This window comes from Lissotriton vulgaris, chromosome 11, assembly GCF_964263255.1.
Source record: "Lissotriton vulgaris chromosome 11, aLisVul1.2, whole genome shotgun sequence".
NCBI lineage: Eukaryota > Metazoa > Chordata > Amphibia > Caudata > Salamandridae > Lissotriton > Lissotriton vulgaris.
This window is the reverse complement of record NC_141699.1, coordinates 967995897-968140075: the sequence shown is the minus strand read 5'-3', so window position 1 is coordinate 968140075 and position 144179 is coordinate 967995897. Positions and strand designations below refer to the sequence as shown.

General features: G+C 42.0%; 2 protein-coding genes across 5 annotated transcripts; both read right to left on the bottom strand.

Moving 5' to 3' along the window:
- Positions 1-30448: 30448 nt before the first annotated feature.
- Positions 30449-101995, bottom strand: GPR171 (G protein-coupled receptor 171). 3 transcript variants are annotated; one of them, XM_086944139.1, is made up of 3 exons: positions 101767-101995; positions 74701-74880; positions 30449-34510 (listed from the first exon to the last, which is right to left on the bottom strand). In XM_086944139.1, exon 3 carries the CDS (start codon positions 34464-34466, stop codon positions 33420-33422), a length of 1047 nt encoding a protein of 348 aa, XP_086800265.1. In that variant the 5' UTR covers positions 34467-34510; positions 74701-74880; positions 101767-101995; the 3' UTR covers positions 30449-33419. The 3 variants fall into 3 exon arrangements, 2 of the variants coding, with proteins under 2 accessions (XP_086800265.1, XP_086800266.1); XM_086944140.1 differs by lacking the exon at positions 74701-74880; XR_015300968.1 differs by lacking the exons at positions 30449-34510; positions 74701-74880 and adding an exon at positions 76468-76548.
- Positions 101996-105469: 3474 nt separating this feature from the next.
- Positions 105470-122960, bottom strand: P2RY14 (purinergic receptor P2Y14). Of its 2 annotated transcripts, none has more exons than XM_086944138.1 (2): positions 122863-122960; positions 105470-110711 (listed from the first exon to the last, which is right to left on the bottom strand). In XM_086944138.1, exon 2 carries the CDS (start codon positions 110702-110704, stop codon positions 109661-109663), a length of 1044 nt encoding a protein of 347 aa, XP_086800264.1. In that variant the 5' UTR covers positions 110705-110711; positions 122863-122960; the 3' UTR covers positions 105470-109660. The 2 variants fall into 2 exon arrangements, with proteins under 2 accessions (XP_086800264.1, XP_086800263.1); XM_086944137.1 differs by lacking the exon at positions 122863-122960 and adding an exon at positions 114157-114287.
- Positions 122961-144179: the final 21219 nt, after the last annotated feature.

Genomic DNA, 144179 nt, shown 5'->3' with positions numbered 1-144179 from the left:
AAGGGTGAAGTTCCCCTAGTGGTGACCATAGAGGACCTGGGGCACAAAGAAAAACAGGAGCAATCAGCACAGAAGGGGGCACGCTAAAGGTCACGACATGCAGTCACCAACCAATAATATACACAAAGTGTACGTCCTTAAAGAATACGAGATCGGTGTTTAATTCCAGTAATGATGGGATCACAGGGCTCCCATCACCACTGTAGCCTGAAGTGATAGACTTAACGCTGGTGGGATACTCAGGCTGTGCTCCTCCACACAACACCAACCTACCGCACTCATAGAGACCAGTGACACAGAAGAAAACAAGGCAGCTAGTGGCGCAAAGGAGCACTCCATAGCCCAAAACAAGCGAAATGCAGAAGGAGCTGCTGAGGCAGCTGCAGCACCAGCTTTGGGCACAGAAGTATCACCAACACAGGTTACCCCATAGCTAGCAAAAAAGGAAAGGCAGAAACAGAATGAAATCACTTAATATTTTAGAGCTAATACTTCAACTAGGACCATCATTAGGGAGCCACAGGAGGGCAACATAACAGGCCCATCTACAGAGTCAGAAGAGGCAGAGGAGGGGCCAATTGGCAGAGCATCAATAATAGGTGATGAAGTGGTCCGCCCTTCCAGGGGGGATATTAATACCAGAACAAGAGTCCCCACAAGCTACAACCATGACCCCGGTTGGGGACGTAGAAGCCTTATGACCGGGCAATGACCACCCACCTGCCACCCCAGTGGAGGGGAAGTTCCTGTGGGAAGTCCAGACAGCAGCAACAGGATCAGATATGTCACATTTACTCCTCTCAAACTACCCTAACAGGGAATACAACACCAGAGCCTGTGAAAACTTTCATACTAAGCAACAGAGCATTGTGCAAGACTGTTTTAAACCTACTCCCAATGCACAGCCTGATACAAGTATCACACTCTTCTACATGAATACAAATCACATGGGAGACATGACATATTAAACAGGTGGAACATTGTAAGTGTACTAGCAGCAACTGGCAGCATGGATCACTTAAATTCATCAGATTTGGTGGCTATTGAATTTATACAAGCTGGCAGCTCAATGGGAAATGAGGCAACCAAGGCCACATGGGCAACAGCAGAGATAGTCAGGAAGAGTTTGAAAGAATAGGCTATGTTTGAAGACTGGGGAATGCTCACTACACCCCATGGCTACCTGCAACCTCTGCTAGTTACAAAGCAGCCCAAGCAGGGCCCTCAAATCCTTAATACCACCTTCTCAGCTCTTAAGGGGGCAAGGTGCACGCCACATCCCCCATGGGCAGAACAAGGCAAAACTCCCAACATAGTCCAAAGATACAAACAACTGTCACCTCCTCTCAAAACTGGAACTGGTTATCAAGCACAATAATTGGTGAAAACAAAACCTCATGACCAAGCTCAAAAGCTACAAAAAGACTGCTGATCAAATCAAGCTCACAAGCCTTTTTACAAGCGTTTGAGATTAGCCTATTGCACTAAATGTGGCTGGAACAGCTATTTCACATGGAGAGCTTTGTGGAACACCATGTCCCAGCCCACGAAGGAGCGAGGTTCAGCCATATGAAGGGAGGCATGTCAATCTACACCTCAACATGATTCAGAACAGTCAAGGAATTGAAGGCGCAGTCAGCAGAATATATTGAGCTGAAGACAATGAGTGTGACAGTGTGCTGAGAAGAAAGTAATTGAAAGAAATTGATCCTAAACACATATTTACATCCCAATGTCAAGGCAAAGGGCTCGGTGCTAATGACTAGTGAAATCAAAAGACTTATGGGGGAAGACCAATACCCTAACTCTGTTCTTTTGGGGGACTTAAATCTAAGCCAACTGGGCACATCGGAGGAGGTAGAAATCATAGTAGCCCAATCATTGCATTGGGATATTCCACAGCAGAGGGAGAACACGACAGGCTAGGAAAACAAAACAGGCAAGCTGTTGTTGAGAGAGCTATAGTTTCTTGGCTTTCAGGCCCTAAATGGCCACTTCCCTGTAGATAACCCTCCCTGCAGCAACGTTTCACTGCACGAGGGCCACTTCAATCCCAGGCTATACCCTTACTACTTTCTCATAATTCATAAAGTTTCAGCATACTAACTGGTAAAGGAAGAATACAGTGATCATCTCCCACAGGTGATCACACTTAAAATAAGGCTTGCAGTCACCCGTAACATGACCAAAGTATCATGCTCTGCCTATACCATCAACAACAAAATAATTAAATGTAAAATCACTTCCACAGATAGACAATTGGTATCCACTAAGATCATCCTACAATGACAGCAAAACAGGACCTCAAATCCATTAGTCACATTGGAGGCCTTCATTAAAGAACTGGGAGACACATTTGCTACTACAGTGACTTGGAGGAACACGCAACCGCAAGGGAGGGGCTACCTCACTCTTCCACAACTAGAGCAAGTAAAGTCACAGAAGAGAGTCATAAATTTAACCCTCAGGAAACTTCTTTGACACCCGTGTGACAATACCTGCAACAAGAACTTAGACAAAATAAGGCAGCACCAAAATAGCTAACCTGGATATTTAAAAGAGTAGGAAAAGACTCGCTCTAAGCAAAGATCCCCTCTGACATAGGAAACCTAGGTAACATTTCTCCATGAGTACTTCAATCTTCTCAAGGAGGGGAAAAGCCATACGAGCGAGGCAGAGGAAACCTCACCACTTTCAAAAGAACATCAAAGAAGGAAGAGGAAAGGCCAGCCTATGGTCATTGGTCTCCACAGGATCTGACTGTGGATGCTGTTACAGCAAATAGACAGTTAATAAAGAGAGACAGATTATGAAGAGGAGATGGGAGGGGGCTCCAGGCCCCAATGGGATACCACCAGCACTCTTCAAGCAGGATGTCGGCTACTGGTCAGAGGAACTGGAGCTAGTATTCCAGAAGATTTCAGAAGATGCTGTAATTCCGGCCTCTTAGACAGGGCCATCATAACACCGATTCACAAACAGTGACAACAGCAGCGCGTAAAACTTGTGGGTGCTGATCGACAACAAGACTATTGGGCTGATTCCGATGTCGGACGGAATCAGAGACAGTTTCCGACTGCCTTTTCGTGCCGGAAATAATGGCACAAAAAGGCAGTGGAAAACTGCCATCGTTCTCCCTCGGTCGTAAAGAGCCGACCAGGGGAGTACTGAAGGATTTCCGGATGGCAGACGGGCTCTCCAAGCCTGTTGTAAGCCATCCAGAAATCTGAGTCGGATTCCATGCCGACCGAGCCCATCAGAATGGCTCGGTCGGAAAGGTATCCAGCCAGCACATTCCGATGCGGTCGGAAGGGTTCTGAACATGGTTCGGAGCCCTTCCGACCGGAATCGGAATCGGCCCCTAAATGTTTTTCTGGCCCTCTTTAAGAGGAGTTAACATCCTAGACCTCTGCCAACCACAGCATCCCTTCAAATAAGTCTGGTTTCAGAAAGCATATGGGGACTACAACTAACAAAAGGCCCTGTCTTTGCTAGTAGGTGGGGCCAAAGGAGCTAAGTCAGCCCTATACTACTGTTGCTTTATCGATTCCCGGGCCACATTTGGCCACATCGATCGCAGCAAATTATGGACAAAATTGGCCAAACAAAATATTCTACCAACCCTCTTGAAGATAGCGATCACAATACACACAGACACCTAGGTGCAGGTTAAGTTAGGGAAAGGATGCATCTCTTGGGATGCATACCAACAGCTAAAGGCCTGAAGCCCCCATGCTATTCAACCTCTTTCTCACTGACTTAATGATAAAATTGGACTGCTGCAACTCTCTTGCCCCGAAGCAAGGAGGACTCGCCCTCTCCAATCTCCTCCATGCAGATTATCTGGTCCTAATAGGCTGGACACTAGTCATTCTGAGAAATGTATAGCTCTGCATATAAGTACTTTTAACCGATTCTGTAATGACAATGTAATTTAGTGTGTGTTTTGAACCCTATTCTGTGCACCTGTCACTACTGTGCACATAAGAATCCTTTTTTAATCTATTTGTAGTGATACTCCTAAGTTTTATCCACTGTACTTCGTTCTATGTAACTATTTTACATGTTGGTGTAATATTGTGTTTCATTTGATGCAAAGGTTTTAATTAACCATGCTCATTAATAAATAAATAATTAAAACATTTAATAAAGCATATTTTTGTAAGCATAAGAGGTAAAGTTGTGTCATATTTTCATAATCATAAGAGGGTAGAGTTGTGTTGTTGTGCGGAGGTATCTGGTAGATATTCTAGCATCTCACCCCAAGCAGGTAACTTGTAAATGATCGCGACACACAAGGAGCTTGGTTTTACACACCTTTATTCATCAGCATGTAACCATGAACTGAACATTCTGTATCTTGATTTCTCTTACTCACATCCACGCACTTACGCCACTTTTCAATGGAAACTGTCAGGAACCAAAAGGGTCCTGTCATTTCTAACTCACAAGACACTACATCTCCCTCTTTGTTAAATAAAAAGAACCAATAATACATATATACATTACAACTCTTCAATGAACCTTTTGGTGCTCGAACTAATCACCCAGATCAGGTCTAGTGAGGCTGCGAGATACCAGAAAAGGGTCCATGACTTGCATCTGTGACAGAGACAGTGTTACAGTATTGGGCTCTCTGGACTCTGAGGAGGATAAGGCTCATACCTGACATCTGGAGTTGGCAAATATCAAGGCAGGTGCTTGAAATATGAAGAATCTCACGTAATAGACATTTCAGGAGAGTGAGCAGTCCCCATGTGTCCTTTACTGGTCACAATCCTCAGTGGACACATTTCCAATGGTATGGTCCTACCCCATCCCTGGTACTTGTAAATAATCCCACCACACAAGGAGCTTAGTATTTATAACACGTCTTTATTCAACAGCGTGTAACGGTGAACTGAACATTCTATATCATGAATTCTATTACCCACACACATGCACTTATGTCACTATTCTCCGGAGGAATCAAACGGGTCCCGTCATCTCTAACTCACAAGACACTACAGATATCACTGAATTAAAGTACTAGAAGAGGGTTTTATAGAGGCTCCCAAATTCTTGTTTTAACAAATGGTATACTGCTATTCATGTTCCAACAGAGTGCAGGCATAGAATAAATAGGACAAATAAATACTTAATAACAAAGTAGATAGCGTGGCATTAACTGGTCTCTGAGAGTTGCAGCCTACAATAGGCAGGTTGCACCGAAATGGAGGACTTTAAAAAAACAACGAAAGGGAAAGAGGAAAGACAAGCTAACAAACAAGAGACAACTTAAAATCAGGGCAGAGATAGATAATAAAATGATAAATAAATATCACAATCTCATGCCTGTAGTTCCTAAAACCACCCTCGAATCTTTATACTTCTGAATTAATTTGTTTAGACCGCTTTTTCAAGTGAACCAAACACACCCAGGGGATGGAGCCTTCTGCATTTGGGCATGGGCCATGGTGCCCAATATGATGGCGAGTAGAGAAAGGAGGTTAGTGGGCTGTTCTGCACCATCGCCACACTAACGAGATAACTAAGGAGGGATAAAGGAGAGATTAATGTTCTCACTCACTATGCATACATACATGTGGGGACCTTAAATATAACCTGAGGTTGGTGTTTAAGTTTTCAAACTCTGAGAATAGAAATACTTGTTTTTTTCAGTGTCTAGAATTTCTCAGCCAGATTTTGATGATGAGTTTGAACAGGAAAGAATGAAACCACTCTTTGCTCTCATATGGCAACTTGTTATTTCCTGCAGTCATGATAGGTTTTCTCAGCAGGTTTAAAAGATGAGAAATTTGTCATACTAAATGAAGTGCATAAAACAGTTTCTTCATAATGTTTGAATCATAGCATGAACATTTCCGCTGTTACATATATAACCTATATTGACTGAAGACATCAGTCTTTACGTTTATAGTATGCTAGTATGCTTACCGCATAAATATGCCGGTTTTCATATTTTTAAATTCTAAAACACATGCTCTTATTTGCAGCAACATTATATATTTTTTTATTGGATCACAATTTCCCCTACAGAATTGTTATCAAATGTTAACACCTACAAAAAGTTAAAACAATTTCCTAAAACGTATTTAAAGAATGTTTGCATAGATTCAATGTCAAAGGGCGTCCCCCTCACACAATAGTTCAGTATGAATCTGGTAAAGCGACAATTCCAAAGCATATGATGTGACCTTTGCGTACAGTAAAAAAGATGTTCTCATTTCTAGGAATCTGAAATTATTTTTCCAGTACCACAAAAAGTGGCAAGTTGTGACAGAAATTCTTATGTTGTCAGTAACCTGAAAGAAATCATGGGCCTGAAGTACTAGGGGGAGTGTGCAAACCAGCTTGTAAACTGGTCTTTGTTTTGTGCTGTGACCTATGTACAAATCTGTTACTTCACAAAAGCGGCATTTGCAGGAGGGTGTAAAACCAACCTCCTGCTCATTAACCCCTTGGGCGCGGCCGCGAGTCTGCACCTGTGCGATGTTTCCGTAGTGGGCGGGTTCATGACGGCCCCAGCCGTCATCAGCACACGCCCACCGTAATGCATGACGGCTGGGGGCCGTCATCAGCATCGAAGGGGTTAATATGCCTGTGGCAGAGCAACAGAATGCATCTTGCAATATCCCTCCCACCAATGAATGGGAGCAAATGCAGAGATAGAAGCCTTTAAGAGACAGCGAACCTCTGTCCCTGCTTTCACATTCCAAGGATGTCAATTATTTACTCTAGAAAAAGAGGCAAAACATTCAAAACAATAAAACTGCCACTAACACGTAGAGGTACAGCTTTACTGTTTTAAATACATTTTATATCCAGTGAAGACATCAGGGAAAAACACAGTGGTCCCTTGGACTGTCAGCTTCCCTGAGGTCACCCGCAGCGGATCTCTAAAGAAATCTGTGGCAGAGACTAACCTGTAACCCCCCAAACTTGAATAAAATAAATAACTCAGAATTATCCACTGGTGTACAATATTTCGATCTTATATCTTTGAACAGATCGTTATGCTAAGAGCCCAATTAGATCTATCTTGCTTCAAAATTGACCAAGTTCTTAAAAAATGTAACATATATAGGGGGATCTGTACAAGGAAGTGGCGAAGCGTGTCGTTAGCCTCCTTGGCTTAACGACATGCTCTGCCACCTCTGAAAGGCAAGGCTGCACCATATTTACAAGAATGTGGTGCAGCCGTGGGATTCCCCCTGCGATGGCGCTACGTTTAGCAACTTAGCACCGACGCAGGCACCCTTGCACCAGAGTGCAAGGGTGCCTGCGTGCTGGGGAGCATTGTTAAGTGTAGGAAGGTGTCCCTTCCTGTACATAAACAATCCAAAAATGCTGTTCTGTCACTTTCATGTGTGCTGCTTCATGCAGCACACATGAAAGTGACAACATTGCATTTTTTTAAAGATTTGTTTATGTACAGGAAGGGACACCGTCCGTCCTGTACATGAACAAACCATGGCATTTTTATTTTTCCATGTGTGCTGCACACATGGAAAAACGAGGAGAAATAATGCATATAAAAGACCATGGTTTTCCTGGTCTTAATTTTGGCGCTGTCTCCTATGTACTAACTAGAAGAGGGCAACCCAATAGTCCTCAAGGAACTGGGTAATATAAACTAATTAGAAAAATGCACCTTGAGGAATTATTTCACACAATTACTCGTTTTTCATCAAGTCATATATATGTACAGTGAATTGAAAGGAACATAAGAAACTTGGTATCTCTTATTCAGTTTTATATCACACTGTGAACAATGTTATAAAGAATTATTACAAAAACAGGGCAACAGAAAACACTACCATCTTCAATACATCTTTTTGTAGTGTATTACACCATTGGTAAACTATGTATCAAGCATATGTATACATAAAATGCTCCTGAAACATCAGTCAGCTGATTAATCAATAATATGCACAATTCCTGTTGCTGGTGATTGAAAACCAAACGGTATAGGAGCGTCGACGTTTCGATCTTTTTCACAATATTCACACCAAGACCATCCTCAGGACTATACGTTGCACACAATATTGAACTGATACAGATCAGACAAGCCTTGTAGATCACAATAAGGCTTCTCACCGAAGGCCACTATTGTTCAAATATAAAACTCCATTATACCTCCCAAATTAATGTCAAGGTATTGCAATAAGTCGGGATCAGTCCGCTGGTATTATAAAGGGCATACCATCTCACTCGGATACCAGGCTATTGGCGGGATTTCTCCTCGTCTACCTTAGTCAAGCGTCACTTTTTAATAATTCTTTATAACATTGTTCACAGTGTGATATAAATCTGAATAAGAGATAACCGTGTTTCTTATGTTCCTTTCAATTCACTGTACACATATATGACTTGATGAAAAACGAGTAATTGTGTGAAATAATTCCTCAAGGTGCATTTTTCTAATTAGTCTCCTATGTACACCACCCTTGTACATAGTGGGCAGCGTCAAATACAATGTTTTTCCGGTGGAACGCCCACTACAAAATCCACTGCAAGCCCCTTTCACACTAACCATAGCGTGAAAGGGGGTCTTATGTAAAAAGCAGCGTTAAGCCATGTTAAGTGGCTTAACCCTGCCTTGTACATAAGGCGCAGTCCACATCACCACAACAACGTTCGTAAAAGTGACGTTGTGGTGGCGATTAGAGCTTGTACATATGCCCCCTAGGTTCACAATAGGTGTGTGAACATTCGTATTTGTGAGGTCATAATCTCATTAATTATTCACAGAATCAGGAATAATTGGATTATACCATAACAAATTAAGGGTGCTGGTATGGAAAGTTCACCAGTGTGGTGAAAAGGGTTCTTGTGAGCAAAACTATGATTAGGGGTGGTCTTCTGGGTGTGCCCAGCGGCAACAGTTTGTGAACCCTCACAAACTCACATATTTGTTGACATTCAGCAGCACTTTGTAGATATTTTTCCTCCTCAAAAACGGTTGTACATTGTTACTGACAAGTGCGGTGGCGAATGTTTGTTAATGGTGAAAGTGGGAAGGTACCGCATAAAATCACTGGGAGTGTATGGGAAGACGCTTCTCTAACAGGAAAACATCCTTTACTCGCAGATTTTTTTTAACACATTAGACATGATTTTTATCAAAGTTCGTCATGTTTGAGTGATCCTCCCAGAAAGTATTTTCGATATTTGCATGCAGAGAAGCATGTTCTGCTTTCGGCTTGTATTCATGAAAACATCCAGGGCCATTAAAGCAAAGATTTGTAAAGTCACAATTCATCAGCACACCTGCTTTGCAGCTCCAACAAAGCTATGCCACAATTACAAAAGTTACTTTGTGGGTTAGAAAAGTATTTCTTACTTGCAAGGTAACTTTTATGATGCATCGAAAATCGCAATTATCAGAGAGCGTGGAAATAGCAACCCTTTGTTTTTGTGAACAGCAATGCAATGTAATATTGTTTTGAGGCAGCAAAGCATGACTTGTGATAGTAACTGATTAGAACCACCTCTCCTTCAGAAAACAACTAAAAACTTGGATATTCGATAAGTAAAGTTCCCCCCTCTCTCAAGCGCCTTGAGACCTCTGGGTGAGTAGTGCGCTATACAAATTTAAACTTGACTTGACGTGAAAGGGGAAGTTGTCCCACAGGATGAGTGGCCTTGGGTAGAGATGCTAGAGCTCCAAAGGCCCACTCCTTGCTTCCCTTGATGTCATTTATTTCGGGAGAAGTTTTTTGCTTCATCAGCACTTATACTTTAGAGGACATTGGATGTTTTTGAAAAGAATTGATCATTTGGAAAACATGCAAATGCAATGAGGGCATTCCACTGTACCTCACAGGCCTCCATTCCTCTCCTTGCAAACCTCACGTAGGGATACAAATGCCATCTGCCTTATTAATATCAGTTTCAGGTCCCTTGGAAACACGTTCCACATTGTGGTGGCATAGGAAGAACATGACCAGTCCAGATGATTCCCCCCAAAATAATCTATACGAGAAGATCTAGAAGGACATGATGGTTGATGGTGTCAAACATTGCGGTCTCCAATAAAATCTCTGAACTGGCACAACTGCTTTTCACCACCCTGTGTTGACCATCAATCACTGACCTTTTTGTAGAAGCAACCAGAGAGCATTATGTCAGTGGTTTGCTACTTTTGTTTTTAATTAGACAAGCATATTCATCTATGAACATTTATTTAAGTGTAGTATTTGGTCTATTTCAAACTAACTTACGCATATTGCATATAAACATGCCCATCTACACATCACGGCCCTACACTCGCACCTCACATTACAGCGTTGGAAAAAAAAGATCTCAGAAAAAAAGCCGCTTTTAGGGTGCCCGTCGGGCATTGCAGTGCCGGCCAGACGAGGAGCAAGCCCAATAATGAAGCATGACACCCAATCGGGTGTGTGGAGGCCACAGTTCCAAAAGAAGCAGACTTCTGTACTACCCATTGGATACTAGACGACCAGTCCTATATTCTCTTGAGTTCACTCTCTCTAAAGGTAATGCATACCTGGTTGATACTACATCAATACCTGAGACCAAAAACAAACTTACCAAATCAGTAAGGACTAAAATGGGTGAATTTTGAGCAAAGACAACACCACACCATACAGAATAAGCTTTTCCAGAACATAAAACGCCGAAATGTTTGAAAAAGTAAATTAGGCGGCCATAGGTACTCAATGGATCCAACACATCAGCTGTTATTTCCTATATTGTGAGCAGTGCGGTTCATTAGCCATCAGGGGCCATCAAAGAAGATGACGGCTTTGAAGGCTGAATAGTCAGTCAGTCAGTCAAAATTTCTTTATTCGGCTTATTAAAAAACCATACAAAGAGATGAACAATAAAATACATTTCATGCAACATTTTTCATAATACACGTGATACAGAAATCTAGCAGCAATTTTAAGATTTATAATAAACAGTTAAAGAGTGTGTTTGACATTAATAACTAATCTTGACAGACAGCTTTCGCCCTAGAGGCGGCTACTAGGATTTTAGCAACGCAAAAAGTGATGTGGGGGTTAGGTAGTAGTTGTAAAAAGAGCAAAGCCGGTCTCACCTGGGTGAAGCCGGCCTTCTTGAGAATTGGCAACAAGAATTTTTTCCTAGGCTCTAAATATAAACCACAAAACATAACAAAATGCATTGTATCTTGCACTGAGAACTGGTCACAGCTACAGGGCGGGGCTAGTTCTGGTTTCTGCCAGTTGTTAAAAGAACCTAAATAATAATGCAACAAATTAAATCTAAATTTGGTTAAAAGAAACCTGTGGAAAGGGAGTGTAACAAAACCAAGATATGGCGCAAGTGATGGTGAACTAAGCAGCAGGCAATGATCCCTCACTGCCGGCTTTGCTAGTTCGCTCTCTTCACGGCACATCTCCTTCCTTCCCATAAAAGACTTTTTGACAAAGTCAAGATCTTGGATCCTAATGATCTCCGGGGAAGTAAAAAGCTCCGGGCGGCCTAACTCAGCAAAAGCCTTGGCCAGATAGGCCAGCCAAGGAATTTTGTTAGATTTATCGAGGGACAGGACATCGGTCAGGATCTTGTGGTTTAATGGGAGTTCTTCGTTCATCCATATTTTTAACCAAAGAATCAAAGGGGCCATGCTCAACTTATCAGAAAGAAACTGAAGGCCAACTTCTTTATGTATGGAATACGTTGGGGTGGACTGGGGTACAGAGAGCAGGGCTCTAATGAATCCATTCTCTGATCTCTGTATTGGTTCCACGTTTGCATATCCCCACAGTGCGGAGCCATATAGTGCAATGGCCACAGATTTGCTATTGTAGATTTTTAAAATGCCTTCCATAGGCCTGGCCCCTAGCCTGCCAGCAAAACTCAAGATTGCTGAGGATGATCGTGTGACGGCCAGTCTCTTAGCTCTAACCTGTGGACCCCAGGTCCCTTTCTGGTCGAACAATATGCCTAGGTAGGGAAATGTGGATACCCTAGAAACCAAGTCCCCCCTACAAGTGAATGTTTTGTTTCTCTTCCTACGACTCTCTAGGCCCACCACCATTGTGTGTGACTTGGCTACGTTTATTTTAAGATCTAATTGGTCCATAAACGTACCAAAAGCATTCAATAGGCGCTGGAAGCCAACTCCCGTACGGGCGATCAGCACGGCATCATCCGCGTATAGGAGTGCCGGGATCTTTGTTACTCCTACACGCGGGACGTCGGCTTCCTGCCCCTCTAGGTTGAAGGCTGAATAGTCAATGATTCACTTGTCAAAAGACTTCTTGAAATTGGCATATGAATAACAGGGAGTTTGTTTTAGAAAACAAACCTTGACATACTTATAGGGTTCCAAACTGTAAACAGTCGAGTGATATTTGACATTCGTCAAATTGTTGAAGACTTGAAAACCCTCCACAGCAATGTTTTTGAGGCAGACATCTGAACCAAATAATATGATGCTTTAGCAAGCTAAAGTTTGGATTAATCAAGGAACGTCTTCTTAATTCTCAATTAATTCTCCTCACTATTAGGCAGGAAACACAATGCTGTGATTCTATAGATCCAGACTGCTTTGTTTAAGTTCTGTAAACAGGAATATACCACTAAGGTTGAAGTTTCACCTTGGATGCAGGGTGCATTTCCGAGGTCCTGTTTATCTACTGTTTGAGAAATCTAATTGTGGAAGGTATTTGCAGCAAGCCTGGAACTGGTCTTTTTTTCTGCTTTGAGAAAGTGTTGCTTTAGTTCCTTATATTGTTCATTAATGGCACTATGCCCAGGATTGATAGCTGCACTATTGCGGAAGATGTGGGAGAAGAAATCCTTCTAGCAGCAAATCAAGATAGTCATTTGGAGATAAGCAACTTCAGGCCAGATGTACAAACTTTTTATTGGCTGAAAACTCTCAGATTCACAAACTCAAAGGGTTGTGACGGCCAAAATGTTATTTAGCATGAACTAAGCACCTTTTAGGAGTAGGTAGAGTTGTATTAATTCCTATAATGGGATTAGAAATGCACACTGAATTGTAATTTTTAAGGAGTGCATTGTGGGCATCCCTTTGAAATTGCGGGTTGGTCCCCTATAAATTAATGGCTTGTGGTAAAAAAACTATTGCTCAGTTACTGACTCCCTAGTTAAGTTGGTAACTCATACGCAATTTGGGTGGCAACACAGTTGTGAATTTGGGTTGCAACTTCCACTGCCAAATCTCACTGACTTTTTTCAAAACTGAAATCTTTTTTATTTTAAAAGCAGCCTAGTGTCCTTTAAGGAAGTTGCTGCACTTTAAAAAAAAAGGTGTTCAGTTTACAAATGCAGAGACAGACATGGTGGTCTGCTATCTCTTGCAGGCCGCTTTGTGGTCAATCGGAGGGAGCCCCAATTTGCGACCTGCTTCAAAAATATTCATGAGGCAGGTCATTTTGCAACTGTCTCTGCATGTTTATTCAACAAACTGACCTAATTGTACATAGGTTGGTCACAAAATATGTTAGTGATTGCAAACAGGTGCCACTTTTTGTGGCTGCAGTACTAGAACATACAGCTCTTTGTATCAAGTCACCAGCACAGGGATTTGAATGAATTTGTTTTAAGGTTACTCTGCTACCCTCTGGCTTGGGTTCATAATGAGAAACGTGTATGTATTACATTTTTGTATGAAAAAAAAACCTGTAGTTTCCAAGTTCCAATATTCTATATTTAGAAGACAATATTCTAAATTAGGGACGGCACAGACAATTGATGGATTTTTACAAATTAGGAGTTTTGCTGGTGTACAGGGAAGGGAAGAGGATGCTTCAAAAACACCCAAATGCACGGCTTAATGGGCCATGCAGTATGTTGGACCAATTTCAAATCTGTTCAGTTATCATGAAGGTCAGCTGGCAAGAAAGGGAAGCCTTCTAGCTAGAGGATTGCAGTGCTGTGCTCTGTAGTAACACATTTACTTCAATGAAAGTTCACTTCAGTAGGATCATGGGTGAAACCAACACTAGAGATAAAGCTCAGAGGTGCCTCTACCCAGGATACGCTAGGGGGAGGTCAGTAGCATTTGGCAGCTGTACAAACCATGCAATCCTTCAGTGGTTTCACCCTGAGAGATATTTCTTTGAAATATGTGAGTTGGAGGAGGACAAGCAAGAGTAAGACCATAAGAAAGCTCTCAAATGCCTAGCCACCACATGCATGTTTGAAAAGGCAACATAATGAGTGGATTAGGGATGCTCAGTGGAATAATAGTGGAAGGCGCGCTCAAGGGTGATGCTTTTCTGGTGAATGGATGGTGTACATAAGGAACGAGAAAACCTTTGTGTGTGGGAGAATGGCAGAGCACCTTAGAAGATGAAATAGAGCAGGTTAAAAAGCAGATCCAGCCAGCAGTAAGGATTGAGATACAGATGTATTTTCTTCTACTTGTTGTTTGTATTATAGCTCATATGGTATTATCCCTGTTCTTGTGCCTCGGCTTATTTAGGTGTTTTCCTGGCATTTTCTAGTTGGAAATGTATGATGTAATACAGTTGGATTGTCAGCTTCTAATTGGTCCTGTGCTGAGATGAACCAATGTATGTACATGCAATAACGCTGTTACACCTGCATCTTGTGTTCACTGCATACTTCAAATTCTAGTGAGGATATAATACTGGTATGAATGGGTCCTCAATTCATTACTAACTTTAATACAAAAAAAAAATCTACAGAAGCAGCTTACAGATCATAATGTTAAGGATGTGGGGGTGTGAGGCCACCCTGTACATCATCCTTTCTTTAGCGTTGCTAATTTGAACTCCAGGGCCTAGATTTACTAACACTTTGCAGCTGGTTTGCATCACAAAAGTGAGGTAAACCAAGTGCAACATGCTGTGCTGGGATTTACTTTCTAACACAAATCATAATATGTGTTGGAAAGTTGCCTAAAGCATGGCAAAAAGCGCTTATATTGTTCTTCACTTGATGCCTTAAACTTTTCTCATCCATTTCATACTTATACAGATGCTTTGCCTTCCAAAGAAGCAAGTCAGTGGTTAGTTGATACTCACAAACAACTTCAAATTATATGAAGTCATAGCTTTTGGTGTAGTATGAAAACCTGTTTACCTTATACGATCAGTAAAACCATCATGAATATGTTTATGACTAGGGGCATGATCTGGAGTTTGGCAGATGGGTTACTCTGTCATAAGCATACCTGGCCTCCTGTTCACCTTATTACAAGTGCCATAGGATGTAATGCACTTGTAATAAGGGGACAGGACATCAGTCACTTTTCTGGTGGAGTAACCCATCAGTCAAGCTCTAAATCAGGACCCAAGTGTGATTGGGAACCATGAACTTCTCTAAACACAATTATTTATGTTAGCATGGAACACTGAAACAACCTGTAACTTAATGACTTTCTGTCCATACTGGGAAATGAGAGGGAAAATTGTCAGATTTAAATACATTTTCCTTACATATTGAAATGTATCAGTGTGTCTTTGTGACAAGCTTCAATAAAAGGTTTTGTGTAAAGACCACTGGCTTTCCCATACAAGAGTGTGAGGAAAATGTATAGGGTACTATACTCTTCCACATCCCTGCTTTCCAATCCTATTCAGAGTCGAAAGCCTCACATCTTTCATATTGATCTCTATCACTCTTCTTACAAGCCAGTTTGTTTCTAGCTGCTAAAAGGGAAGGTCTTTAATGTTCAATGCCGTTGTCCTTAAGACAATTCTCCTTGCTTCATGAGTCTGAGCTGTGCGTCTGTAACAATGAGCAGTACAACTAAAATCCTAAAGCTGATCTGCAACAAGCCCGCCTACTCAGGGCAATAATAGATGTGCAAATTCATCACTGTACCAAGGAACTACTCACAGTCCACTTTGTGACGATTAAGGAGGAAATTAGGTGCTGACCTCATTGTGCACAGAAGCGCGTGCTGCGTTAAAGGCCTGCAGGAGACAGAAGAGCTCTAGGTCCCCGCATTCACAGAACCCTATCATTGCAATTGGTCTCCATAAAGAGTACAAGCATTACAATGGTATAATTAATGGCAATTGTGGAAGGAGCACTGGGAGAGCTTGATGCATCCTTGAAAACTACAACCTGCCAGTTCCAGGAGCCAGGAGTGTAGTGTAGTTCCTATATTCCCAATAGGCTCTGCGCATTGGAATAATATATTCTATAGATTTAACTTAGGACTTAGGTCAACTAGGTCTCTATCAAATATATTAGACTTAATTGTGAGTGCCAGCTAGCTCAGAGGTCACTAGAAACTTTCTCGAATACACAAGAAGGAATTAGTTTCTGACAACCGCATAAACATGACAACTTTGTTTCCCCAAGAATAAAACTGATCTTCAGAGTCGTGGAAACAATAGATAGATATTTTACCCCAGTCAATCGTGCATGCTTCGTTTCATCAGAGGTGCAGAGAAATAGAGAGACGGGCGTTTTCAATAAAAGGGTTTATTGGACAGTCTTCTTTCTCATGCAAGTAGAGTGAACTGCTACAATCGTAATACTGGTTGCAAAGTATAATGCGTGCAGTAAGAAGAGTATTATTAAATAATACTGTAAAAGCATTGTATTTAGAATTTAGAAACTACACTACATGGTGTGGAAGCGGCGTCTAATGGACTGTTTTCTCATTGCGTTTGATTACCACCTACCCTTCGCTGTTGATGATCATTCAAGTGGAGTGAGGTTTCATGCTACTCTAGAGGTGGGTCAATGGGCAAGACTGGTCCAACACTTACAGTTTGTCGCGTGCTCTGTTCATCCTGTTCAGAGTGTATACATGTGAGTGAACTCTATATAGGGCAGACAAGACATCTGCCAATTTTTGGAAGCAGTCCCACATCCACCAAACTCCAAATAAGCCCATTAGATCCGACCTTTTCAGCTCATGGATTTGTCTTCCAGAAAGTGAAACTCAGCCATGCACAGTGCTCACATGCCCAGATGTAGCATATGATAAGCATACTGTGGACGGGATGAAAAATCTTTTAAGTAGAAAGGACATTTTCTTTGACAATAGTTTTGGAGGCGGAGTGACTGGGTGTGTCTGGCTGCTGGCCCTAGCTAGGGACTAGGCCACAGAGCTGTACTATCAAAAGTGCCACTGGGCGATCGCGAGCTCCTGCAGCGAGTCTAGTGGCCAATAGGCACCATTAGCTGCTGACATTTATAGGTGAGACTTACATTGTCCAAGACAGGCCTCACAAATGCACATATCTTTGATAATATTGAAAGCGGCGGTGGCATTTTTAGAGTAAAATATTGTAATTTTTTCTAAATGTCATGCTGCACTTCAAAGTGTTAGAACTAATGGGTGACACCTTTTTATTGTAAATGCAAAATAATTTTAGGTAAGACACATGTAAAGACCAGATCTATTTTTATAGGGAGAACCTGCACAAACGTCAGTACTTTTATTAATTTAAATGAAGGACATTTCGACAGTTTATATTTTGTTTGTTTTTTAGATGAGAAAAGTTTTACACTTAGATAACTATTGAGGAATAATTCGAAAACTGGTAACAATAGTTATGTATGGGGATAATAGTGAAGCAGGATGTTGATTAACATTACAGGTAGAGGCAATGTGAATGTTAATAGCATACATAGGGGGAACAGCTGAACTTCTGAGTTCATGGGGAAAGGCCCTGAACCCAGTGAGGGCTTCTTTGAACAGTGTAAAAAAAGCGATTGAAAGAAAGTGACTGTTAATGGGGCCTGTCACTGGGATGGTTTGGAGGTTGAAGATTGAACACTTACCATGTTTTCCCAGGAAAGCTGAAGATTGGATGTATATTATGACAACTTCTGGGGATAATAGCTGCCAAATTAGTAACAGTTAGAATTCTTCATATTTACTGACTGTCTTTCTAGGGGCTTATTTCATGTTTTCCCAGAAATCACTTTTTTTTTTACAGTTTTGATGGTTGTACCTCTTTTACTAACAGGATAAAGGTTCAAGAATAATAATTTTTATTTCCAATTAATTTGTCAACACTTACAGTCCTCCCAGTAATAGGGACACATTTCCTGCTGGGGTGTGAAAATGAAAGATTAATCAGTAGGTATATTTAAGGAGGCCTCGCATTGGCTGTGATATAATGCAGGTGCTGATGTTCCCCTTTATGTATTTGTGCCTCTGCCTACCCTATCTATGGGCGATCAAAGCTCATTACAGACTGATTTTAAACCTATACCTATTTGCCAAGACAAAATGGTCATTCCCTGCTTACTTCTCCTCTATTTCTCTATAGGTTACTAATTTTAGCAACACTCCATATTCTTGAACAAGGGCTACCAAACAGAGGTCGCCAAGGAATATTTCTCATAAAAATTTGGGATGAAAGATACTGAGTGAAAATATTTTCAGTTTTCATGATGGATGAAAGGATAAGAAGAATGATGGGTTAGTGGATGGATGCCTGGAGGTTGGATGCTGGTGGTGGCTGCTTTCCTGTTGGTGGTTTGAAGTTGCACTCCCTTCTGCAATCGCTCACGAATCCATATGTATACTCCTCATTCACCCACCCATGCACTCAGGCTTGTCACCATTCATCCACCCATGCACTCACTCAAACACTCATTGTCTCATCTTTACTTTCAAGCCTCATCTATCCACACTTCTAAACACTCAAGCGTGATAACCCATGAGGAACCACTTTGTCATTCAAATGTTAGACCTATTGCCTTTGTCAGTGACAATTTTCATTATATTAAGTAAAAAACAGTGCAACTTATTGCATTAAAGTGACAGTAGCCAGCTCTTGTGCTCTCTTATAAACAGTTATTCTGACTGAGAGTGGACGCACAATAAGGGATTAAACTCTGCTCTCCATTTAATTTTTATCTGGAGAGCCCATATATAAGTGGTACCAGTTCCCATATACCATGCCAGGTATTGTTTCAAATCGAACACACACACATTGCTACTTCATTAACCTTTAACCAAGCATTGCAAAGCAACTAATTTAGTTTAATTATGCTTTGTTGGCAACGTTTCTATGGCAGCTCTATTGAGCTGTGCAATCTGTTTAACCTTAATGAAGGAAGTTACTGCAAAGTAAATACAAACTAATTATGTTATTTGCTCTACTTTAAGCAATATTTATTTTTTAGGGCCTGTGCTTCACTTTGATTTACATGAATTATACATAGACTATGTACAGAGAAAACTGACACATTTCTAAGTTACTCATGTATGACCTTTCCTTCTAATATAGGCCAAGTTTTACGTTGAACTAAATACCGTTGTTTATGTCATCAATCAAGACCCTTTTGCAATCTCTACAAGGCATGCAATTGTTTATAATGGAGAATAATTAAAAACTGTAGCGGTTCGTTTAGGGCCACAAGTTCTTGCGTTAATTACTTGGACTTGTTTTTATAGTTCTGACATTCTTTTGAAAGTCACTGGAACAATGCTAGGCTTTGATACCGATCCAAAATGGCACTCATCTGCAATCTCCCGGAAGTGTTTGTTGAGCTTCTTAATCCAAGTACATAAATAATGGATAAAGTCAGTGGTGAAGCGGAATGTTGGAGCCTATGAAGTAAATAAGGAATAAATGAACTGGAAGAATCGGTGCTATCAGAAATAAAAACAACTGCGGGACACATGAAAACGTATTTCATAATGACTGCCACAATGGTGCTGTAAGTGGTCAGGGACAGTGAGAGTCACTCCCACCCTACCTGCGGACAGCCACTCCCTGAATTATGAATCAAAATGTGAAACTGATGAAACAGGGTGATGGAGATAGGGAGTTTCCTTGGCTCCAGTTATATTCATTGAAGGAATAGCACACTCTTCTGGGAGTTTTAATAATATTTACAGAAAGTGAAGTGTTTAGTTGCAATAATTTTCTTTGATATTGTACTGTATACTCCCCCAACACCGGAGAAATTAAAGACACATAAAATCTCTGAAGTGTCCACCATAGCCAACAGAGCCAGAAGATGACTTGCCCCATAGTCACATGTTACGTCTGTTGAACTAATGTTTCTCCAAAGATTGTGGGAAAAGGACACATTTATCAGTACAAACTTTCATTGCCTCTCTCTGGTTGGCCTCTGAATTTAATTTGATCATGTAGAACAGACTATACTCCCGGTTCTAAGAAGATATCAAATGATTTCAAGCCATCAGCACTGCAACCCAATACATGTCTCACATTTGAAATTGACAAACAAAATCTTAACAAATCAGCACCCTGTATAATGACACCATAAAATGTCATTTATTTTGACCCAGATATTGACTAAGAGGAAGTCCCACAGTAATGCCCTTCTAGTCTGCACAATTCTTTTTACACCTATCCAAACTTTGTTATTGGATTGCCCAAACAAGGCCCATTTCCACGAGCGTAGAGTATGAGGATGTGTGGAATTTGTTTGTCCTTGGGGCCTGTAGTCAGTATGATTTATGGGTGATGCACGTTATTGGGAAGGCCACTCTCTGTTTAAATGGGTCAGAGTTGAGTGCTGTCAGTGCTGCCTTGGCATACCCAGCCCTTTTAAGAACCTTTGCTGGCTGGCTGCAAAACTTTCAAAGGTATGTAGCTCTTTAGGTCTTTCTTTAGTGGCCACCCTATGATAGTGTGCTTGACAAGTATGAGTTGCCCTAGAATTGCCAATAAGTTTGCAGAATCTTTAAGAGCTTGATGCCAATATATCTTTCCCCACAGACACACTGCAGCTCAAGATTATGGGTCAAATTTACAAAGAAATAACACAATACAGTGCAGCAACCAAAGTTGCGGCACTGTGATGTTTGAAAGGGAGAAAGCAAAACAACAACACATCTAGGTGTTTTTTCGGGGAAGGGGAGTTGTATTTAACGCAAACTCGTCACAAAAGTATCAGAGAGCTTTACATGAGCACCAGTTGCATTACAGACGGACACATTCATTTTGTTAGACACTGCAAGATGAAGTGATTCGCCCAGAAATGCGGGATGTTGAGTGTCCCTACTGCAACTCGAAACTGGTTGCCCAGCGTTGCGGTCTACTGCTCTATCCGTTAGGGGACAACCCAATCTAGATATGGCACTGTTTTTCTCCTTCTCTAAGGTGGCCTTTGGGCTGTCATGCATCCAAAACACTCATACCCTTACACTGTAGTGCAACGATGTGTGAGTGATGTCAAACAAAGGTTTTTGTTCCGCAAGGCGATCCTTCCAGTGCAAAATACTATACTCACTTTGTATGTGAACACAAGTAAATGATGGACGGATGGCTGAAACTTTTCAGACACTCACCCCCAGTCACAGATCTGGGTTGAGTCCATCATCATTCTTTAGCTCACTTTGCCACCTCAGTTCAGGCTCAGCCATATGCAAATCAGTCTTGACCCTGTGCCTTATATGAACAGTCCAGCCCGAACTGCCAAGCCAAGTCTTCCCTGAACTGGAAACAAGCATTCTGGGACCCGTTTCTGAGTAGCACCCTTCATCAGTCAGGCTTGCTTGAATCCAGAGGCAAAGTGAGCAAGGGACCCATGTCTGGGCATACCCTGCCTACTTAGGGCAAACAAAGCAAACACAAGTAAAGTTTGTATGTGTGGTACACATTATAGCCCTCATGCAAACATAGAACCGTTTCGAGAGAAAAACCTTTTCTTGAGAAGGAATAAAGTTTTTTGCAAGTCCCTATCTACCTTTTTTGGTAACTAGGGATTTGTATAAAAAACTAGGGTGGTTACATGGGAATACCTATGTACCTCAAATGGTACACCTCCAGGATCACAAGGAAGCACAAAAAGCTATAATGTGTTACTTTGGGTCTACTACTTGTGACTGGTGTCCTACCTGTCTTCAGTTCTATGTGGTATTCTTGCTTCTTCACTGGAAGTGTGTGGTTTATTATTCCTTTTCTTAGATTTAGTGAATAGCAGCCACATTTTAAAAACAGTTCTAATTCTAGAAGATAATCTATCAGTGGAATTTCCTTTCATACACTATAAGAGGATTCATCATCAAGCTTAGTCCTTACTCTAGAAATTGGAGAACTCTCCATTTATCAGGCAACTCTAAATCAGTACCCAATCCACATGCTGCAGTAATACTTAATTGGGAGCAAGATAGGACTTTGGGCTCAAAACTTTAAGGCCAAGCACAGTGAAATTACACTACTTTTTTCCAAGCATGAATTTAAACAGATACAATCTGGCAAAATATTTGAAGAGATACAAAATGCACTTCTCATACCCCTAGCATTGACTCAAAAAGTTAATTACAGGGTTCGGGCACTAGAACTATTTGGAACTGTGTAATGCCATAAATAAAATTATTAGAAACTTACTTAATTCCTGACACAACCATCTATCATTAAAATTACAAACAGAAAACCTTACTAACTACTCTACACTGTCCTTGGCTGAATGCCATGCACCTGTAACTATGAATGGAGTAGGGTGCTGCACTTGTGTGTATTACTGCGATTTAATCCTATATGGCGATATGTGTGCTGTACCAGATTAGTGCCTGCCAACTGGTATTCGAACAATGTATATGGCCTAGTGTTGAAAGTCACTAGGACTCTAGTACGCACTACTACAAAACAATTCTTGAAAAATTTATGTCATTCAATTTATTTTAAACCTTTTTTTTCACAAAAGCATCAAACATGTGATGTTCTCATTATTCTCATCAATTAGTATTTTCTAACACAAATGATACAGGCATCAAAAACAAAATGATTAAATTGTAGGCAACGAAGGCAACATTTTATCAATACACAGATTCACTGTAAAACAATAACAAAACAGTACAAAAGAAAAAAACCCAATGCATTTCGGGGCTAATGCCCCTTCGTCGGGGGTCTGAAAAAGAAAACAGAATATCAGCAAACAAGGAGGCTAATATATATCAGTTTGTCACAATATATAAGTGCTGTGACCCTATGAATTATAAACCAGGGCTTACCTAATGAATGAATGCTGGGATGTAACCTGCCTGTGGTTGTTCCTAATTAGCCAAACAATTTCTGTAAAGCCATGAAAAAAAATTTAAGTTATAAACGACTTATCCAAGATATATCTTGTTCAGCTACGTAAGCTTAACCAAATAAAAATTGTGTGTTACCTGTCTTTTAATCAAGTATGCATCTGTGAGGAAAGAGATGGTTCTCAGTAAATGCATGTTGCCCAACATCGGCATATAATACATGTGTGCAAATCAAGAAATAAAGATGGAAAGCTCACCTGCATATAGAGCTTTAAAACATGAAGAAAACCTATTGAAACAAATAGTTTCTATCAGTGCGCTACTCAAAGTCAACACCAGAAACATCAAAAACAAAGCAAAAGGGAGACGGCGTCTTTTACCTGCGTGTCTACACGTTGGTATCTCGACCACGCGAAAGTTTCTCTTTACGATGCTGTAAACGCGGAAAAGGAAAGACTGTAATTGTTGCCCACTTTGCTTTATGGGATCGCCTATTTTATGAACAAGCGGAGTGTAACAAACTAACTCACCGTGCAAAATTTCGGTGTTCATTCCTCAGGGTAGTCTCGTCATCTAGCTTACCGGCCAGCGGCGGTTTAAGGTTACAAAGTCCTTCATCTGTTTTAATGGTATGGAGAAAGAAGGTAAACAGCGTCGGCGGACTATTCCTAAACTACGCGAGCGAGTGAGCTTTTTTTCATTCATTAACGCAACTTTATATGTTTACCACGTCATCAGGCTATATGCCTCAACACACATTATCCATCTATTCTAATATAATATATGCATGAGTTAAGAATCGGTCATATAATCAAAATTTACAGCAGATCACCATTTGTCTATATTGCTTGAACTAGCGGACTTTGTGGCAGTATACCGGTTCCTTTCTTCCATTAATTTCACTGGGTAGATATTCGATAGAAATACTCTCGTGGACTACCATAGTCGTCACGGCTTGACGTCTTTTGGAGTATGTTTTGCGTTTACTTATATTAGCGATCGTGACTAAGATTATAGACTTTTACATCTCGTTATAAAGCTCTTCTAAACTGATGATTTATGTGTTCCTGAATCGTCTATTAACGTCTGACTTATAGCTCACCATGGTATAATTATCCTTCTGCAACGGACTTTGAGCTTGAGCACTTGTGTTTACGTGGTAAACATATAAAGTTGCGTTAATGAATGAAAAAAAGCTCACTCGCTCGCGTAGTTTAGGAATAGTCCGCCGACGCTGTTTACCTTCTTTCACCATACCATTAAAACAGATGAAGGACTTTGTAACCTTACACCGCCGCTGGCCTGTAAGCTAGATGACGAGACTACCCTGAGGAATGAACACCGAAATTTTGCACGGTGAGTTAGTTTGTTACACTCCGCTTGTTCATAAAATAGGCGATCCCATAAAGCAAAGTGGGCAACAATTACAGTCTTTCCTTTTCCGCGTTTACAGCATCGTAAAGAGAAACTTTCGCGTGGTCGAGATACCAACGTGTAGACACGCAGGTAAAAGACGCCGTCTCCCTTTTGCTTTGTTTTTGATGTTTCTGGTGTTGACTTTGAGTAGCGCACTGATAGAAACTATTTGTTTCAATAGGTTTTCTTCATGTTTTAAAGCTCTATATGCAGGTGAGCTTTCCATCTTTATTTCTTGATTTGCACACATGTATTATATGCCGATGTTGGGCAACATGCATTTACTGAGAACCATCTCTTTCCTCACAGATGCATACTTGATTAAAAGACAGGTAACACACAATTTTTATTTGGTTAAGCTTACGTAGCTGAACAAGATATATCTTGGATAAGTCGTTTATAACTTAAATTTTTTTTCATGGCTTTACAGAAATTGTTTGGCTAATTAGGAACAACCACAGGCAGGTTACATCCCAGCATTCATTCATTAGGTAAGCCCTGGTTTATAATTCATAGGGTCACAGCACTTATATATTGTGACAAACTGATATATATATTAGCCTCCTTGTTTGCTGATATTCTTTTTCTTTTTCAGACCCCCGACGAAGGGGCATTAGCCCCGAAATGCATTGTTTTTTTTTCTTTTGTACTGTTTTGTTATTGTTTTACAGTGAATCTGTGTATTGATAAAATGTTGCCTTCGTTGCCTACAATTTAATCATTTTGTTTTTGATGCCTGTATCATTTGTGTTAGAAAATACTAATTGATGAGAATAATGAGAGCATCACATGTTTGATGCTTTTGTGAAAAAAAAGGTTTAAAATAAATTGAATGACATAAATTTTTCAAGAATTGTTTTGTAGTAGTGCGTACTAGAGTCCTAGTGACTTTCAACACTAGGCCATATACATTATGCACCTGTAACTAACATACAGGAAAAACTACAGCTAAGCAAACAAGCACCCTCAACTATTATGTACAGCACAGGTAAAAACACAAAACTTGCAGACAGTAAGTGACACTAGTGCATCATGTGTTCTTGCTTAGCCAGTTGAATCCCTTGCGTTTGGCTCAACCATTCCTTTAATAAACTGTCTGCCTTCCATATTTGACATCTTCAGGGGTTGGGTGGAGGCAAAGCTGCAACTATTCCCCCTCTCTAGACCACAAGGACAATTGGTAGAAGGAAGTCATATATTTCTCCTTTTCATCATATGTGACTTGAAGTAAACAAGGAGGCGAGGTATCTATCATGTTTTTTTTGCTCATGTAGGTTCAGTTCAGAAAATTGTGAATACCCCATTTGCCCACTGGAGTCTCATCAGTGCTTAGTTTCTAAACCACTAGAAGTGCTGGTGGCCTAAATTTATTTTACTGAGCCCACCACCATCTTGCACCACTCATGCAACCCACTTCCACCAAGGGCATGGTCCACTTCTACAGCTGGTGCCACCACCACCCTGGCTTGGTAGTGAGTGAAGGGTTGTTCTTATTCATAACTTTTTAGCTTAGGTTCAAAAGCTAATAACTGTCAGACATAATGGTTTGTGACCATGGAGGGGTATAAGAGGGTGTGGCATCAGGAAAGACACACCTGAAAAGGGCTTCAGGAGGGCCTTACCCTGCAGGTCTATTAGGAGGGGAATCCCTAAGTTGAGAAGTTGAGGCAACAGAAGTTGAAATAAACGTGCATGGGCATTAAGAAAAGAAACACACATAGCAGGGGAAGGCTTTTCATCCGGGCAGAGCATATCCTGGGAGAGGAACAAACCAAGATAGGAGTTATCAAAAGTGATGCATCCCAGGGACAACAAGAAAGAGCAATTGGTGAAAGAGAGACAACCACATCACGAAATAGCCTCCAAAACGGGGCGCCTCTACCACAGCATGACCCCCAGAGGCAGGGGGGAGCAGTCCCACAGAAAGCAACCTTACCAGAGCGGATAGCCTGACTCCAACATGGTGCCCGCTGTAGACAATAACAACTCACAACTCCAGCTACAGCACAGGACATCCAAGAACCTGCTGCCTGAGGTTTTGTACAGACAGCATCCAGGGTAAAGGAGGCTTTTTGAACAGGCATGAGTAGGAGTGGACCACCGTGAGGACCTAGGCATTGTGGAGGGGGAGGGCCCATGCCTGACCCTGAAATGGAGCTGGCCTGAACTCGAGGGAGGGCATCTACAGTTATTTTACTTCCAAAGAGACCCAAGTAAGCCCTTTTCTTGCCTAATGCTATCAAGCCCTTTCTCCTCACCAGTCTCCGTCCTGCCTCAGATGCCGGACCTTAATATGGCAGACCTACCTGCATTCGACCACCATGAAATTGGGCTCCACCCACCCCTTCTCGTTCCACCGGTCTGCAGCAAAGAGAGAAGCCCCTCCAACCACACCGTACATGGACTGGCTCTCTGAGCTTACACCAGCGAGGCTAGGGATGCTCTCCGACCATCCTCCCCCACTCGGCTCACCCATCATGACACTGAATATGCGATTCATCTATTTTCTTTAAGTGTTTTACTAGTAACTGATGTAACTTTTTAAATGATGTTTATTTTGTAACATTTTGGAGCCTCATGTACAGCGCTCTGATACCTTCGGGTCTCCCATAACCCTAACACCCACCTACCTTTCTACCAACACCTCCTCAAGACCTTTCATCATTTTTTTGTTGTGGCTAATTTACTGTTAATTGAACAGTAAGAGGGATATACTTTGGGCATATTTTTCCCTTTGTCTTTCTGTTGTATCTCCCCCATACCCTGTTACCCCACCCCTTACCCCTCCACATGTCCCCTGACCTCGTCCTCAAAAATCTCTATATGTTCCCCCTACAACCGAAGTAACCTGTAACTGATGTAATTTTGAACAAAAAGCATGTAATGTAAAGTGCTTTGATACCTTCAGGTCTAAGCTATTTCAATCCTGAATTCTGAGACCTGAGCAACATGGCTGATGCCCGGTGGAGCTGCCAGACAGCTAATGATGAGATTGGCCCTGGTTTCTCCCTCGACCGTCACCTACCCAGATGGACATTGGGCACAGTTCTTACTTGTTTCCCTGCTATGGCTCCTTCCTCCCCTCCTTTCAATCGAATTCTTTCAACCTTGTTATTTGTTTACTATACCTTACTACGCTATGGTAACTGATGTAGCTTGAAACGCAAAGTTCCTATGGTAAAGTGCTCTGATACCTCTGGGTCTAGTCAGCGCTATATATATTTATCAAAACAAACTCAAAACTGGTTCCCCTGTTTGCTAAGACCTGAGCACCATGGCTGATAACCGGTGGGACTGCTAGACAGCTATTGAGGAGGTGGGCTCTGGTTTCCCTCCGACCGTCACCTACCCTGCCAGATATTGGGCACCGTTCCTCCTCGTCTGCCCACTACTGATTCCTTCCTTCCTTCCCTCCTACAAATTTTTGCAACATTATTTTTGTGTACTGTACCTTTCTATGCTCTTGTAACTGATGTAACTTTTAACGTAACAATCCTAAATGTAAAGCGCTCTTATACCCTTTTGGATCAAGTTCACGCTATATAAAACTTTATAAAATAAAAAAATAAAAAAATGTAAGTAGTTCCAAAAGGGAGCATATACCAGAGAAGAGGCCAGGGACGAGGGCTCACATGCCATTTACTGCACATTTGTCAGAAGTGGGAGCCATGGCTGCAGGACAAGATTGAGTAACACGCCACTGTTGACCAGACATCACAGGATCCACTTTTTTTCTGTTTCTATTTAGTCACGTGCGCTCCAACGAGCTGTGCTGCAGATATCTTCCTAAGTATCAGCTTATTCCAGACATCCATCTGTTGGCTGTAAGCCATCAGTCCAGTGTTTAAAGTCCTCTTCCCAGGAGCAGTGTGGTGGTTACGCCTTGCCCACGCATGGTTGGGTCTTTTGCCAGATCTGGCCTTTACCGTACTTCACAGTTAAAGAAAGTCTATGAGCACAGTATAACAATATTAACAATTTCCAATAAAACAATACAGTAAACATAATAGATTGCAACCCTGCAAAAGGAGTCTCAGGGGCTTGTTAAAATGATGAGGTGCATGTAGGTCTGTTACAACTCGAACGGGGACATCCCGAAATCAATGTGGCATCAACATTTTGCAATAATGGTAAATGTTCACGTTTTTACTTGCAATTCGCTGGCCTACTGGAGGTGTTTTTTTTCATTTTTAATAAATACCGCAGTTAGTTCAGAGTATCATATCTGGGTCGTACTTCCCCATTTCTGATCCTGGTGCACAGATGCTCATACTGGTGATGTGATGTATACCTGTCGCTTGCTGTGCATATCTGCTGCCTCTGTGCAAGTCACTATACTTTCTGTTAGTGAAAACAGATTAAATCAGGGATGATCTGTGAATGTCCGGAGCCTAACCTTCCTGTACTGGCTGTATCATTAAGTCGTGTGGTCGATGGGACTCTCTAGTGCAAGGAGGGCAGTGTTGAGCCTATTAGACAGCAGCAGTCAGTAGGGAAGCTGCAGATTGGCTGCACAGCAGCACACGCAGGCCTTGGCAACCCCAGCCGGTCCGATGAAGGTTGGTTGCACTGTCACTGAAGCTATTATTCGTTGGGCCTGCTGACTCACAATTCTCTGTTATTCCTCTCACTGACATTCACTCCTTTCTTTGAATACAAACTCACTCTCCACTTATTCTCACATTTGTGCTCTACTCATGCTTCTCTAAGATGCTCACCGTGAAAGGTAGCCTAGGCAACACATCTACTCGCAGAACAAGAGAACCATGGGGTAAGCACAGAAAGCAATAGTCTCACTACTCTTGAGGGCAACACTACATACAGCTCCCTTGTCATAAATGGCCAGGGAAGGACCATTTTTCCACACCTCCCTATACTGCAGCAATATCTGGGCTGGGTACATCTGCAGGTCTACTCAGAACCTTACTCAGACCATACCTAGCATTGGGCAGAAGAGAATAACTCAGTAACTCTACTGTACAGTATGAAGCTCTGCATCACATTCAAACCTGCCTCCCCATCACCACCACCCCACTCGGGTAGCCTAGAACATCCCAGGAGACAAGTACCTTAGGCTTTGGGGTTGAGAGAGTCAGGAGTTGGGAATTGGCAAAGAGCAGGGATATCTGCTGAGGAATTCAGTTTGGAAAGAGAGAAGGAAATGCACCATACCTTGCTCATGGGCCAGCAAGATGCGTGTCTGCACCTCAGGGTCATCATGATGCAAAACCCGCTACAAGCATGCCTGGACCTCTACGGACCATCCTGCAGGCCCAGGGCAACCAGTCACTCTTCTACTGATGGTGATTAGAACTGAGTCCGATGGGCGGGATTCAAGAATCCTTGTTTCCACAGTTAAGCACTGGAAGTGCCCATGGGAACCACCGGCACAAATTAAGGGGGTCATTACGATGGCGGATTTCCCGCATCCTCCGGGCCGGCGGAACCCACCGCCGGCCCGGAGGATGTGGGAAATCCGCCGCGGAGGCATGAAAGACCCACCGCCAAATTAGGATGGCTGGTGGGTCTTACAATCTGTCCTCCGCTTTTCCGCCGCAGTCGGAAGGTGACCGCGTCGGAAAAGCATTAACATGGCTGGCGGTATATATCAGACGCGCCATCCATATTCGGATGGAGTACAAAGTATGCTTTTCCACTGCGGCTTTTCTGCCATGGAAAAGCATACAGAGCTTCACTTCGGGGGCCCATTGCGGGCCCCCTGGGTGGAGGGGGGTGGGTGGGGGGTGCACATGGGGGGTACCTATGGTACCCCCTGCATTTGCGTGGACAAAGCGGCAGGCACCGCGCGGTACCTGCTGCTTTGTGCACGCAAATGCTGTGCATGCATTTTTAACATTGCGGCGGGTGCAGCTTGAAGCTGCACCCACTGCAATGTTAAAGATTGAGGATGTGACCGCCAGGGTGGCGGTCACATCCTAATTGCACAGGAGGGAACTCTGCAGGCAATGCGGAGGTTCCCTCCGACTCTATGGTGGCGGACGGACTCAGGTCCATCCGCCATCATAATCGACCCCCATTTACTGAGAAATACACTGAAAATACTATCTCGAAGTGATGCAGTGCACACACCACCAATCTGGGCTAATTCTGTGTTTAGATATTTTAGTGTGCAACCAAGACATGTATTAAATTGATTCCATCTCATCGGTATGCAGAGCAACTGTACCTTTAAGATACTTCTGTACTGGTAACTTAGTTCATAAGCACATTTTTGCATGCCAGTTACCACTTTACAGATTTAAATATATTGATATTAGCTAAACATAGTTTCCATCATTATTTGTGTGTACAACTTAAAAACATGTACTGTACATTAGCCAGAAGTGTTTTACAATGAAAAAATCACAAGGCGAGGCATACCTTGAGAAGCTTTATGACTTTTTTCCAACTGAACAGTCAAATCACTAAAGTTTCATTATCTCAAATGGAGTTTAGCATTTTTGCTTTAGGGAGACAGCACTCATCACCCCTCTCCCTCCCTTCGCATCATCTCAGCAGGGATGCACATTTATGAAGTCTGTGCACTTTACAAAGAAAGCAAAGATATTTTTTGTGTCAGGTTCTGTTAGCTCTGATATCCTTTGCGTGGTATTCCCCCACACCTTTGCCTTCACCTCTCCTTTTTTGCTAAATTTGTTTCTGTTGGATTTAAGACTCTGGGCACTTTACCACCGCTAACCAGTGCTAAAATGCTTGTGCTCTCTCCCTAAAACATAGTAACATTGGCCTACACATAACTGCCACATTTAATTTACTTTTAAGTCCCTAGAAGATGTTACTACTCGTACACAGGGCCTGTAAGGTAAATGCTAACAGTTGCGCCATCCACTAAATTATCTATTTAAACATGTCTCAGAACTGCCACTGCAGCCTGTAGAAACTGCCATTTTCCCCTTGGAAAACAAATCAATATTTTGCCAGGCCTAAACCTTCCTTCTTAATACTTGTAAGTCACCCCTAAGGCAGGCCATAATATCTCATAAGGGCAGAATGCATTGCATTCTAAAAGTAGAACATTTGCATTTACATTTTACATTTTCTGACATTGAAAAACTCCCAAAGTAATTTCTTTACTGTTGCCCATCACTCTCGTAGAATAACACTGGTACCCTATTACATTTAATAAGTTATATCATTTGGGAAGAGATGAAGCTATGCTGTTTACGCTCAAATGAATTGTAGTTCAAAATCCTCTTTAAAGGTAAGACATTGGGATTTTAAGTTAGAATTCTGAAAATACCGCTATACAGTTGGCATGTTCCTGTCCCAACCATATGTGTCTACTGTCAGTGTCCTGAGTCACATGACTGTGAATGGCTCTACTGGAGGGGTTTGTGTATTGCCTTTAGACAGTAACACAAATGGGCTTAGCCATGGACAGGATTGGCCATCCTGGCAGGATTACTGGGGATGGATTACGCCCAGCTCCACTTACACTTCAAAGGGATTTGCCTCCGGCAGAAGCAAAGGAACCTGACACTAGACCGTCCATGCCTTTTGTCACCACCAGGCAGTTTGGAGCATTGACAGGGTAAAAACTTCCCAGAATCAGATGTGGGGGTAGGACAAGAGTCCCCCCCACAATGGCTGGTGCACAGTAAAAATACTGGACCACTAGAGTCACTCATCAGTGCTTTCCTGAACCTGTTTGAAGTTACATAAGAAGAACTGCTCGGTTGCTTGAAGGAATGCCTTTCTGTCTGAGAAGAAAGATTGGGCTTGCACTTGCCTTCAGCCCAGGCCACCCAAAGTGTCTCCAAGGGCCAGTTAGCTGACCTCTTGTGTGAGCTACAGTGATACAATAAGCTTCAGCGGCCTCCTTGCAACTGCCCAGCTGAATTCCTGCAACTGGACCAGCCTGAGCCCTACTGCTGGTGGAGGGAGTCCTGATCAACAAGAGGCAAGTCCCAGGTCCTGGACCCTAGGCTGTTGTCAGAGTGTACTTCTCCAGGTGCAACTGAAGGTCTCCTCGGAACCAACGCGGCACCGAGCAACTGGGTGCAGGACCTCTCATTGCAACACCGGGCAACATCGGGCAGCCTGATCGGAGGCTTCATCGGAACAAATGGAGTGCAACAAAGACAGACACAGGACTTCTCATTGCAACACCAGGACACTGAGGTATAACTTTCAGTGAGCTAAACTCGGTCCATTACCTAGCTTGCGCTCCATCGCGGTTGACCTGAACTTGTGACTTTATCCTAGTCCAATGCTATCATTTAACCGCAGTTGGCGCTTTCTGTGCCTTGGTGCTACCTTCACTTCAATTTATTCAATCAATACCTCCAGATCCACTGATTAGATTTTTGACATTCTGGTACCATTTTATTTTTTAAAGATTAGTCTATCTTTCTAAATTGGTTTTGGAGTGTTCTTATACAGTGTTTTCACTTTATTGCTTATGTGTCGAATGAATACTTTACACATTGCCTCTAAATTAAGTCTTACAGATTTGTGCCAAGCTACCAGACGGAGGGCTAAGAACAAGTTAATCCAGTGACATTTTGTGGTTCAGCCTTACAAGGATTGTGGCTATTGCCTGAGTGGGGCCTCTACACTCATACCAATAACCACATTTCTTGCAGGTTAAATTTCTTTTTAGTTTTCCCTTTCCCACCTTACTTTTCCAGACAACCTAAAGCTTTGTAGGCACTTTGTAGCTCACAAGTCATTGAAATGTCTCAATTTTCAATTAAGTGAATACAAGGGCCTGTTTTGAACAGATTTAATTACATTTAAAGCTTTTTAACAACCCATACTTCTCAATGTCTAAGATACATTTCTTAGCATGTCTAAATATTCTTAGATTCCCATAAATCTCTAGTTCTCTCAAAATATAAATTAATGTGCAGCAGCTAAGAGTGGTAACCTAACAGCATATTCTTTAAAGGAAATCGATAGATTCATCATTTAATGTTCTAATGTATTTTTTCCTTTCAATCTTTTCCATTATCATTTATATGAATTCCTAACAGTAGGATGTGTCACAATGCAAACAGATTGAAATTGATCCTGGATGTGTTTGTTCCTTTCTTGGACCTTGTAATACTAATAAACACATTCAATCTACTGCAGCTTGATACCCTGTAACTTCTAGTTCACTTCCACTGGCTGGACTATAATTCAATATGTATGACTGATTTGCTCGGTATACCTCGTTTTCTCTTTGTGTCATACTTATCTTGCTGTTTGAAAATGTGCCAGTAATTGTGGATCTAAAGGATTTCGAGAGGTGAAAATACAAGACAGGGTCGAAACACAGGTTTGATATTGATAATAACAAGGTAAATTCCTTAGCTTTGAAAAGGGATTTTTTGACATTGCAGTCTGCTACAATGGCGTCACTCTGGCTTAGGGTGTATGGAATTCGGACAATATGGTATGGAAGAAAACAGATGATATACCCCACAGTAACAAGCAGAATATTGATGAGTTCTTTCTTTACGCTTGGGTAATCGTCAGTGCCTTGGTGTTTGCAAAGTTGCTTAATGGCAAGGAAATTAGACATCATAATCATTACTGTGCAATTTATGAATATTGCTATACTTATGAAGTTAGATAGCACATGCCAGTTTCTTCCAACCTTCTGCTTTATCTCCATGCACCCCAAAGTAGGCTTCTCTTGGATAGTCTTAATTGGTATCAGCATGTTGGGCACCATGATGAGAAGAACCAATGCCCACACTACTGCAGATATCATTTTGGCAAAGCCACGTTTCTGGATTTGATAGAATTTGAAGCTGTTGAGTATTTGAAGAGAGCGGTCCATACTTAAGAATCCTAGAAATATGATTGATATATACATGTTAATATAGATCATGCATGCTGTGACTTGACAGTGAAAAATTTTCAGTTTCCAAGGAGCAATTCCCAAGTCAATTGCAATCTTAAAAGGAAGTGCCAGAGTCAATAGAAAGTCAGCTGTCAGCAGGTTAATAAGGTACACACTGGTACTCTTTTCATTGAATGCTTTTCGGGTGAATGCCCAAAGTGCAAAAGAACTGCCAATGAATCCAACCAAGAATATCAAGTAGTAGAAGTAGGTGAAAGGTTCCATATCACTGTAGATTGAGCAATATGAAGACCTATTAGACCATATATCAGCCATCTTCTTTTACAGAAAGACGAGTCTCGGTTGCAAAAATTCAGGACCTGAAAAAAGACAAATTGAAGAAAAATAAATTAGCTAAACTAGATTATGGCAAAATACAGTACCAATACAAAAACTATTAGGGCATTGTTGATTTGTTGATGTGAAATGCAGGGCGATATTCACAAAAGTAAATTTACAAGTGGAAATGATTTACTCTTACACTTTGTAGCAACTTTGCTACAATTGGTTATTCACCACTTCCAAGTGCTAAGTTACTTGTAAGGGCCCGATTCCATTGGTTTGGAACTGGAACCGAATGACCTCCTGTCGTTCGTTTTAGCCCAGGAAGTAGGATGCGACTGAACCCTGTTCGGTTGCAATCCTATACTCTACAATGGGACAATGTATTCCGAAAAGAATACATGCTCTCATTGCAAAGAACAGAGGTGCAGTTCATCCCTGCACCCCGTGGCAGGCCCCTCAAGGTGCCTGCCACAGGGTGCAGGGTTCAACATGGGGGCACCAAATGTGCCCCTGAGGCCGCCATTTGGTGGCCTTGCACCTATGGAGTCCCTGCTGGGGCCCCCAAAGACACATCCCTAATGCATTTCTGTGTTGGAAAGGCTGGCAGAGAAAGGCAGTGGGAATCTGCCATTGTTATCCTCGGCCAGAAAGAGCTGGCCGAGGGATTACCTCAGGGTTTCTGAATGGCTGACGGGCTCTCCTAACCCTTCAGAGGCCATTCGGAAAACTGATTTAGATTCCTTTCTGACCGACCCGATCAAAATGGGTCGGTAGGAAAGAAATTCGACCAGCCGATTACGATACGGGCTGGAGGGCTCTGACCGACGGTTGGAGCCGTTCCAGTCTGCATCGTAATCAGGCCTTTGGTGTAGGTTTACATATCCCCACCTTATGAAATCAGGCATGGAGCCAAACTTGCAAGTGTAACATTACTCCTAGTAACTTTTCACAGGGAGGTGGGGGTCTCTAACACCAGTGTGGATATGTCATTATAGTAAAGTAAAGGGAAAAGTAAAAAAGTTTATTAATCTTTGCAACAAATTAGCAAAAATATTTTAATGTTACAATTTCAAGTAAAATAACTGTACATATTTTTAACACCTAGCATAAATAAAGCATTTTTTTTACATCACTATCATTTGAAAAAGGGTTTGGAAACATTAATTAATTTAAATATATTTAATTAATGTATAAAAATATGTTTGAGGTTAATCCCATCTACAGTAAAATATTTATTTGTATGTAATATGTATTAAAAAGTGTTTAAATGTGAATTTATAAACATTTTTTTAAATAATAAAAGGTAAATGTACTTTACATCTTAAACAGTTTGTTACAATTATATTAAAATATTTTTTACTTTGTAATTATTTTTAACATTAAATAACATTGTTAGATTTTCTTAAAAGTCAAAATAAGTGAAGTTATTTTAACAATATTTTTTCATGAGGTTTTATTTTAAGTCCCTGCAACCATTAATTTTTATACAAGGGTGTTGCTGTTCTGATGGTAGGCCATGTGTGATGATGGACTTAATCAAGCTCTGAGCTGGAGTACATTTATATTTGTTTTGGGAGCTTTTTGGCTACACAAACTTTGGGAGTTTGTGAATAGCAATGGGCTTATTCTTTTTTGGGTGGGTGTTCATCCCTCCGATAACCCTTTCTTAACACTCCTTTAACCCTTTTTAACCCTACAAAAATCTCTCTCATTTTGTTGTAAGCACTCCCCATTTTCAGACACTTTACTGCCGATGTACTGGCGTAGAGATCTTCGAAATTAGGGCTGAGATCCCAGCATAGAAAAGATAGGAGATGCGAAGATATAGGTTTCCACACATAGATTAGTGAATTGCATGTTGTATTACGGGAGTCATACTTTTGTAATATTACTAAATGTACTACAAAGTGAAGGTTGTGAATAAGACCTGCAGTTTCAGGTTTGTAAGGGGCATATTGCTCCTTGAAAATGTGTGCATTATTTTTTTGATGCACCTGTATGTCTTTTGAAAAAATACTTGAGCGCAAACTATAATGCAATGTTGCAGTGAATGCAGCAAATATAGACATCTGTAAATTAAGCATTATTTTCTGATTGTGAGCATTTTGATTACTCTTTTCTTAACTTCAGCGTTGCAATAAGGAATAATAGTTCTTCCAACTGGACTAATCGAGCCAATCAGTGATCAGTTTTGTCATTCTCTGCATACTGTATAGGGATGCATTCTCAATAGTAAATTGCCTTAAGCCTGTCTAACAATTGAGTGCATTGTTTCCTTTTGTTACAAAGGTAATACATCAGTGTGAGTCCTGTTACCATCAATCTCTTTACCTGTCCCTTGTGTCTCGTTTGGTCCCTATGCAGGTCTATGCAGACTTCACATAAGGCGTTGTTAAGGTCCTTTTGACTATACCTTTAAACACCACCTATTTCATGTGCATTGATGTCACCCACAAGACCTGCATTATACCAAAAATATGCAGTGATGGAGTCTCTTAGTGCTCTCCTAAAAGCAACATTACGCATCACTATGGTCTGCATATGCCATCTGAGGACAGATGTTTGAGTCCTACCCAGCTCAAGATCATGAATGCAAAATTGTGGTCCGATATTACTGAGGTATTCTGTATTTAGAAAGGATCCACATAGCTGTGCTCTGGTAAACAACCTTTACAACACAGTCATTACATCGCAACATCTTTTACAAAGCATGTCACTACAACGTAGGCATTACAGCGCATACCATTACAACGCATGAAACTATATCACATGTCACTACAACGCAGGCATTACAACGCATACCATTACAACGCATACAATGATAAAACAGAGGTAGTATGCGATGTAATGGAATGCCTTTTAAAGGTAGTATTTTTTAAATGAGATGTAGTGTCATGCAATGTAATGGAAAGCGTTGTAGTGGATGTTGCGATGTAAAAATTGCGTTGTAAGTGCATGCGTTGTAAATGTATGCGTTGTAACGTCATACATTCCTGTGCCCTGTAAGATCATGTAGAGTTTCCAGTGTAGGTTCTAAATATGTGTGTAATAGAAGCAGTCCCTGTTTCGTGGTAAATCTTCCTCTTCAAATCAGTGAGGTTCCAGTCCTCCAGCCAGCTGTGTAGTTTGTCTGAGGCCTGACTCACCTCTGTGCACAGTAGCAGGGGCCAGGATTCTCTACAGACTCACTCACTATGCAGTTAAAATCTACCTCTATAATCATATGAGGATGTGGCAATTAACCCAGGTATGGTGATGTAATTGAGCTCTTCATCTTTTTTCCAATTTTTCTCACTCTGACCCAGTCAAATGTGTCTTTGGAACAGAGCGAAGTGCACCTCTCTCCTCCTCGAAAATGCATGAACCCTATTTTTATTTTTATTTTTTAAAATTTCTTAGTCCTCATTGTGCAACATTTATAGTAAGGAGTTATCAGGGTCTCCCCTTTTCCCCTCCGACTGTGTATTGTACCAAACCCAACGTGTGGGAACCATCTGGGAACAACAGGGGACCCTTTACTTCCAATTACTATTCTGGAAGGTTACTCTTCGGAGTGGGTTGAGCTAGCCATTATGGCTACTCTATTTGGCCTTCGACCATTGTAAATGATTACTTGCACTTAATCATAGGACATGAGTACAGAAGAAGAGAGGAGGATGACCAATATGCATTACCAAACATTCCCTCATTATAAACTCAGTTGATGGTTTTCCCACAACTCCCAGAACCTATATTTTTTAGATAATGGCATCTTCTTTTTATCTAGTTTGTAAATTTTAAGCACTGAAGAAAGCCACTCCTCAGGTAACGGAGCTGTTGGTGTGATCCATTTTACACATACCTCTCTCCTGGCTAATAGAATTAAGAGGAACACCAAATTTTCTTCCCGTTTTGTCAGCTTATCTGCTGATAAAAACCCCGTCACCCCAAAAAAGGCTAAATCCATACTCACGATTAGCTGTTTTCCCAAAACCTCTTCTAAGATCTTACCCACCGCCTTCCAGAAACCGTCGAGATGGGGGCACTGCCAGAACATATGCAGGTCATTGGCCTTTGGTAATCCACATTTCGGGCAGCACTTCACCGTGGATCCACTAAATTTTGATAGTTTTTCCGGCGTCCAATAAGCTCTATGGGTGGTATATAAATGATTTCTTCTTAATGCCGCAGATGTTAGTATTGACCAGCATTTGCTCATTGATATTTGCCATAGGAGGTTTGTATCCAGCGTCGGCAGGTCTTTCCCCCAGATTCTCTCCGGTATCCGAAATTCCTCCTCCCCATATGCTATGAGGGCCCAATACCAGAATGATTCTTCTTTCTTGAAAGGTTTCTCCAGCATTTTACCCTCCAGGGTAGCATTGCCTGTTTTTGCTTCCTTGATTGACTTTGTCCAACTTAGAAGTTGATAGTATTTGAACTTAGATGAAGAAAAGTTCGTGATTTGGTTTAATATTTCCCACTCCAAAATTTTATTCTAATGTAATAATTGCCCCCATACTGCTATTCCTGCTGATTTTAGGGGGATCGTCAGAGAGTCTTTAAGGCAATCAGGAGTAGAAGGGGAGTCCCAAATTGGAGCTTTGTCACTGTAAAGGGGGATATTTACCGTAGACCTAATGCAGTACCACAATTTAGCTGCTGCCCTTAAAGTCTTCAACTTAACTTTTTTGAAAAATTTGGGGGACCAAATTTAAAAAGAAAATGACTGGTGTTGTTTGTCATTTTCTGTAGGTATGGTGGGTAGTCTTCATATGGGCCTAACATGATTCTATTATTTTTAAACTGGAATGCTCTGCAATATTCTAAAATATCTGGGGTGGCTAGTCCACCCTGGTTTTTCCTTCTCCTTATTTTACTCCAAGCAATTCTAGGTTTTTTCGATGACCAAATAAAACTTGATAACTCTCCCTGGATTTTTTTATAGACTCCCTATTAAACTCTAACGGTATGGCGCCAAAAATAAACGTAAATTTCGGCAAGACTGACATTTTGAGGACATTTGATTTACCTAAGATAGACAGCGGTAAGCCACTCCATACTTTCAATAGTCTTTTAACTTCCCCCTGAACTCTATGGATGTTGGCCTGAGGAACCTTATCAAGATCTTTAATTAGGTCGATACCCAGGTATCTAATTTCTATCTTATTATAGGGGCTCAAGAATAACTCATTCCAAGACATGGTCTCTGTTTTAGACTTGTTTATTTGGTAACCAAAGATTTTCCCAAAATTGATTAAAGTCTCCTCCGTTGTTTCAAGAGCCTCTTTAAGTTGACAAGTAAAAATCATGAGGTCGTCCGCATAAAGAGCTACTTTTTTATACCAGCCTTGGTATGAGAAAGGGATGATAGAAGGATGATTCCTAAGACATTCGGCTGCTGGTTCAATATAGAAATTGAATAATAACAGGGATAGAGGGCATCCCTGGCGAGTACCTCTCTTTATCAGAATATGATCTGTTAACTCCCCATTGATTAAAATTCTGGCCTTTGGAGCATTATAGATATTTTCTACCATCTTCAATATATTTGTTCCTAGATCGAATATTTTTAGGACCTCACTCAGATAGGGCCACTATGCAGTTAGAATCTACCTCTATAATCTTATGAGGATGTGGCAATTAACCCAGGTATGGTGATGTAATTGAGCTCTTCATCTTTTTTCCATTTTTCTCACTCTGACCCAGTCAAATGTGTCTTTGGAAGAGAGCGAAGTGCACCTCTCTCCTCCTCGAAAATACATGAACCCTATTTTTTAGACAAATTCCTAAGTCACCTGAAATTTCAGGAGAAAAATCAGTGGCTGGGTATTGTTGCCATTGAAATGTGTAGTTCGCTTGTTTCTTTTCCTATTCTGAAGGTCCCCCATCATGCATACATTCCACACCTTTCACTCATCTTTCATCCAGCCAGGAGGCACTTCTTATGATCATATATTTAACTACAGCTTTTTCCATCACCTTAGTAGTATAGATTATGCACTGTGTGGATCCAAAACACTCACCTAAAGTCCTCAACAACAAACTTTCCTGGGGCTTTACCAGAACATACCTAAGCCCACACAAATAATAATTTAGTGACCCAATGCCTGGTGAGGGCAGTCCCAATTCACAAACGTAAGCTGAGGCAAACTCCTAACTTTACGACTTTTGGTATTCACAGAAGGCATTTAGGAGTATTAAAGTTAGGATTTTGAGATAAACTTAACTTTGCCTGAGACAAAATCCTAGTTGTAAAGTTAGGATTTTGTCTCAGTTAAACTTAAGTATGTTTTAAGTTTAACTTAAGACCAAAACTTAAGATTAACTGAGACAAAATCCTAACTTTAGTACTCCTAAATGCCTTCTATGAATATCAAAAGTCGTAAAGTTAGGATTTTGTCTCAATTTACTTTTGTGAATCGGGCCCAATGTGACTAACATTCAGTCTCTCAACTGTGAGCCATCCACCATGCTAGTGCAGTCTGAGACCCCATCACTAAAATAATCAATTTAGAGGTCTAATTATAAATGCTATGGTTTGTACATATTTCCATGCAATGAGCATTACTTAGATCACACAACATCGTCAGCTGATCCAGGAATAAAATGTGAGCTGTCTCTTCCTGCAGAACTCCAAGGGCCTGATTCACAGAATGAACTGAAGACTCAATCCTAAACTTACTACTATTTTGGTATTCACAGAATGTGCTTACTACTTTTGGCATTCACAGAATGAACCTACTACTTTTGGTATTCATAGAAGTTAGGATTTTGTCTTAAGTTTGTCTTAAGACAAACTTAAGACAGACTTAAGACAGACTTAAGACAAAATCCTAACTTAAGTCTGTCTTAAGTTTGTCTTAAGACAAACTTAAGACAAAATCCTAACTTCTGTGAATACCAAAAGTAGTAAGTTCATTCTGTGAATGCCAAAAGTAGTAAGTGCATTCTGTGAATACCAAAATAGTAGTAAGTTTAGGATTGAGTCTTAAGTTCATTCTGTGAATCGGGCCCTATGTCTTCTTTATCTATGTCTACTCTGATACAGTTGTATTGGAGTTGCAATGTACTACATTCTACCTGGTTATTTCAAGTATTGTTGCAAGCCTCTCCATTGTCATCACATTATCTGATGGACCCATGTCACAATGTAGTTGACATTGGCACCTTTTTCTCTTGCATGGGGGTTGGGAGATCGATGACAAATCAGGGCTTCTTATCATCAAGAACTATTGTTTTTGCAGGGAAAAGCAGCATGTATTTGAGATCAAGCATTCCAAGTTTACCCTTCACCCCTTGGAAGGAGTTGGATTTTTATTGTACAGCCACAGTATAGTCAGGAAACAATAGCAAATTGGTGTTTTCTACCTCTAATGGCCAAATTGCCTGGCACATATGAAGTAAGTCAAAATCCCTGTAACTGGGCAGGAGTGCTATGGCTGGCCACAGAGGTGTCCAGGGTTCTAGGATACTGCATGCACTGTGCTGGCATGCTTAACCATGAACAGTTGGGAGACCCTGGAGGAGTGTGGCTCAATGGTTAGAGCGGCAGACCCTGATGCAGAGTTCTGGCCCGGGACCAGGGTTCAATTCCTGCCTCGGCAGGCCTTGGGCTCACTTTCCTCGGACCTGACAATTCTCGCCTCGGTGCCTATTCTAATCATGGGCCCCACGCTGCAACTCTGGGCAATAGCTTGCTTAACCTCCACATCGGCCCCAAAAGCGCTCGGATGCCTGGCTTCACCCTGGGGGTGCCCAGGAGTGGACACTTCACAGGGAAAGCCAGGAAGGGTTCCACAGTGGTATGAGTAATAGCGCCAGGAAACCGCTTGGTGACAGTGCGCTCTACAAATACCTTGACATTTACATTTACTTAGGGGCATCTTGATGAACCAGAAGTAGTTTCCTTGGTTGTCTCTCCAACTTCTCTAGCAGACCTACAAGACTCACATTATTTTTTCAAGAGTGGACTTCTGAATCTTTACCTTAGAACTCTAGAATCTCGAACCCTCTCCTTCGGTTCATTAACAAATGCCAGTAGAGCTTCAAAATCCAGTTCTACTATTAGTAATTTGCTTTTGTTCGCTGTTACCGTTTCTCCCAACACATATTATCCAGTCTCAGAAGTCCTAAATCCAGGATTACTGTGCCAATCTTATTCTCTAGGACCACTCTAATGTCCTTTATGTCGTTTGGTATGACGTCCAGTTTACCTGGATACATCTTGAGTGAGATCAACTGCTAAGGATGCTAATGGTGTCTTATAGTGAAAATTCCTAGTGATAGCCTCCAATCAAAGTGAGTTGGAATTTACAACCTATCCCATGCATGTTAATAAGGTTGTTCATATTTCAACCAGTATTTAATGAGCAGTAAATAGTACAACTGGTCCTAGAACCATTACAATGGCAAATAAAATAGTTGACACATTTTATTTAAAATAAATCATACAAATTCTGTTATAAACATTTAGCAAGACTATCACGAGGCAGGACAGGGGCTTGGAATGTCCAGCATACAGGCCCCAACGAGTTATACAAAACAAAGGAGTATGCTGTTCCTAGGGGAGAAGGGAGAGAAGAGAGATGGAAAAAGGGAAATGTGTGTACACCAGCTGCTAGAAAGATAGTGCGTACTAGCACTGGGATAGCTGCAATAAGGAGCAAGGGCACTCACATACCCCAAGGAGTGTCATGCTTCATCATTGGGCAGCTCATTGTTGGGCCAGCGCTGCAATACCCAACCGGCCCCACGAGGCGGCTCTTCTCTAGTTGCCATAGTGAAACTTTAGGTGTTATGAGAATGCGTATGTGTTGTGAGTAGAAGTGGAATGATGTGAATGTGAACTAAAAATAGCTACACAAAACTCCGAAGGTAATTTTATTCACTGGGTTCTTGTGCTATGTATTAAAATATCGACTGGTGAGTTATGGACTGAAGGGGGTAATTGTACCCGCTTCCGTCTAAATAATTGTGTATGATGTGTGGATGGTCGACATGTTTCATGCCCTATACTGTCCAAAAGGATCTAGGCACTTCATCAGGAACTAGGAATCTGAAGGTGATTGTTGTAGATATCTCTTCCAAATACTGAATTGCTATCGTATGTATCAATCTTTTGGTACCAAAATCCAGTCGCAAAATATTAACATTTTGCAATCTTTCAACTTTGGGTAGTTATCATTCACAAAAGGTTAGTAGCACACGTTCCCCTTTGTGGAATAATAAAAAGTTTGTTGGAAGTAGGCAGTTGTCTGGAAGTAATTTGAGGAAAATGGGGTGCATTTCAATGCAAAGCTTATTTTATTGAAAGACAATCAAAGTTAATGTGGTCCGCTGGCCCCAGCAGGCAACATTCATGTGATGGCCACCAATAGGAGTGTGTTAGAATTTGCGACCTACCTCATAATTAAATATTGAGGTTGTTTATATTGCGCCCAATGTTTTATGAGCAGTAAATGGTACATATGGTCCTAGAACCAGGACAAATGCTATTAAAAAAGTTGACACAGGTCATATAACTTAAATCATACAAATTCAGTTATAAACTTTTAGCAAGCAATGAAGGAACAGTTACAAAGCCAGGTTGTTTGGTCAAATATTATAAGGAACTAACAAATCTACAACCTTTGAATTACCTATTGAATGATTTACTACATTACCAAGAAGGCTACTGCTCCTCCTCACTGGGTCCAAATCTGGTTTAGATAACTTATTGCTATGCTCAGCTTCAAAAGGAATTATTATTAAAGGGTTTAGCCCTATTCATTGTCAGGAACGCTAGTCCGCTCTTTGGGGCCCATTAGCATGGCGGGCAGATCGCCACCGCAGATCCACCAAGTAAAACACCCTGCCGGATTGCCTTTTACCCCCGCCACATTAGCATGACGGGGGTCCCACGGCGGACGGAAAGACCGTCTGCTGCTTTTCCGCCTGTAGGCAATCGTCACGATTGCCTACTGGGCAGAACAGGTCTGCAATATAGTGGAGGTGCCTTGCAGGCACCGCCATCCATATTATGATGTTGGCGGTTTAATGCCATTCCATGGCGGAGACTCTGCCATGGAAATGCGGGGTTGGGGGGTGAGGGGATGCACTTGGGGGTACCCATGGTACCCACCAACATTGGCATACACAAGGTGGCAGGCACCACACGGTGCTTGCCACGTTTGCATGCCAATGTAAAACATGCATATATTGCATTGTGGCGAGTGCTGCTTACAGCACCGCCTGCCACAGTGCAATTTATGTGGGATGCCACTGCTACAGTGGTGGTGGCATCCTAATTGACATAACTATAATATTGGACCCCTTTGTAAAGATGAAACAAGAAACCCCCAATTCTGACACCACTTAATGAAAACTTATTAGGTAACTGGTTACAGCTAGCTATCAACAGGATCAAATCTCATTTCTTCAACTCTTCATTGGAATGAATTTAAGACACTTAATTGAATCAATGTTTAAGTGTCCGTCGACTACATCAAAACACAAAACACATGGCATACATCTTTTTGAAAGAATTTTTGCAAAAAACTATACGTAAATGACACAGATTTCAATACAAACACCAACGTTCACATCACAAACAAACAGTCAAACTAATACCAGTTCTCATATATTATTAACACACCAAAAGGACTCCTACAATTTGCTGAATTGGCATGGGCCCACTAATGCTGAAGTGAAGCAACATGGGTATTGCTACATCACTCTATTTTACAGCGCTATTCAAAGGCAGGGACTTAACACAGGCAACTGCAGTCCCCGCGGTGCGGGAGGCCCCGGAGCTGCAAGGCCCCCCCTCAGCAAGTACTCAGGCCTGAGAGCTCTAGATTAAATGTGGACCGGGGGCCTGTTTACCTTGCAGGGAAGCCCCTTCAACTTTCGTTACGCCACTTTTTAAAGGCACCTGAATTCAAGATTCAGTCAAGGTGTCCATGAAACAAGGGTCCCTACAAAAGCCAATATGTCACTATTAACATAAAGACCTCTCTGGCAGTTCTAAAACTTGTTGGCGTGTTTTAAACCCTAAATTGTTTGGGGTTCTCTAAAGAACTTCGAACTGCAGAATCGCTGAAAATAACAAGCATTTGCAATGCAATAGGTCTTGCATTTGCGAGAGTTTAAGCTATTTACATTATAAATTACAATGTCTTTTATTTTTCTGTTTCGATAATTAATACATAAATAAAAGGCATTGTCGTTTACAATGCCAATAGCAAAACCGGATGCTGGGATCCCCAGCTCAAGGGTCTCAAACTGGTAATGATGGCTTCCTGTCAATCCCAGAATACCTTCAAGACCCTCTAGCTCGTATGAAAAAAATGTGTTACTAGGTAAGCCTCAAACTTCAAAACAAAATATGGCACCACACTTCTTGCACTCCCATGCACCTGTGCTCACAGCACAAAAACATTCTACAGAGGCACTGAATAAGTAGCAACTTTAAAAAGGCAGACCCTTTGCTGACCATAGACTCACGCCCTTTCACACCTAAGGCCAACTGCCTCTCTTTCAGGAAAAAAACTCACCTTTTATGAAGCATCAACGTACTCACTCATATAAGAAAGCATCTTGAGGTGATTCTATTTGCTCACCTATGCTATGCCAGGGATCTCCAACCTGTTCTGTATTAAGTGTTATTTATCATCTATAAAAATCATCACAATCTACTAATATCATTATTGTTGTAAAAGTGACCACATCAAGCAAGATTATGTTAGTGGTCACTCGATGTAAAATTACCTGTAGTGATTAGGTCAATACATCACGAAGGATTGCCAGCAGTAACGAAAAAAAAGACTTTGTCAATTTGGAATGCCTGTAAGTGGGTAATAATACACAATAGCCAAAGCTTGAATGCCCCTGGCACCAAGGTAATAATTTTAGTAAGAAACCTCCCAAACGCCACTTGATTCCTTACTTAAAAAAAAACTTTATTCGATCATTAGTTGATAATAATCATAAAAGTACATACATACATAAATCAGTAAAATACACAAAAATGCAACTTATTTAAAATATATTCATGGGTCAAAGGACATATTATTTCTCAGATGTACCGACTTTAAAATATATACAGCAGTAAAAAAGCAAATGTCATGCGAATCAAGTCCAAATAAGAGCCTCATGGCAGATTCAATAGTGGATACATTATATTTTTTAAAAAGTGGTTTCAAATAGGTTTTACGCAAATGAAGATAAAAGGGGCATAACAATAAAAAGTGCTCCGAGCTTTGCTTTGTGATCCCATCACATGGACAGGGGGCGATAGTGTGAATCTTAATATGTGGATACGCCACAAGCAAATGAACGGTCCCCATCCGCAGTCTTGTCAATACATATTGATGAGAACGAATGGTAACCAGTTTAAGGTATCCTGCAAATCCCGGTTCTACCATATTATATCTATCATAAAAAACATGTGTAGAATATTGGGAAGTAACAGCCTTACGCTTCACAGTGCTGGCCCTTAAAAATACATCTTTAAGCTCTTTCTTGGGGATGTCTATAACACAGAGTGGGTTTTCACGCACAAATAAATTAAAAACATCTTTGAATGCATGAATGATATAATTGAGCCAGGGGATACGGGAACATTTGTCCAAGTGGAGACAGTCTAAAATGATCTTTTTTGTGAACCCCGTCTGCTCCTTGATCCAAATAGATCTCCAAACTAGAAGTGGTCTTAGACTGATCAAATCAGAAAGATGTTCCAGACCAACCTCCTGATGGATCAGTTTGGTTGAAGCAGAGGATGGTAAACACAAAAGCTTTTTGAGAAATTTATTTTCCTCCACCTGGAGCATATTATGATTACAATGGCCCCATACCCCTGAACCATAAAGGGCCAGGGCAACACATTTATGGCGATATAGGTACAACATGTCAGGTATCCGCCTGGAGCCTAACTTCGATGCAAACTTGAATATACCAAAAGCACACTTGCCCATTTTAGCTCTTACATTGATCATTTCAGACGCCCACATCCCTCCACTATTAAAAGGGATACCTAAATAGCAAAATTTATCAACCACTTGTATTGTTTGATCCATAACTATAAAAGGTCTTAGATTTTTGACTTTCTTACCGCAGGCCAAAATAAAGGTTTTTGAATTATTAATTTTTAATTTCCTCTCTTTAATGAAGTCCACAAATTTGTCCATGAGTTTCTGCAGCCCAAGAGGGGTTCTCGAAAGTAGGACCGCGTCATCCGCGTAAAGCAGTATTGGAATGGGTATGCCATCTGCGGTTGGTGCGTCAGCACTGACAGTACGTAATTCAGACTCAATGGCGTTAATAAAAAGGGAGAAAAGGAGGGGGGCAAGGACACATCCCTGCCTAATACCACAGCCTACCGGGATATTCGGGGAACACTCACCTAATTGCCCATAACGTATCTTTGCCGATAAGTTCCTATACAATTCGGCCAGGAAGTAAATGATTTCCCGTGGGGCACCCATATCCAGTAAGGTTGACCACAAAAGACCATGGTTAACCAGGTCAAAAGCACTGGAGAGGTCGGCAAAGCAAAGAAACAGTGAGCCTTGCTTGGCACGTGTGTATTTGCCTATAATAAGGTCAAGTTTATACACTGTTCTATCGTGCCTAACCCCTTACGGAATCCGAACTGGGAGTCCGCAAGGACACCTTTTTCTTCAGCCCAGTCCTCCAGGCGACTCAATAAAACCCTGCTCATAATTTTTAGGGAGGCAGTAAGGAGTGAGATCGGCGATAGTTTTTTGCCTCTTCTCTCTCGCACCTTTTTTGTAAATAGGGATAATAATAGACTCCCCCCAGGCCTGTGGAGCCATAGTCATTGCTGCTGCATTAAAAACTTTGGTCAGCAGTGGGCTCCAAAGGGATACCACTGCTTTATAAAGATCAACGGGTACCCCATTGGGGTCAGGTGCCTTCCCCCCCTTGCTACACTGAATGGCAGTATTCACCTCGGTCACTGTAATATTAAGGGGTAGGGGGGTAACCACAGCATCCCTATCAGCCCCCGCATCTAAACCATCAGGGTTAAAAATGCTGGAAAAATGGGCAACCCACTGTTCTTCGCTCACCTGAGCAGACAATGCCGGGGCTTCATCCTTTTGTAGGAAAGGACTATTGACCGTTGACCAGAATAACTTAGCATCCTTAAGGTCAACGACCATAGTCAAATTGTTCCATGCCTCTTCCCTCAATTCCTGTTTCCTGGCCTTCAGGTGAGTTGTATATTCCCTCCTCAAAGCCCTTACTGCTTCCCTATCCCTGGGTTTGCAGTTAAGGGCCGCTTTTAGTTTTCGTAGGGATTTAGTACATTCCTTGTTGAACCATCCGCTGGTGGTCCTAGTGCCTCTAGGTTTGGTACCAGTAAGAATTTTTGCAATATTTTTATTGATGGTATCAAAGCTAGCTAATATATCAGCACTTCCTTTGTCGGGTTCAAGACAACATTCTACCTCGGCTAAACAGGCAGACACTATGGTGTTTAATAGGCGTTCCTCATTATGCCTGCCCCATTTAATTCTGGGGCCATTTGGTCTGTGTGGAGCTACGTCTGTCACTGTACCGTGCGACACCTTTGACTTGACCCCCCACAAAGAGAGATACATGGTTAGGCAATTATGGTCACTGAGGGATAAGTCTACTATTACAGGGATGGTACACAAAACCATAATACTGGAAGAGACGATGAGGTAATCAATAACCGTCGCGTGGTTCCTACCTGTAAAGGTTGGTACCGGGTTACCTTCACTGTCTACACCAGTTGACATAATACATAAGTCCAGTTTAAACATGAGAGTGTTTAAAGAGTCTCCATAGGCCGAATATGAAAAGTGGGCCAGATCTTCCCCATCTTCCCCTCCATACCCGCACACCCTCATGCCAACAAAGGGGCACATGTGAATGTTAAAATCACCTCCCCACAAAAATTCAAAAGACATTCCACTACGACCACACAGCCTATCAACCTCCGCCTCCAGTTCTTCAACCATAACAGTATTAGAATGGTTAAAGATGTTATTATAGTGGTTTATTACTAAAACATTCCGCCCATTTCTATGTTGCAGCCATAACAACTGCGAGTGCCGACCAACAGTCAGATGGATTTTCACTTGTACCGGCAGCCTCACAGAAAGCAGTATCACCAACCCCCCACTGGCTCTCCCCATATTAGATGGCTGGGCTTGACAGTTATAGGCAACATACCCGTCAAGATAGACATCTTCAGTCGCCCAGGTCTCCTGAAGGCACATGATGTCAAATTGGGTTAAAAATTCTAACCACCCTAAACAATCCGTCTTGTTATTCCACCCAGCAATATTCCAGCTCCCCAACTTATAGCCCCTCTCTGTTGAAATTACAGCCTTGATGGGTAGAGGACTCATTTGGGGAGGGGTTATATTCATGATCGTTGGGGCATCAAATAACCTGGGGGTACTACCACACATTGATGAGCTTATAGATGTTATGATACCATCTCCCTGTATAAGGGATCCTGGGTTGCTTTGAGTCTGCCCACTATTAAATCTATTGCAACTGGAATAATGGGCTGTATCATGCCCCTTAGGTAGGTTGTCCGTAGTAGAGCCTCTCGCCACCACACGCGGACCCACATCCCCCGCTGCATCTTCACAAGTTCCCTCGCCCACCTCCCCCATGGCTGGTTGGCTTCAATCACAGTCCTCCAGGCTGCTGAACAGGTCAAACCTATTGCTGGTCTCTAGAGGCGTGAAGGGTTTGAGATGGTCCATTCTCCTATGTGTTAGGGAATTATGCCGTGGAGCCACAATGTTCCATCCGTGCGGCTCAGCTACTATTGTGGTATAATGACCTTTAGATGTAAAGCCATTATTATAGACGGGTGGACAGTATGAATTTGGGTACACTTGCCTCAGCAATGGGGGGAGAGGGGTTAACAGGGATTGATGATGGGGTGGGAATACCACAGAGCGAGGATAAAAGTATGTAAGAGGGTGAGGGGTGATACGATTACTGGCGTGATCAGAGGGCCAGTTAAGTATAAACTGAACAACATTCTGGTCTCTAAAATTTATGACCACTATATCTCCCTCAATGTCTTTGGGTCTTCCCCCCAGCCATGGAAGACGACGAACGTGGACGATTTCGCCATAGATGTTATTTGCAATGGGTCTATTTATACTCAACCAATGCATTATTTTATTTTTCAATTAGGCAAAACCCTCACGTTTGTTTACCTCTAGCTCTGGCACCCCAGTACGGACCACCACAAATGGCACTGCTTCCGGTGGAAGTTCTGGAAGGGGGCCCTTATTATAGTTACCCCGAGTAGATCGCCCATTCCCCCTAGCACTCTTCTGGTTCCCTGCAGCTTGATCTAAGCTCTTCGTCGATCCGCTGGCCATTACAGCAGAGGACGGTATGGAATTAGTTTTTGGTAATACGGGAACAACAGTGCCAACCTTTTCATTAAAAATTCTTTTTTGGTGACACACTGTTTTTATATTTTTCCCTTTCCTATTATTTCTGGACACTTCTACCTGGACCAGAGGTAGCCTCGAGTGAGGCAGGCATACCGCACGTTATTTGACTACCCTATGAATATGCCATGACGCCTGACGGGCGGATAAAAGATACACCGCATCGACTAAATCAGGCAGTCTATGAGGGGTTTCAAAGACTAACCGAAGGTTTAGTAGACACCAGTGTCCATTCCCTTTTGATTAATTCAGTAGCATACATTTGGTCTGTGCTATAGATGGGGGGAGTTTATATTTAAATGGTGAACTTCATTCCATCGTCCAGATGATCTGGAAGTCTACTGAGGAGCAGTGTACTTCCCATTTGGGCTGTAGTTGATGTAAACGATTTGTGGCTTTTGGACGTATGAGAGAGCAGATTTTGGAGATGTTGTCCACGTTTATATAGTTTAGGAACAATTGGAAAGATATAAGGATATTTTTTTAAAGCTGGCATTTTGTTCAATGAGGCTTTTATTTAAAAACAAAATGCATAGAACTCAGTGTTATTCAGGTTGAATGTATGTAGGAATTTGCAAAGATTACAGAATCTTTACAGGACCATAGATTGCCTTGGATGCCCATTTGCGACAGTCAAGAGTGTTATCCATTGGATTGATTTTTTTTGTTATGCCAAATTGAACCTAGGTTGGAGCTACTTAGATTGACTTCCGTTTTTGAGTCTATTCTCAGAATAGCTTTTCAGTCTCAGACATGATGTATTTTGATTGAGCTGTAAGCATTTTGTTGGATGTAGGATATGAGATTAAGTTTACATTTGTATGATTGGGTTTTCTACTGCTAACCATGGTGGGTAATGAGTCAAGAGGGATCATTCTTCTAGTACTGTGTTTAAAAAGAAAACATGATTGATAGTCCTTAAAGTTTGCTACAATAATACCCTTTTTCTTCTTAGTGAGTTTTAGTGGTTTAAAAGATATTTTAGGATGTTTATTTTTCCAAAGGATTTCCACCTTAATTTATACTTGACCTGCCATTAGACTTTTTCGCACATTATGCACTCATGACATCTTTCCGTTTCCACATGAGCGCACCACACCTCACCAAACATCCTTGGCTCCTCCAGCTAGACTCAACCCACTCCATATCACCAGTGTGTGTATCACAGCATACCGTTTGGTGTATTGTGATACACACGCTTCACTGGCAGATGATTTAAAAAGAAGAGCAAGCATCCCTCAAACTTACTACTGATACAGCTTCAGCAGCAGTTGTCAACAGGTCTTGCACACGCTCAACAGGCACCTTACAGCCAGAATGTGAGAAAGCTTCTCTTGCACAAAGTATATAAATTGTGCATGCTTATCTCATAAAGAACAAGCATGACACACCCTGCAGCTGCTAAAACTTTACTTACCCATGTAACAGATACAGCAAATGCAGGAGTATTGAACACCCCTCGCACATTAAGCAGTTACAAGATGAGCTGCTGCTGTGCATGATTCCCTCACACTGCAAAAGGAACAGCTTGTGAAGCAGTAGTGGACATTTTCTTGACACAAAACAGATGCAGGTAGGGGGTGCAGACAAGAACAGGGCAAGTGTCCTCACAACAGACAACAGGTAAAGCATGTAAGCCAGGAATGCTAGCCTCCTCACAAAGAGAACAGTTAGAGCAAGGCAGAAACCCTGCTAGGTTCAGACACATATTTGGGCACACACACTCACAATATGTGATGTTTGGCCATAAGCCATAAAGATTTTCCTTACATACATTAAATAGTGACATAACTGACAGTAGAAGTGTAGTGTAAACTTCCATCACACAGTTAGTGCAGCATGACCAGCAGAATTGATAGCTTCTCAATATAGTTGGTAAGAGGCCTTTACAGGAAGCAAACAAATTAATGACTGGATGAGGAAAACCTCAGTATTCCAAGACAAGTTGGTTACTTAGAGAAAAGTTTCAGCTGTTTAAAACAGATATAAACAATCAAATGCACCAGTGGGTTAAAGCCATTAAATGATCTATCCACCCTAGATAATCATTATCAATCACACTGGGGTGTGGTAGGGAAGTGACTTGGTCAAAGGGCTCTATTTAGAAGACTATTGTATTACTCAATACTTGCCATTCAATAGTGCAGACAGCGCAAGGTCAAATAAAGTGCTCAGTGTATGACTGTATTTACATATGTAAACAAACACACCAGAACAACAAGGTATCACAAAGCAGCACAACAATCAGTACAACGTCCACATAGAATCATCGTTTGAGGTTGGCGAAGAAGACAAGCCTGTTAGTGTATCGACATTTCTACCCAGACAGAATAATCCAACAGGTCTGGTTAGGGTCAGCTTTAGTGTTAGTGGCGACAGGTGCTACAATCTTTTTTGGTCCCCCCCATGACCCCCTTCTCGTATTCTCTCACTACCACCCTGCAAAAGGGTCTATACCTTTTTATTTTTGTATTTAATATATTTAGTAAATGTTTACTAAAATCGGTGGACTCCAGAGGGCTAACATTTGCTATTCCCTATCCGGTCTGTGCAACAGTAGGGAAAGTAGAGGCGCCCTGAACCCTAAGCTTAAATAGCCTTAGCAATCAGGTAATACCTTTGGCCAATGGGAACCCTAGTCCCAACCAATCAGAACACTACCCCTAAGCCCTAGGTCCAATAGGAGACCATGCCCTTAAGTCAAATCACAGCCCTAGTCCTAGTAGCCAATTAGATACCAAACCCTAAACCCTAAGCCCAATAGAACCTCTAGCCCCAGGAACCAATTAGAACACCATACCTATCAGCCAATCAGAAGCCAAAGTCCAATAAAAACACCAGATACATTAACCAATCAAAGCACGTAGCACAGATGTAATGTCCAGTGGCTAACTTATAAAAGGAGCATGTGATCTCAAGCACAAGCACAGGCACCTCAAGCACAGGGAGCAGTGAATGCTCCTGAAGAACAGAATCTCCTTGGAGACATACAGATATCATCCACCCTTTGCTGGTTCTGGTTCACCATGAAGATAGGCCCAAATATAAACCACTTAAGTACTTATTTTGACGCACTTCAACAAGTCCCTTTTTTAGCCAAAAACAAGGGTTAAATGCACTTTCCAAATGCAGGTGAAACCTTAAGGAAGATTCCGCAGTCTCTTAAACACACTCGGCTTAGCCTCTTACGGTGTAGTTTGCCTTTTTAACTATCAAAAACTCCAAATAGAGGTGGGGCCCTAGACGGTTGACCCTGCACGCCTAAGTGCAGTACAGGGGAAACTAGGACAGAATTTTAAACAGTCAGAGGCAGGCAAACAGCTGTTTAAACAGTACCAATTGCACAAACATCAAGAGTTCAATTCAAACAGTCACGAGCAAAATCAGCACTTTTAACAGTACCAATTGCACAGAGGATATGAGCATAAATATAAACAGCCATGAGTAGAAAAAAACACAGCCATTTTAATGTGTCAAAAACACAGGACAAGTCTGTATTCTTACCACTTTCTCGCATGGTATAGATATGTATATATAAACAAATATCAAAAAATTAAGTGGGGAATGGATCACTTGTCCTGCATAACCTGGGTTACATTTTGTCGTATTCTGTATCCCAATAAAAAACCCTCACTCACGCGTAAAAGATGGATATGGCGGTATATCTTGATTCTCCGCCTATTATTCACGTGATAGCATCATCATAGGGTTAGTGATCGTGCTTTCTCCACCTGGAGATATGCCCCTGATTAGTGCAGTAGTGACCAGTGATATAGGGGTCATAAGTGAATTAAAAATACTCATACAGCCAGTGGTTGATTTATTGGTTCTTGATTCGAGATATTAGTTAAAAATAAGAGATAGTGCATACTGAGATTGGGTTATGGGTCTCCCGCACTTTAATAGTCTTTTTTAAAATGGTCTACATGTTTCAGTCCCTGTTACGCCTATGTAGGTCAGGTGGGCTTTCTTCAGGACCAGGGTGAGTAGTGTGGTGAGAAAGAGGTGTCTCAAAGTGAGTTGACCATAGAAAATAAAGTTTATTGTCAAGAGAATGCGGGAATAAGATATATTAATCAGTTTCCATACTAGTTCCTCAGGTACCTGTAATCAAAATAAGGGGGGAGGGGGAGAAAGAGGGGGGGACACAAATATAAATATATGCAAGGGTTTAGTTAACTTCTAAATGATGCCTCCTGTAAGTATTGTACTTAGAGGTTAAATGGTCAGCAACTAGAAAATGGCAATACTTAATCACAGGACCACCACTTATAATGTTGGCAAAATCTCTCTACTAGTTCACTCAACAAAGCTGGATTGCGAAAATGCTATATGTAAAGAAATCATTCTTTTGTGGCAAAATATCTCTGCTTATTCTATACGCTATCTCGTAGTGAAAGATCAGCCCCCTATTTTTTGCATGTTGCTAGCAGAGGCAACAAACGAGTATACTCTTTTACTGCCAGTTGGGGGTCTAGTTGTGTAAAAACAGGAGTTCTGTCCATTGCAATTTCAGGAGTTCCGCTATAATATCAGAAATGGATTATGGAGTCTAAATAGGGAGCGCGGTTCGTGTTGGGAACAGCGCATAGTCTCTATAAGTGTTTCAGGTGCTTTAGCTCGCAATTTTACGTGGCATGAATCTCCCACTGTTCCAAAAACACTTAACATCGACCTGGATAAACACCACAATACCCGGGCCAGGACGGAAGAGTCAGCACAAGTTGTGCCAACCACAAGCCGCAGGTAGCAGCCACCGCTTGGAGCAGAGCAGAGAACGAAACCGTAACGTATACCAACACTTGCCAAACTAGATCCATTCTTTTACTCAGTAGGCTGATCAAAGACTCACTGGCAGCCCGTTGAAGTTCAAATGAAAAACTTCAAAGGTATGTGTGCGTCCTGTGTGCGTCCATTGCTCAAAGTTATGTGTGCGTCTGTTAACATGGGCACCCTGCGACCTTATAACTAACAAAATACCTAGCCGAGTGATCACATGCGAGCCACGATAATATATGCATGCTCATCTGATCGCGATTACTGTAATCACGCATCACCGACATTTAGTGATTTTTGCCAGGAAGATTCATGCCACGTAAAATTGCGAGCTAAATCACCTGAAACACTTATAGAGACTATGCGCTGTTCCCAACACGAACTGCGCTCCCTATTTAGACTCCAGAATCCATTTCTGATGTTATAGCGGAACTCCCGAAATTGCAATGGATAGAACTCTTGTTTTTACACAACTGGACCCCCAACTGGCGGTAAAAGAGTACATTCGTCCGTTGCCCCTGCTAGCAAAATGCAAAAAATAGGGGGCTGATCTTTAATGATCATTTGGATGGCGAAGCACTGGAGGACTACCTGTCAACCTCCACTTTCGTGCCACCTACAGATATAAATGAAGCAGCTGAAAGCTATACAAATTGGTTAGAGGAAGCATGTACCTCCCTAGTTCAGTCCAAACTCTGCCGCCCAACGCGTATAACACCTTCTGCCCCTTGGTTTACCGAGGAACTACGCGATTATAAGGTGTCATGTAAAAAATTAGAGCGCCATTGGCGCACAAAATACTCAAAGGCAGACAAAATGACACTAAATGCCAGACTTAAGATATATAAAGGAATGATTAAAAAGGCAAAAAGCGCTTATTTTTGCGCAAAAATTGAGATCGCGAAGAATTCCTCTCAAGAACTTTTTAAAACCGTGACTAATCTAAGTACTTTGAAATCAGTCACTATTCCCCCTAGTCTGGAGCTATGCGAGACTCTTGCAAAATTCTTCTTGGGAAAGGTAGAGCAAATATTTACCACCCTGGAGGATCAAGTGAGGCTCACTCTCAGTGAGAGAACCCACAAGCCCATGCAAAAGAACTCACAGTCCCTGGAACTCGTGGAGTTCAGCCCAGTAAAAGTAGAAGAAACTACAAAGTTATTACTAAAAACCAAATCAGGCTCACCCCACGATCCCTGCCCAGCTGCTGTGGCCCAACTTGCAGCCACTCCCATCTCAGCTATGCTTACTGAAGTTTTTAACATGATGTTTAAAGGAGGAGAATATCCACTGTGCTGGAAGCAGGTCTCCATCGCACCTTTGCTTAAAAAAGCTACCCTAGACATCTCAGATCCCAATAGTTACCGGCCCATAGCTAGACTCCCATTGCCGGCCAAGCTTATTGAGAGGGCCATGAATGCTCAGCTCTGCGACTTCCTCAGATCCTCTCGGGGGCTTGACATGGCGCAACATGGATTTAGGGAGGGCCACAGCACCGAGACTGCCCTCATTAAGTCCACGGAAGAAATTAGGAAGGTGATGGATGCGGGCGGGCGGGCGGTCCTGGTACTTCTCGACCTGTCCGCGGCCTTCGATACGGTCCACCACAGTATTCTGGTGGACCGCCTTGAGAGCTGCGGAGTACGGGGAGCTGCGCTGAGCTTGCTGAAATCTTTCCTCTCGGACAGAGTTCAGGTGGTTGCCCTGGGAGATTTTGAATCTACACCGTTCACACTCCCAGGAGGGGTGCCTCAGGGCTCCTCCCTGAGCCCCACCCTTTTTAATATCTACATCTCCTCCCTCGCCCCGGTGATTCGGTCTTTTGGCTTTGAACTTACATCTTATGCAGATGATACACAAATTGTGGTATCTCTGCTCCCGGGCCGAGAGGAGGGAACAGCAGCAAGATTTCAGGACTGTATGACCGCAGTAAGCTCATGGATGGCTAGGAATTGTCTTAAATTGAACTCCTCGAAGACAGAGGTTCTTCTCTTTGGCAATGAAACCAACCTATGGACCCCCAACTGGTGGCCTCAAGAAATGGGTGATCCTCCCATACCTGCCACAACAGTAAAAAATCTAGGGATACTCATTGACAATCAACTTACTTTTAAGGCACAAGTCAATGCCCTCTCATCCTCGGTCCACTGGATAATAAAAACAATAAGGAAAATTCTCCCCTTCCTCTCCAGTAGCAGCAGGAAAACTGTCGTGACAGCATTAGTGCTGTCACGCCTCGATTACTGCAATAGTCTTTATTTACAAGCACAGCAAGGGATCTTGAACAAGCTACAGACGCTGCAAAATGCTGCTGTTCGCTTAATTACGGGTCTACCCAAGTTTGCCTCCGTCTCTGGGGAACTGAGCAAATTGCACTGGCTCCCAGTACGGAAACGTATGATGTTCAAAGCACTGTGCATAGTGTTCAAGGCAGTGAATGGACTAGGTCCGTCTTTCCTTCAACAACATTTTCAGCTGTACAAGCCAGGTCGACATTTAAGATCATCCAATAAATGGCTTGTCAAGACTGACCGTATTAGGAAAGTTCGATGGGGAGGTCGCAGTTTTATCTCCGGAGCAGCTGGCATCTGGAATAAAATGCCCCTCCCCCTAAAACAAAGCACTGACCTAATGACATTTAGGAAGAACATTAAAACATGGCTTTTCAATTTATAGGACTTTCATCGCATGGAGAAAGCATATCATTTCAGCGCCAGGACACCTGCCCGGTAACAGTGCGCTTAATAAATGGTAAAAAATAAAAATAAATAAAAATAACTGTGATTTCTTTACATATAGCATTTATGCAATCCAGCTTTGTTGAGTGAACTAGTAGAGAGATTTTGCCAAAATTATAAGTGGTGGTCCTGTGATTAAGTATTGCCATTTTCTAGTTGCTGACCATTTAACCTCTAAGTGCAATACTTACAAGAAGCATCAATTAGAAGTTAACTAAACCCTTGCATATATTTATATTTGTGTCCTCCCCCTCTTTCTCCCCCTCCCCCCATTTTCTGATTACAGGTACCTGAGGACCTTATAGGGAAACTGATTAGTATATCTTTTTCCCACATTCCCTTGAAAATAAACTTTATTTTCTATGGTCAACTCACTTTGAGACACCTCTGTCTCACCACACTACTCACCCTGGTCCTGAAGAAAGCCCACCTGACCTACATAGGTGTAACAAGGGCTGAAACATGTCAACCATTTTAAAAAAGGACTATTGAAGTGCGGGAGACCCATAACCTAATCTCAGTACGCACTACCTCTTATTTTTAACTAATATTTCGAATCCAGAACCAATAAATCAACCACTGGCTGTACGAGTATTTTTAATTCATTAATGACCCCTATATCACTGATCACTACTGCACTAATCAGGGGCATATCTCGAGGTGAAGAAAGCGAGATCACTAACCCAATGATGATGCTATCATGTGAATAGAAGGCGGAGAATCAAGATCTACCGCCATATCCAGTTTTTTACACGTGAGTGAGGGTTTTTTATTGGGATACAGAACACGACGAAATGCTAACTCAGGTTATGCAGGACAAGTTATCCATTCACCACTTGATTTTTTGATATAGCTTAAGGAAGCTGAATGGATCATAGCTTCTTCCTTCTCCCTCTTCCTTGATTATTTATATAAACAAATACACACATATATTTTGTGTGTGAATGTTTACATAAGTATATATTTATTTTTATTATTACATTTTGCTTAATTTTATTTAATATATATTATATTATAGTTATGCATTTAAATACAACGAGCCAGAAGTAGCTTTCTCCCAGACACTTTGCTGTGGTGAGTGTACGCCAGGATAGCTAACCTCTTACTATTCAAAAAAATCCACTTCCGCAATCCCCCACTTTCGCATGCTAAAAAGGAAACGTGCCTCCACTCTACTGCAACTGTCAGTGTACTTTATTTCTTCATCAAACAATGTCATACATTAGCCCAATGCGTTTCAGAGCATGCACCGTCTGTAATTGTTTGATGAAGAATTTCAGCATGTTGACAATTTAATGAATATTTGTCTTTACAACACATGTTTTAGATCGCATGCCATTACAACACGGTCATTACAACTACTGGGTTTGTTGTTATGATGGAGAACATGTTCACTTACAACGACTGCGTTGTTACAACACAAACCTTTACATCACAAGTCGTTACAACCACTTGCAGTAGGGGGCGCGCTGGACATAGGAATAATATAATTTGCTATTCCTACTCCAGTTTGTGCAACAGCAGTGAAGGTGTTGGCTTGTAAATACAACACCTTCTGCTCCCTACAGCAAGTCATTGTAATGACGTGAAATGTAATGGTTTGCGTTGTAACAACGCAGTCGTTGTAAATGAACAAGTTCTCCAAACTGTGTGTTGCTTCCAACTTGTGCTTGCTAAATGAATCGGAAAGGCAGCCATCGATGATTCTGAGATGTATAGCTACTTCGTTGGTGAAATCACAGAACTTGCAATGTTTAATGAGCGAATCAAGTCTTTCAATAAACCCATCCATCGCTTCAACAAACTGTTGTCATGCTTAGTTGAAAATGCATATGTTTGGCATTGGATTGAACTTGGCTTCTAATGCTTCTTTTATCTTTTGCTACGATTTGGCTTCAGTTGGCGAGACCTTCTTTATCACTTCTTTCACTCCATCACCAGCAAGGTTCTTTAAGTATTTAATGACCTTCTTATCAACTTCTTCTTCTAGCACATCTATGAAGTCCTCAAATATTTCTAGCCATGCAGCGCACCTGGTATCAATGTTCTGCTTCTTCACAGTGTCGAATGGCGGTGGTGGTTTTGGGCGTGCGGCTGCTGCGTATTTCGCATTCCCCTCTCCTGACATTGTTTGGGCATGTGCCATCTGGGTTAACGTGATGGAGGATAGCCCCCCAGCACTTGCAACTTTTGCAAACACAACCCATGTGTTTGTGCTTGGGTCTCTATGCCAGATCAAAGGTTGTAAAGTGTTCCACTTGCTTATGTCGCTAAATAGGTTTCTGCTTTTCTACCTGGTTATCACTGCCTTCAGAGTTTGCCCTGCATGGATGACAGCTCTGTGTTATGGAGCACAAGAATATCTCATCTTTTAGCCTTAACAGCAGATTCGGGAAAGCTTCTTGAATGTGCCCCTCTTTTGGGCCTTCAACCTCTTCTAGGACTTAGTATGAGCTAGAGTGGGTCTTTGACTCGATATACGCCAACATCAGACCGCTCCGCATTGATTGGGGTGAACATGGCACACACAAGTAGTTTGGTATACCATTGGAAACTGGTGCATAATTTGCAATAACTTTTTGCTAATACAATCTAAGTAAATCAGTCCTGATGTATCAACTACTAAACAAAATTGTCTAGAAACCTCCGTGGGGTCAGAACTAAATGGAATTGACACGCTTCTAGAATGCCCAAACATCAGCTCCAGCAGCACTTGACCTGAGCCTAAATGGCTTTTGGGTTTCTTACAGGACCCTGCACTGCTCCTGGCAGCATTCAGGGAACACCCAAAACTCTTTAGGCTTGACTCTGTAGTGTATCATTTGTTTTATATGAAAAAGTGTACACAATTGTTACAGTGAAAGGGTAAATTGTTGTAAAAACTGTTTTTCCTTCTTGTTTCATTGTGAGTTAAACATAGAAGTACCCTATATTAATTCTCAATGTAAAATTATTGTTATACTTACACTCGTGTTTAGATATATTAGTCTATGATTAGATCTTGTGTTATTATTTTGTGAATGAGGGAGCTATCTAAGTACGTTTATATTCTACAAAAAGACATTATAAACAGAAATTAAATTTCAAGTAATATTTGCTAGCTTGCCTTGAATTGTGAACTAAAAGAGTAAAAACAAGGATTGAAATAAATCCCTTGAAGGCGCATTTACCTGTTCATTTGAATCTGCCCAAGCCGTCAGGGGTATATTGGGTTTCCCATTACATTAGATATCTCGTAGAAACCAGGCATTTCTCTGTGCTTATGGCTCTATGTGCTTTGCAGCCTGACTCCAATCCACATCTAGGCCTGGTTGACTACTGCACATTGTGCATACTTTCCAGACAGCCATCAAACAAGAAGGCTTTGGTGTAACAGGGTTGCATATGCCTTCATATGCATACTGAATGGTCTTCCTAGGCTGGGAGAGAGGGAGACAGGGCGCACTCACATTTGAAAAGGCTGTGTCCTGCCCTCACACAAAGGGCTTGTTTCCCCCTACTCTACGTCTGGAGGCAGGGTTGAGTTGAAAGGGGGTGTACACTTCCAAGGTTTCTTTGGAAGTTCCCCCAGATCAAACTTTTTTGGAGTATAAGTATAGGGGTCTGACCCTATGTTATAAGACACTGCGTCGGACTTGTAACCAGTTGCTAGTGGCTCTACATATTGCAACAGAGGATTGCTGTACTGCCATGAGACCACCACTTAACTTTGCTTTGCTCTGCTTTCCTTATTACCTGCTTGACTGCTAGAGTGACTTACACTTTGCTGAAGAAACCAGTGTGCTGCCTTCTGACTGCGAATCTGCTCTCATGCCCCCAGTTGTTCTCCTGGGACCGGTGATGGCACATAAGTGGCCATGAGACTCTGATTCTGGCCTCGTCAGTCCGCTGCAGTTAGCATGAGGAGAGCCCCTTATTTGGGATTTGTGTTTTCCTTAAGGAGAAGTGCATGGTGAGTGCCTTATTCCTTTCTTTTCTTATCCCACATAGCTTGTGGTGAGTGCTTGCTTTTATATAACGACCCAGAGCATTTCGAGCAGTTCCCTGCTTTCAGGATCGGCATGCTGTCTTTCTCCCAGCGAGTTGCCAAGACAAAGAAAAGGTGCCAGCAAATCTTTCCATGGATTCCTGCAGTTGGTGTCTCCCCCTCCTCATGGGCTAAGCCGTACCCTGGGGACACGTGTTCCTTGGAGTGGTTGCATTACAGAGGTCCCCTGCTCATATACTCGCCACATTCCGAGAACTTCCTGAATAACCATAACTCACACACTGTGTGTGCAGGGGTTCCTGTGCCCTGAGCGAATTTTGCGGATCTCGCGTTCGCGAATTTTGCGGATTTGCGGATTCGCAATACGCAAAATCCGCGAATTCCCGCGAATTTGCGGATTTTTTTTTTTTTGTGTTCGCCCGTGTTTCTGCCAGTTCGCGAGGGTTTTGTACACTTTCGCAAATTGCGAACTTACCTGTCGGGTCGCAAGTTTCGCGAACTTGTTGTTTCTACGTGTCCAGCCTGTTTGGGACACTCTTCTTCATCACTGCCACTCTCTGTCACCACTGCCACTCTCTGACTACTCATGCCACCCTCTGGCCCACCCATGCCACCCTCTGTTTCATCACCACACCCTCTGGTTGTCCAGTGTACATTATTTTCGGCAAAGCAAAGCACACCTTCCCTGCCTCAAGTGACCTGAATTAATTTGGGGCTGATTAATGTGTCACAGAATATTTTTTTAGCTGGCACCTGCTTCCTTAGTGCGCCCTGATTAGTGATCTTTTGCACTTGCTAAGTGCTTTCATTGTTGCAAAATTAGTTACAACACCTGCCCTGCCCCAACTGACAATAATGAATTAGGGGCTGATTAATGGATTTTAACTTCCAGCCTGGCTCCTGCTTGTCTCCCTTAGCTGTAATTCAGGACCTTTGTGGCATATGTGTAACTATTCTGAGGTTCAGAGCAGGGTCACATAATAGTTTCAACTGGCAACTGAACTCTGGAGGGGCCCCTCAGGAAGCACTACAGGAAATGGCTACTAATGATGAGCCTGAACTTTTGAACCTGGTAAGTAGTTACTTTCAGTTTTTCTAAGATCGTATTTCTGCAATTTTGCACTTATTCGCGGGGCGCGAACTCACGCGAACAGTGCGAGCAGTGCGAGCAAAATCCGCTGCTCGCGGATTTGCGGATTTTGCGGGAAATTCGCAAATCTCGCGGAGTGCGGATTTCCCGAAAATCCGCAAAATCCGCGAGCGGAACGGATTTTCCGCCCATGCCTATTACCATACTACACATAAAAAGAGCACAGATATGCTGTGTCCTTCGTGTTAAGGGTGAAAATTAGGGATTCCTGTGCCCTACTCATTCCATGCTGTAATTCATGGTCTGATATGGATATATGTTGTTTATATTCCTTTTACTGGTCAGGGTAAGGAGTACTATATCATGGGACTTCATAATATGCCCAGCAATGTTTTTTTGATGATGCTTGCAACTTATAACCTTTGTTTTCACATATACATATTGCACTCATTGGGAAGTTTTTCTAATTGCCAAGTTGCAAGTAATTACTGATTTATGTCTGTTTGGTTTATGATTTATGCATAAAATGCTTTATAGTTTTATATAGTATTGTGTGCAGTCTCTTTTGTGGTGTATTTATTGTTGTACTGGTGTGAGTGTGTTGCACAAAGACTTTACACATTGCCTCTGGGATAAGCCTGACTGCTCTTGCCAAGATACCAAGGGGGTGAGCAAAGGTTATCTTGCCCTGACTAGAGTATTGGGTTCTGTCTGGCTTAGGTGCATACCCTAGCCAACCAGAAACCCAGTTTCTAACAAGAAGGAACACTGGCAGAACACCTCATGAAGTAAAAATAATGACCACTTGACCAGACGCTTCGCCACCCACCACTGAGTACTCTGCTGGGATCGAATTCCATATGTCTCCCCATTAGACCCATTTTAGTATACTACAAAAAGATGCTGGGATGCACAGCAAAAAAACTAGCCACACAGACACAGGGCTTCAGCCCCCAAGCCACCCTACTACCAATATCTATGTCACCAGGCCTCATCAAGTTCTTTGACAGTAATCAAAAGTCAGCAAGAGCTATTGGATACAGGGTGCAAAAAGGAGCACATGAACCAAATCACAGTTTCCGAGTGGCTCTGACAAAATGTTGGATTGGAAAAATGGGTTACCAGGCTCTGACATGATGGCTGGAGAGTGAAAAGAGGCATACTGGGTTGATTGTAAAGAAACTAGGGGACTCAGAATCTGCCAAACCAAAAAAGAGGCACTGGCCCACGTTTCAGAGAAGCACGAAGTCCATCGCCCATCCTGCATTTCACCAGGATGAACAAGACATGCAGGGAATATGATGCTGGTAGGCAAGCCATCTTCACAGGGATCAAGCGAGAGACATCTGAGGTCACAGTGGTAGCAGGACAGGGCCAGGCCAAGAGGCGAGGAAAACCAAGAGAGCAAAAAGACACACACAGCCGTTAGAAGAGAAGCAAGAGACTAGGAACACCTGGTTTGGGTAAGTGAGAAGACAGAAGCAATAGAGAAGAGGTGTCAGAGCAGACCACAGAGTAGTGTGCATCAACCCATAGTATCTCACCACCCTATTGGAACATCACAACGCATGCTGGCACAGTGGGTGATAAAAAAGGCCCCAGGGGCCACAAAATGGGTGGAATGGGCACCATTTGGGTTATAGCTGGTGAGCAGCAGAGGAGGAAGGGACAAGGCTCAATGGACTATGTGGGGAAATCAAGCCACATGACAAAGCAACGGCAATAGTAGAGAGTGAAGGCAGTCAACCGCACACTGACAGAAAGGTTCTTGCCACGGTACAAGCATAGCCAATGTATGGAAGAGACTCCTCAGCTTCAGGCCACTGTACAGTCCTTTTGCAGGTCAAGAGGGAAAGAATAAGGATGCACGTGGGTAGAAAAGAAAGGTCACTATCTCTGTGTAGCAAATATTCATCACCAATATCAATGTGAGCTTGACAGAGAGTTCCTTGGTTTTCATTTTGAAATATCAACTACAGCAACATAGTGCTACCAAAATATTATGACAAAACTATAAAAGGCCCAAATATTGGGAAGGGGATCACATATAAGGATAGATATTCTGTACTTAGCTCCAGATATGCATACGTTGAAGATATATACATCCTCAAGCTACATATATGTGGTGTTAAGTAGAGTAAATCTATATTTACCTACATATTTACTTTATCAATATTTTGGTCCTTGATATTTTGGCCACAATATTCTGCTTACACAATATTCTGGATTCGATATTAGGGTAGAATAACCCCTGTACATCCAGTTCACCTCATTGTTGGCCAGTTTGAGTGTGGCCTATCTGGGAAAACAAAAACTTACACTTTTGGGAGACTGTAACTTTCACTTGGATAATACATTTTGCAATGTTTCTCAAACTTCCCAAAAGAATTGTCATGTTGTGGCCTATCTCAATTAGTAAAGGCAGCCACCCGTGATGCAGGACATATTCTTGATGGCATTTTCTCTAATGATCCTTGTCTCACGGTGGCTGAACATCTTCCCCTCTTCTTCTGAGAGAAACAATAGGGTGTTCAAAAGAAATTCTAAACACGTCAGCAAGGGATCGTTCTCTCGGGTCCTTAGTAACCAACGATGGACTGAGCATAATGGGCCCGATGTAGGTAAAAGTCATTTACCGATTTTAAAATACCGATTTTTACCGAATCGATATTCTGAAATCGGAAAATGAGATGTAGAGAAAAAAAATCTGTAAAATACCGATTCGGTAAAAATCGGTATCGTGTTTCGATACTTACCGAATCGGTAATTACCGAATCGTTAGATACCGAATCGGTAATGGCAATGCAACCCTATGGGCCAAAAGGCCCATAGGAATGCATTGGAAAAACCGAATCGGCATTTACCGATTCGGCAAATACCGATACGGAAAATACCGAATCGGTAAATACGGAATCGGTAAATACGGAATCGGCAAGCAAGTAAAAGTGAAACCAATGAAAACAGCCAATGAGGTGGAACCACCCTCCCCCACCCTAGCAGGGAGTGGCTACCCAGGCAGGTGCAACTAATTAGAACTTTCTGGAGAGGCAGCCAGAGCTGAGCAGTGAGAGTGAGCAGCAGAGAGAGTGGTAGCTGAGTTTGGAACACAGTGGAAATGGCAAGCAGCTCAGAGAGTCAGAAGGCTGAGAGAAAGCGCAAGGTGAAGTTCAGCAGCATGGAGCTGCAAGTACTGGTGGAGGAGGTGGTGAGGGTCCACAGGCAGCTCTTTGGGAGGCTGTCCCTCAAAGTCCCTGAGTCTACCAAGAGGAAACTGTGGAGTGCCATCAGTGAGAGGGTCAATGCTGTTGGTGTGACCCCCAGGAGCCTGGAGGACCACAAGAAGAGGTTTTATGATATCCGGAGCCTCACCAAGAGGAAATTGTCAGAGCTCCACAAGCAGGCAGGTCTGACCGGTGGAGGCAGGAACCCCGCGCCCCCCCTGACTAACCTGGAGGAACTGGTGGCCACAACGATCGAGACGGAGAGTGTGGTGGGAGTAGGGGACATGGACAGCTCAGCCAGAGCTACAACAAAAGGTAACAAGCATGCGCAGCATGACACACCCAACCAGACACCTCCCCTTTAGCCTCAATATACAGCCAAACCCCAGTCCAGTACTGCTAGCACCATACATGAGCAATGCATTATGGGAAATGTAGTCAGCTAATGTAGGAACAAATGTCAGTGCACATTAATCTGCAATGCACTTTAAAAAATAATCAGAGTAATGAAAGTGACATGTGCAATGCTTTTATTGTAGTGACTGTAAGACATTTGCACTCAGTTCACAAATGCTTCTTTATACCTAGGGGCGCCATCAGGCAGTGGAGCAGCAGCTGCACAAGCGACAGCTCCAGCAACAGCGGACAGTGTGGTGGCAGGGCCAAGCACCATGGATGCCTCGCAGGAGGAGGAGAACAGCAGTGCCATGGCCAATGAGGACGACCCAGGACATGCCCTCTTATTTCCACACTCCCCCCAACTGTCACAATCCACCCCATTGCAGTTCGCACCAGAGAACTCACCCACACGGTCCCAGCCAGCACCTGCCACTTCTCCAACCAGGAGGAGTATTGTGGCCCCAATTACCATCATGGAGGGAGTTGTGGGTCAGGCACCAGCACCCACACCTGCGACACCCATGGCACAGCAGTCCACCCAGCAGGCCAGCTCCAATCGCCGCCGCCCACGCACTCCCAGCAGTGCATGTCCATCACGAGAGGGCACCGTCTTCCAAGGGCTTGAGGGGAGCATGGTGCGAATCCAGCGGATGCAGGCCAAATCCATCCTGGCTTGCCACCGCCAATTGCGTGAACACAACCTGCAGATGGTGGAAATGGCAAGGGATTTGGTGAGTTTTTGGCAAGTAACAAGGAGGTGGCACAAACAAACAGGGAAATTGCCACAGGACTGGGTCGCATGAAAACTGCCATTACACATCTGTGTGCCAAGATGGAACAAAATGAGCACACAAGGCGCAGGGATGCCCGTGTACAAAACCGGGCAATTAACCGGCTTGCCGCCGCGACGTCCCTGCTATGCTGCCGAGGGGCAAATATGGAAGAGTGCCTCACTCAAAACACTGCGGAGGTGACCAGGGGCATGGCCCGGATCACCAGTGCCATGGAGGCCCTCATCATTTCCAACACAATGGTGAATCCTGCCCTGGACCTGGCCGAGGCTGGGGACAGCAGCAGCCGCAGCAGCCCGGCCAGCGCTGTGTCAGAGCCGCGCCGGAGCACCAGGCGCTCCGCAGAGGCAGCCGGCCATGCAGAAGGGGGGAGCAGCATCCCAGTGGTTCTGCAAAGCGCAGCAGGAAATGACTCTGCCAGTGTGGGTGAGGCAACCCGGCCCATTTCCAGTCCCCACCTTTCATTTTATTATTTCATTTGTTGCACATCAGTGCTGTAACGTTGTGCCAACATTATTAAAAAAAAAATCACATCCATAACCTGTCTGTGCATCTGTACTCACTCAGAAATAGTTTTCTGATATCTCCTCACGTCTGTATCTGCCATCACTTGGTGTAGACACCCCAGCAGGTTGTGTTTGTGGCACAGCAACGTCGTCGTCATGGTCCTCGTAGTCTGACAACTCCACCTAAGTGCCCTTCTTCACCTCAAGGTTTTGCAACATTGCACAGACAGCTATTATCTTACAGCAGGTGATGGGGGTATACTGCCTTGCACCTCCACTCTTGTGTAAGCATCTGAACCTGCTTTTCCAGATGCCAAAGGTCCGTTCTACTACATTCCTTGTGCTTTTGTGGGCCCGAATATGCCTCCTTTGGCTGGGTGTAGAGGGATTGAGGTAGGGGGTGAGTATGAATGAGCGGAGGGCATATGCACTGTCGCCTAGAAGGAAAAGGGAATACATCACTCACATGCATACATGTACTTCACAGTGCTATTTTTGTAATGGGGGTCTGATGATGTGTCTCACCTAGGAGGTATCCTTCACCAAATTCCCCTGCCGTCAGCCGTGCATAGATGCCGCTGTTTTGGAAAATGTAGGAGTCGTGGGTACTCCCTGGGAATTTTGCAACCAGGTCTGTGATGGCGCACTTAATATTACAAATCACCTGCACATTGATGGTGTGTGTAGACTTCCTATTGCGGTATATGTATTCTGTGTCAGCAGGGGGGCAAATCGGAATGTGCGTGCCATCAATGCAGCCAATGATGTGGGGAAATCGTGCCATCTGGTAAAAGTCTGCTTTTGTTTGTACCAGTTCCGCATGGGTTGCAGGGAAAGAAATGTATTGGTCCATCCTCTGTATCATGGCGTCAAGGAATTTGTGGAAAAACCTTGACTAGCTGCTCTAGGTCACCCCTCCTACCGCAGCAACTGCACTTTGATAGCTGCCAGACGCAAGCAGGTGTAGGCTGCATAGCACCTGCACGTGCGTTGGGATGGCGTGTGCCCTTGGGGTGGGGTGGTCCAACAGTGGTTTTAGGTCCCTGATGAGCTCCAGAATGGTGTCTGAGTCCAGCCTGTACCTCTGTAGGATCTCTGCCTCTGTGAGCATGAACAGGGTGATCCTCTGTCTGTAGACCTGCTCCTCTCTTTGCCATTCCCTCTCTCCTTCCTGCTGTAGCCGTAGCCGCCTTGCAATGACATAAAATGCCGCCATCCTGCAAGTTGCATTGCATTTTGGGTCTCATTTTATAGGTTGCAGTTGATTACCACCTGATTACAATCCATGGTAAATACCGATTTTGAAATACCGATTTTGAGCCAAAATCGGTATTTCTGTGCTTCCCTACATCTTTTAGCCTGTCCGATTCGGTAATTTACCGATTCGGTAACTCTACCGATTCGGTAGATGGTCCGAATCAGAATATTTACCGAATCGGTAACTCTACCGATTCGGTAAATGGTCCGATTCGGTATATTTACCGATTCGGTATGTTAGCGATTTGTTAATTTACCGATTCGGTGTATTTCCAAATCGTTTTTTTACCGATTCGGTATCTATACCGATTCGGTATAAATACCGATTCGGCCGGATTTCTGCCTCCTACATCCCGATGGCTCGATACCGCTCGGTAAGGGCCGAAAATCGGTATTTTCGGTCGTTACCGATCGGTATTGGCCCACCTACATCGGGCCCGAATCGGACAGGCTAAAACTCAGATAGAGATGTAGGGAAGCACAGAAATACCAATTTTGGCTCAAAATCGGTATTTCAAAATCGGTATTTACCATGGATTGTAATCAGGTGGTAACCAACTGCAACCTATAAAATGAGACCCAAAATGCAATGCAACTTGCAGGATGGCGGCATTTTATGTCATTGCAAGGCGGCTACGGCTACAGCAGGAAGGAGAGAGGGAATGGCAAAGAGAGGAGCAGGTCTACAGACAGAGGATCGCCCTGTTCATGCTCACAGAGGCAGAGATCCTACAGAGGTACAGGCTGGATTCAGACACCATTCTGGAGCTCATCAGGGACCTAAAACCACTGTTGGACCACCCCACCCCAAGGGCACACGCCATCCCAACCGACGTGCAGGTGCTATACAGCCTACACCTGCTTGCGTCTGGCAGCTATCAAAGTGCAGTTGCTGCAGTAGGAGGGGTGACCCAGAGCAGCCTGTCAAGGTTTTTCCACAAATTCCTTGACGCTATGATACAGAGGATGGACCAATACATTTCTTTCCCTGCAACCCATGCGGAACTGGTACAAACAAAAGCAGACTTTTACCAGATGGCACGATTTCCCCACATCATTGGCTGTATTGATGGCACGCACATTCCGATTTGCCCCCCTGCTGACACAGAATACATATACCGCAATAGGAAGTCTACGCACACCATCAATGTGCAGGTGATTTGTAATATTAAGTGCGCCATCACAGACCTGGTTGCAAAATTCCCAGGGAGTACCCACGACTCCTGCATTTTCCAAAACAGCTCATCTATGCACGGCTGACGGCAGGGGAATTTGGTGAAGGATACCTCCTAGGTGAGACACATCATCAGACCCCCATTACAAAAATAGCACTGTGAAGTACATGTATGCATGTGAGTGATGTATTCCCTTTTCCTTCTAGGTGACAGCGCATATGCCCTCCTCTCATTCATACTCACCCCCTACCTCAACCCCTCTACACCCAGCCAAAGGAGGTATAACCGGGCCCACAAAAGCACAAGGAATGTAGTAGAACGGACCTTTGGCATCTGGTTCAGATGCATGCACAAGAGTGGAGGTGCAAGGCAGTATACCCCCATCACCTGCTGTAAGATAATAGCTGTCTGTGCAATGTTGCACAACCTTGCGGTGAAGAAGGGCACTGAGGTGGAGTTGTCAGACTACGAGGACCATGACGACGACGTTGCTGTGCCACAAACACAACCTGCTGGGGTGTCTACACCAAGTGATGGCAGATACAGACGTAAGGAGATAACAGAAAACTATTTCTGAGTGAGTACAGATGCACAGACAGGCTATGGATGTGAATTTTTTTTTAATAATGTTGGCACAACGTTACAGCACTGATGTGCAACAAATGAAATAATGAAATGAAAGGTGGGGACTGGAAATGGGCCGGGTTGCCTCACCCACACTGGCAGAGTCATTTCCTGCTGCGCTTTGCAGAACCACTGGGATGCTGCTCCCCCCCTTCTGCATGGCCGGCTGCCTCTGCGGAGCGCCTGGCGCTCCGGCGCGGCTCTGACACAGCGCTGGCCGGGCTGCTGCGGCTGCTGCTGTCCCCAGCCTCGGCCAGGTCCAGGGCAGGATTCACCACTGTGTTGGAAATGATGAGGGCCCCCATGACACTGGTGATCCGGGCCATGCCCCTGGTCACCTCCGCAGTGCTTTGAGTGAGGCACTCTTCCATATTTGCCCCTCGGCAGCATAGCAGGGACGTTGCGGCGGCAAGCCGGTTAATTGCCCGGTTTTGTACGCGGGCATCCCTGCGCCTTGTGTGCTCATTTTGTTCCATCTTGGCACACAGCTGTGTAATGGCAGTTGTCATGCGACCCAGTCCTGTGGCAATTTCCCTGTTTGTTTGTGCCACCTCCTTGTTACTTGCCACAAACTCACCAAATCCCTTTGCCATTTCCACCATCTGCAGGTTGTGTTCACGCAATTGGCGGTGGCAAGCCAGGATGGATTTGGCCTGCATCCGCTGGATTCGCACCATGCTCCCCTCAAGCCCTTGGAAGACGGTGCCCTCTCGTGATGGACATGCACTGCTGGGAGTGCGTGGGCGGCGGCGATTGGAGCTGGCCTGCTGGGTGGACTGCTGTGCCATGGGTGTCGCAGGTGTGGGTGCTGGTGCCTGACCCGCAGCTCCCTCCATGATGGTAATTGGGGCCACAATACTCCTCCTGGTTGGAGATGTGGCAGGTGCTGGCTGGGACCGTGTGGGTGAGTTCTCTGGTGAGAACTGCAATGGGGGGGATTGTGACAGTTGGGGGAGTGTGGAAATAAGAGGGCATGTCCTGGGTCGTCCTCATTGGCCATGGCACTGCTGTTCTCCTCCTCCTGCGAGGCATCCATGGTGCTTGGCCCTGCCACCACACTGTCCGCTGTTGCTGGAGCTGTCGCTTGTGCAGCTGCTGCTCCACTGCCTGATGGCGCCCCAAAGGTATAAAGAAGCATTTGTGAACTGAGTGCAAATGTCTTACAGTCACTACAATAAAAGCATTGCACATGTCACTTTCATTACTCTGATTATTTTTTAAAGTGCATTGCAGATTAATGTGCACTGACATTTGTTCCTACATTAGCTGACTACATTTCCCATAATGCATTGCTCATGCATGGTGCTAGCAGTACTAGACTGGGGTTTGGCTGTACATTGAGGCTAAAGGGGAGGTGTCTGGTTGGGTGTGTCATGCTGCGCATGCTTCTTACCTTTTGCTGTAGCTCTGGCTGAGCTGTCCATGTCCCCTACTCCCACCACACTCTCCGTCTTGATCGTTGTGGCCACCAGTTCCTCCAGGTCAGTCAGGGGGGGCGCGGGGTTCCTGCCTCCACCGGTCAGACCTGCCTGCTTGTGGAGCTCTGACAATTTCCTCTTGGTGAGGCTCCGGATATCATAAAACCTCTTCTTGAGGTCCTCCAGGCTCCTGGGGGTCACACCAACAGCATTGACCCTCTCACTGATGGCACTCCACAGTTTCCTCTTGGTAGACTCAGGGACTGTGAGGGACAGCCTCCCAAAGAGCTGCCTGTGGACCCTCACCACCGCCTCCACCAGTACTTGCAGCTCCATGCTGCTGAACTTCACCTTGCGCTTTCTCTCAGCCTTCTGGCTCTCTGAGCTGCTTGCCATTTCCACTGTGTTCCAAACTCAGCTACCACTCTTTCTGCTGCTCACTCTCACTGCTCAGCTCTGGCTGCTTCTCCAGAAAGTTCTAATTAGTTGCACCTGCCTGGGTAGCGACTCCCTGCTAGGGTGGGGGAGGGTGGTTCCACCTCATTGGCTGTTTTCATTGGTTTCACTTTTACTTGCTTGCCGATTCTGTATTTACCGATTCGGTATTTTCCGAATCGGTATTTGCCGAATCGGTAAATACTGATTCGGTTTTTCCAATGCATTCCTATGGGCCTTTTGGCCCATAGGGTTGTATTGCCATTACCGATTCGTTATCTACCGATTCGGTAAGTATCGAAACACGATACCGATTTTTACCGAATCGGTATTTTACCGATTTTCTTTCTCTACATCTCATTTTCCGATTTCAGAATACCGATTCGGTAAAAATCGGTATTTTAAAATCAGTAAATGACTTTTACCTACATCGGGCCCTAGGATTCTTAAAATAACTTCCTCCCTGTACAGCCTTAACTCTGAACTCTCATCCCTGCTGAATGCTGCACACATAGAAAGAGAAACAAACAAGGAGAAATAAAGTTAGTTCACCTCGTTTAGCCTCCCCTATTCCTCCCCTGGGGAGGCAAATGCTTTTGAAGCATTCCTAGGTTTACAGAATGTTGTAAATCTAGGAATTTGTTAAATGCCATGGGTGTTAGTGTATGTGGGAACACCCACTGTAACACCCTTGCCAACCCTCCCTATTGCAGTGTGAGAAAAAGCAGCGACTTGCACTGTATTACCTCACACCATATCTACAAGGCCATGAAACCATGATTGTTCTTGTTAGGTAGTCTTGTAAATAAGGTACTGAAAGTGGGCAGGGGACAGGTGTAGCAATGGTGCCATAACCACTACTGCAAGCAAAGAAAATGACCCTCCCTTTTTCTCCATATTGACTAATAAAGTAGCACCATAATTGTGATGCAGAAGGCCTCTCACTCCCCTGGGACCCAGTGCCAATCCACATGTCGCATTATTTCTAGTGCACTGCTGGGAGCTGAGGGCTCTTGTCTTTGTCACCTGGAATGGCAACAATGTATGTTAGCACCTATGTTAGAAGGGTAAGCATCACCTAGCTCCCACTACCTGACTACTCTCTGCGAACACAAAAAAGATCGAAACGTGCAATTCGAAATGTGTAAAATACGCAACCCCTGAGCACATGGTAGGCATGCAACTTTACAAGTCTAGGGCAATGATACAAAAATATCACCAACGTGCTTTTTTTGTTTTTGTACCACCAAAAGCACAACAATTTTAATTTTTTTATGCAGATCTTCAGTAAATATCTGTACACATTGTTCACAGTAGTTCAATTCACAGAAATGTCACTTTTACAACACTTATAATTATTAGACATACCTTTGCTATGTACTTTGGTTTCTTGCCTGCTTCTTGAAGAATCATCTGGCTCACTAAATGAAACTAGCACATGGTATTAAGAACTTATTTTCTCTTTCTACATAGGAGTGTCTGTGGGTTTGGTGGTTTTCCAATCTACTTGTTGACGTTTTCGAAACCAGGAAGTGCACGTCTAGAAACCTTTAAATGCAAAAGAGGAGTTTTCTTTATTGTATAAGCTAGTGGGCTAAGCAGTAGTTTAAACACCGATTGGAAAAGCAAATTAAAAGATAAGGATAACAAAATCACCAAAAATATAAATTGCAACTTGTTTTGCCAAAAAGAAAAAAATTATATTGCAGCTCAGCAGCCAGTTGGCTGTACAAAATGGCTCTGGGCCATCTGGGACATATCATAACAACGGGCTTTGACTCTAACCAACTTTGAGCTATATGTTAAAAATCAAATAATCTGCCAGGAGCCTAACTACAAGTCAGTGGGTTCTATATATTAGGATGAGGCACTAACTGCTACTCTCATTTAAAGACGCAGACCAGGTATGTGGAAAATTACTACCACTTTGCTAACTACTATTAAAAAAATATATTTTGCATGCAAGGTCAATAAACAGTAAGAGCAGTAAAGAGATTGGAGAAGCATGAACCATTTTAAAAGCAGCGCTACAGACATGCAATGCCACCTTGCACACCAGTTGCATCCCTGGCTCTCTGCTCCCTGTCTCTACTTGCTAGCTGAATGTATTGGACTAATAAAGCATATATCTAGCTGCTTAGCAATGGAGTGCTGTATAGGAGGGTGGTTTTGAACTGTTTGTCGGTGCAAGGAGGACCTGGATGAGCTGGGAAGGTGGGGGGAGTTCTGAGCCGATCTGGGAATCCAAAGTAGCCCTGGCAAATGTTGTCAGACCAACCTCTGCACTGTGTGTAGCAAGCAAGCGCAGCCAGTGAGCCTGACCACTACAAGGGTGATTTTGGGGCAGGTGCCCCCCCCCCGCCCCCAAGAACTTCTCAGAAACAGAAAAAATTGCAAAAGGGTGCATTCTACAACACATTTTTCATTATATATATTCAATTAAATTATATTTTGAAGTACAGTTATTGGTGACCTTAAAATGCACCACAATACACAGCATCACCCACAGACATTCCTACAGAGAACAAAAAAATAAGATGTCAAGCATTGAACATGAATTGAAATATAACATAAGTGCACACATCCATTTTTATGCACAGCAAAGAAACTGAGAACACAGTGAACGACCACTTTGATTGCTTTTAGATCGTCCACCCCGATAAGTGGCAATGCATGTCCGGCTTTAGCTGTTGTGGGGTCCGGTGTGACAATATTTTTGGGCACTGCTCCCCAAGCTCCCCTTCTCCACAGATTCCTTCACTATCACCCTCCAACAGTGACCCTCATCTCTCCATAGGCCCTTTCGCACATGTATTTAATTTCTTTTATAGTGCTGCTCCCACCAGTGTAGGGTATCAAAGCGCTTTACATCACATTCAGCGATAATAAATCATACTTGTGTAAATTAGTGTATAGAAAATGTTGCTTAAGACAAAGGTGACTACAAAGTGTAGAACTCAAATGTCATTCATACTGATAGACATTTTTAAAAGTGCTTGGTCTTGAGAAGCACAAACTCAGGATTCAAAATGTAACACAGTGGTTAGGGTTGGCTTAACTATTTTATTTCTACCCAAACAGACCTTTTTTAGCAACATTAGGATAATGAAAGACTGGGAAAAAGCATAACTTTCTAACCTGTTCAATGCAGTTTGCATGTAGCTCTTTGATGGCAGTTCATAGTCACTGTGCTCTATTTCGAATGTAACGTATAAACTGCAAGCAACAAAAGGATCTTTAGGGAAACAGCAATAAGCCTCTGGGCTAGCCACATAAAATACAGTTCTGTGATCTGCATGATACACATTCATTGTAGCAGGCGTGTTAACCCACTGTGCTACTTTAGAGAAGTCAAAACTACCACTAGACAAAACTCTGATTCTTCTCCAGAAGGAACATTAATCCCCAGAGTTATCTTGACATTGTTACTGTTGCCTAAAAATGACTGAATGTAAAAGGAACTCTGCAGAGGGTGCTTTTAAATCCATATCAATTTGCAAATCACAGTGCTCCCCGGCTCAGCTATAGGTCAGCCCCCAGTAACAAAACCAGCCCTCACCTGGGGGAGAGATAGTCGGGTCTTGGGGGGAGTTGGTAAGGGGTGCTCGTTGGGCCCAGGGGTACAGGGATAATTCATTGGAGGAGGAGATGACACTGTTTGAGGACAAGCTGTGGAGGACTCATGAAGGCTCAAGTTGTTGCTTGCATACATATGTTTTCAACTACTTCGGGAACTGGAGATGGAGTGTGGCCAGTTAGATTTCAACTGGGATAGTGTTTCCCATTCAGGGGCACTTAACAGTAGAGTGCTTGGTAATGATGTTTAGTTCTTGCAGTTCCTCCTTTCTAGTCTGGAGATACTACTGTTTCATGTGGAGAAGTGTGGCTCACTGGTTACAGGAGGCAGACCTGGAAGCAGAGGTCAGCCCGGGACCAGGGTTCAATTCCTGGCTCGGCAGGGTCTTGAGTCCTAAAATGTCCATGGACTCGACAATTCTCGCTCCGGTGCCTACTCGATTCACGGGTCCACACTCTGCGACTCTGGGCAATAGCTTGCTTACTCTCCACTACGGCCCCTCGTGGCGGGATGCCTGGCTTTCACCTTGCGGATACCCTCCTGGGGTTATCTCACAGAGGAATACCAGGACGGGCTCCCAAAGTAAGCGCTTAGAAACCGCTTGGTGATTTGCGCTATATAAATTCCTGTACATTTTACATTTATGTTGTCGTGCTATGCCGGAGCTTTTGATCTTGATTGCTAGGCGTGGTGTTGGGATGGTGTTGATGGCCTTGCGGATGTTTCAGTGTGTTTTGAATGTGATGAGTGCTGCCATCAGATGTTGTCAGTGTAGTTCTCTGTGAGTTGGAATAGTTCTGTCATATTATCAAAGACCTCTAATGAAACAGGCTGCTTGTGTTGCATATTTGTCAGTATTGTCTGGTAGATCTCTATGTTACTCGCAGTGGGGCCTTTGAAAAATCGCAATGTGTTAAGACAGTTACCTACATGGCTCGCCTTAGGTTTCCTCCAAAACTGAGTGAATTTCTGCAAGTTAAATATTATATAGTGACTGGTAAGCTGAGTGTGCTTCTTGAACTGGTGTTGTGGCATGCTTTTACTGGTAAATAGTTTGGGGAAAATAATAGCGCAGTATAACACTGAAAGGCTGATGGAGCAGGATAGAGCATGGACTTCATTTAGGATTCGCAGGTCCGACCCCTGGCTAGCCCGTGTGACCCCTGTCACTGTATTTGAGACACCTAGCCTCAGATGTGGCAATAACAGTGCCAGAAACACAGCACAGGTGGCACCTCATCCTTATGGACGTTGGTTGGAGCTACACTATATATATATATATATATATATATATATATATATATATATATATATATATATATATATATATATATATATATATATATATATATATATATATATATATATATATATATATATACACACACAAACAGGCCTTCCTCGGTGTTTACCGACATGCCAGGAGGCCGCCATCATTTTTATACACATTACAATTCAGTCGAAATGCAAGAGGGACTTCCTCAGCATTACCAATATGAGCGCCATTTTGTAGTATGCATTCATGTTATTAAACACAACCGATTCATTCCTCTACATCGTTTATGCCATGCATTTTGGTGAATTTATGCCCATGCGGTAGAGTCGAAAAAATGAGAGAATTAACCTTGCCCTAATTAACTAACAGTTGAAGGGCCTCTGGAATCAGGAATGGAGCATGAGTGTTTGGAAATGAGTAGTGACCAAAGTTACCTAAATTGAGATGGGATAAGTTTTCTAAATGAGTGGGATGTGCCAGGCACCCAGGGTCCGCGAAATGGGATGGATAAAAGAAAGGAAGACTAGAGAAGCTTTAAAAAAATTTGTTTCAGCAATGAAATAAGGGTCTGTTTCCACTTATTGAGACTTATTGGATCATTGATGTTGAATTCTTTTTAAATGAACATATGCCCCAGAAGGGGGAAAATATTGGATGGGTGACGCTTTTTCTCATTGTAAGGTGGGCACATTCAGTAGACACATAGATGCAAATCCAGGCAGTAGAGACTCTTGGTAAGTGTGGTGTGTGAATTGTACTTATAGGTGTGCAAAGTAATAACATTTCCCCCTCCACAAAAGCTTTCTTGAAGACTTTACAAACTTTAAAACTGTTACATACTGTTAAAAGGTTGTGGGCAAATATGGTATAGACACATTTTTATAAAAAATAGTCTTACAAGAACCTACAGTTAGAGAAAAAATGACAACATAAAAACGAAATAATTCACAAAAAAAAGTGTTTACAGGAAAACTCTACTGGAAATCCCTGCGTGAAAGCATTTTCACTCATAGGTTTCCAAAAATGTGTAATCTTTGTTAACCGCAAAGCTTTCAAAACAAATTTGTGTTACCACCATATCTGAGAGTTATGGTGATTCCTAACGGCTATAAGGATATTTCACAATTGAAGGACAGAGGATGTAATGGATTATTTAATGGAACTGCCCGGTAGAAAGGCCAGAAAACATTTCTGGGTCTGTCTGAGGATGGCTGTAGTAATTGTGTTTGTGTAAAAGCGCATAGAGCATAAAGGGTTGCTCAAACTTCTTGGTTTTTGGATGGTGTTGTGCGGTTCCTACTAATCAAGTAAGACTGTGCGTATGGACAGCTTAGATGTCAAAATTTGGGGACTGAGTCCATTCATATCATAAGCATATGTTGGCCCAATTCCTGGTTAGCTCAATTCCAGGAGACGGACGCATTAACAAAAATGTGGTAACTCTCTTGAATAGGAATAAGGACTAGATTTTGTGTTTCCTTTTCAGTAATTATGGAACCACTGGGGCTTAGCAGATTTCTTCATTAATTCCCTGACACAAGTAGTGTATGTGAGGAGGATTCCCCCACTACACGTTATAAGTGACATCGCTCCGTTTCTCTGTCATTTCGGAGCCCTAGAAGCCCATCAACATTTAAATCCTCCATCAAGTAAAGGGTGGACTCTGGTGCCTCCTGCTTAGTCCTGAGGAAGACCCCGGGGTAAGGACCCAAACAGCCTACTTACCTTTTGGGGTCGAAATGTTGACTACATCACTGCCCTTTGCCAGTTTGATCAACAGTGCTTGGTTCACTGTGATAGTGTATTGCAAACAATGGCCTTTTACATGTCTCCATGATTATTGTATAGCCGAGTAAAGCCGGCTCTAATTGTAATGTATTTGATGTCACGACCTATCTCTTTCACTCCCCAATCCTCACAAAGCGCACCCTACTATTTCCCCTTTCTTTCCCCCACTTCGTGGGTCACCTTATATAATACGCTGTCCCAGATGTGTTCTGAACTCAATATGATTAAATAATATTGATCAATTTATTGTATTGTGTAATTAGATATAATGCCGGCTAGCATTTAATTACATGTTTTTTTTAATTGTAAGACTGGGACCACTCCCTTTCTGTACAGTATTCTACCCAGGTCCCAGGACTTGTCTGGGTTTACCCTTTTGTGTAACTAGCTCACAGTGAGGCATCTGGACCTCTAAACCTGAGAGAGTACCAGATGGTGCCTGCAACCTTAGAACATGATCAGTCTGACTCCCCGTAGGAAATCGTGGAAACAGATCCACTGTACCATAGTTAACTTAAGCATGCCCGAAGGTAAACACAAGAAACACACAAATTAGCATTTCAAACATATATTGAAGCAATTGGATTATTGTATAAAATGCAAGAGCTGCTGTTTCTATCAGTAGAAGGAAACAAAGCATTATCACTAGCATTACAAGAATGGTGAATAAGAAGAATAATTTGACCATTATAACACTGCGACGATTCTATGAATATACGAAAATATTTCATAAGAATAATCCTACCTATCCCTAACTATACGATAGCGAGCATAGTAAGAAGTGTATTCTGCCAGATCTCTTGGAGCAGCTTAACTCCCCATTTCCCTGTATGAGTGATATATCAGGAAGCCAGTCTGGTGTAGAACAGGCAGCTGTCCTTTTCAGGATAGTGATGGAAGTCAGCAAGGCTGGCAATCAGTCACAGTGGAACGTCCAGGATAATTCATGGAAGTGCTCCTGTGATGAGCCAAAGCTCAGAAGCAGCTTATCTAATAAAAGCAAGTTCTGTTCTTACTGTGTTTGAGGTCTTTTTAGGTCGAGCTCTCGACCTATTGCTACCAAGTTCCTTTTCAAGCGACCTAGATCTGGCCACGAGCGCCGATTACACATCGTGAACGCGCCCCCTGGCCCCGCCCCCCCAGCCGTGCACATCTCCGATCTCAGTCAGCCATGCCTCTCTCAGTTCCGCGCACACACACACTCTGCATACACACACTCTGCATACACACACACTCTGCATACACACACGCAGGTACACACACTGCATACACACCCTCACCCCCCCACCCACCCACCCACCCACCCACCCACTCACGGGCTCACACACACACACAGTCACACACGTGCATCCACACACTCGAAGTGCCCATCTCCTGTCTCGCTACCCTGATGCACAAAAAACACAGTATTTACACGTCCCCCCCCTACTCACCGGGCTGACTCAGGAGTCCCCCGCTGCTCTCGAGGCCGGTCCTTCCCCCTAGGTGTGCAGGGTTAGCGGCTCAGGCTCGGCAACAGCAGGCGACGCAGAAGGTGATGACGAGCTCCCTAGACGTCCGATGTGCATGCTCACGGTGTGACTTGCTCCCGTACAGCTGAGGTGCATGCTCACGTACAGCTGAGGTGCATGCTCACGTCGTTATCCTTCGCTTGGTCTAGTAACGGGATCCGCTGGCGCAGGTCCGAATTGGGAGGATGGTTCGCTTCACGTTGGCCGTTCTAAGTAGCAGAGCTGTGGAAGGTAATACTTCAAGTTGTGGGAGAGTCGATTCAGGCTTGTTTAATGTTGTAAAAGGGGTTCTCAAAAGTGCTACCCAGCTTTGCTGGTTGGCTACAAGCTTGCGTGCACGTGCGCGTGAACACTCGGCCATCTGCTTTGCTTTTCCTGCGCTTTCTAGTTTGTACCTGTGGCTGCTGCGTTTTACAGCGCAAACAGAATGGAATATTTGTACATCATTCTTATCTCCGTAAGAAACTTGTTTAAACAGCACCTATATGTGAAAGTTAATCAAAGCAAGATTTAAACTTTCTCTCTATGATAACCATCTTTACAAGGGGGCAACATTTCACTTTATTGTGCCACTTCAGACTCCCATTCAAACACATCTACTAACTATTGGGACGTTTCACACCCAGACTTGGCGTTTCACACCACTACAGACTTGCGGGCGGCTTCAGTGGTTGTCTTTCAGAAGCAAGGTGTTGATGCATTTCAAACGCATTCGGCTGGGAAGCAACTTTGTCCTTTCAGCGAAGGCGGTGTCGGCAGCCTATGTCTGGAAATCAGTAGTTTAAATAAAAAATGTATATTTACATACCACTTTTTATAATCTGTTCAACCAGATGCCAACGTTTATGATTTTTTTTCAAACAGCATGGTGAAGCACCTTTATTTATTCTTTCGTTTCTGGTCTCCTCGCTCAACGTCTCCAGCTGCCTTCCCTTTCCCCCTCCTTCGCGGCCCTCTCTGTCTCCAGTCACCAAGGTGTCTCCCGTTTTCTCTGTAGTCTGTGTTCCTTCGTTTTCCCCTTCCCACACTAGTGCTTTTTTTCCATTTATCCGGTTTGCCCGGTTCCTTTATTATTATTCTTTGCAAGAGTAAAAAGTATTGTTTTAAGGTATGGAGATTTTACTCTATCGTAAAGCTTTGCGGAATACTTTTTTGATGCATTAATGTCTAAATCGGTTTATTAATTTTTCAGAAGTGCTATATTTTGGGTGTGGGCCAGAAAGGTCCATGTGGCAACCAATGTAGCGCTTTTTTTTTCTTCTTTTGTCTGAGGGCAGAGCGAGCTTTGTTGCATGGGAGCTGGAACTCCTGGATAATCGGAGTGTTGGCTCAGTAAAGTTAGCATAGCTATACATATTGCTCTCCCCAACATAACTTGTTTTTTACTTTCATGCAAGAAGGGTGTCCAACGAGGGTTGGGATCCATGACACCTTTTAAGGATAACCACTATGTAAATCAATAGCATTTATATCAATTAAATGCATATTTCTCATATGTGTATGGCTTGTTTAATTAGCGTGGCCGCGCTGGACTCCCACGCAGTTTCTCTCACCCCTCCTGCAGCATATCCCTCATTGACTCGAACCGCTTCGTCTTTCCCCTCATTAACAGCCTTGTTCTTTGACCGGCTGTGACGAATGGTTTGTCACACGTGCACAGCGCCCATGGGGTCGCTGCACCTTCCTGCAGGAGCTCACACTCTTATAAAACGGTCCATGCCGTCCCACGTAAACTTCAGTGCTCATTGCTTTTCACCGTAGAATGGCAGATTTAATTTTGTGAGTGTTTTTTTACATGTCGTGTTTACTGCAGGCGCTTTCCAAGAGTTAGGCCATTTTTAGACCCCTCGGGGACTCGTATGCAAAATGTAGGGTGTCAGAGCTGCTCCCTCCACCCTGAGCAAACTGCGTCAACCATCTGCGAGATGAATGAGTGTTGCACCCTGCTAGTGTGAAAGCTTCCGAATGCCCTGGAAGTTGGTGACTGTTGCTGCTCCTGCACTGTCGCCGTGTACACTGTCACTGTCACAACAGACGATAACAGTTTATTTCAGGAAGTGCTCACGCATTCACCACCTTTGAACAGCTCAAACCACAACAGACTCACTTTAGATGATGATTGTGACAAAACATGGTAGAGTTCTATGCCAGGCTTCACCTCAGGGACAGTTTGTGTGCTCCTCTGCAGTTCTGGTTTTGGTCTTTCCTCGCCATCTGCTGCTTGCCCATTCACATCCCTGCCCCCCCTTCTCTATCTTACTCTTCCAACCAAATGCTTTTTTCCACCATTTGCTTACATCCCCAACACCCAGCTCCTCCATCGCTGCTTCCTCTGAGCCTCTTCCCACTGCAAACAAAACAAGCATTGGAATAGCCCACCAGGTCTCGCTTTTGGGACCTTCTAAGTATTTTCTGATGGAGAGTCATTTTTTAGACCCCCCCTCTATTCTTTCTCACCCTCTCTCTCTCTTGCTCCTTCTCCCACTCCCATTCCCTCTTCCCGCCCCTCCTTCCCTCACTCTCTCGCTCTCTTCCTTCTCTCTTTCTTTCTCCCCCTCTCTCCTCCCTCCCTCCCCTCTCTCTCTTTCTCTCCCTCCTTCTTACCTCCCCTCTCTCCACCCTCTCTTGCCCCTTCCTTCTCTCTCTCTTGCTCCCTCTCCCCTTCCCTCTCTCTTGCTCCCTCTCCCCTTCTCTCTTCTCTCCCTCCATCTCTCGGCCCTTCTTTCTCTCTCTCTCTCCCTCTTCCCTCCCTCTCCTCTCTCTCTCTCTCCCCTTCCTTCTCTCTCTCACCCTCTTGCATCCCATCCCTACCTCACTCTCCCTCCCCCTTCCTTCTCTTTCTCTCTCCCTCACCCTTCTCCCTTTCCTTCGCTCTGTCTCTCATATATTCAGTGCTTTTCAGGTACATTTGCAAAATATACTTTTGTGACCTCTGTCACATGAAACTAGGGTGATTCTTCTCTTGTAGTTGCATACTTGATCTAACACAGTTGTTTTCTGTAGTGAGAAGATAAGAGCGCACGTTCCGCGAATGTCTGAGCTGGGTTCCGGGTCTTCCCGGCTGTGATTGGTTGTAAGGTGGAACACAAACAGAGGCAGAAGTTACACAGTGATGTTTCCCATATGCCGTTAAATGAGAAGGGGATGTTGATGAATAAACACGTTACAAATCTGCCCCACTCCACGCAAATATTCGACAAACACATCGTTTAAATACATAGGGTAAACTTGGGGAGATACTAAAAAAATACACTATTAGGTAGAACTGAGGCGCCCGCACGCTTCAGTGATCAATGCTCTTCACCTTACTCCTTCTAAGGATAAAGAGGTAAGGAGGACAGAAGAAAGGTTACTCAATAGGGGAGAAATTAAGACTGCAATTAACACTTTAGAAGCCAGCGGCATAACGAGAGAGCCTTGTTTTAAGGCATGCGTTGTGCCCTGGACTCTCCCTCCCAACAAATCGACTCCCAGCCTCACTTTCTCTATCTTCTCTGTCTCCCCTTGCCCTGACACACTCTGCACCCTCACACACTCTGCACCCTCACACACACTGCACCCTCACACACACACTGCACCCTCACACACACTCTGCACACTCACACACACTCTGCACCCTCACACTCTGCACCCTCACACTCTGCACCCTCACACACTCTGCAATGGAACATACACTCCAAATAATACCACTCAGTGCCACATAATTACACGGCACACAATTACACTCTACTGAATACAACATAACCTCCCCATAATACCACTCAGTGCCACATAATTATATGCAACATAATTACACTGCACTCAATGCTAACAAACACTCCAAATACCACTCAGTGCCAGATAATTACACGCCACAAAATTACACTCTACTGAATACAACATACACTCCCCATATTACCACTCAGTGCCACATAATTACACGCCACATAATTACACTCTTCTCATGCAACATAAATACAGTTTATCTATCGCCCTCACTCTATCTATCTATCTATCGCCCTCACTCTATCTATCACCATAACTAGTGTATTGGACTGCCTGATAAGCTACTCACCATATCATTTCCCAGGAATCTTAATTTATTTAATAGGCTGCAGGCAGGACGGGATGTGCATGAATCAATTAATTACTTAAGAACATGGCAGCATTCATCTCTGGTTAAACTTTTGGCGGAGCAGGATATAATCTACTTCGCTGTTGTCACCTCTTTGCCACTTTGCCATTCTCTGAGAACTTGTAATCTTTGTGATTTACATAACTATCTGCAGGCAGGACGAACGTACATTAGGCATTTATTAATTGTACAAATAAACATGGCAGTCAATCGTATCTGGTAACACTTCTGGCCGAGCGGGTAATACTAACGGCTACTAAAGTAAGAGCAAAGGACTACGCGCCTTAGTCACCGATTACGACCCTGTCCTTCGGCGGCATCTAACGCGGCTTTCACTCGGAAAGTAAAACCAACGTTTTCGCCATGCTGTGCTGCTATCAGGAAAGCGTGCACACTTGTCAAGGAGCCAGGACTGGGACCAGGTAGGACTGTTTCTTTATACTATCACACCCAGCTTGGGCTGTTCTTTTTTTATTTTTTTTTTTATTGGGGTGGGCAATGGGCTTGTTTGTGGTTATTTAGACTTAAAAATGTATTCATAATGTCACAGTCGCGTTGTCATGCTGCGTGCATGGAAGTCCGGCAAGCCGCATCCAGATCTGTCTGTCTGTCTGTCTATCTGTCTATCGCCCTCACTCTATCTGTCTGTCTGTCTGTCTGTCTGTCTGTCTGTCTGTCTGTCTATCTATCTATCACCCTCACTCTATCTATCTATCGCACTCACTCTATCTATCGCACTCACTCTATCTATCTATCGCATCACCACAGCATCACTCAGCAACACCACAGCATCACTCGGGGGCACCACAACATCACTATACGCTACCAAAGCATCACTGAAAGCCACAGCATCACTTGTCGCCACCACATCATTCAGCGCCACCACAGCATCAATCTGTGCAACCATTCAACAACAACTGGTTCAAATATGTTCTCTCAATGTTTCAAGCTTTATTACAAATGTCACAAAAATTAGAAGCCATTGTTATGTGTAATATCACATCTAAGTCACGTAAATACAACACATATTGCATTACAAATGCTATAGGTGTCATATTTGCGAAAATTAAAACTATTGGCAAGATGCTCCCTCGGGAGCGAAAGCTGCGCTTTACAAAAAACCATAAATATCAAATATCAAATGACAACGCTATTAATTTCGGTATTTTCAAAACCAACACATAAATAAAAAAAATTGTCATTTACAATACCAATAGCTTAAACTTTCCTAAGGCGAGACCTATTGCATTGCAAATGCTTGTTATCAATGTTCTTATGTGTCTTACCGATACAGAGCTCTTTCCAAACAAACAACAAAATACAAGGGCAGTGTGCTCAGTGTACTTGATTCTTGAACAGAATGTACAGTGTTGTGATAAAATGCTTACGAAGAAATGTGCTTTGCAAGTAGAACACTTTCTGAGTCCCTGAGCATGTACGTGCAAAGTATGTTAAATGTCACTGTCTAAAAAGATGTCAAGTTTAACGTGAACTTGCTAAATGGAAGCTCTTGTGCATGAGCCCTCTTTAAACCCACCGCAATGGATGCAGGAAAAAGAGGTAGATCCTGAACATAATGTCTGGCACTTTGTTGGCAGTCCTGACAGAGAGAGTAGGCACCTTTGTGCAGGCGCGCTTGAGTAGTTTTATAGAAAAATGTCTGCATTACCTATCCATTTTGGCATTTTTTTCTGGTAATGTGAGTCTTCCGCTGACTATATTGAAGAAGAACTGGGAAATGAACGGAGAGGTAAAAACAAACAATTGTTGCATGTAGGAATCAAAGATGATAGTTAACAGAAACATTTCAAAGAGGGAACAAATAGGGTAGGGCGTTTTACAGTGAGCCTTGAGATAAATGTTAATAGGATGATTCATCCAGTATAGGGAGTCAGAATATACTGGCAAAGTGAGTTTTAGAGTGTCAAAAAGGTTTTAGATGCAGAGGAAACCACTCAAATTAAATGTTTGCGCTGAAGGATTCAGTTTGAACAGGATGCATTGCTTTATTATAGTAGTAGAAGCCATGACAGGTGGGGAGTCAGAGAGTGCACCAGAAGGCGGATTGTCAGAACTCGAAGTGTTTTAAGAGCAATACGTTGTCACAACTCTATATACACCATAGAGCTTTTCAACACTAGCACCCACATGGGGTGTGACAACTATCGAAAGGATCCTTTGAGAGTAAAGGTAACATGAAAGATTCTCCTTTTTTTCTCCAAAGGGATTTTTTGATATATGTTTTTACCATATCAGAGACGATGACCATCACATAGCCTGATAAAGCTCGAGGCTGGAGCTGCAAGTCACAAGGAGTGAAATTCCTGCATGGAACTGCCCTCTGTCTGATCTCGACTGGCCCAGTTTTCCCCCACCCAGTTTTGCCAGGTGCAGGGAACATCAGACCTGAATTTACCAGCCAGAAATTTCAGCTAGTAAAATCACATGAGGTTTTAGCTTCAACAGCAGTCAAGCTTCATCCCCAGTCTCTGGCAAACTCTTTCTTTGCAAGGGAGGAGCATGCAATGGTCCGCTTTGTCAAAACTATTCTTCCCTTCCCCCCTGCCCTGCCTGCCTGCCCTGCTCCCTCCATCTGTGCCCTGAGGGGAAGTCACTGCTCCCATTTGCCACCTACTCAGAGCAGATGGAAAAATGGGAATGTTAAAATCCTCAGAATAAGGAATACCAGGAAGAATTCTACTTGGTAATTCCATGTCCTAACTAATCTGCCATTCAGATGTGTATTACAACAATGGAATGTTAAGAGTTCCACCGAAAGCAATGGAGTAGCTCCAGGCTTATCATGGCTGGTATACGACTGGAGCTACAGCATACCAAAGTTTATTTTTATGTTCCTCCCTTTTAATTTAGAACATTCTTACCTTAGTTGGTAGAGTTTTCTAAAAATATTATAGCCCTTCTGCTGTGGGCTATACTGATTGATAAAGGCCCTCTGACTTGTTATATACCCTTGCCTGTGGCTCAAGCTTGTCACGCGGGTGCAGGGCCTTTAACAACTGGTATAGCCCTCTGCAGTGGGCTATAAGGCTATAATAGGTGAATTTCCATGCAAGATTTTGCCCGGTAATGGTAATTCCAGCCATAGGGTATCACTGCACAACATTCCACCTAGCTCATAATTAGTCCCTAAGTTCTTGACCGAAGAAGGTAACAAGTGAAGGTTTCTCCGCCAAGGGAGATTTTATGCTGTAAGTTGACAAAAATAATAGGAATACAAAGAGTTTTTGTAATTCTGATGCAATGGTGTAGAGAAACAGTCAAATTGTGCTGTGTGAAATTGGGAAGCTAGGTCAGCAGTGGGGAAATCCAGATTTCAACTTGAGATACATTCATTAATTGGTGGCAACCAGCCAGAAGATAGTCAGCTCTGCAGAAGGTGGGACAAAGGGGTTACCTTCTAGTCATTAGCTGATGGGAAGAGTGCCAGAGATCCAATAAGCCACCATTACCGTCACTATGGTGGTGTCAATGGAAGTGACTTGGCTAACTGACTATTCAGCTAAAGGAATGGCTTCACAGTTTTTAGTGATCTGAATGTTTGGTATTTTGTTTGTGTTGACCTTGATATTTTGGTAGGATGCTGGGCAGAGAGATAGGGCTAGCAAAGTGACAGTCCAGTCCAGGAATATGGGTGGTTTGAATTGGATGGTTGGTGATGTTGAGATGACAAAGGTGAAGATGTGGCATTCCATGTGTTGTTGGTGTGACATTCTGTACCATGTAAAGTGTCTCAATGAGGAGGAAGAGGGTGCCTCTTGGATTTTTTTTGTTTGTCTTGTCTGGGAGGTTGAAGTCAATCATGAGAGTTATGTGGGCATGTTGGATGGATGAGGTATTGAGAAGATCTGAGAATTGTTCAACAAAGTCCAGGTTCTGTCCATTAGGCCTTCAGATGAGGTGGAAGGTAGCGGTATGTGTTCCAGAGAGTGGGAAATGGCATTTGAGCAGCTCCATGGAGTGGAGTGTTAGGGTGGAGGACAAGGAAGAATTATGGAGTGATGCCTCCTCCCTTGATCAATATTATGGCCTGTTGGAAAAGGCCATCTAGAATGTGCAAAGATGTGAGCATGAATCCAATTCATGTCATGAAGAGGGTGTCAAACTTGTAGGTGATGAGGTCTGTAGGGTCTGGTGAATGGAGCACTGCAGAGTGGGTTAATTAGCATGATTTCTGCATTTTTAGGGTGTGTGGTAAATATTCATAGGTGTATGAGGTTGTGTCTATGTTTTGTGCGAATGCTATGTGAGCGTCTACACATCATGAACATCTAGGTATGATTGTGGGATAAGCAGTATGGGTTGCTGGGTGATGCCCATGATTTTATCTTACCTTCTATGCTTCAATGGGACAGGGGTTCTGGCACTAGAGTTTTTGTGGCCCTAACAGGCAATGCTTTGCAATGCCCACCCTTAGTTGGGGCACCTGGGTGATGGGATGCCCTGAAGAGTTGATTAAAGTAGGGAGAAGAAAAGATCTGGTGTTGCTTCATATGCAAACAAATGATGGGAAATGAAGTCCCGTTGCTTGGTTTCTTCTTTTAAAGATGCTTTTGGTGAGAAACCAGTGATGTCACTTCCTGTGCAGATGGATGATGTGAATTCCAGTGATGTCTCTGCACATGGTTGGCTTACATTTTTCCACATCTCACATTCAGCATTTACTGTAGAAGAGTCAGTTTAAAAGTGCAGAGTTTTTTTCCACAGGAGTCGGTGAATTTCCACACACAATGCTACTCAAATAAAAACAGATGTATTTGATGACTGCATTTTGTTTTCACATGCGAAAAACTGCACTTAAGCATGCAAAATCACTGTGAAACTGGGCCTTTGAGAGTTGTGTGAAGTTCAAGCTTCCTCCTTCATCAAATCGTGGGAATTTGAGCAAGTTTCTTAATCTTCCTATGCCTTGCTTCCTTCAATTGATACGTTTCAAGTGTCTGAAGGCAATTCTGTTTGCAGTATGCCAGGAACAAGAAAAAGGTATTTGTTTCTTTAGCCTACAACTTGCTTGTCTTACTGCACTTAGGATCCTTGGTGCCAGATTTGTTCAAGCCTATGTCTTAAGAGGCAAATTGAAGGCACAAAATGTTCAGGCACACTTGGCATTTTTCATCTGGAAGAATTTCAGAAAAGTTAGGGTCATCTTGAACAGGTATTATTATTTTCACATGGTATGCCACCAAAGATCGCCAACACTTAATAGACCCTTTGTAAACACATATTTTATTGAGGCTGTTTCATATTACGCAGGCAGCATTTATTAGTGCTATTCTGTTCACTACTGTAACTTGTGTGTTGTACCTTGCCTCTTCTTTGTAGAGCTAGTTGCCTATTGCTGGCATATATCAGGTTATTGTGTAGGTATGCACACCGTTAGTGATTGTTATTTTTTGTTTTCAGTGTATTTCTTTGAAGAACCATTAATATCCATCAGTTTTATGCTGAAAAAAAACTCTTTGAAAAGCAATGAATATCCATCTTTAGAAATAGAAACTGATATATTTATACAGAATGCACATAGAAATATGAATTCAAATCACCAACATAAAATTTTCACACGGTAAAACTGATGTTTACATTGGTCCTTCACATTGCTTACCATCTATAACAGGCATAAGGGAAGTAAAACATTACAAAGTAAAATATATACTACACATCTTTTCGTGAACATTGTGCACCTGCACATCTAACTCAGAACCCTATCATGACTATCAGATGCGTAAACCTAGTAGCCGATTTTACCAGGGGAGAGTCCACATTTAGTAAAACTGCTAGTAAAACTCACCCCAGCCCACTCCAACATCACACGGAGCATTCAGTGTGCACACAATGGCCTACCCTGCCCAGAAAAAAAACCCTACTGACCTTGCACCCTCCAACCCCTACTGCTCCTTGGTCACCTGCTTAGATTAACCAACTACTCAGAGCAGGTAGTAAATGTGACTATATTTGCCATGTGGATAAGGACTTTGTTTTCCTCAGTCTGCATGGTTATTTACTATTTCCGGAACAAAACTTGTGATGGCTGGATTGCGGTTGGAAAATACAAGCCGTATTCAGTAATCCTGGCCCCCGATATCTCTGTGACCTGAAACCTGCCATTGTGTAAATGGACCCTTGTAAGAATTTGGGGTTGTTGGTTTACAGGGGTCTGAGCCCTGGTTCATCAGCACCATGATCCATGTCAAGGTAAGGCACAAGTCGACCGTAAATTAACCTGTGCTCAACCCTCTAGTAGCTTGGCACAGAACAGTCAGGCTAAACCTAGAGGTAATGTGTAAAGGATTTTACAACACTTCAAACAGTAATAAAGTGAAACACACCACACAAAAAGTATCTCACGCCAAGTTAGAAGAATGGAGTTATTTTTAATAAATGAAACAAGACAAAAACATCAAATCTCCAATCAGTGAAACCGGAAATCTGCAGTTTTAAAGATTTTAGTGACAATAGCACCAAAAAGCACAAATCGCCAAATGTGGATATCTGGCCGAAAAGGGACAAAGTCACAAGTTTAGGCAAACCGAGATAGAGCACAGGCCGATAGCTGTGACCCAGTTAGGCCCGCTGAACAACAGTACATTAGACCTAGGATGGTGGAGTGTTGCTTGGATCCATGTCAAAGATGTGTCACACAGAAGAAGCAATGCAATAATTCTGAGATGCGGCGAGGCTGCAACGCAAGGGCCTGGGTTGTCGTCGATGATCCGGTAAATGAGAGCTTGCAATGTAAAGTCCCCCATTTAACATGTGTGATGCAGTTGAGGCGATGTGTTGGATCCAAGGAGCTAGGATGCTGTGATGCAGAGTCCATCATCATCGTCGAGGCTGCCAACGATGAGGGAAGTGAAGGCCGGTACCGAGGATGCATCATACAGCAGTGGTTCGGAAGAGACTAGGGTCTGCGGAGGTGATGTGGGTCTTTGTGAGAGGGTCAATACACAGAGCAGCAGTGATGCATCAGTTCTGCTCGGGTTTGCGCTATGAAGCAGAGGAGATGCATCAGTTTTGCTGGAATCACAGAGTTTGGCAAAGCACTTTAAGCTCAGTTCCAAAGGTCCAGGACTGGTGTGGCACCACGTGGCAGGGCAGACTCGCAGAATCCAGGTGCTGGGGTTGAGGTTGTTGAAGCCGTCTGTCCATGAGGCTCGTGTTAGGAGGCCAGCCAACTTGCCCTTGGAGTCACTCTAGTGTTCCTGGGTTCAACAGATGCAGGTCTAGTCCTTCTCAACCAGTCAAGAGGACAACAGGCAGATTGCCAGCACAGCAGGGCAGCAGTTCAGCAGAGTGACAGTCCTTTCAGCAGCACATCAGCCCTTCATCCTACCAGAGTATCCACAGTTCCAGAAGATTACTGAAGTGTTGGTGTCTGAGCTCCAGTATCTATACCCAGTTGTGTCATTTAATTGGAGAGAAGCTCCTAGAGGCTTGCAGTTGAAGTGCACAAGCGCCCTCTCTTTCTTGCCCTGGCTCCAGACTAGTTTTAGTGGTATGCAGCAGTTTGTGTATAGGAAAGCCACAGCCTATTCAAGTGTAAGAGGAGCTGTGTCTAGCACTCCCTCCTACCCTGCCAATGATGTCCCATCCAGGCACATCCTTGCTCCCAAGTTTGTTTGGCTGTCTAGGAGGAGTACACAAAGCCCAACTTTCAACTACTCCCAGTCATGTGACCCAGAGTAAGGCTCCAGGCACAAATGATTAAGGCAGGGAAATGCCAACTAAAAGCAGCATTTTCAAAATTGTAATTTAAAATCCAACTGCACCATAGGTTAGGGTTTTTCATTACAAATCCAAAAACACCAAACGTCAATTAGTCAGTTGTTCCTGTTTGGAAGTTAGAGCTTATTAAGTACCATAAGGGAACTCCAATGTTATCCTATGGGACAAGTAGTCCTTGCAAAGGTGAAAAATGAATTAATGGGTTTTTTACTATCAGGACATGTAAAACTAAAAGGTACATGTCCAACTTTTTTAATAGCTGCACCCTGCCCTCTGGGCTTTCCACGGCCTACCCTAGGGGTGACTTACATGTATTAAAAAGAAAGGCTTAGGCCTGGCAAAAAGGTGTATTTTAGCAAGGTTGAAATGGCAATATAAAACTGCAGACAAAGGCTACAATGGCAGGCCTGAGATATATTTTAAGTGCTACTTAAGTGGGTGGCACACTCAGTGCTGCAGGCCCACTAGTAGCATGTAATTTACAGACACTAGGCACAGGTAATACCTCTTTACTAGGGACTTGCAGGTAAATTAAATCTGTCAATTGATTATAAACCAATTTTACCATGTTATAAGAAGAGAGCAGAAGCACTTAACACTGGTTAGCAGTGGTAACATGCACAGAGTACTAAAGCCAGACAAAATAAAGTCAGCAAACAGGATGTCTGAAGGTGAAAGGTAAGGGGGAAAACCACGCCAAGCATGGCATGTCTAACAGCCCTTAACCACTTTTTTTTCTATGAAGCTGGTTCCTAGTCTAATACTGGTACATCTTATGCGGGTGGTAATTTATGTCAACATATTGTAACAATATAAGCAATCAATGAATATTACTGTTGAGTTTTAGGGCACTCTATTTACCAGGTGGTATGAACAGGAATCCTATTCTCATTACAGCAGACAAACCTACTTAGTGAACAATAGGTATAAATACAAGCATACTGCACTGGTGCTTTGTAATTGTGTATAGCTCTAGGCACTTTTGCATCTCTAGGGGGTAATTTGGAGGAATATTTGCACCAACAATGAGTGAAAAAGTGCCTGTTGCATTGACTGACTAATGCAAACACAACATCCTGTACCAGATTGTAGGTGTAAATGCCTGTTCATGACTAGAGAGGAATGGAGTGGCACATTGTAAAATTGATGACGGCTGGATCAATTTATATGATTTGGTTCCAGATTCTGGGATACCTCTGGTATTCACACATGGGAGAAAACAGGAGTTCTCCAAAGGATCAGGGGTGAGACTTAATCGAACAACTAAGGCTTATCAAATCTTTCCTTAATTTAAAGTGGCTTTTGTTCAATGATTAGTTCCTTTCAATTAGAATTAGCCTCATTTGTGATGAGAATAAGTGAATTCCACTTATCTGCATTTTAGGTGGGCCTAGACCAAATTATTGCACCTGGCTATTCTAGTCGGAACCAATCACTTGTTTTACATATAGCTCGTCATAATGCACTTCTCCTTTTTTTGCGTCATGTAAATACCAGGTGTTATTATTCCTGATTTAAAGGTATTGAGCTTACTGACCTTCGAGAAGATAGAAGTCTGAATCACACATTTCATATTAGTGAGCTCCCGAAAATCAAATGTTCCAGGGACAATAGTTCAGCTTACCAAGCCATCTTGTCAGCGGTTTGCACTTTTATTTTTGGTGATATGTTACATCAGGGCATGCGTTCCTTAGCACTTGCGCCCGCATGGCTAAGTCTCAAGTGGTTTGATAGCAGGAAGTTTTCCCTTAAGCTCCAATTGGAGATGGAGAGCTCTTTAAAGACCTTGAATTTTATTACATCAAACAATGGTCAGAGCATAATTATCTGAAAAGTGAAAGTTTGTTTGACACTAAGGGTCTGATTAGGTACTTGAGTATGTGGAAGGTGGAACCTGCCCCATCTCCACCACCTACATACACCTCCGATGGCCCAATGGAGTAAGGGCCTTTGTAGGTTTGGCAATTTGTTTGCCTGCCCTAATTAGACTCTTTGAACACATGGCCAGTTTTCAGTGTCTGTCATTGTCGGGCAGTGAAAACAGCAACATGAACCCCACGCCAGGGAGGAAATTTCCACGGTAAGGGGGGTCATTGTTTGTTGTGGGTTTTTTTTTCAATTCAAATTTGGGATTTTCTTAATGATATTTGATATGCATAATATCCACGGCTATGTATTTTGGTAAAAAGCTATAAATTAAAATAAAAATAAATAAAAATATTGGGATATTCTTTATGAAAACAAAAAAAAAGTTGAAAGTTTGAGGTACCGCTGTCATTCTGTCAGAGCTGTCCATCAATCGTTCAAAGGATTTGTAGCAATCTTTGTGATGGGTCCAGTAAATTCATGCAAGTGGTGCCCGCTGGGCTGGCAGACATATCAGAATTTGTCAGGAGGGTACCCACTCATAGCAACAGGGAACTTCACTCTGTCGGTCTGATGGAATAAACTCCTGTCTGTCAAACTCTAAATCAAGGCCTAAGTCAGCCACTCCCAGAGAAGTAAGGAACCCTGTGAAAACAACTGAAAATAAAGGTTACATATACATTTGCAGGCTGCAGCTGAACAAGTCTGCAGAGACACGTGCTAATTTTATGACTGGGAATGGTTGGGTTTGTAAATAATGAAGCAGATTAAAATAAGTGATATTAATAAATGGAAGAAAGGACCCTAGTTCTGGTTTTTATGACATTTTACTGGTGTATCAGGCCATCCCTCTTTGAAGGCCAACAGATTCAAAACAGGAACCAAAAGCATATTTATCTTATTCCTCTCTTTGACTATGCAGTGACATGGGCTGAAAGTCCCATAAAGTGTCTTAAATAAAACACATGTTGCTATTAAACCATTTTCAACGCAATTTAAATGCACTCCCATCAATCTTTAATCTACAAAACAAAGGTGACCCTGGGCCTGCACAGATTGATCTTGGGTCAAGCACAGAGTCTGGTCTGTTATCAGCTGGGTTCTAGAAAGTTTTGCTAGGTCACTCATCTTTTAAAATAAATACATGCAGTTTTAGTTTTCTCCTGCTTTGGGCATGTGCTGGCTCAGCTGCCACTGCAGGGATGAGGGATGGGAAAGCTCAGCGGTCTCACTGGGTGTTGAGTGTCGCAGTTATCTTCTATTCAGCCAGGGCCGGACTGGGATTCACAACCGGCCCTGGCAAAGTGCTCGGTTAGCCCCCCTCCCCACTCGGGGGGTTGGAGGTGCCACAGAGCTCTTTGCCGGGTCGGTTTTCGGCCCATTTTGGTACAGGACCGATTTTGCAGCAATGCTGCAAAACCGGCCCTGTAACGAAAACGGCCCCAAGGGGTCCAAAACTAGCCCCCACCCGTGTGGCGCATCGGGGGATTGCCCGGTGCCCTTTATGGCCAGTCCGGGCCTGTATTCAGCATCTGTCGGGAGAGAGCGACACACCGCTCTAAGTGCCAGAAGCTGAGTGCTTGAACCCGCACAGCAGGCCATCAAAATCGTGACTATTAACTGTGTCACGGCTCATGTCATCATTGCTGACTGCAGCCTCTAAACCAGGGGCATAACACATGCCCCCACATCCCCTGCGGTGCAGGGGGGGCCCCAAGCTCCAGGGGGCCCCCTCAGCACAGCGCTTCAGCAGGAGAGCTCCTGTTAGAGTCCAGAGGGGGGCCTTCCACGTACCTTGCAGGGGGGCACCCTCAAGTTTTGTTACGCCTACGCTCTTAACCTACCCGTTCACAACTCATCACAGGGTGAGGTGGGTCAATGAGGCTTTCTGACCCCACACCAGGGCCGGCTCTAGGGGGGGTGACCGGTGCCACCGTACTGGGCGCTGAACTTGAGCAGGGGCACCCTTTATTATGGTTTTAAAAAGCACCTGCTGCTGTGTTCTTTGCCTCCAGCAATGGCAACAATAACAATGTCTAGATAACTGTGGTGATTAATCTTCTTCCTGAAAAGAAAGAGAGCTCTGAGTTTTGTCTAGTGTAAGAATTTTGACTCATGGTACGGTAACGCGGAGGGCTAATATGCCTGCTGCAAAGAAGGGTACCATGCATATCACAAAGTGCATACAGTGTAAGAGGTCAGTAGGCTACTACTTTTGTCAGAGAGATCCTATTGTTACTTGCAGTTTATACGTTAAAATCCTAATGTAGAGCAGTGAGCAATTAGCTGTCATGAAAGAGCTGCATGAAAACTGCAAGGTATATTTCAGCTCATTACGATTTTTCCCCCAGTCTTTCATTATCCTAATTTTGCAAAATGGATTCATTTGGTTAGAAATAATTTCTTATTATTAAAGAGAACCTCCATCCATGGTGTTCCATTTTAAATTCTAAGTTTGTGCTTCTCCAGACCAAGCACGCTTAAACTACACTTCAAACCAGTATGGATGAAATGGGACTCCCACACCTTGTAGTCCTCTATCTTATGTAATGTTTCTTAAATACTGATATACACACGTATGATTGATTGTCTCTGTATAATATGTGTGTGATGTTAGTTAAGTTAATTAAGTTTGTAGATTTATCTAGTGGCTTATCAACCATGAGGGTATCCAGGTGCTGTCCATGGGCACAGGGAGATTAAGTGATTTTCTCAGAATCATAGGATGTTGTGCCAACACCGAGACTCGAACCCGAACCCGGATCCCCAGCTCCCGATTTGGAAGCTCTGGCTGCTGTGCTACATCTTCTCCTGTAAAGTGCTCTCACACCCTACCCTGGTATGAGTGGAGCTAAAAAACAAATTAAATGCATCTGAGAGAGAGTGGTTATGGAGACTTTGGGGCACTGATAAAGGGTGGCAGTGAGGGAATCTGTGTCAGAAGTGGTCATTAGGAGGGGTACCATGTCGCCACATCCTGTCCTGTAAAGGGCTCTGACACCCTACACTGGTACGAGTGGTGCTATAAAACAGTTTAAATGCATCTGAGAGAGAGTGGTTATGGAGGCTTGGGGCACTGATAAAGGGTGGCAGTGAGGGAATATGTGGCAGAAGTGGTCATTAGGAGGGGTACCATGTCGCCACATCCTCTCCTGTAAAGTGCTCTGACACCCTACACTGGTACGAGTGGCTCTATAAAACAATTTAAATGCATCTGAGAGAGAGTGGTCATGGAGGCTTTAGTGGTACTGTTAAAGGGTGGCAGTGAGGGAATCTGTGGCTCAGGAGTTCATTAAGAGGGGCACATATCGCTTTTAAGCCGGCCCTGCCGTACACACCTGTGACAAGTTTTGACGTGGTTCCAGTCTCTGATTGATTTGAATCCCTTGAAGCTGCAAGAATTAAACCTGAAGCACCCAGATCTTACTCTGCTCCCACCTCATCAGGGTGTAAAGGTTAGCCCAGAAGGTAAGGACTTTGCCGAACCAATGACCTCACAGGCCTCTGGGCTCTGAGTTCTTCAGCCTGGCAAATAATAGTCCATGCAAGCCTATTTGAGATTCCTGCGCTTGCTTATCAGCAAATTACCTATGCAAGGAAGAGTGCTTTCCAGTGTTCCCTCAGCATGGCTTAGTTTTTTATAGGGATTTTTTTTAATTATTCTGAAAACTAAAAACTGAGGGAAAAAAGGGGTGGAACTCTTGATCCTCGTATGGTTGAGCGGCTGCCGGTCTTGGCAGCTCTTTTGGCTACATCTGTAGATATTGGGAAATAATCATTGTTCGTGTGTACACAATAGAAGGTTTGGCCATCTTGGAGCAAATGTCATACCCCAACACCAGGTGGTCTTTTTATAAAGACTGTATATTAAAGTATAGATTTAAAAAAACAGAATGTATATATCTTTATCTAAGACATGGATTACTAAAGTAAGTACAGGTTCCTTGAGGTAGGCGGGGGAGGAGGGCAGAGATGCATGTGTTATAGTGTAAACTGTCCCAAAATAGCAAATTTGACGGATTCCTCTTCTTTAGACGAATCAAAGTCACATAACGAAAATGGTGTTGAATTATTCTACATAGTATGGGATTCAATTGCTACTAGAATAGCATGTTCACCTTCTAAGGGAGTGGCGATATTGATCAGCTCTGTGTTGGATTATCTACCCAGGTCTGAGGACTCTGTGGTGTGGGAGCACTGGTATTGTTAGCCCTCTCAACCTTGACTATGACACTTGGTTGAAAAGAATGAAGAATCTTCATAGTCAAAACTTTGCTCTACTGTGGGCAGCTTAAAAGAGAACCCTTCAAAGTATAATCCTCTTCTCAATGAAAATAGCCCCAATTATTAGGGTCCTCTTCATCGGTTTCATATGTGGTCCTGTGTCCTACGCCTGAGGATGAAGGATAAACTCTGGGAGTGGACTTGGATTCAAACTTGTCTCTGGATAAACAAATATAAGCGGTTGAGAAGGTCCTATTTCTGCCATCTTCATTTGCTTGGTGAAATTATATGTTTTCTGTTGTTTTCATATACAGTTTAAACGCATGTGGACATTTGCAATTCTATCTTGCCTTGCTAACTAAACTTCGCAGTGTTCAAAATTACATGGATCATATTATTTATGGGCTGAAAAAAACCTTAACTCCGTATAGGATTACACTGGCTCCCAAATCATACAAGACTTGTATTGAGATTGGCATGTTTGATGTCACTTTTTTTTCAGCACAGTACTTGCTCGCTCTTATGGAACATTTTCTTCATCATAATCCCACAGAAATTCTGCTTTCTTCATTTACTTTTCTGTAGTCCCTGCCAACATTTTTTTTAAAAGAAATGGGAGCTTCACATTATGGAACCCTCTGCCTTTTTTTTTTGAGAGCTGAAACTTTTTTTATGTTTCAGCAAAAGTCTGAAAACCTTTCATTTTGACGAAGAGATGAAACATTTAGCTCCTGTGTCTCATAGATTGCCTAAGAGTCCAAAAATTATATATTGGGAAAATATCTTCTTTGGATAGTCAGGCAGACAGGGAGACAGATGGAAGGACAGATAGGCAGACAGAGAGCTAGATAGATAGATCAATAGATAGATCGATAGCGGAGAAGTGTGGCTCACTGGTTAGAGTGGCAGACCCTGAAGCAGAGGTCAGACCAGGGTTCAATTCCTGACGCGGCAGGGTCTTGAGCTCAAATGTCCATGGACTCGATAATTCTCGCTTCGGTGCCTGACCTAATCATGGGTTCACACTTTGCAACTCTGGGCATTAAGCTTGCTTAATCTCCACAATGGCCCCCCGTGGCGGGATGCCTGGCTTTCACCTTGGGGATGCCCTGTAGGGGCTATCTCACAGGGAAAAGCCAGGATGGGTTCCCAAGGCAAGCGTGGAGATACCCCTTCGGGGGTTGATTCTGGCGCTATATAAGAAACATAATAATAGCTAGAACGCTAGATAGATAAATAGACAGACAGATAGAGAGAGAGAGACAGACGGATGGATAGACAGACAGACGGATAGACAGATAGATAGATAGATTGATTTTGTTTTGGGGCAGAAGGAACAGTGGCATCTGAACAAGGAAGACAGGACATCCGTTCTCATTTTGTGGTGCTTTTTTAGACGAGAGTCAGTGTGCTCCCTTCTCCTTCATTGTTCTGCACATAGCATTGGTCGGACCACAGGAAAGGCAGGGCGGTCTTCTATTCTGTTGAACCATGAAATCAGATTTTTTTGTGTATGGAATATTAACTTATTGAAGTATTTCCCGTGCTTCCTGTATCAGTTTGTTTCTTTGTTAAGGCAGGGGCACTCAGTTACTGCCCTATTCCGAGTTTTTCTCCTCACAATGAGGCATGATTACATATTGACTTTATTCCCCCTGATTTTCACCTGTTTGCCACTTTACTAGTACTTTTTTTCCCTTTGACTTTGCCCCCAGGTCTTTCCTGGATCAACGCGGGAGGGAAACATTTCAGACATGCAGTAATTATCGCAAATCTCAATAAAGTGCAAAATGCAGTCTATTTGTAAGCCACCTTAATTGGACTGTAGTGTCACAAGCTGACAGATGGGTCTTATTTTACATTGTTACAGCTACATACACAGCAGAACAGAACCACTACTTGGAACTTTAAATTATTTCTAAATAACCAGATATGCAGTTCATTACCAGACTAAACAGGAAGTACGCACAAAAAAGCACCACAGTTTGGTACAAGGTAATGACATTGCCATAGCGACACCACAGAAAGATAATTCATGGCTGTTCCTTCACACATCAACACATTAACACATCCACAGAGAGTAGCGACAGGCATTTGACGTATCTTGCACATATTTTCACATACATCTGCTTGTTCTAGCATATGTTTTTGTATTTGATAAAATGATATATAACATAGTGGCTAAAGTAAAATCTATCTCAACATATATTTATCTCAGAGTTATGCAGTTAAACTGAAAGAGTTTAAGAAAAAGACCCAGTAATAACAATGTGCTTTTAAGAAATTGATGTTGAGAAGCAAAGTTGTTGTCTACAGATGAGACCTGCTGGCACAGTACCTTCACTTCCTGTGTTGAAGCATTCTGACGGCGCGGTGTGGGTACCTCAGTCTGCTGAATACTGGAAACGACGCAGCGCTAGGTGTGCTGAAGACTGGGAAGTTACCAAGAAAGATTCTCAAATGACCTCACTCTTGGTTAGCGGGTGGGAGTTTAGAGAAAAAGCTTCTGAAAGGGGAACAAGAGGCTTGTCTGTTACGCAGCATGCAAAGTAGAAAGGAAATGAAACGCAAACACCCTTCCCTCTTGAGAGCGATTGTAAAGCCACACCGTATGCGGGCTTTTTTTTCTCACCAAAATGAAGCAGCAGCCGTCATTTTGGTCACGCTAATGAAAACACGTATTAAGTACCTTAACGTTTAAACTCCTCCCTCCGACAAATCTGCTTAAGGTTGCGAAAATTATGTTTCAGAAATTCAGATCTTTGTACGTGTGTGTAATTATAAACTGATGGACTGTGCATGCATAAAAAGCACAACGCTGTTTGATCTCTCAAGGTAACTTTGTGCATTTGAGAGCCTTTATTATGCAAAATGGACATGCCTAGTTCACGGTTTTATTGGATGCCCACCGATGTTGGCTAAAGTCACGGGCTGCACCTACCTTCTTTGGACCCTCAAGGCCTCCGTCACATCTTGTTGTGCTGTGTAGGCAGAAATATTCCGATTTCATGCCTTCTACGCACTTTCAATTGTCTTTGGATGTCCGCACCCAGCCAACCTTCGGAGGGGGGGGGGGGGGGGGAGGGGGGGGGGAGGTCCGAGTTTTAGAATTCCTGAGTCTTTGTAATGGGAAGTATTTGTGTCATCTGTGATTGAAAAATTGTAGTGTAAGCTGTTTGGTTTTTAGATAATTCGCTAACAGTTTTCCAAATTTATTTTGGCCGCTGTAAAAAAAATTCTACCCATCTCCCAAATGACCCTCAAAGAATACCAAGATGGCGGGCTGACTATATCCTCCACCTCCTGAGCTGTCCACAGTTAGCGCACATTTTGAGGGCTTCAATGCACATGTACCTGCTTCTGTAATATGAGAAAAGCTGACAATCAGGTCATAGGGGCATGTCTCTGTGCACACCCAGAAACAACAATCTTGTTTTACATAGATGCTAACCTTGTGCTTGCACAATGTATTGTACACAAAGTATTGCATAAGGGGATGTGGCCCTTTGTCTAATACCAAGGGAGCACGGTGCTCTAAAAACAGTCACACACAAATGTGAGCTCCCAGTTCCATGGATTATCATCAGATTGTAATCTTTTTTAGGTTTTGATAGGAAGCCTTAAGAGTTGATTGAGTTAGCTTAGTTCCAGGGTTTGGAAACTTGGCATGGTGAATGTTTCATGTTTAGGCTTTCCTGTTTTCAGTTTCTAATTTTGGTAAATTCTGGTGTGGTTTCTTCAGTGTTTTCAATACCTTAAAACACAGTGGTTATCAGTGGTTACACATTTTTGCGCCATTTAAAACAACAGAAACAGTGTTTTTCCGGTGTTTAATACGGCAATATTATCGCTGCTTTAGCAGCAAAAAGTGCAGCTAAAGCGGCGATACTGCCCTTGATAATATGCCCCTATATTTTCACAAATAAAAACACAGAGAAAGAAATTGTTATAGCAGACCAAGAAGTTATGAACGCCTCTTGTCATACTAACTAAAGAGAGCTCTATGGCAAGGAATAGTGTGTCCCGCTACTCCAGGATGAACATAATGAGGGATTTTTACTAGACCGCTTGGAAGAGCTAATTTTAGGAGAAGAAATTAGGCAAGCTTTAAAATCTCTTAAAAAATTGGCATCCGGAACCGGATGGATTCCCAAACTCTTTTTACAAAACTGATAATTCCTCTTGCCACATTTTTTGGCTCTTTATGGACACCAAAATGCTTACTACCACTGTGATGGAGTCTACTCTTATCCTGATCCTCAAGCAAACAAAATCCCTGATAGCGGTAGTTGGTAGAGACTAATAGCATTTCTGAATAGCGAAGTAAAGCTCTTAATTAGGAATCTTACTTCTAGAATCAAGCATATTTGACTGATTATAGTCTCACTATACAATACACAGTTTATAAAATACTGGCAAATGGGTTACAACATATGACTTGCCCTGAATCTTTTAGGAAAATCACTCAAGAAAATACTAAACTACTCTATCTCTCTCTTTCGGCAGAGAAGGTTTTTAACAAGGTTAAGGTTCACTGAGAATTACTTTTTATAGACCCTGTCAAATAACAGATTGGGATCTAAATTTCAATCTCTGATTACCGTATTTAACTCCTTATTTAATTCTTCTTTCATGAATACTTTAATTTTAGTTACACAAAAGACATTGCCTTCCACACCAAATGGAATTCATTCAAGTCCTCTGCTTGTGACTTTATAATCAAATTTGTATAAAAAAAGTAAATTATTTCAAAATCCATCCAAACAAACTTTCAAAATAATTAAATGATGCGAACACTCTGGAACACAACATTTACAATAGCTTATTAGAGAAAATCTTAATTTTATCAAACTATCTACTGAAACTGTGTCATCTTATCTTCCTAAATCTAGCGCCAAATTCTTCAGCGGCCAAAATAAATATGGAAAACTGTTAGCGAATTATCTAAAAACCAAACAGCATACACTACAATTTGAATCAATCACAGATGACACAGATACTTCCCAATATAAAGACTCAGAAATTCTAAACCAGTTTAAACAATTTTTCAAAAATGTATACACACCAGAACAATCTCCATTCAATCCTGATATTCTACAGTGTCTGTCCTCTGTTTAGAAACCTCTTACTCCACAGATGGCTTTTCTTCCTTACAATCAGACATCACACCCACAAATCTTTACACTGCAATACTTATATCAAAATTGGTAAGGTTCTGGGCCCAGATGGATTCAGATATGAAAAAAACTAATTGCCTACAAGGGATTTTGTTTGTGAAAAGATTGTGCAAGATATTATCTCTGTATTATGAATTGAAAGCACACTCTAATTAGTAGTGTACAATGAAACTAATCAAAACACAATTTTATGAAATCTCTTCAAATTCAACAAATGATGAATAGCAATCACATAAAGTAATTACATAAGTGATACACGGGGCGAAAACTGTACTATGAAAAAATCATATATTTAATATATGAAACAGGTATAAAATGATAAAAAACAACCAAACATAGCTTGCAAGGTGACAATATTTTAGCCTATACAACAGCTATGTTGACATCTTTCGGTGGACTTTTAGACAATCAATGTTAGTCAGAAGAGATGCCACTGTCGACGTTTAGGTCTGTGGTGGGGATGAGACCGTCAGATTATCTTCAGGACGGTAAGTTGACAAAAAACGTAGCATATCTTGAGAAAGTGGCAGTCCAAATTGCGAATTGTAGTTTGCACACTAAAGCCGTCGATGTGTTTATTTACCGTGGGCTGCGGCTGAAGAAATAGAGGTGCAGGGGCTCCTGGCCTGACTTGGGGGCCCCAACTGTTAAGCTGGGCCCCATTCAACCCAAGTCCAATGAATGTCTGTAGATATGTGGGAATCAGGGGCCCCCTTCACATTCAGCAGGTAGGCCCATCATTTTGCGTTGTGACACTTTTTGGGTACAACATATTCTAAACTAAATTTGAAAATACAAATTTTGTTAAAGTAATACCAACTAATTCTTTGTTTTCCTCAAATAACACCAACCACCACTATGAACCTCTGTGTAACAAAATAAATATTTTATTTTTCACGGATAATATACAGGCATTAAAACCTTACATAAAGATTATTTCTTTGTTAATAATTTATCCACATGTATATACATCACAGGTATCTTAACGTGGGACACAATAAGAGAAAACAAATGAGCTGTATAGTATATTACATAACTTTCTCAGTGACAACCTGTCATTTATGCATTGTTGTGTATACTTTATAACATCATATTTGCATTTCGCACAAAAATAAATATCTTGAACACCATAGTAGCAGAACCATTTCGCTTTCCATTGAAATGTGTAACTGTCTCATAAGAATGTTTAGGTACAAACCAGGTTTTAAAATAATGATACGTTTTTTGCACCATGTTTGAATGCCTTGTTTTTTCTGTTTATACAAATTGACATACAACAAAAATGTTTTGTCACTAACATTATTTGTGAATTCCAGATAATTTCTGTTGTAAAACACGAGCATATGAGGTAGGGAATACAATATGAGTCTAACACGCTAGACTACTTTTTAAATGTAACTTGATCTTATACTTGTTAACACAATTTACACTTTAAAATACAGAAGCTCCCACCCCCATCCAATTTGTGATACTACCGGGTGAAAAATCTTCTGAGATTCGAATCTTAGAAAAGGGAATAATGCATGTGCTTTCTTCCATTCGAGGTGTGCAAACTCAACATTTGATAATGTGATTTGTATCAGGTCTAAATTGACAGGTAACTTGTAATACTGATTTAGGCACAAGTGGGATGGTCTCCTTAGTTTGAAAGCCGATCAAAGCTGGGAATTTTTACACTGACATTTGTACCAACTGACCACTACAAACATTAACTTTCCCCCTGCTCAATTGCTGCCAATGTCAGTGCACAATTGTACCGGTTCCGGGTCCGCACCATTCAAGGCCATTTGAAAAACTTTGCTGAAAATTACATTGGCACCATTGTACTCAGTTTATTCTACAAGACTGGGAGGGAAATTGTTTGAAATATTGGTAAAATATCAGATTGAAACCTGTGCAGTCCGTTTAATGTACCAAAAGCGAGTATTGCATTAAGTTATATAGAGGTAATATATGCATTAAGTGGAACCGACACACTCCATCATGTCATCATGGCCTCTGTTTCTCTGCTTTGACTAGTTTGGTAAAAAGAGAACATTAATTTTAAAATAAGAGGTGGAAGCAGGATAACACAGTGCATCATTGAAAGCACTTGTTTTTTCTTGCATGCTTACATGCATGTTGAAAATGTACTTCATAAGAGAATCAAAACATTTCTACAACATGCCTGAAACATTGACACAGAAAAATTGGTGAATTTGGACCAGTTGTGCAGTCTGGCACTAGTCCAGTTCCTGAGGAAATGGAGTCGGTGCAATACAGATTAAGCTACTTCAATGTGTACCTGTTGGATGTAGTCACTTTTATTCACACAAGTATTGTTATAAACAATGTGACATTATCAAATTAATTTGGTAATCCGTTTTTACCATATATTCTATCTTTGTATTCCATCAGAATAATTTGTCTCCCGTCATCAGACAAGTGTCAGGTTATAGTATAAATAGTCTTCAGATTTATGAGGTAGGCGAACCAAAGTCTCCATATGAAAATGAAAGAATGACCAGTCGACTTTTGCATTCAGAGATTTGTAAGAGCTCAAGGTCACTCCTGTCTGCAAATTCTTGGCCTCCAAAGATCCAAAATCCAGAGTTGATGAGGTTCATTGACAATCACAGATCTTGCAGTCTTGTGAAAATTAATTTTATCTGGGAAGTATGTAGGTGCATTATGGGTGAAACACAGGACTTTTAATATGCAGCAGTTGTTAACCAGCAGCCAACTAAGCTCCTTGAGGCTTACATTTTATCTGAAACATGATGCTGCCAATTCCAATTAATCTGACAGCAAAGGCTTGGGGAAATCGTTATTTCGTTAAATTTAACCAATTTATGCTTTAGTTGTAGCGACCGCAGCGATCTACTAAGGGACTGAGTTAAGACTGCCTCCAACAAAAACTTTCATTAGCAAATATTAGAATGTTGTCCTCATACATGGACATCATTCCAAAATATGGACATGTAGCCTCATGAGTAACCAGCAAAAGGGGATATTTTATTTTATCGGCTGATGGAAAATGTTGACCAGTCAGTTAAGTCACAGTACTCCCCTACAGCAATAATGATATGTTCCTCCTCCTAGGCCCTCCCTACGAGTCAGGTAAAGTGGCAATTCCCAAATGTGATACAACAGTGGCTGATTCCTAGCAGCCTGGTGTTCTTCTATCTAATGTAATGGGTGTGGCAATAACACAACTACTTTAACCAGGTGCATCTTCACAATCAGTAAAATCAAACATGTGTCTTCTGACAATTGTGATCTTCTCAGATCAGGTGAAAAATATCATGGGCAAAGATACTAGAATTTGGAACTGGGATGCTGTAAAAGAGACAGTATTTGTGAGTCTTCGTGTTAATCTCCATTCTAGGTCCTTTTACTTCTAATGCCTGGATTCAGGAGAGGAGATACCAGTCCAAATTGTTTATTTTGCCATAGTATTTCCCACGGAATTTCTGTTAACTTGTAATGAGGTGCTGAGAATTTTGATCACAAAATTGTAAGCACTATGACGATTGGGGAAACGTGCATACATTTCTTTCCAACAAGAGGCACAGAAGCAAGATTTTCCAGCTAATTTTTTGTTGATAGTGAAGTAACCACTTCAAATTGTGTTGGTCTTGGCAGTTAGTCCAGTTGACCAGTTACCAAAGGTTTATAATGTATTTAGCCAGAATCATGTTGTTTTTTTTACATTTTGCCAAGAAGAAAATTCCAGTTCATTCTATTTTCATCTCGGAGATGGCTATTAGGGCTTAATATGATCAGAAGAAGGGTACATTAGAGTTTTTAAAGTTAGAAAGAAATGATTTTGTGCTATTCAATAAAGCTAGAGAAATCATTTTGTTATAGTTAATGTCTTTAAAACCTGGCAGTAGACCTGTCCGATCCTGCCCTCAAAAACGGTCCAGTGTTTATTAATGTTGATTGATTTCATTACGTTTTCGTAGCCAATCAGTAGAATATTTGTCTGTTTCTTTGATTATCTGAAAACTATTGACCAAACGTGCAAAATCCACAAGTCTATCTGGAATTTGCATTGTGGGATTTGCTTAAGTGGATTTAGGGAATGCCCTAAATCAAATATTTTTTTGCAAACCTCTTATGGATGAATGGACTTATATTGTTACAAGGAACGTCTAATGATATGAAACCTTTGCTATCAACATATTTGTGCCTGCGAACTGCCTCTTGTCTTTTCCAGGGTTGCATTGAACAATTACAGTTTATGGAAATACAGCTCAAAATATGCGATTTGTCCTTTATTTACTAGCATGCCTTTCTGGCAAGTTTACTTCAAAGTAGTGTGACTATTTTCAAAATTCAATTTACTTCCTTGAAAAGTGTATATTGCCATAACTATAATAACTTCAGCAAAAAAACACACAAAACCTTAAATATCCTGCCTTTTGTAAACTCTGACATCTCCTCCTCTCTAGGGTGAATATTTATATCCCTCTGTTGAATCATTCGTTTAGATTCTCTAGATTGCAGGACAGCTTCCATAAGCCTGTTTCCAACCACACTCCAGCTGTATTTATAAATCACCATTCTATGTACTTGCCTTCCAATACATTGGCAGTTAGATAGAGGAACATATTTGTTCCCTGTGAAGAAAGTGACATTTTGGTCCTGCTGATTATATCCTTATAAGTATTTGCATGCTGTTTTGAAGTGAGCACATGTATGCTTGGATTGTGAGGTATTTAGCAATGAAAATATCCTTTCCGGATATCCTACCCTAAGATATGACACACACCATATTTTACATCATGTGTGACTAAACCAAACACACTTTATAGTATGAAAGAGGTAATTTTTGCTGATATCTCGAGGACATTTCCTCCTTAACAGTACATCTTTAAAAAAGAAATGCATGCAAGATACTGGCAGAAGATTGGTTTGAGCAGAAACAGTCTCAGTCAAGGAGCAAATGTCTCTCTACACGGTGTCCACATGGAATATATGTCATATTTTGCATAACAAAGTTTTTGAATTAGGCAATAATAACAAACATAACATTACATAGCATAACAAACATTTCTCACCGACCTAGATTTAATTTGAAGATGTTCGATCTCTCAAAACAAAATTTTCGTCAGGGGTAGATTGAGATTTTCTCGATTTAGATGTTTCCACAGCATTTGAGGATTTGAGTCTAATGTGCATTTTCTGAAGTAGCATTTTTCTAAATGGTTCGCATAAGAAAAAATAAATGATTGGGTCAAGGCACACATTGGTGGCAGACAGCAGCAGCGTAATTTCTTTGGCGTAAAATAGTATCGTTTTAGACTCACAGCTAAACTTGAATCCAGCCTGACTTAATGTGTAGGGAATTCGCGAGATATGATAGGGCACGAAGCAAACAAAAAACACAAACATGATGCTGAATATGTTGCGGTGGGATCTCCTCTTAACAGCGTTTGCATTCTTTCGGAATTTTGCATAAGTGGTAAAAAGTTTTCGAGATATGGAGCTGTAAAAATATATGAGTAAAAGGAAGGCAATGCCAAAAATGGCCAGACAAATGTAGCTTGAAACCGTGTGCCATTGGAGTCCAAGCTTACTCTTGAGAGAGGAGCAGCTTCGGGACGTCTCCTCAGTTGCAGGTATATTGGTTAAAATCATGTTGGGAACTGTAAGAAACAGCATTACTCCCCAGATCCCTGCACAGAGTATCTTGCTGTAGGTTACATTTTGAAAGAAGGAAGTATGAAATGGCTTGACAATCTTATAATATCTATCAAAGCTTATGAGTGATAAAAATATGATTCCGATATACATATTTAGGTAAAACACAACAGCTGAAAACCGACATACTACGACGCGGGTCTGCCAAGGTCCAGTTTCTGAATCAGCAAGGATTTTCAGCGGAAAAGTCAGGCTCATGATGAGATCCGCGAAAACGATATTCTTTAGAAATATGACGAAACTTCGGTTGCTTGAAACATGCCAAAAAATCCATGCATTGAGGCCATTCAATAGCATTGATCCAATGAACAGCAACGCATAAGCCAGGGGCAATACTTGTGTAGTCAGTGCAGTGCTGTAGCTGCAGTTGCTCCTAAATGCTTTGCTGTTGCCTGGTTCAGAAGAGTTCATGTTTGTTCTAAAACAAAAAGAAATAAGGTAACTAATCAGCACATGTGTAACACCTAAACATAACTTTGTGCTTCAGAAGATAATTTAAGACTCTCTTCTTAAAAGAACATGTCATCAAAGTGTCGCTTTACTCAACCAGCACCTACCCTGCGCTTAACCATTGCTCCTCATTTTGGATCTGCCTCCCCTCCCCTTCAAATCTTCCAACAGAAGCTCCGTGATTTTCTCCACTCTTGCTTGCCTAAAACAGGTACTCTGGCTTCTTCCCCTTGCTTTTTACACACCCCTCTTTAATGTACCGTGGTCTGTTGCTATGTAGCTACATGCTAATATTTGGAGCCCACTACACGCATACACACTGATCTCCCATTTACACTTTAGCTATATTTCCTAAACAAATTTCACAAATATTTATTACAAAAGTTGTAATTGTAATTGCATTTATATAGCCCTTACAACCGCTGACGAGGCGTTGACTCACTTTACGCTAGGCAGCACGCTACTCCAGACCCATGGTTAGTGGTTAATTCACTGTTGATTATTGGGATTATTCTTGTGCTCTCAAGGATGTCATTCCATGATTTACTCTAGTGTCTTTGTGGGGAAATACATTAGTAGTAAGAGTTAGGCCTGGTCATAAGTGGGGAGAGGGGTGTGAGTACATGCAAATAGAAGGCGTGATTATTAGATGAGCTGGAGGAGAGAACGTATTGCTAGTTTGACAGGTTGTGATCTTTGAGGTGAGGTGTGGGCAATTTGCAGAAATACTAAAATATAGATTGAAGCAAACATTCATGTGACTTAGAATGGGCTGTCCCCAACAAGAGGAGGCATGCAGAGCATGAAAGGTAAGGAGAGGATATTTCAAAGAAAAAAGGAGAGGAAATAATGGAAAGTCCTAAGTCAAGTTGTCGGCACCATTAGAAAATCTAAGTTCATGCACCATCTGTCGATTAGTATAGCAATTGCAAACAATCACTTACTTCACACTCAATTGTGACATAGACATGCAGACTGCATGCTCTCAAACAAAGATTTTGATCTAAATAAGGCAGAGCCTGGAATAGAGGAAACCAACTAAAATACAAACATGCTTGCGCTTCAGCAGATAAACTTTATTAATGCTATTTGAATTAAACCAGTACGGGCACACACCCACTGACATATTTGTAACTTTGGCCACTTAGACTTATTTTAGCGTTAGAACAAGGAGACAGCAAGTACCCATGAACCATATTTGTGAATGAAATGCAACACTGCAACATTCAGCATGTCAAGACAGGCTTGTAGGAAGTGATAGACAGTGGTTCGTGTGAACAGAAATACCACCAGCTCTAACAGCCTAGATTCCTAATGGTGCTGGTAACTTGCATGCATACATGATTTGATGTGGTGGGACAGGATTTATTAAGACAATGCAGCTGTAGACTTTTCCGAGTGGGTATGTGCACATTTTGAAAAAATATGTTCCGCTGTTTTATTAGCAGTTTTGTAGAATACAAGATGGATTTTTGTGAAACAAAGTTAGGTGGAATTTGGTGGATTTAAGAAATGTTGACCATCATTCTTAGTTGTGCTAGGAGGTAATTCTGAAGGATTCTACTGAATCACCGCCCTTACCAATTACAGGTTCTACTAGGTTCTAAACCACACCCTGTTAATCCACTTGAGATTCAACTCACATTTTCCACCTGCTGAAACCAGGTGAAAAATGTAAGTGGAAAAGAGTGAGAAATCTGGTACATTTAGTAAAAGATTTAGAAATTCTGGTTTCTGCATAATATTCCCCATTTCAGACTGAAAACTTGTAATGGTCAGAAAATGTAAGTGTTACGGCTTAGAATTGGAAACTCTGCCTGAGGTATTACCATCCTATGTTACCAACCAACTCTGAATGTGTGCTAATGTACATGTTGTGGGTTTTTGGTGTGAAACAGTTCACCTGTGAAAGCAAACAGAAATCCACAAACCAATACCACAATATCCAATGAATTAATTATCTCAAAACCTTTTTTGGTTCCTTTATTCTCTTTTTGATAAATATCTTTGTTCACCCTCAATTCAGACCTTCTTTTCCTATATCTTAAGGCAAGACCTCACCTCTTGGTTGTGCCTAGATTCTGGAGTAAATTGTCTTATAAATGGCTCCAGTAGGGTTAATATCCATATTATGAGCACATTAGATCATTTTCTAATGTTCTGTGCACACTGCAGTTCACTTCCCAAATGTCTACTCACCACGATATACTTCTATGTATCTACCAATAAATAAGACATTTGTAGAGCAATGGAGCACTGAATAAGGGTGATAGCCTACTTGTTGGACATTACATAAGAATAAATCTTTACCTGTTGGCACATATCAGAAACTGCCCAATGAGAAGGTGGTATTTGCCTTTCAACACTTAAAAAATTTTCTTCAGGTGCTCAAAGTCAACACTGACACAACACCTAGTGCTCCAGACTCAATACTGAAGCACCATCACATGCTCCACATTCAACTCTTGTGCGCCACCATGTGCACCTCACTCAAGGCTAGTGCACCACCATGTGCTCCAGACTCAACGTTGATGCACTAAAGCTTGCTCCAGACACAGCAAGGATGCACCACCTTATGCTGCATATTTCTGTTCCCTTCTCATTGAGATTGAGCAAACTTAATCTATCTTTTCTTTGCAAAACAAAGGGGCTTATTTAAAAGGAGCTTATGTATTGGATTTTGGTGTAGGGCAGCAAGACACCTTGCTGCACTGACCTACACCAAAGTGAAATGGCAGGAATGCACCATATTTATCCAATATGGCAGAATGCAGCACACATAGAAAGACTAAAAAACGTGGAGAAATAAATATATTCTCCTCATTATGCCTTAATTCGGGAGGCATACAGATTTGGTGCTTCCCCAGGTTTACATTACCTTGTAAATCTGGGGCAGCGTCAAATTCCATTGGTGTTGATTGGAAAAAAACCTACCACAACGCCCATGAATGCTCACTTCCCAGGCTCAGAGTAAGGTGACACAGCAATTTGTATTGCGTCGCCGTACTCATGATTTATGATGCCCTCAGGGTGGTTTTGTGTGGCTTCATAAATCCGAATGAGAGGCCTGCGGCACACATATACCACTTTGTGTAGTGCAAAAGTGATGCAGGGCTCTCCTAGATTCGACCCTAAGGGGCTCATTTACAAGCCTCTTGGGCCACTGGTGCGTCACTTTTAACATGGGAAAAAGTGACTTACTGGTGGTGCAAGGGGATTGTAAATAAACCCCTAAGTATTTTGACCAAAAAGGCAAGAACCATGGACTTGACGATTTAACAAAACTTGGTAGGATGCAGGTACTAGGCCTATTCAATATTGTTAATAATGCACAATATGGGAAAAGGGAAAAGAAAATTAACATCCACACCATCAAATCTTACGCATATTTCAGATGCAGGAAAAACACCTACAATAACAGTAGTGAGCTGCACGAGACGGTTCCATTCGAACTGAAAGAGATGGATTGAGCCTCATTGATAGAAGAGTTATGCACGTTGTCGGATGTGCTTTGGGTATGTTGATGTCCGTGAAGCTGGCTCAACATCTACATTGGCACCTTGAGGAAAGAAATAAAGGGACTTCAGACTTCCTCTTTTTCAGAGACAAACCCCCTGACCCCAGTTCTCCAAAAACATTGACAAAACCTTTTAATTTTCTATAGAATTTTGACACAGATCAGTTCACATTTCGCTGACTGTTTAATGGCTATCTCTGTGGCACTAATGCCGTGGAACGGGGGCACTGGGTAAAATCCGATTCAGTGGACAATGGCCAAATGCCACATACTCTAAGGGCCTGATGTATCAAGGGTTTTCCCGTTTGCAAAAGTTTGCGGACGGGAAAAAGCCTTTTGGGATGTATCATCCCAAAAGCCCTTTGCAAAATAAGGAATCGTAAAATTTGCGATTCCCTATTTTGCTATGCATTTAAGGAATCGCAATTTGCGATTTCTTAAATGAAATGCAGGAAGCAAAAAAAATATTTGCGACCTGGCTTTAAGGAATCGCAAATTACCACCAACCTCAAGGTGATTCTCACACAATATTTTGGCTGCTGGAGATTTAAAGTGAAGGTTATCTGGTCCTATAGCAGCTTGGGAGGTGGGATTGTCTTATTCACTTTTGCTAGCTGACCACGTATTTTGTGGAACTTGCTTATACAGTGCTAATTTTACATTGTATAATTTAACCATGGGCAAAAGGATGGTGATAGAGGGGGCAAAAGGTCCAAGCTGAGCCAAAAAATCTTCGAGATCAGCAGAAGATAACTGTGTAGTGGTAGAATTTATACCTTGCTTGATGAATGTAATAAAATTATTAATGCCTCTCCCTATGGGTAACTAACTATTTTTCCGTCCCTCCCCCAAGTACTATTAACAAGCATATTCCACAACTGTTTGAGAAAGTAGCCACTTGGGCAGTTTCAGTCACCCAGGACTGAATCCTCCAGAAATCAAACGAGCAGTTTCTGGATTCAAGGGCTCCTAGAGAGCATGACAGCCTAGTAGTGGAGTGCCATAATTACTTCTCAGCATTTTGTAGTGATGAAGAAGGTGGGAGGTGGGAATCATGACTGAGAGGGGGAAGCTCCATTGTGGTGGGCCCGAAAAGTTTTGCTTGCAAGAGGATTTTTCCTCAATAAAGTAGGGGAAGCTTTGGAAAAAATGGTCACAGAAGCAAGGAAGTATGAAAGGTGGCAGGGGAGATAGGAATGAGTGGATTGGGGGCAACCAATTGCATGGGAAATATGGCCCTAATCTCTGCATCTAGCTTGCGGCCCTATTGCACATCCTACGCCGATGACACACATCTGATCCTCTCCCTCACCAAGGACCCCCTCACAGCCAAAACCAACTTCCATGAAGGAATGAAAGCCGCCGCGGAATGTATGAAGAACAGCTGTCTGAAGCTGAACTCGGACAAGACGGATGTCCTCATCCTCGGCTCAACCATCTCAGCCTGGGACGACTCCTGGTGGTGGCCGACCGCCCTGGAAGCAGCACCAACACCCACCGACCACGCACCCAACCTGGGGTACATCCTCGACTCAACACTCTCCATGACCAAGCAAGTCAACGCCGTCAACACCCTCCGCATGCTCCGGAAGATCTACAGGTGGATCCCAACCGACACAAGAAGAACGGTCACCTAGGCCCTCTTCAGCAGCAGGCTGGACTGCGGAAACACCCTTTACGTGGGAGCCCCAGCCAAACTGCTGAAGCGGCTGCAACGCATAGAGAATGCCTCTGCCTGCCTGACCTCGACATCCCTTGACACAGCCACATCACACCCCACCTGAGAGACCTGCACTGGCTGCCTGTCAACAAGAGGATCACCTTCAAGCTCCTCAGCCATGCTCACAAAGCACTCCACAGCGCCGGATCAGCATTCCTCAACAAACAACTCACCTTCTGCACCCGAGCCACCAGCTTCGCTCCGCTGACCTCGCCCTTGCCACCGTTCCACGCATCCACAGGAGGACCACCGGCGGCGGATCATTTTCCTACCTCACCGGTAAGACATGGAACACCCTCCCTATCCACCGCGACAGACCCAGGACCTGCTGACCTTCAGGAGATTTCTCAAGACCTGGCTGTTCGAGCAGTAGTCCCCCCACTCAGCACCTTGATACCCACGCAGGTGATTGGTGCGCTCTACAAATGGTTATTGCAAAGGGCGGGGGCTCGTACTGACAAGGCTCTGCCACTAACAAAGCCTAACGGAGCTGTGATTACCGAGGCGAACTATGTTGGAAGCTCTAAATGTCCTATAAGGGGGATATCTTTGCAGCCAAATTTAAATAAATTGATAGATAGCGCAATGGAGTGTACATAATGTTTTGAAGATGACTCATTGAATTGGGAACCAGTGTAAAGATTGCAATATTGCAGTGTCTGGCTAAACAAGGTCACCCAATACCAAGCAAGCTTCTTGATTTTGCGGATTGCATGCATTTTGCTAAGGAAGATTTCATATACAGTTACAGGCAAACACAGTAATTCAATCTGGATCCAATAGAAGTCATAATTGGAAGATGTTTACTACCAGACGATATCTGAGGGAGGATGGGTCTGAAGTATTTCATGAGACAAATACAGGAGGAGATGCCTGAAACTGCTTGACAGTCCATTTGGAGGGTAGAATTGATTTTTACACAAGACTTTCAAGTAACTTCGCTGGCCGTGTGCAGGAACTGAAATTGGAAAGCCAAAAGGAAACTTGGTAAGGATAAGGACTTAAGTCTTATCTATGTTCAGTTGGAGTTAATGTAGGTCCTTCTAATTGTGTACCTCTATGAGATGCCCCATTAGAGCAAGGACATCTTTAGAATGAGAATGTGTTTTTAATAATAGCTGAGTGTCATCAGTGTATATGTAAATATTCCACCTAAAAGATGTATTGATTGCTCCAAGAGGTCTCATATAAATAATGAATAGAGAAGGAGAAAGTGCAGAACTTTGAGGGTCCCTGCAGTTTATATTGCAGTTTACAGTTCTGGAAGAAGAAGCAAAGGAATATTCCAGTACTACATAGATGCTCATCTGTGTAATGAAGCAAATGAAGCAGAGCAGTATGGTGCCATGAATATCTACAGCCTTCAATTGGTTGAAAAGGTTGGCATGGTCAAATACTCCTGACAGATCATGTATAATCAGAGCATTTACCCAGTTTTCATCACTTATTGCCCGGCATAGATCAACAAGCAGGGCTTCTAAGGCAAGGTCAGTGCTCTGATGTGGTTAGAATCCCAAATGTAATTAAATTCAAGAAAGCCATAGAGTTTCAAAGCAAAGTAAGCATCCCAAACCTTTGTGTTAGCAGGCAATAGAGTAAGGGGATAGTAGCAATGGTATACATTAAAATAACGTATATATAGGTCACTAATAAGACACCACTTCGCTACACAAATGTAACACCAATCAATACCCCTGGAGGGTATAAATATAACTAATTTCAAAAAGAGCTTTTGGATAGTCCACCTAAGATCATTGCAACCCTAATGATGAAACATGCTACCTATTATACATGATAGGTGTGTCCCCTTTTTAAGGAAAACCACTGATTTAAGTAGGTTTCTGATGAAACCTGTTCACAACATATGAATGTGGAGTAGACAATCCACAGTTCTCTTTATAGGCCTTGGTACTTGCTCATATAATTTACTGTGGCAAGGATTTACTAAGGAGCTTACTTCTTCTCTTCCCCAATGGTTACTTCTTATCATATTTTATAGCACAGAAATAATGGTGAACTGATAAATGATGCAGGGACAGTAATGGACATCATGTCCTGTAACAGTATTTTAAACTGGCCTTTCCCAATCCAGCCATGTTTGATGCTGTGACGTCTATGAAAAAGAATATTGATGCTATGGCAGTTACACCAAATTACTTGATCAAATTTTTTATAATGGATATGCTTATGATAAGATCGACTAATTAAAATGCAAAATATTTAGATGAACAGTTAAAAATGTGCACCGATTAACGTAAAATTCAAAGCTTGAATGTGCCACGTTTAAAATGTCCTAAAAGCAATAGGCAGTCATAGCTATGTATATAGGCCATTGAAATACGAAGAAGCAAGCTTCCTTTAACTAGAAGTGAACCTAATATTGCTGAACTTTGCACACATTTAATTTAGAAGTCTGACCTTAATGTGACATGCTTCGAAATGTATGTCATAGCTGCAGAATGTTCCAGTTTTAAGCAAATGTATTATTTTACTAAGCAACATATTATGTGTCATGATTACATTCCAATTCTCACCCTATTGCACAGAGGGCCTGATTCACAGAACTAACTTAAGACAAAATCCTAAACTTACTACTTTTGGTATTCACAGAAGTTAGGATTTTGTCTTAAGTTTGTCTTAAAACAAACTTAAGACAAACTTAAGACAAACTTAAGTTCGGATTTTGTCTTAAATCTGTCTTAAGTCTGTCTTAAGACAAACTTAAGACAAAATCCTAACTTCTGTGAATACCAAAAGTACTAAGTTTAGGATTTTGTCTTAAATTAGTTCTGTGAATTGGGCCCACTATGTCTAAATAGATTTGTTGCATATTCAAAACAATATTTCTAATTTTTAATAAGTAAATGTATTGCTTAACAGTATTTTGCAAATCTATTGTTTGATTTCTTTATCATAGTTCGTTGTGTACGCAGTGAAATATTCATTATTTCGATGGCCAATCTGTAATCGATGCCTTTGGGAACTGAGGCTTCAGTTTCCTGAACTTAACTATGTGAGGAGCTTTGCAATCTGCATGCATTTTATGGGAAAGAAAGACCTGAACCTGCTCACATAGGAGAGCTGCCATTTGAATGGTCTTGAGAGGAAGAAGACTCCTAAAATTTCCGCAACATGTATTCATGTCTTTTCTATTATTGTGTGTTCCTAGTTAGTTTAGAAAAAAATCCCCAATGCTTTTCTACCTACCTTCTTGTCCTAGACTGACAGTTGTGGCCACTGCTGCTTCTTTTCCTCCTTACTTCATTTTAAAGCTTTATTTTTTGCAGATTGCTACTGGAACTGTATAATTTCTTGCTCGTATTACTTGGACTCTGAGTTTTGTGAACTACTCTTTTTGGAAAGTTCTGTTTCTATGAAACTAGCTTTGAGCTTTAGTCTCACTGTTTATCTTTAAAATGTAACTCTTCATATGTTCTAATAACTCTGAAATTCTGGTCTGAATGTTTAGAATAGAATTATTTTTCCTTTATTGAATGGAGGTTTTCAGTCACTACCAGAATTCCACAGAATTTATAGTTCTGGAAGCAGTCTATAGATTCTTTTTGATTGATATCAATGAGCATGATCCTTTATTTGGGGTTTGTTTACCTACTTTTTAGATAGGACTTTGTTTTTTGTGTTAGCTGATGTAGTTCTTTGTCCAGTTTTGTAGCCTCAATTCTATTCTGCAAAAAATAGAGTCAGCATTGACACTGGGCCTTGAGCATCATGCATAAAATGTTACCTCTCTCTCTGTGTTTCAGTAGGAGCCTGTGAAAGCTCCCTATGTCTGTTGCAATATGCCGACATGGATGAAGACATAAAACAGCCACTTCATGGTACCTGATTTAGTTTACATATAGAGAGCCACTCTTCTCCTGGTACAGGAATGACATCATGTTCCTACAGAGTCTTACAATAAAAATGCTTCACTTGAACACCAGGTTAGCATGTCATGGAAGCTGTGATCATCATCAAAATTTACACCAAGGTTAAAGTATTGCTACTGGAGTTAGGAGAGGACATAAGAAAGGAAGAGTGGGGCCACTTCTTTAGCTCCACCTCCTGAGGGTGCAGTTTTGGGCCAGTGTGGGATAATCCATTATTGCTCATTCAGCGGCATATATGTACCAGCCACTCGTGAGGTTGATTAAACTTTGCTTCATCTGCAGTACCTTCTCTGTCTCTACCTTGACAGATAGCTGCACATTGCATTATTGATTCTTTATTTGTTTTTAGTCAGTCTGCTGAAAAAAAAAACATTTAGGCATGCTAAGGCGGCCCTTTTATATTTACAAATGGCCCAAGACCCCTTAACCCTACTTTCTATAACGAGTTTTTTAAGGTTAGCAGCCAAATTAGGAGAGACAAGAGGGATCAGTTGAAGGAAGCCCCGCCGAAATCATGAGTAACATGTGGGGGTTGGATGGGGGCTCAATGAATTGTAATAGGAATAGTTTTTGTATTCTTTTTAAAATGTATACTATTGGTATTTTAAACTGTACTTTTATGGTGTTTCTGTAAAATGCTGAATAAAGAAATTTTGAGTTTTTGAGTTGAGATTCTTTATTCATGGTCTTGCATATGTTCAATACACAAAGAGTAAGAAAACATAGGGAACCGCGTTCTGGTCCCCATCAGGCTGCAAAAAACACAGGAGAATTGATGATTCCACATGCCACGTTTTATCTCACACGGGAGGGTGCTCCGGGAGAATTGAAGATACAAGATGAGTCTCCAGTGGACCGCAGTTGCAACCTTCCTGTATGCTGAAGTGTTTGCTGTTTTGTTGCTCTGCATTCCATTCATCTCTCCTACAAGAAACCCCCGAAGAAGGGATTTTTTCCCGAAATGTATTGGGTGATATGCAATAAAACGTGGCATGTGGGAATAGCGGTTCTCCTGTGTTTTTGGGAAAAGTAAAGAAACAAACGGAAACGAGTGTAATGGATTGAAAAAACAAAGAATAAGCAGAATAATAATGGTTAAAATTGTGAAATAAATTAATGGTTGAATACGAATTTAATTCAATAAATTCATTTATAATAGGCTGTGCAGCCTGATGGGGACCAGAACGCGGTTCCCCATGTGTTCTTACTGATTTGCTTATAGGAATGACAGGAGAAAACCCATATACCACGTTGGGATGGGTGTATCATGTAGACAAAAACAATTCCCAACTGGTATCATGTAGAGACAGTTTCAATTGTGTATGCCATAGGCATTACAAAGAACAGAAACAAGGAGTCAATTGATTCAGGAAAAAGTGGTATTATTCACCAAGAAAACAAATTTTTCTTTCATATGAAATTACAGTTAGGAACAGCACTGTAAAGATCAGATCTTATAACAACCCGGTGGCACTTGGTGCAAGGTGCTATATACAGTTTAGTGAGGTGAGTGTGCAAGTGCTTTAAAAACAGCATAGACGACGCATTAAACAAAGTATATACATCAGGTAAAACTCCACAACATAAGTTACAGTCACTTGGAAGAACAATTATTCCTTGTGGGAGCTTTAAGCGCGGGATGCGTCATATGATTCAGGCTGTGTGGTCGACGGCGTTTCGATCCCCTTTAGTCGGGATCCTCATCAGGACAGGGTTGTTGATGGGTACAGCGAAGGTAGCCAGGCAGGAATGCGTGGCTGGCGGCACTTCGAAGTAATTTTGATCGAGTGCTGATCGCGGTTCTAAGTAGGACTGCTCGCGTGGTGTTAGCTGCGCCTGAAAATTCAGGGCAACAGAAGGCAATGGCTCATCTGGCGTCTCACGGCAGTGAATGCTGGAGCTTACTGATTTGCAGCGCAAATCGGCGGAGCGCGAAGAGCGAGCACGCAGACAAAGTTTAATGTGGAAACAAGCAATGCGAGTATAAACAAGGAGTACAGAGGAGTGCATCTCTCCATCATTGTTGTATTACTCAATACACAAAGAGCCCTCGGGTCCAAAAAAACAGAGTGACGTCACAGACGGCAAACAAACTGACTTACAGGGGAGCTCCCTTTTATGGATGTTTTCCCTCACACACCAAAGGTGTCGTTCTCCATTATGGGGAATCCTCCTCGGATAAGGAAGCCTAGCCATGATGTGGGTTACAACCTCCTCGCTGTGAGGGAGAAGCTCAGGGATGTTTTCAGATGTACGTGGTATTCTTAAAACCCAATGAGAGTAGTTTTAGAAATACACCTTTGTGTATTGAGTCATTGACTGGGGAGCCTGCCCCCCTTGGTCCCTTTTTTCTCCTCAGGCCTTGCTTGTGTGTATACCTTGTATATATTCACACAAACCCTGATCTGCCACTGTGCTAACTTTGTTGTAGATCTTCTAGGAGCTCCTTGTTATGTACTCATTTCTTCCTATCTATTTATTATCCCGCTTTGTTTTGATCATATGCATGATAAAATGAAGCTGGAAATAGTTCACCTAAAGTCCATCTTTCAACCATTGATCGAAATGTTAAGATACACTAGACCCACACCAGAATTTTGTGACCACATATCCATCAGAAGATGTGTCATTAATCTCTACCCTTTGGAGCCTCCACTTGTAAATTGATTGCAAAATACATTTGTATTTGTTTCACACTGGATGCATTTTAAATGTTTGCATGAATGTTTTATCAAAACTTTTAAAAGGATATTCTTGCAAACTTTTTCAATAAAGCACCAATTACATATTAGAACCATATGAAAAAGTACTAAATGCGAAGCATTGGACTCAAAATTGGCATACATGAAACATTATAGTTCAAGAGCATTGAGTCAGCAAATACCATAAAATATGTATTTGGGTTCAGAAATGTTAATTCAACCTTCTGCACATCATAGAAAACTCTTTAAAGTGAATAAAGCAGGGAGAAAGCCAGAAGCTCTTCACTTACCTCTGAATTTGAAGTGGAGGAAGACGGATCTAGGATCAATAAATACAGGCACAAGTTGTGAATTCATGTGTCAGCTCTCCAAGGCCATCCCTCAGAGCTGGAAAGTAAGGGGAGGTTGGTAAGTGAAAACATTACAGTGATGTACTGCTGAAATAACCGTTTTTCAGTATTCTAAAGTGTGCCTCAATGAACTTAAGAATCCCTCGTAAATAAAATGTCCGTACTTGACTCCACAGAAGCTGCACTCTCACAGGTAGCCAACTTATTACCACTTTATTACACCTTTATTCCCACTTTATCACAACTTTTTTACCACTGCTCCTTACAAACAGTTTTCTTCTATATTCATACATTTAGATGTACAGTCTGCTTTTTTAGGTGTCTCATACAAATACAAGAGCAAGAGTGACTATTCCTGTACTTTCTTCACGTTTTTTATTTTTTTTATTTATTTTACGGAACTCCGCAGAGGTCCACATAAAATCTCAAAACTACATACATATAGATAAAATAAAAATCTAATTACAACTGAATACACATAGTAAAATACACCATCCCACAAAGAGATCTAACAACAATAGAGGCTATCCAGTGTTCTAAAATCTTTCATTTAGCAAAATTCCAGCAAGCAGCAACATGTTATACAATGCATGATATAAAGTGTCTTTCTGTGTCATCAGTGCAAGAGTTTAAGAATTATAGAAAAATAAAAAAACTAATTTGCATTTCACAGAGTAGCAGTAAGACAATTCAAGTAGCTGATATATACGAGGTAAAAAATGGGCACCTTAATATAACTTTAAAACACACTTACAAAAGTAAAACATTCTATTACAAAATATTTCATTTGGAGGAACATAAAGTGATTGTAGTACTGCTGAAGCTGAGAGAATAGACAACTGCAAGCATTTTGGCCTAAGCCATTTAAGCCGACATAAGAGAAAAGCAGGGGAAATAAATAAAACAAGGTTATTTTCTTGAGAGACAATTTTACAAAGGTTACAGATCGCTGATGAACCATATCATTGAGCCAGGAGGGGATTTGAAATTTAAAGGGAGCATGCCCACCTCAGCAGTATCCAGAAATGGCGCACTCCATGAGGCAATTTCCACAAAACATAAGACTGTTTTTTATTTATTAAACAAGAATCAATAGCCGGATGATGACCCCTCTTTAAAATACAGGCCTCCCTGTTCAGATGGAAATGGAAGGATCAGGTGGCCTTTTTTAAAGTAACTTTTAGTTGCTATGGCAAAAAGGTAAAAATCAGAGAAGGGTCTAATTGCAGCAAATCTGCTGCTGTCATAACATTTCTATGGATTAATGGATTTTGTTTTGGGCCATCTAATATGTATTTTCATAGCCAATACCTAAGTGTGCGGTAAACGTGCTTTGCTAGGCAGGCGTCCTAGCACACTACCCCTGCGAGGCCCTACACCAAAGCACTTTTCAACCCAAATTCTAGCCTTTAAGCAGCCACAGAAAAAGGCTGGGTTAACTGAGGCCAGGCTTCTAAGAATTCGACCTTCAATCGTGTTTAAAAAGCCCCATTTCGATTCATCAATTAATTCTGTGCCATAGAGGAAGGAGGCAGTAGCGTAGCACAATAGACCACAAAATAAAAGTGCAAAATGTCTTCTCCTGGTGGCACTTTGAAGTGATCCCAGACATTTAGCCAGGGAAGTGACTTTAGACATATTTTCAATATGGGCTTTATCACTTAGATTGCCACACACTATCTTCCCTTGAAAAATGTACGATTTTACGATTTTACAATTTCTTCATGATACTCTGAATATTTACATTATGTATATATGTATATATATATATATATATATATATATATATATATATATATATATATATATATATATATTACCTACTGGCGGTCGCCAGTAGGTATATATAGTTAGGATTTTTTCCCTATGGGATTTCTGAAAATTCTATGCCTAATAACTTTTGCGTTTGTGGACGGAATTGGCTGAAATTTTCAGGAAAATGGCACATTTTGTTTCTGAGCAGACCTTGAAAATTTGGGGGGGTTTTGTGGAGGGGGGGCCGAGAAAAAAGGGGGGTCCCAAAACGCCTTTTTCCCATGTTAATTTCCATAGGGCGGTTGGACTCACTTTTAGCCCGAACGGCTGAATGGATTTTCACGAAACTTGGCAAAATTGTAGGGACTGTTAGCCTGATGTGCCTTTGCTAGGTCTCAATATATGTGCTTCAGTGGATTTTGAGAAATTAACGTTTAAATCAAGATATATATCTGTAACAGCGCTCCGGGCAGCTATCCGGTTAGCGAACCTTTCGCGTAACGGAACTTTGCGATGAGAAGCTGATTGGCCCTCCGGTGTCTGTCAACATTCTAAACAGTCCGGAGCGGCCGCCATCTTGTCTCTCGGTAGGATCGAGAGACAAGAGGAGGCCAAAACAAAGGGGGAAATTACCATAAGGGGGCATAGTAGATCCTCGTTGACCCCCTAGGTTTTATGTGGAGGTTTTAAAAGGGCCTAGGAGGGTCCAAAAAAAAAAATTTTTTTTTGCGTGGTAAGCGCCAAGTTCGCGAACCGGATAGCTTTCTGGGCAGCGAACTTTATGGATAAAAGAATGAAAGACTTTTCTAATACTGTATGTTAATTGTTTGTTGTTTTTCTTGTTTTTTTTTGTTTTCTTTATTTATTTATTTTTTTTATTATGATTGTGTTTCATACTTTATTAAATTTTCTAACATTTCATTGTCAGAAATGTCATAATTTATTATAGGGTGTAATTGTTTTTCATTTTGAAGCAAGTTGTCTACTGCTTCAACACATTGTAGAAGTTCGTGGTCTCTACTGTCATCCATAAAGTCATCAAGTTTGTCTTGGCTGCTCTCCTTCAGTTCAATCGAAAATGAAACTTGCTGCTCGCCTTCCATTTTGCCTGAAATTTGGATTAAAAAAATATATATTAGTAGAGATAGGGCACTGTTGGGATTAATTTTAGATAGGCAGTTTTTATCAGTGAATTTATCTTTTGGCAGTGTATAGTATGAGAGTGGAAATAGGACTAAAAAAAAGTGTATGTGATTTAACCAAGACAAGCCTTACTCCATTGATAACTATAACAGAGAAGTCTATCTAAATACATTACTACTACAGAGGGATAGTGTATATGTAGCAGAAAAAGTCTACTATATTAAGTCATAGTGCACAATATATTAAATTATAACTTACCTTCACAAAGAAGTTGAAGTTTTTTGAAGCTATTGAAATAGGAGGTACAACAAGAAGTAGTAGTCAAAATGGCTGTGTTTCCTTCTCTCCCTTTATATATATACAGGTATATAACCAATTAAATGTCAGGTAATAAAAGTAGAAAATGAAAGTAACATTTTCATTGGTTGTCAATTCCAACAATTCAGATGTGTTTTGTGAAGTAATTTACCTCACGGTACTTGGAGAGGTCTACAGGCTAAATGGCTAAATGGAATTTCAATGAAATTTGTGAGAATGGAAGGGATTGTTATGTAGTATGAGCTAATCTATATTTGGTGAGAGTGTCTCTAGTCGTTTTTCTGTAAATTACTTTCCCGCCTTTTTTTAGGACCGCTTTCCGGGAAGCTGCCCGGTTAGCGAACCTTAAGCGTCACGGGAGTCCACCATTTTGTGTTTCGTTCGCATTAAGATACAAGATGGAGGGCAAATAATGTTTAGAATGGGTAGAAGGGGTCATGGTAGACTTATCTTGACCCCCTAGGTTTTCTGAGCGTGGCTGAGGAGGCTTATATGTGCGAAAAAAAAAATTTTTTTAAAAAAAATTCCGCGAGGTTAGCTTTCGGTTAGCGAACCGGGTAGCGCTCCGGGGAGCGAATTTTGTGGAAAATTAGTGAAAAAAGTTAGAGAAAAATAATAATTGTGAGTGATCAGATGTAGGGTAGCTCTGAGAAGAGCTTTTGGGTTTATGGTACATTTAGGTACTTATAAGTAGGTACCAATGTGTGGTACATATGGGTAAGGTGAGTTCTGTAAATATCAATTTTAATGCTTAGAGTGCTGTACTTCTGGGTAGTGTTTTTTTTTTTTTAAAAAAAGAGGCCTCACCTCAAAGAAAGCTCTTGAAAGCACACATCTTATTTGCATCCTAAAACAATCATTTACAATGTTAGACACAATTTTATTATGGCTTTACATCTTTTTTGCGCTGCTATTGCATCACTATTGTGAGACATTAGCAGTGCAAGAAAAACATCATGTTCCAAAATAGGCCTCAGTTCAGCAATATCAAGATACAGTTTCTTTCGAATATATATCTTTAGGATTGTGTAGGGGACGTAGAGAAGCAGAGACTTCTGTAAATGTCAAAGTTGTTGAAAAACTGTTTGTTTTTGAACCTTTTCCCTTGTCTTTTCTAATTTTTAAATACATGTTTTAATATTTTTTGAAATGTTTGTTCTTTGTTTTACAGATTGAAAGTATGAAAAAATATTTAAAAAAGGTAACAAGAATTATAAGGTAAATGTTTTCCACTCTTTTTACCCGCAATGCACTGCTGATGATGTCATTGACAGTATCTCTCATTTACTCTCTCTAGCTGTCTTTCTTTTTACATTATTCTCTGTTTACTTCCCTTATACTAACTCTTCTTTTTTTTAAAAAAATATTTTTTTAGTTCGCTTAAAGTTCGCGAACCGGTCAGCGAACTTGAAGCGAACCAAAAGAAATAGAGCTTGCCAGAGTGATAAACATTCTAGCAATTTTGTTTGAAAGGGGAGGTAGTTCTGAAAAGAACTGTTTTTTTTTGTTTTTGTTGTTTTATATTTTTTTTTTATTTTTTGAACATTTTTTGATTTTTTTGTATTTTTAGAACTGTTTTATGTTTTTTTTGTGTTTTTTATGGAGGGGAGACAACAAAAAACAGGCTTTCAAAACGGCTCAACTGGAGCAAAAAAAAAGAAAATTACTTTTTGGGTGCATTAGGGCACTTATGATTTTCATATGCAATGTTCATGAGGTTGACACTCATGTTGCCATATGACAGCATAGCACCACAGTAAATACAAGACAACTTCATGTGCTGGAAGTTAGGTTGGATGTTTGGCACAGTCTCTTGTGCCTCTCTTCCCGTCAAAGACAATGTGGATGTAGATCTTGCCACAGGAGTTGCCGTCGGATTGTCTTCAAGATCCCTCAACTCAGCCCGGCTGTAGTTCAAGGGATGCCACCTGCTCATGTGACGATGCATTGTATAGTTCCCCATACTGTACTTCTTTTCTGTGCCTCTCGATAATCTGTAGTCACAGATGAGGCAGGTGGCATATTTTGCATTCACTTTCTTGGTTCCAGGAGGGATGGTGAAAAACTGCCAGATGAAACTGGTTTTTCGTTTAGAAACCCGGGGCAACTCATCAACAAATTGTTGTCCCTCTCTCTCCTCTTCTTCTTCTTCCTCATCTTCCTCCTCTCTGTTAGTCATAATTTGACTGGGTGGTCCTCTCTTCTTATGGGGAGGTGGAGGTGGTGGTGGGGGTGCACCAGCTGCAGCAAGAATGGAAGCCATTGTGGAACTTCTGAATAATGGTCTTTCTCTCACCAAGATGAAAGTCAGAGTGAGGAAATAAGGAGGAGTTTACTTGATTTGGGGAAAACAAAAGTTCTGAGCCAATGAAAAGTGTTATTTTTAGGTCACATGACCTAGTCATACATCATTTGGAAACCAAAAGTGAAATGAACCAATGAGAAGTTTGATAAACAAGTCACATGACCTGTTCCGCTTACGTTACGCGGCGCGCGCCGCGTCCCAGATCGCTTCCGGTTCGCTGTCCGGAGCACTTCCGGGAGCGCTAACGCGACGCGTCATTAGACGCATTACGCGATAACGTGATACATCGCGCTTCCGCGGCGCGTCACTGTTCCGCTAACGTAACGTTGACCGGTTCGCGTACTAGATCGCGGCAACAAGATGAGCTAACGGAAAGCTTCCCGGTTCGCGAACTAGAAGCGAAGAAAAAAATATTAAAAAAAAATTATCAATAAATATCTATATATATTTTGGGATTTAAAGAATAATACATTTTACAGCTACAGATGTTAGCTTTTAAAAAACCAATGAAATTCACTGAAAAAACCATAGGTTATAGACCATATATAGTTAGAAATTTGCATTTAAAAAACCATTGATATTCAATGAAAAAACCATAGGTTATAGACCATATATAGTTAGGAATTTGCATTTACAAAACCTTATTTTACTCGCATAAAACCATTGAAATTCCATATATAGTTAGTTGCGCTAACTATATATCGCGCACCCGCAATCCACTGCTGATGATGTCACATATTACATCATTCATGACATGGTCAGTGACATCACTGATGACATCACTGATGACATCTCAAATGACATCACTGATGACATCTCAAATGACATCACTGATGACATCACTGATGACAACTCAAATGACATCCCTGACAACATCACAGATGACATCATTCATGTGTTAATACGATGAACCTCTACAGACTCTGATATAACCTTAGATACACTCAGTGAAAACAGACACTCACAGATTGTCACTCATCCATGGAGTTACTCATACACCTAGACAGTCATGCAAAGAATCAATCACACCTCCAATTCCTCAACTATACAGTTATACACACCTTACTTATTCAAACATATACTAACACATATTTACTCTCTTATACAATCCCTGATACAAGTTCACAATGATCCATACAGCCACTCACACATTCACTGGCTCTTATGCACAGTTATTTATATATGTCAACTCTCACATGTACTGTGTTTTAAATATGTACTTACTTTGACATGTAGCACTGAGATATCCATTCACTCACCAATACACTCATGCACACAGTCAACCGCCCATACAGCTGTTTCCACATGCACTTTTGAACCCATACATCTAGTGTATCAACTGCTCACACATCTATGCACAGAGTCATACACCTCCCAGCCACCCACACACACACTCAGTCTCCCATACAAATACTTGGGCAACCAATCAATAATCCATATAGTTACTCATATAGCTACTGATCAACACATGCAGCAGTTTACAGAACAACAGACATAATGATGCACAAATTAAGACAGTTTAGTCACTAACCCATGCACTCAGTGAGACACATTTAATCACTCACTCATACAGTCAGTCATGCACCTACTAAATCCTTCATCCAGACACTTATACATCCACTCATTCTTCAATATGTAAGACATATTTTAACTTCACAGAAACATACAGTCACTGGATGTTGTCATCAGTGATGTCATTTGAGATGTCATCAGTGATGTCATCAGTGATGTCACTGACCATGTCATGAATGATGTAATATGTGACATCATCAGCAGTGGATTGCGGGTGCGCGATATATAGTTAGCGCAACTAACTATATATGGAATTTCAATGGTTTTATGCGAGTAAAATAAGGTTTTGTAAATGCAAATTCCTAACTATATATGGTCTATAACCTATGGTTTTTTCATTGAATATCAATGGTTTTTTAAATGCAAATTTCTAACTATATATGGTCTATAACCTATGGTTTTTTCAGTGAATATATATATATATATATATATATATATATATATATATATATATATATATATATATATATATATATATATATATATATATATATATATATATATATATGATACAGGTGAGATTGCTTCTTCGGAAGGAACCGGAGGGATACAGCGGGGATGCCAGGAAAGATTTTTATTAGAGCATGGAATGATGCGTTTCGGCGAGTATGCCTTTGAGCAGTCAGGTTCCCACCAATCTGCTTTTAAAATGTTCAAACGCCCCGCGTAAATTATCGCAGTCCGGCTGAGGTGAGTTTGTTGTCAGAGCCTCGCTGTAGCCCTCGTTGGTGAAGTACAGCTCCCAGCAAGCATCTTCCTCGTTGGCTGGGTGAGTGTCTCGACTCTTCATCCCACAGTGGTGGCTAGAAGTTGGAAAAGAGAGTTGTTTTAAAGGTTCAAGTTGGTAAAAACACAGTGCTGCTGCTGAAACAAGTCACTCTCCTGGGTTCCCAACGTCCAGCCGCATATACCCAGGTTCAGCGTGCCCTGAGACTGCGATACCGCTATCCAGCCTCTCCATGTAATCACGGGCTGCAACTGCAGCGGTGCCTTGCCTTTATTGGCTGCGCCGGTCTGGAGTCATTCCGATACCTCGGAGCACTTTCCTGATTTTGCCCATGTTGCTCCAGACTCTTGATGGAGGGGTCCCCTCACACAGGAAATGAATGAATGTGAACACCAATACCAGGTGCAAAGTTGTTTATTCAGTGGTGCAAAGTAGTTTATTCAGCCCTTACACCGCCATGACGCGTTTCGGCCTCTACAGGCCTTGATCACATGACGGGACTGCAGAGTAAATTACCATACTTAAAGTGACGAGTGCATAAACAAGTGGTACAAAATTGGCATAGAAAGAGAAGGCATACTATTGCCAGCTTTTGCTATCGTTTTTGCACACAGAATATGTATTTTTTGATATTCAATGCAACACCACCACTGATACTAGAAGACTTTAAAATATCAGTCAAAACCAGTAATTTACTGTAATGTATAAAACAATTATTATATTTAAAAAAATGCACTTCAATTCATTATATACATTGTATGTTGAATAACTTTCCTGGCTCATTGGAGGGCTTATTTGATACTGCTTGTGCCACATTGTTTTAAATTCACTATTACTGGTGACTTTGACTGCAAATAATAAAGCCCAAGTGGGCCTGCTCACATTCCTCCTTTTTATTAAATATTTAGTTTAAAGTGCCTAAATGCAGTGAGAAACATTTGTCTATGTAACTATGCCATTTCGGGTCATTAAGCTTTTGTTTTAGGCCAGCAACGTTCCAGGATTCTATAGGTATGCAAGTTTGCCCTATCGCAGATGTTTTGTACGTTGAAATGTTAAGATCTAAAGTACACAACCTTGTAACATTGTGTCCATTCCTGTTCCTTTACATCACTAGCAGCGCTACTTATGCCTATGACAGTTTGATGACAATTTGGTAGCCATCCTTATTTGTTTTATGCACCTTTTGTATGGATTCTCTGCTCAAGCTAGCATCACCCTTGTGTGTGTGGGACTGGGGGGAGGTTGAGATCTCGAGGGCCGATGCATTTCCTCCGGAAGTCAGTCATTATGTGCTAGACTAGAGTTACTAGGAATTGTATCCAGTGATAGTAACGGAGCTGGCCTGTGGGGCATAGAACGCTTAAATTGAATGGAAGAAGAGTCAGGCGACCAAGTACAAAATTCTAGGGTGAGTAGGTTTTCGACCAAGTCTGACCCTATTAATGTCAGCTCTATGCAACCTACGGATTGTCCTGGTGTCGTGCATCTACGCGCCCTGATAATGGCCTCTCTAATTACAGAGCGACAGCCCCTGACATTGCGGATCCAATAGATCGCTTTGTTAATCAGAGTTCTTCCCCTCTGGCCCCTGCTTCATGCCAAGTTTTGGGACGTTGACCATGAGAATTTTATTTGCAAGCAGCAATCCAGGAGGGGTTGTATGTCCTGGATGATTCCTGCTGCAGCGGGATGATAACTGACTTTTAGACGGTTTGCAAATCCTCTGCTTGTTTAGTGTATCATGCACACCTGCACGTGTGAATGAACGGTTAGCAGAATATACTTTAAAGTCAGAGAATGTTTGAGTATGATGAGCTAGAGGTGGCTGTAAGTGCCAATTGTTTTTTAAGTGTCCCATGGACGGTGTTAACTTGATGGAGCAGAGGATGGCTACACAAACCTTGCAATGCTGTCTGTGCTTGCTCTACATTAGCACATGACTCCTGTGTAACTGGGAATATAGATGGAGGGCTAGGTTGTAGTAACAATTTGACTAGTCTAGTGAGTCCCTAGATCATCACTCTCAATGACCTTATTTCAGCCATGAAGTTATTAATAGTCTGATGGGTACTTGGATTGATTTTGCATTAGGATCAACAGTTGTCAACTCTATTGATTTAGTGCAAGGTTGGGATTGATCCTCCGTTGCTTCATCAGATAAGGCCATTAGGGGGTAAACCTATAAGTGCAGGGAACACTGGGTTCTAGTTGTAGTAATATGCTACGAGAAGTATTGAGGGGGCTGCTATTATTCTTAGTGTTACAGGTAACACGGGGGGAGTGTATCCCAGATATATGTGTTGAGTCCTCCTCATTTTTGTTCACAGACGTCCCTAATGCGTGTCTTTTTAGACATAGCTAGGATTACAGGGGTGCAATTGTTACTAGTAGCGATCGATGAGGAGTGTGAGTTACTCATTGAGGTTCGAGGAGGAGTAGATGGAGTAGATGGAAGTAAAGTGGGAGAACCTTCATCAAGTATATCTACGCACTCACTTATCAAATTGTTAATACGATCTATTACACAATTAGTAGCTAGTTGTTTAATGGCTTTCCTAACCTTCTTCCCCTTCCCAGACTGAGCACCACCCGTGCCCTCCATACATTTTCTCTTCCCCGTATCCTCTTGTCCAAGGGCCTCTAAGAATGTTACGCCCGAGTGGAAGGGAGGTAGTTATAATGTCACTCAACCTAGTATGGCAGTAGGATGGTAAAAATAAAAACCAGTCCAGTACTTGCCTTTCCGATCTAGAACAGAGATAAGGCAATGGGAATGAGTTGTGGTAAATGAGGCCCAAGAATATAGAAGGTGTGGCTACAGTGGCTAGGGCCTATCACTCTCTATTGTATAACAGGGTAAAATGCCTATGTAAGCTCGCCCTGTACACTGCTGCTTAGCAATAAGAATGGCTACTTTGTAACTTATTGTTTGTAGGAGAATATCTGGTACAAGTTCACATTCAGGGTTCCAAATGATATCCCTCACTAACCAGCTGTAGGCTCTTTACAAAAGATTCCACAGCCAGTCAGTAGGAGTAGCACGGGCTGGCAATATGCAGTGCTTTTGTTTTAAAGAGCCCTCTGTGTAGAAGTAGTAAGATGACACCGTACCTTATGCATGCGTAGCTGCCTTGCAGATCCTTGTACCAAACTCAAGAGAGGTGCACCTTCCTTGCCTCTTCCTGGCAATTACGGGCAAGGACAGGCCCACCCTTGGCCCGGGCTTTGCCCGACCGCTGCCCGCATGCGTCCCATGTTGCGGGAGCCCGCAATGGTTTTTCTAGCTCCTCATCATGCTGCCGGTGACACGTAGGATCGCAATGCAAGCTGGTTCCTGCAGTCCTGTCCCCAATGGCAGAAGGAACTGAAGTAGAACTGGTTGACAGGCAAACGGGTTTCCCGCTCTGCGGCAGCCCGTGACAGGTTTTCTAGCGCCTCCTGGAGCTGCCGGTGACACGTAGGACCGCAATACAGGCTGGTTCCTGTGGTCCTGGCCCCGATGGCAGAGGAAACTGGGGAAGCAACTGGTGACAGGCAAATGGGATTCCCGCGCTGCGGGAGCCCGCAACGGTATTTCTAGCACCTCCTGGCGCTGCCAGTGATGCATAGGACCACAATGCAGGCTGGTTCCTGCGGTCCTGCCCGGATGGCAGAAGGAACTGGGGCAGCAACTCAGAGTGTATCAGAAGACGATAGAGCAGCAGGACCCGGTCAAAGCGCATGACAGGACAGCACCAAATTAATTCAGCGGCTTCCCAATGATGACCCCTCCTCTCATACTGCTGGCTCCCTTGCCCTACCTGAGACATTTGTCTTCAATATTTCTTCTAACCTTGAAGGTAAGCTGAGGCAGTGCCCAGTCTGTTGCAGTCGGCCTTAGTTTGACTTTTCCCAACTAGAAGCCCGCAGTTGGCTCTTTAATACTTTAGGCGCTATTTTTCACTTAAACCTTTAAAATAAATATAATTAATGTACTACTGATTAGATTTAATTTTTTATGTCATTTTATGTATTCAAATTTTAATTCCATTATCTTAATAAATTGCAGAGACATTATTCTTGCGTTGTTTTGCTTTAAGTACTGTTGGTGTGCTGCAAAAATACTTAACAAGCTACCAGAGGGTAAAGCACATGTTATTTTAGTGTCTTCTGCTGTTCGCCCAGACAAGGATTGTGTTTGTTGCTTGAGCAGGGGTTCAATGCCCTCAACCAATAACCCGATTTCTAACAATTGGATTTAGAAAGGGCAAATTTAATTACAAAGCAAACAACTGTTGAACCGATACATTGTCTCATAACAAGGGATAGCGGGGACATAGTGAATGGGGAGTATCAAAATAATATAGTCAATTAGCGGGGCGAATGAGATTAGGCCACACTTAGGATTTGCACCAAAAGATTCTTGTGTGGCAAGAGAAAACAAGAAAGCCACCCAACTTTCTCTGCTGCCATCGTCAACGGGGTGTGCAGGACTAGATTTTCTAAAATTAAAACATCATGTATGCAGGAACCATATACTTAACACCTTAGATGCGGCGCAAATATCCCTCCCCAGTGCTGCGCTGTCCATTGGAACTAGGGCTGAATGGACGTCCAATGGTCGTGCGCAGCACTGGGGAGGTAGTGCTGCCATTGGCCAACGCCCCGACGCAGCACTTAAGAGGCTAACATCTACAACTTAGACCCAGATTTACTATCAACCTATTCTGGGTTTGCATCCCAAAGGCGATGCAAACCAAGTGCAAAGTGTTGTTGTGGAATTTACTTTCCAAGGCAAATTGATATTTGGTTTGAAAAATTTCAAAAAGTAATACAAAGTAGCACTGTATGCTACTTAATACTACATTGCATCAGGGGGCATTCCATGGATGGGACATAGGCCTTCTCATTCTATCACCCCTGAGGTCTGAGGCAAATCCTTATCTACTAACATTTCTAAACAGGAAACTGTGCCAAAAAAGTTACCCCTTCTTGAGGCAGGAGTAACAAAGGTGTAACCTTTAAAAGTCTCCACATTTTTCCAACTGAACATTTGTAAGGCACTTTTCACAGCACACTTACAAAGTGAGAGAAGTGTTCCCTTCTAGAATTAAATCTACTGTTATCAGAACGCAAAAAGGGTGTGTGCATTTGTGTCTAAAGTGTGAGCGGAAGGAGAGAGAAACAGCACCATATCTTATTAGTTAGGACACTGCTCTGCTTTCTCCTTTTCTCGCAGCACAAAAGTTAGGGAAGAAAACATTTCTGAAGCCTAACCATGAACCATGTGAAACCTTCTTAAATTAAATAAATGAGATATTAGTTTCCCTGATTATTGCAAGTACATGAGGGCAAAGGGTGGCTCTATCCACCTTCCCTTCATAGACTGGTCCAGTGCATTTGATACCAACAGTGAGAAACTGTGGGCGTTAATGGGAGAAATGGGCTTTGAACTGGCTCTGATCCTATTTCTAAAAAGACTCCAGGCTAACACCTCTGTCTCCATAAGATTTGGCACACAAGGGGAAAGGATGAAGCCCATTGTCTCCACTAAAGAAGTTCGGCAGGGTTGCCTTTTAGCTCCTTTTCTTTTCCTTATTTATACAAATGGTTTGGAAGCATTTTTATTGGGCAAGAAAATTGATTTCCCCCATTTTAAAGGTAACCCAGTCCAGTTACTTTAGTATGCAGATGACACTGTACATAAGGCCTTGACGGCCAATAGTCTGTAAACGTCATTGGATGCTTTACGGATTTCATGTCGGCCCTTGACCTGAAGGTCAATTTTTCACAGTCATATATAATGCCATGCGACCCAAGAAAGAGCAAAACTCAAAGTGTTAACGTAAGGGGCAAGACTATAAAAAAGGTGGAAACTTTTACATATCTGGGGACTGTGTTCAATAAGGAATTGAAATGGGATTCCTTGGTCACAGCAAGGGCTCAGCAAACAAATAGAGTTGTGGAGGGGCTGTTTAGGTTTTCCTGTAAGTTAGGCCACAAGCCAGTGCCAGAGCTTGATACTTTATATAAAGCAAAATGCCTGTCGGTTGCATCTTATGGGGCCGGGATGTGGGGCTACCAAGAAAATAGTCTGTTCCAAGTGGTGTAAAACAAGTTTATAAAACGCTTATTGATGATTCCAAACACCTCCGCCACTTCTTTCTCTCACCAAGAAGTGGGTTGGAATATATGGAAGACCGCATAGGCTCTTCCACCCTACTCTTATGGTCCAAAATATGGGTGTCTGAAGAGCTACAGTTCTCCAGGGAAATCCTTGAAGACTGTATTAATTTGGACAAGTCATTGAAGATCCCCTGGCTCAGTTTTGTGAGGAATAGGTTACTTGAGATTGGGTTGGGCGAGTACTTTGACACTCCGATGTGTATCCCCACAAATGCCAAGGTTATAATAAAAGAGGTGCATAACACCTGGGCAAATTTGCGTCATTCTCAATTGGAGGCATCAGGTCCTAGCTGCCCTTTTATGCCGAAACTGCAATTTTACCTATCCTTTCCTACGAATAGTCAGACAAGTTTTTTTTAACAAGACTCCTCTTAGACACTTTGCACTTTTTAGTGGCATTTCCCAGGTAATCTGGATGGACGGGCAATCTTACTCCCAGCCCTTGTGACAACAAAGCAACCTAGAGCACCCTGCATTTTATTCTTTTTTGTGCACTTTATAAGGAACCAAGGAGAAGATTTTTGGTACCCCTATTAAAGAACATTTGTCCATGTACCACTTGTTGAGGGATTTAGATACCTGCATTCCCTGACCAGTTCCGGTATTTGCAGTGCGGTGTCAAATTTTATTAAAACTGCTATGGGAATTAGGAAACGCTATTAAGCACAGTAACCGGGCAGGGAAAAGAAATAACTGCTATAGCTCCATCTTAAGAAACATGACATTTTATGGTAGATGAGGTGTCCATGTTAAACTATTTTTAATTGTGATTTTATCTTTTGATCAGGATTTTTTAACATCTTAAAAATATATTGCCTGTTTGATAAACTTTTGTGGTCTTGGTGCCGAATAAAGTTATTTTGAATTGAGTTGAATTGAGACATTAGTCAATCACTCAGGAATGTGAGTAGTGTGACAAATTGGACAATTATAAAACAGACAAACTGTCAAACATTATTTGTATAGCAACAGCGAGATACTTGCCATTTTGGAAAAAAACATCCCTTTCCTTCCCAATGATTTATAGTCTTTTCTCACAGGTCAGTTTTGCGCACATGAATACCCATCTATATGCAGGAAGAAAAGTAGATTGCTGTGCGATTTGTCAATTCATTATATACATTAATAAATCTGTATTTTCTTCAAAAGTAGCCAGTTATTAGGACAAAGGTATGCTTTTCACAATTTACATTTTCTTTCAAAGAGTATCTTGCATCACTTGCCAAATTAGCATGCCATGCCTGGTGGTTCACCACCATATTTTGCTAATATATCATTAATGGGTTTGAAAATGTTTTGAGTGGATAAATGACCGACATACACGCTGTGCATTGTTAAACAATGAGTGGGGTCCTAATACCATATTGGGTCTGAAACATTCTTTTCTTCACATGTTTTATCCCACTAGCTAACATGAGCAACGTGCACCTTCATCTAGAAGTGTATCTTAGCGCCTAACAACCAATGTTTACTGTTACACAAAGGATCTCACGCTCTCGACCTCAGAAGGATGAGAGGCAGAGTGGACCCACTGGGATGTGAACCTGTGAGGATCAGGTCGAAAACAGGGGCATATTAGCAAGGGCAATATCGCCGCTTTAGAGGGACTTTTTCCCGCTAAAGCTGCAATATTTTTATCGCCCTATAAGCAAGCTGTCTCTAACAGCAGTTAGCAACAGCTTTTAGGCGATAGCGACTGTTTGGGGCCCGCTTTGCATGTCAGCGATATTTATCGCTAATGACATTCAAAGTGGGCATACCCAACCTGTTAGCGACTGAAAGCAGTCGCTAACACAGCTATCGCCTATTAGCAATACCTGCGACGCGATAAAAAAACGCGCGCTAACCTCGATTAGCGCCAGGATTTTACACCTGGTAAAAATCTGACTTAGCCATATTAGTCAATGGGACGTGGATTCTACGGCTAAGTCCCCACCTGCCTATTAGCAAGATTTTCCTTAGCGATAGGATTTTTATCACTGGAAATCTCATGTTAAACATGGGTTTCGCTGCTATCGCTACATTTTATATCGCATTGGAGATAAACGTTGGTAATACTGCGTTATCTCCGCGATAAAATCCAGCAATAGGAGGCGATAAAAAAATTCACGCTAAGCGAGGTTTGCGATAATTATCGCAAGTTGTTGCTAATAGGCCCCACAGTCCTCTCCAGGGGATGCATTAGTCAACTAAACCACCAGACCCGGCTTTTGTATAGCATTTTAAAGACCCTAGTGGAATTTACCCGATTCATGCCCTTATATAGGTATAAATTACCATGTCCTTATATAGGCATAGAAATCATAACCATATTTAGACATAGCTCATGCGGTCCAAATACGGCATGGCTACTTCCACTAGTTCCGAAAATCCACAACGATTTCTTGGAAAACTTGGCTTCAGCAGTTAGGGACTTCCCCTTGCTTCAATATTGATTTGTCTAAGAACTCATGAAGTTTTCAAAGAACTAAGACTTTTTGATGACGTTATTATGTCCAACCTTTCGTCAAACTCGGCACCTTCAAGGTATAAATATGCCCACACTTGCCCTAGCAAACACAAGGTGGTTTGGAGCAGCTCGACTATCTACTTGTCCGACGCAGCTCGCTACAGCAAGTGCCGAAGGAAGCGACCCTCCAGCAGACGCACTTAGAGAGACGCTGTCTTTTTTCTTACAGAGAAATCCAGCTCCAGTGTTTCAATGCTCCCCTTGCAGGGTGTTGGGAAATCGAGTCCTGAAACAGAGAGATACCAGACCTCCTTCATTCTAAACCAAGGTACGGAGCTGATTAGACCCTAAAAAAAATCTTAGATAGATTCTTGGCAAAAAGAATACTAAACTTATGCTACACCACACTTACTTCTTCCCTTGTACTAGACTTAGGTTAGGTACAACGGGGTAGGCGTATTTTAGAAGCACCAGTTGAGTACTTTTAGTCTTTATTTATTCATGTATGTTTTTTATGGCTTAGAAACCATACCATGCTTTTACAGTATTATTTTATAATACTCTTCTTGCTGTACTCATTATACTTTGCAGCCAGTATTACGATTGTAGCAGTTCATTTCTTCTGCATGAGAAAGAAGACTGTTCAATAAATACTTTTATTGAAAACGCCTGTCTCTCTATTTCTCTGCAACTCTGATGAAAACGAAGAATGCACGATTGACTGAGTAAAATATCTATCTATTGTTTCCAGGACTCTGAAGATCAGTTTTATTCTTGGGGAAACAAAGTTGTCATGTTTATGCGGTTGTCAGAAACTAATCCCTTCTTGTTTATTCGAGAAAGTTTCTAGTGACCTCTGAGCTAGCTGGCACTCACAATTAAGTTAATATATTCGATAGAGACCTAGTAGACACAAGTCCTACGTCACATCTATAGGATATATTATTCCAGTGCGCAGAGCCTATTGGGAATATAGGAACTACACTACATGGCATTTGGCAATCCCACATTGTATTCCAGGAACAAATCCTCAGTTCAAATCGAAAAAGGCTTATAATTATGGATACACAAGCCTAAATCAGTGAACATGCCTCATTCCATGGAGATAATTTCTTAACCCCAGAGTAGTATGAGAACCGAGTGAAAATTCTGGGTGCCCCATAATGGCTACATCTACTTTTAATGGTGTCTCCTAGCAGGAAAAGGCACACTGCACATCTCAAGTTAAATGCGGGAAAGAAAGACTTACACTTCTAACACAATTGATAATGATTTGTAAAAGCCAAGCTCAGGGCGAGATAAATGGGTTCCTGGTGACATGTAGCCACCTATTTTTCATAGGAGGGCTTTGGGGGAGGATTGTGTGTGTGTGTCTGTTTCTAATGAGGCTATTTCTCCAAAGAACATCACTACTACAAGGTCCACAATCATAAGAAAAGTATTCGCTGTGAGCATAGTTTTGGCTTGATGAACATAAACCTCCTGTTGATCCATCTCAATGTGAGTCAAGATCTTTACAGCCTGGAACCTGAGGACTTGTTCTTTCATTGATGCTTCAGGGCTACAAACATCCCAATGCAAAGAAAACAAGCATAAGACAATCCAAGAGAACTTGCTATATTTATAAGTGTAAGGGCTTTCATTGCTTAGTAAGTCTTTGTATGTTTATGTGATTGGATGAGTAAATTATTGTGAAAAGATTCGGCGGACAGATGGAAGGATGAAAACGAAATTGAATGGCTGAATGAGTGTTACAGTACATGGAATCATAATTCTCTCAAGCACCTGCCCAGCCATCCATGCACTCACCCACCTGCCCACTTACACACAGGTTCATCCAACCACACACTCATTTTTCCATGTTTTCATTCATGCCCTCTCTCATGTACATTTTTACCCATCCATTCACTCATTCTCGAGTTTACCCATTTCCATACTGAAACAACCACACATACAAACGTAACACTCCGCGCAGAGCACTTGCAGTGATTAAAACACACAGACCTATTTATTTTTTCCAGTGCTTGTTTTTCCAGACTCAAAGTGACATTAGCAGAATTTGAAAACCAATTTGGTTGTATGTTTTCCCCTTAAGAACATTTCATTTAAAACACCCAGACTTTGGTTTGCCCTGTGGACTTACATTTCCTCCCTAACATGCATTGACGCATTTTACAACATGTCGTCGCATTGCAATGTTGCCTCAAAGTGTGGGATCTAGAATTATTAATGACTGAATAAATGGCAGAAATAAATACATTTTCAGGAAACAAGCAGAATGCAGAGATCAGCTAAATAATTTCATAAAGTTCGCTTGTCAAAATTGACCAAATCACTAAATCACAGCAGATAAGCAAGGGTCATTAAACCCATCCCGGCCATTTTATTCCCACCCTTTTACAAGCTAACTTATCTTCCTGTATAGTTAATGGCTTGGCATAACAGGAGCTGATAGTATTAAAAATGCACTCTACTGTTTGGACACGATTATTTTTCGAGCTCTGAAGCTGCAGCGAATCAGCATCAGTGCTATATAAAAGCTCAAATTAAGTACAAATAGAAAGTTGGATTAGTTTGCCCCATGCGTCTAACTATCGTTCTGCAAATAAGCCTTGGCAAGGCCAATAGGCATAGCTTTAATACATCAATGAATTTAACATAAAGGCATTCACAAATGCTATTTACATTTGTTGCCAGTATTGTAAAAAATGATTGCATGCAGAAGAAACGAACTGAATGTGGCAAACAGCATGATGATGATTTAATGTACTGTTCAGGTATAAAATAGTCCATCATGCCTTTCAAATCAAGCCCGTCCTTGAAGGCAAAGTGATACACCAATGAGGTGAGAGATTCATGCTCCACTGGGTGGGGCCAAAGCCCACTCTATGTATAAAGACTTTGTAATACATCTTGCATCTGCTTTGTCAAGTCAGACCTAAACCTACAAGAAATTTGCAACTGACAGAATTAAGGGGCATATTACCAAGCAATAGCGATAATTATCGCTATTGCTTGGTTAGCGTGCAAAAATAAACGCTGAGCTGCGGCGATTTTTATCACAGATAAACCTTTGTATTACCAAGGTTTATCGCAAATGCGATAAAAATCGGCCGCAATGCATGAATATGGCTGAAAAGTCAGCGATATTCATGCATTAGCGAGCTAATGCTCTTAGCCATGTTATCCACCTCCCATTGGATAACATGGCTAAGAACTGCTCAGGGCAGGTGTTAGCTTTTGGAGATATTAGCGCGAATATCTCCAAAAGTTGATATTAGGAGATAGCGATGTTAGCGACTGTTTTCAGTCGCTAACATCTTGGCACGCCCACTTTGCATGTCATTAGTGATAAATATCACTGACATGCAAAGTGGGGCCCAAGATGGTAGCTATCTCCTACTAGCTGTCGCTAATTGGTGTTAGCGACAGCTAGGTAATAGGGAGATAATTTTATCTCCAGTTCCCATGGGTCTCTCTATAGCAGAGAAGTGGATGAAAATAAAGATATTGGTGACTGCTGTAATGATTGCCACAATGTCTTGCCAATGGGACCTGCACTGGAAAAGTATTAAAGAAAATGTCTGCCATATGTCCCCAATAAAACAAGGGCCACGATTCACATATTTTACCCATGGACACGCTATTAAGAAAAATGCTCACAGCCAATGCCATTCCGTGGTTCATATATTTGGCCCAAGGATTGCAAATGCCATTTTAAACACAATCCTTGTGTACCCTTTGTTCCATTGCCATCCACCACAATGCAAGAACTTGAACATGTTTAAGTCAAAAGAAGCTCACGACCAAACTTCTGTTCTTTATATGAAGTTACATTATGATTTCTTTCGGGCTCTCACAATAATCATGGATAAGGGGCTCCTGGGACTGTCCAGAAAATGGCCCGAAAGAAGATGCTTAAGATCCACAGTGAATACTTAGAGCTTAGCTAAATCCTTCCCATGACAAATATGATTATTTTGCTTACATCATTAGCAAAGACTATTAGTGTTTTGATGCCATTCCAAAGGAAGCTGAACAAACACAGCAGACCGGAAATAAGATAAACGCATTAGAGAATTCGTGAGAAAATGTTTGTCCTCAAAACTGAACGGTTACAACTATGGAGTCAGCCACATAATAACATGACACTGCCCCTGTGTAAACATGAAGTATCCTCATTCTCCGTGGTACAACTTGGTCACCTACCAGCATGGCATTTTTACAGTTGTATGAAATGTCCATGACATTATTAGGGAATCCTAAATCCAAAGCAAAAATTCATTAGGAATAATATTTCCATGGCACCGCAGAGAAAACATGTTTTAGAGGAAGGTGTATTTCTTAACATGTAAATTCATATGAGCCAATCTTTGTTGGGAAAAGGTATACATTTGAGAGAAATCATTTTGTGAAATGTCATGAAAAGAGCATGCAACACCGGCACACACTCAGTACAATAACTCCTAGGCAGTGGTAAATTTGCTTCTAGCAGCATGGAACATAGCATCATAGCATTGCACCTATGTCAATATGAAACACACTCATTCCACAGATGAGATTTATACACCCTATTTACACATTGATACTCATGTAAGCATGACATTTTTAACATTTGATGAGATATCACCATTGAATGTTTCTTTTAATACATAGCCCAATAGACTAATGGAGCTACAATCTAGTCAACAAGATATGACTATCATAAGTCATGCAATTAAAAAGCATGACATTTCAGGGCGAATCTTGAAATTTCCCTTTAAAGCCTTGAATTCCTATCAGGTAGATTTTGAAAAGTTACCTATGTGATGCATAATGCT

Excerpts from the sequence above, each read along its gene's own strand:
- GPR171 (XM_086944139.1), bottom strand. The coding sequence starts at position 34,466 with ATGGCTGATATATGGTCTAATAGGTCTTCATATTGCTCAATCTACAGT.
- P2RY14 (XM_086944138.1), bottom strand. The coding sequence starts at position 110,704 with ATGAACTCTTCTGAACCAGGCAACAGCAAAGCATTTAGGAGCAACTGC.